Genomic DNA, 144179 nt, shown 5'->3' with positions numbered 1-144179 from the left:
TGGCTTGCTCAGGTCTGATTTTAATCTTTTACAGTACACTGCCTTGTGTCAGTGGAGAGATCCTCTCAGTGTGCTTAGTCTCTCAGTCTCACTGTGAGATCATGGAGAGAATTATGCACCAGCTATCAATGCCACAGTGTCTGAGAGGTTTGGGATGAATTCTCTGCAAGTCCATACCTCCTCTGGCATACTGAGTAAGCCTACAGAACCTACTTTAGACAGTAAAAGTCCCACTTGCAATCTAGTATCATATCCAAGGATGTAAGTAATTTGTTATAATTTTGCATCCTCTTCTTGAGGATTTTTTTCTGGATGTTTGATGCAATGACACAGATGCACTCATGGACATCCCATTCACTCTCTGTTTCAGTGGTTCATTTGGGAGGCAGCTCCTTCAAGAGTATTGGCAACAACAAAAGATAAAGATAAAAAAAAGATGAATCTTCTTCCAGGCTTTTACGTTGTTGCCTCCCAGAGTAAGCAGGGCAGCTTTAGGACTCTGTTTTCTCCTTGTGAAATGATTAAAGTAGGAGTGTTAGTGTGTTTCCAGGGGACTGGAAAATGTTATGAAGATTGTGCTGGCAAGGGAGCATCAGTGTCACACTAAGGTGAGTCTGTGACACAATGAATGCCTCATACACTGCATGAGACAGAGGGTCTTACTTTTACATTAGTTAAAGTTATTAATCCACTGAGAAAACTAGATATGTGTTTGTGAGATGGAGGTTCTGAATTTTTTTCTTGAAAATGCTTCCAAACTATTGCCAATCCCATTTTCAGAAGCAGTCATTTCCAGCCTCTCTCTGTATTTACTATTACAATGTTTATTGAATTTGGCATCAAAGGTTCAGAGCAGTATGCACTCTAGCTATTAGTCCTACACGTAAGATTTTCATCCCTTTCCCTCCTCCACCTCACTACTTGTGAATTCAGGAAATTTTAAATGTGCATTTGGTGTGCTTTCTGACCTTGACTTTTGAGCATTCAGGCCAAGCACTCAATCATTACCACATAAGTTCATACCCTTGACATACCATGAGTAATTGATCTCTACTCTCAATTATTATGTTAAGCTTATATGGATTTAGAAGGATGAGATCCTTCCTAATTAACCTCAAGTTTTTTGATAAGATTACACTCAAGATTGGCACTGACAGTTCATAATTTATCTGAATTTTAAGGAAGCTCTGCATAAATTGCTAAGCCAGGACTTCAGTGTTCTTATAGAAATAGATTTCAGAACTCACTAAAAATGCTGAAAATGGGAAGGAGTTTTGTAAGCAACTATAACAGGGTTGAAGATGTGTTAGACACCCACAGGGGATACAGCGTTTCAAAGAACAGTAAGGAAGAACCGAAATGGAAGGCTGTTTTTCATGGCAACTAACATGAGCTAAACTTTATTGATCAAAACAAATAACAAAAAGGCAACATAAGAGGCAGATCTGCAGGTAGTGAAAGTCATGAAGCCTGATTCTCATGGGCCCTGTGCCTGATGGTTGGGTTCACTTAAATCTAAGAAGGTCTTTAATGAAACCATTGCTCTGGGATGAAACACTTGCAGTGTTTTGGATGTGAACTCTGCTGCAGCCTGACAGGGAAATTCTCCTACAGCCATCCCACTGAGCAGCCACCTCTCCAACCAAAAACCTTCTTCTGTGCCTTCATTTTTTTAAACTTAATGCCTTTTCAGAGTGCTGTCCTTTTTCAAGTGTAGTGTTCTGCAGCTTCCATAGGATCAGCTGCTCAGGGTCAGATCCCCAGTTAGCATTGTTCTAGTAAGGCCAATGAGGGTTGAATTAATGCAAAGTCAATCAATCCTTGCTAATTCACACCAGCTATGAGTTAGCTGTAAAAATGTAACAATTTTTTTAAATGCATTTTTTAAGGGATTGATCTTGTTACTGTTCTGAGTAACTATTTCACTAAAAGTATGAGAAGCTGTGGGCTGCCTAGCTGCTGTACAGCAACAGGATCATATTCCTGCATGACTTTATGCTTACATGGCTTCCAAAACCGGAGAAAATGTTGTTAGCAATGCGACTGAAATAGATGATGCTATGTGACACTGCAAGGAATGCAATATTTTGTATGGAACGGGATGGATGAGTACAGGCACTGAATAAACTAGGAGGAAATTTCAGCAGCTGATTATAGAAGAGCTGCAAGCACTGTCCTAGAAACAGTGATGAAACTTGCTTTGTGAGGCAGGACATCAGTGTTCTGATAGGGAGAAATTAATATGGATTCAGGTAAAATGGGAATTTTCATGTAGTGTCATTTTTATTTGAGATTGATTAGTCTGACCTTCACTATCTGTCTAAAGACAGTGCGGTAAGTTTTGGTGGCTCTTTTTCACTCTGGTCTCACTGAGATTAGAGCATAGATTGGCAGATAGACTGGCCCTGTGTGCTGCAGAAAAGGGAACAGAGAATATTAGCTCACAAGCACCGGGAGAAGATATTTAAACCCTTCCACACAGATGTTGATAAGCAGAGCTGTTGATGGACAGATGTTTGCAACATTATGGTCATATATTTGTAGACCTAAGGGAATCAGATACCAATGTCCTCATAACTGCTAGCCTGGTAATTATATATGACAGTCTTATCATACAGTATTATCAGCATTTTGAAAGTGTGTCTTGAAGACGGAGATACAACAGTCCTCTACGGTTCAGCATCAGACAGTAAAACATGTTTAGCACAAAAGATAAATTTGGAGATTCTAAATATATAGGGTTAAGACCTCGATAATAGAAGGTAAAGTAATTTTTAAAAAATGTTGTATACTGAGAAAGAAAAATGTGTTAGAACTGTTATAATGACCTGCAATAGACCCAGGAGGATAGAAGGGATGCCATCCCCTTTAAGGGCTGGTTGCTGTTCTCCACAGTTTCACTGATTAGTATCTTTATCAGTCAAGACTTCCACTGAAATTAATAGGATTAAATGTGTTGGTTTAGCCTGACCCTTGAAATTTTAAGAATATCTACAACATTGCCAGTTTCTGACTGTGCAGTTCCATTTTGCTGTCGTATTTGAGTGCATCACTGCTTTTTATCTTTTCTTTTATTTTATAGAGCCAGTTCTGGTTTTACCACTACAGAGTCTCTGCAAAAGCAGTTTAGAAAACCAAATATGTCACTTAAGTGAACAAAAAATCAATAGCACACAAAATTCTGGGAAACCCATTCTCCAGGAAACATACATCTATATTTTATCTTCTTGACTATGTAGTTCAATTATCAGCTTTGCCAACTTCTGCTAGAGACACTTTCCTGGCTCTCCAACTCATTCCTCATCAATTCCTGATGCTCTATCTTAAATGACTGTACAGTTCCCCTCTCTCCTACTTTTCTGCTGATACCCACTTAGATTTTGACACTTCTTCTCATCCTCAGTTTTACTTTGCTTATAAAGTGCTGCCACTGATTTTGATGGAAAAAAACCTGTGATTATCTCTATATATGTTGAATAGGTAACAATCCTTCCTATCAGGAGTGAGATAGAAGTTAGTTGAGCAAAGATATTGCTGCTGTGAACAAAACCTGTATGTAAAAGCACCTTTTTGTCCACATGTGAACAAAAGCTGGATTTCTGATTTTAGGGTTTATTGATGTAGCAAGAGTGGTATTTATCACCCAGTTTTGAAGATAACTGTAGGAAAAACAGTGTCATTTACCCCTTCCACTTTATTTAGTGAACTGGCTCATCTAAAATCATAACTGTGACAATTACAAGTGAATCAAAGCCTAAATCCTTTCTGGACTTGAACCTTGAATGGTGTAAAGAAGAACAATACTTCCCTTGTCTACAGTAGACCTGCACACACTCACATCTGCATAGGACCTGTTTTGTTGGTAATGTGGATGGCAAAATTCCTTGTGAGGAAAAAAATCGGGTTACCCATTGAACAGCACAGATGTGCTGCTGGGCAAAAGCTGGAGACTGTGGTTAAGCCAGGAATATTTTAAAATGTCACTTCATTGGTGTTTTATTAAAAGGTCATCTGGCATGTTAAATAATAGGTAATTTCTAGAGGCAGTGTGTGGAGATGAAATGGACACTTGACATGCTATGGAACATGTACACCTAGTCTTATTTCCCTGGATGGACCCATTATAATATTTGTGAAATGAATATTCTCACCAGATCTTTATCATCATTTGCCCAGGTGAACTGCTAATTAAGCTTTTTAAGGTCAATAGGTGGTTTTCTTGGCATGCTCAGGAAAGCAAAGACACCATCCCTATCGAAGTTGTACATCTGCACCTTTTCAAACCAGCATCCTGGGTATCTACAGTAGACAGGCAAAAGGTTTCTGAATTGTTCAGAGCCTGATGGCGATCTTAAAAAGTGACTGCCTGAGCTACTTTCTTGTTTCAATTTCTGTGATGAGTTTCTGATTTTAATTTAGCAGAAACATGAAATTCACTACACTGATGGGGCTTGTCTAAGACTCTTGACACAGACATCTTCTTTATCTCCCTCACTTTTGGAGCTGTTCATTTCCTCCTCAGAATTACAAGCCCTCCTTACAGAAGGGGTCTTGGAAAAGGCAATAAGTGCTATCAAAGATCTACCTGAAAAAGGCAATAAGTGTTATCAAAGATTTACCTGAAGAATAACATACTATACTGGCCTCAATTAGAGAATGGGCATCAGTTTAGTTCCCTTCAGAGGAAGCATTTCTTCCATCTCTGCTTATGAACAAGAACAAAATTGCTGTTTCATCTCCCTCGTGGTATCTGTGATATATAAGACATCTCAAAGGAAATTTACATCAGCCTGTTATGACTTTATACCTCCCCCATCAAATAATGGCCTTGAGCATGGAACAGAGACCTGAGGGAAATATGACAGAGAAGGAAGAGAGCCAAGCAATTAATAATATTTATAATACTGCCTACATTCAATAACCTATGATAAGGTTAGTTCCTTTTTTTTTTTTCTTCATTATTTCTCTGCATAAAAGTTGCTGCATGATGTCAGTACATATATGTGCATAAAAGAAGTATGGAAAAGACTCATTTCAGACTCTATGTGTGTGTGTGTTCTCATTTTTTTAGAAGTTTAAGGATGTTTCTGGAGTATAGGAAGAAATAGAATCAGTTTAATTTACACTATACACTATGAATACCCAGGGAATCCTTGTGCTCAGTGATATCTAGGTCTTGCACAGCTAAAAGTACACAACAGAAAACTTGGGCATTTTACTGGCAGGAGACCCATTTGCTTAAATAAGCTTAAAGAATTGAGAGAGAGATAATTACTACAAAATTTATGTGTGATAGAAAGATATTTTGTGTGTTCACTCAGGTGTAGTTTTCTCAGGTGTAATTACTGAGTTACCACACCATCACGTACATAATACTGGGAGAAAGAGATAGCAGGAAAAACAAGAGGGATCACTTGAGCCTATTACTTTAGTTAATACGAGATAAGGGAGGTGCTGCTCGGCATAGCAGGGCCAGAGGCTGGCTTAGAGGACAGAGCTGCTGATGTAAAAAGTCAACATGTCAAGTTACACTGCTAAGTGGAGCTGATTTTATGGTGGGCTTTTCACACAGGTGATATTACCTAGTTTTTAATTACTGCAGACAGAACGTCTTAACATAGATCCACTGGAGGACATATCAGTTGTCATTTTGTTGGTTCCAGTAAGTGCTCCGAGGTCCCAGTTGTTACTGTCTGTGAAACATGCATTGTAAATCTTATCCTATGTGAATATCCTTGGTTATTGATTCTTCTGTGAACTTGGCAGTCCTGTCAATAAAGGGTGGTGGTGGTGGGGGTGGTGGTGTAAAGAAAGAATTAAAGGAAAATCAGTGTCCTTGCCTTATGCAGTAACCTGAACAGTTCTTGGGAAGGAGTCCAGTACAGGCAGAGTAGCATGGTTAATTAAAGCAGTAACATCATTAGTATACTAATTCAGAAGTGTGTAGATGTTTGGTCCATGTATATCAGGGACACAGTAATTGTTGCCCTTCTGTTCTTGGTTTTTAGTTTTCTGGAACTATGTACAAGCTGAGATGAAAGTAGAAGTGGTAAACCGGTCAACTAATACTTGAATTCGAAGACATGTAATTTTTAGGGAAGAATTTTTAGTTCCAGAAAGAGCACAATATTATCAGGTTATTTGGGCACTAGAAACCTGAGGAAGCTGTTCTGAGATGGCTAATGTAGGGGCTTGGATTTCTGCCAAGGAGCCACTCGGATCCATAACAAGGCAGAGGATTTTGAAAACTCCTTGTTCTCCTGTACCCACACAGACAGATTAATGTGTGTGGGTCAGGTTTCTCTCCAGTCCGACACTGCACCCTGGCTTATTACTTTACATTGTAACTCCAGCAGGGCAGTGCCACTGCTGACTGAACTCTTTAGTCTGTTGCAAATTGGGAATGTTATGGAAAAAAATTTTTTGCTTTTTTTTTCCCTCCTGTTATTCAGATTTCATTAGTTAATTGGATGCATGAGGTACTGCATAGAGCTACAGAATGATGCTGAACCTCTGCTCCAGTCTCTGTCCTAATTTGTATGGAGCAAGATTCTCCCAGTGTTTCTACTTTAGAGGTCATAGAAAAAAAATAATGGTGCTGACATGACATTCCTTTTTCAACACTATTAAAAACTGGAATAATGAAAATTTCAACACCTCACCTACTGCTAATGTAAATAAAGTATCATTCACTGTGTCCCACACTAAGTATGTTTAAGAGAAGGATTCTGCTGAAAGACTCACAACCAAATAGGAGCAAATTTGGGCCCCTGTTAAATCACAGTAGAATTTAATACAGTGCTTGCAAGAATTCAAAGCACTTCTGTCAGAAGACTATTATCTTATTTTGGAAAAGCAAAGCATCCAGACTAGTGGCCTCATGCTTGCAATCCATGATTTAATGAGCGTTGTATCACACAGGACAGTATTGTCAGTGAACATAAAAATAGGTATTGACACTGCAAACACAGTGTGAGCTCACCTCACTGCTTCAGGAATACTACATTGTGGGCTTGTGGAAGGAAACTTTGGGATTTTCTCATGAAAACATTGAAAAAATATGGATTAAAGCAAAATCCTAAGTCCATCATCACTTTACCTTTCAGGACTGAGACTGGATTAGGAGTTCTGATGATTTGCAAACAAAAAAGTGCCCAGAGCCACTTGGAGAGGCTGATAGCACGCTGTCTGAAAGAGTGATGAAGATCACCAAACTCTCCAGAACTTAATCATTCGTGCCAGTGAAAGCTGACAGAGTAATGCTTTTTTTCAAACCTTAAGGTTTCTCAGAGGTGATACCCAGTCCCATACATCTCACAGGCTATCCTCAGAGCTGGCCCTCTGAGTCCTGATATCTTGCATGTGGATACAGGGACATGCAAGGACTACTCCTGCCTTGGTCAGACATTTACCCCATGCTTTCCTCCCATCAGAAGGCAAAAGGTGAGAACACATTTCCTATTCCTCTCTCTTAAAGGATCCCTGCTGCTTAGAAATTCACGTTACTCCTCTTTCAGAGAAGAAGCTGTTACTGGTTATTACTTCTTAGTACTAATGGAAACCTGATTGGGCAGCTCCATAAGGAGAAAATATATTCCCCAGCTGTTCTTTATTTATGTATTTTCCTCTGCGAAGCCTGCAGTGTTTGGGACTGATGCTTCCTGACATCAAAGTGTTTCTGACGAAACCAAATAGTGCCAAGCACAAATTTTACGAGGCTTTTTTTTTTTTTTCCCCCCAAGTTTTATACTTTGGTTCCTTTCAGAGGTCACCCTGTGGATCCCAAGCGCAGGGCTGCGGCAGGACAGCAGAGGGAGATAGTGCTCAAAGGAGGGGGAAAGGCACAGCCTTCCTCCGGGGCACCCATGGCCGGGGACGGCAGCCCAGTAGCATCCCGTCCATCAGAAACGAGCGGTAATTGCGTTTCGATGACTTTGCTCTCCCGTGGAGGAGGAGCACTGGTGCGGGTAAGTGGCAGCAGGTTGCCTCCCTGCCCTTCCCCGTTGGCCAAGAGCAGCAGTGGCCCTCCCAAAACGGGTCCCCGTAACTTCGCCGGGTGTCCTGGCAGCGATCCAGCCGCCTCGTTGGTGATTCCTCTCAGGCAGTGACCTTGCTGGGTTACAGCAGCATGCTGTACTGACTTTATTAAGGCGTGCCCTTTACTGAGAGTGTGTTTAGTGCATGTGTTGGGTCTCTAATTAAAATGCTAAAATATGGTTCCAGGAGAAAGTTTAACAGATTATTATCTTTCCTGCACAGAAGGAAGAGAGTGCTAGGACGTATCTGTTTAAAGTGACTGTGCAAATGACATTTTGATGTTCCATATTTATTGTACTCTCCCTCCAAGTAACTTGCATATAAAGGGCTGGATTATACCAGCCTGCCCCAGGAAGAGGTCGGAGAATGAACCTGAGTCATGAGCACTCTCTCTGGCCACCCTGCCTTCCCCCAGCACAGAATCACACAGAATCATTTAGTTTGGAAGAGACCTCCAGGATCATCCAGCCCAACCTTTCCCCCTGCTTCCTGTGGCTGGGATGCCATTTTGATCAGGATAACATCAAAGTCTTATTCTTCCATGCTGAGCTGTGTGTCTGTGGTAGTGTGACTCTTGGTCCCTGCTTTTCAAGTAAGCCAGAGAAGGATCGATAATGTCTCATCTGGAATCCGAGCTCTAGTTATAATTCACCTGTCCCACTACGAGTTTCACTGAGGCGTGTTGTTAGAGATGTGAGAGGACCACCTCCTGCTCCTTCCACTGCAGTACCTGACAGTGTTTGTCAGCAGAACTAATTTGAGTCTCCCTGCAGAATTTGTTCTGGTTTGCTTTTTTACCTTTTTCAGTTCCTGACAGAGATTTTCAGGAAAAAAAATAAAAATCAAATTGCTCCTGTAAATTTTAATCTGAGTGCAATTATGGAGTACCAGGCAGCTGACTGGCCAGAAGAGGGCTGTGGCAGGGTTATTGATGGTGCAAAACGTCTCATTGTCTCTCTGAAGCTGCCTGTGTTGGTGGCAGTTGTTTTGGCAGAGCTAAAAGTCTTTTAGTCGGTGGGTATCCCCACCATAAGCCTCAGACTGGGAGCCCTGTGCTGTGGTGCTGACTTGTGTGCTGCTGTGCTCCATGCAAGAGGGACATGGGGAACAGGAAGGTTTTCCTGAGGATTATGAAGTCCTGGTGGGGATGGGCACCACTGGGCAAGAGCTGCTCCTGTTCCTCATGTTACCAACACTTTAAAGGTCAGAGTGATAGACACAAAAAATAGTAACCTGCTTGGTCGGTTGCCTAACGATCTCTCAGCGATTTTTTTTCTCTTTTCTCCTTCCTCCAGCCAGATGAGCACTGCAAAGCCAGCCTTGCCCTATCTTATCCTCGCAGCTTCTAGCGTGATGTTTCCGTGTGACGATAAATCACGCCCCGTACTGGGATGTCTGGGCCTTGGCAGTGTCCTGGCAATGCCCCTCGCTGGGGCTTGGGGCCAGCTTGGAGCTGGGGTATCCCTGTCCCACCGGGGCTGTGGAGGCACCTCCAGACAGGGCTCTTCCTGGGAGCCTTGGGGCAGCCCCTGGAGCACAGTGTGGGGGCAGGTCGTGCACAGCTCGAGGGTCACACACTGCAGGGCCAGCTCAGGGGGAAAAAGTGCCCAAACCCTCAGGCTCCTGACCTGCACGATGGAGCTGCTTGCAAATTATGAAGATCTTAAGAAGTTTGGGCTTTCCCAGATTTTCTGTGAGCTTAAATATTTGGGTTTAAGGAATCCAGTGTATGTGGCTGAGGCAAAGTCAGAATCCATGGCAGGCTATGGCCCATACACCTTATGAGCTTAGTAGGAAAGACAGTAACAAAAAAAAAACTGTGGAAAGAAAAAAAATTCTTCTTTATTCTCTGGACATGTGGAGCTTCTGACAACATGGATTTGTTGTCCTGTATCATCCTTCTTTGATGTTACTCAGGCATCAGCTTTAGTAAAGCTGTAGAAGTTGGAAGAATCTCTGGTTTGTAGTACGAGGCCCAGTTGGATTCAGGGTGGCAAATCAGCCAAAAGACATTAATTTGGAAACAGATTCCTTTAGGAAGCAGGTCCAGAGGGAATCTTTTACTGAACTCTATATTTTTTGCCTCCTTTCTCTTCCTCACTTGGAGAAAGTTATGAAGTTCCTCTTCCCTGAGAAAAAGTGTGTTGCACTAATGTTCAGCCTCAATGACTATCCCTCTTCCTCGTTCTTTGGGAAAAAGTGGGTCCCGGCCATCAAGGGTACAAAAGAGATCTTCTTCCTTGGATGAACCTCCAGAATTTTAGACCTTATGTTTCCGTCTTCTCCTCTGCCACTGGCACACCCCTCCCACCAGTGGCACAGGGTTCTTCTGCTGGGTTATTGAATTTCATCTCCTATGAGAACGAGGGAAAAAAAAAATTAATGGCACCCCTATCTACCAGTGAGTTCATCATCATCACTAAGATGTTTGTCAAAGTATCTTTGAAATGTTTTATGACTCTTTCAGGTTTTGCATAGTTTATGCTATTTTTTTACCGGGAAGAATATTTTAAACTTTGAATACTGCCTTTAACGCTCAATTTGATTGTAAATTTTAAATCCTTTTCATTCAGGAGAACAGGTTTTTTTCCCCCCGTTTTTCTCCCAAAATGTATGTGCAATGGCTGGGAAGAAAAATGGGGAAGATGAGTTAGAAACTAGGCAGCAATAAAGCAGCAACTAGGCATCAATAAGATACTACTCTAATAGCTAAATTGCTAAATGTTGTGGTTCCTAAATACTCCCCAACATTAATAAGAGCTCCACCTTCCTATGCTTCTGACATACTTTTATTAAAACTTCAGAAAATTAATTTCTACTGGGATTTTTTGCATGTGTTTCTACAGCAGGAAAAAGCCCAGCTGACCTCTGTTTAAAGATCAAATTGACTTGCAGTTGGGAAAGGTCGGGGTTTTTTTGGGTTTTTTTGTTGGTTGGTTGGTTGGTTTTTTTTATTTTTATTTTGTTTTGGTTTGTTTTTTGTGTGTGTGTGTTTTTGGTTTTGGGTTTTTGTTATGTTGGTTGTGGGGTTTGTTTGTTTGTTTGTTGTGGTGGTTGTTTTTTTTTAATAATACCAGATAATTTCTCTTATCTCAATCTGTTGTGGTCTTTTTTTGTTGTTGTTGTTTTAGTTTGGTTTTTTGTTTGTTTGGTTTGGTTTTTTTTAGTGGAAATATTTATTTGAAGAAGTCAGCAAGGGCATTACTGGGTGGCAGTGGGGAAGGTTGTTTTAGTGGGGCTCCTGCTCTGGCTAACAATATTTAGATGTGGATACTTGTCTTAACACACGGGTGGTGCTGGGAGTTTATTCAGCCCTGGATAATTATTCAGTGGGACACATCTGGTTCTTACATAGTCAGCGCTCCCACTGATTTCACTGGGACTGCTACTGCAGGATTCAGCCCCACATGAGCTAGATAGAGAAGAGAGATGAAGCTGTTTTGCTGAGGCAGAGAACAATCATTGACAAAATAAATCCACTGAAGGAAGGAAAGAAAGAAGTTATTACTGCAGCATTATGTTCACCTTTGGGAAACTAAGGTATTTTGCCACTATAAGTGGGAGGGGGCTTCAGGAGGAGCTAAGATGCAGGGGTAGGAGAGTTCCTTGGGTATTTTAGTTGTTTAGTGGTTTTTTGTTTGGTTGGTTTTTTAAGTATTTCTAACTGAGCACAAATTTTTCTGCTTTATTTTCTTATTTTTGCTGGTGGGATTTGTGTCTAATTTGGTGTCTTTTGGGACAACTTTCTACTAGGCCAGCTTTATGCAAACTAGCAGTTAAAAAACAGTGAGAAAGAGAGAAAGTACTTTAAGACCATTGGGCAGGGAATGAAATTGAAAGCTTCTCTGATGTCAAATGGAGCAAGAAAACATGTTTGGCTCTACATCTGAGATACTACATTTGAAGAAAAAATGTGTATACAATGCATGCTTCAGAATATCACTTTTCATTAGAAACTGTGGTTTAGAATAGAACTGAGACTGCTGAAACAGGAACGGTACAGGTGAATTAAAGGTTTATACAGATTATACCAACACTAATCTATTCATTAAAGAAAACTGTAATTGCAGGAGACAGCAGGGCTATAAGGAGTGTTTCAAGAGGACTGATAATTTTGAAGATTGCTGCAGATGAAAGGAGACAAAGAAGAGTTTGGAGGAAAACCAGTTCTGGATGGGTGAAGCGAGCATCTGATAGTGCAAAGTCTTGAAAGAGGAAATAGGTTATCGAAATATTGAAATATTCAATAACCTATTGAATAGGTTATTGAAAATACTTAGGGGTAAAGTAAAAGAAACTACAGCTCCTGTGTTGAAGAAGCTCATGAGGGAAGAAAATACATGTGAAAACTCATAGTAGCTCATGGTACTTACTGGGGGAGGGGGCAAGACATGGGCAGGAGGAAGAAAGATGAGTCTTGAGTGTGAGGAAAGCTGTCAGTGGCCTAAAGCATACCAGGCAAAGCTAAAAGCTAGTACTGGAGAGGGCTTTCAGTGAGAATTGGGGCTGCTGAGGGCAGGACGAGAAGGCAAGGATGCAAACTGTAGAACAAACCAGGGGTGAGGCCAATGGAAGGACCCAGGGGAAATGAGATAAAACGATAAAGGGATTTGGAGAGGAGAAATATCATGTGAAAAGTCAGGAAATGTGGGAGAGCTTTAAGGAGATAGTGTCCTTAATTTTACTCCTACAACCCTGCAGCAAGTATTGCAAAGGGGACATACCAGAAATCTTTATTCTCTGGTAATCTCTGACTGTCAAAATGGCCCCTTGGAGGTTTTGGCAGACTCCAATTTAAAATAGCTCTGAGATACACTGACATTAAAAAAAAAAAGCAGCGTAGCTTCAACAGATCTTAAAACTGCCCTAACTCAGTGAGGAGTCTTCACCTGCAGCTCAGGGTCTGGAGCTCAGCTTTGTGTTTTGGTTTCTCCAAGCATCTCCTGGTTTTATAACCCATTAATCCAGTGATCCCCTTCCCTGAGCAATATCACCAAAGGTAATCCTGGAGAGATGGGGGTGAAATGGAGGGTGATTTAGTGCTTTCCTGCCAAATGTGTATCCATGTAATGCAAGGGCTCACTGCATGGATAGCTCAGTAACAGTGGATGGCTATCTGACCTAAGTAGGGGTTTGCCTCCCTAGTGTAATGGCTCTTTCTGGCCTGACCATTTATGAACATGAATCTGTATCCTCTGGTATCTGTGGCGTCCTTGTGCCTGCAGGTTCATAGCACAGGATGTTTTCAGAGAGGTGGATGATTCCCGCAAGAGAGTTAAATAAAAGTCCTGTTTCTTACAGCGATGTTTATTAGGAGATTTTATGCATCTCTGTGAGGAGGAAGGGAACCAAATGTTGCAGGTGAAACATATCTTGAGCTCAGCTGAGTGCAGCTGTCAGCATTCTGCAGGTTTGAACCCAGGCTACTGTGTGCTTCTCAGTGGTCCTGTGGCAACCAGTGCTGAATGAGAAGTCAAGTCCTCCAAGGAGTTCTGATGCTATGAGTGACTTACATGTATTTATCAACTATCCAGAGATACAGGAAGACAATGAGGTGAGTCGTGGCTTCCAGAGTGTGCCACAGTTTGGGTATACACAGATACCCACAGAGCTCAAGGTCTCAAATTAAGTACGGAATGCTCGAAGGATCCATTTTCTCCTGTGTTCCAGGTGAATCTAAATGCTTCCACAAGCACTGCTTCCGTCAGTCAGGAGAGCTGGCTATAGAGCAAAAGGAGAGAAAAGGAAGGAAAAACAGCTGGTTATGGCTGTTTAGAATATGCTTGTGCATATGTGTCTCCTTTTCCAAACACTTTGGGAAGAAATAGTCTGCAACTAAAGTCACATCAAAAGTCTGATTCAGAGCGCCTAATCAGGTAACTTTTACTTACCCTGGTGAATGATTCAGTGGGATTGTGCATGTGAGTTAACAAGTTCTTTATGCAAGTACAAGAAGAAAAAGGAGAGAAGTTGAGCTTTGGGTCCTTGCTGGTGTAAATCACTCCGATGAAGTCAGTAAGAGATACCCACTTTCACTGGTTGCAAATCTGACAACTTTTCTGAAGAACATAGGAGACAAAAATATTAAACAAGAGAAAAAACACAAGGTTGTGGTTATGGCATGTCCCTCCCTGGCAGTGTAGGGACAGAAAAGAGAACTGAAAGGGTAACTATTCATGAATTATGTAAATGTGGATGTTTATTTTTCTGTTTGTTACTTCATGAATTGGCTGTGGAAGAGATCACTTTTTCTCACTCTTCCTTGTTTTAAATTATTTGTCCAATTCTTCCTGCAAATAATTCACATTTTAACTCATCTGCAAGGAGCATAGTGGAAGACTTCTGAATGGACCTGTGGGTCTTTTAGGGTCTGTGAATTGCCTTCTTTTCTTCTTTCCCATTGACTTTACAGTGATTAGATCACCAGCATGAATGATGGATGCACATCAAAAAAATTGCCATTTAATACCCATGAGCTACACTTGCTTTTTGATTTTCACAGAAACAGATACAATTCCAGCTGGGAAATGTCAGTCTCTGAACGGCAAAATTTTTTCCAAGAGATGAGGGCTCCGGAAGCCCTTGTCCCAGCTGAGTTCAGTGAAGTGTTAATGATGCAAGGGGGGACAGAGAAATGTTCTCGTCTCCCTGAGGAGGTGGTTCTCCATAGCCAGCTTTTAAGGCCAGAACCTCCTTCACTGCAGTCAGTGAGATCAATAGTCAATTCAGAGGTGCAGGAAAAAAAAAAAGTGTCTTTGCTAGTTTTCAGTCTCACTTTAATATTTGAATTCAAGCCACTTCAAATGGTCTGGGGTTGGTTTACACCCTCTGAAGTTACAGGTAAATCAAGCAGCTGGCATGGATTTGGTACCTGCTCCCAAACTGGGAGACTCTTTAAAAGGATGGAGCTTGTTTACAGCACTGAAGCCTCTGCTCATAGGAGGTCATCAGAGCCTGCCCTTTCAACAGAAACAGCTAAATCAAGAGGGTATAGTAAAGGCACTGGAGGCTTCTTTGAGCCAAAAGAGGGTACTTTAAAACCGTCTAAAATTTGCAGTGTGTGCTTACCAGCCCTTCTGCCACATGGAAATTGCTGTGTCTCATTATAACATTTACAGTTCTGTCTGTCTAACTGGTTGTGTCAGCAGGGAAAACACCAGGCGAGCAGGCGCTGGAACGCCTTCGAATGTTGACCAGGAATAGAAACACAGACACTGGTGCCTCTGGAAAGTGATGACCCAGATACTTTCCCACTGTGTAATTATCAGTCAAACATATAAATGCAAGATTTATATCACCTGGATATGAATTCTTACGGCTTTTACTGTCACGAATTGGTGTGATGTCATAACACAAACGATGCAGTTACCAAGTACATTTTGACAAACCAGCATTTAACAAGGGAAGATTAATGAACTGTTCCAAAACTGAACTTTTATACATACTGTTTATACAGAAGAAGTATTAAAAAGAAAAAAAATGGGCTGCCAGAGTACTGATGACATACGGAATATTGAAATAAATGGCTGATGATGCAAAAAATGCTGAGAGAGGAGTTTATTCAAGCACTGCATCATCACATGCTCGTATCATTGCTTTGGAGCTGTGTCACAACTCAGCTGCCTGTACAGTCCCCACGACTGGTTCTTGCCATCATTACTCTGGGGCTGCTGCTCCTGACCCCACTGTATATATAACATCGGGGGAGTTGTTCTGTCATGGTAACAGGATATTAATTGAAAACAAGAAGCTCTGAATGTTTAGTTGTGAAAAGAACAGTATGTTCACCGACCTGAGTAGTTGATAATTGCTTTCTGTAATGTCTGCCTTCAGCAGGCCTCATTCCAAGGTGCCTGATACCGCCTAGCACCGGGAAGTATCTCTAAAATTAATATTAAAGTAATTACTTAAAAAAAACCCTCAAACAACCAACCCTACATACTATATATAATACAGCAACAAAGCAAACCTAACACAAAACATGAAAGCCTCAACATTTTTATTACATCTTCCTCCACAGAATCTCAAACTCCTTGCTAAGTGTGGTCATTCTAAACAGCCTTGGTATTTTTAGATGCTTGGTTTTCTCTGAATACTAAACTGACAATTTTTTTCAGATTCACTACTGTGCTTGTATTGCAACAGATACTTAAAAATCACTATCTTCTGACATGTATATATTTTTATTCTCTTTCCAGTACTGAAATTCCTGTACTTTGGAGGTTTATGGTTGCTGCTACTGAAAAATATTCAATATGATCTCAAAATGTCTTGGAACAGGACGTGAGCTAGAAATCCGCAGCTGGTGAAGTAAGGATATAGTCAGTGATATAGAGTTACATAAGCAGGAATTCTCCAAGGACATTTCAATGAAGTCCTCTATTGCTGTGAAAAGCTGCGCAAGATTATTAATGATCACAAGTGGTCAGAATGTTTTGCATGGTCAGAAACAGGATAGAAATAACACTCAGCATTTTTATTTTGGCAGCGGGCTGGTATGGAAACATGGTTCGTGTTAAGAGTCAGTCCTTACTGTAGTAGATCAGAAATCTACTGATCTATTGATTCTTCTACGAGCAAGTGAAGTACAATGTCTGGGGAACAGTGCACCCATCACGCTGAGCTTGAGAAGCAAAGGCTTATGACACTCTTGAATATACTTAAAAGCAAGAACAGGAGGTTTCTGAGAGGAAGCGACTGCAGTTCTCTGGAGTGACTGAAGGGTGTGTGATAAGCAGAATCCCTCCAGAATAATAAGGGGAAGCCGGAAATGGGAATCACATTCTTGTTGGTGTGGTATTTTCCTAATCATGTGCTTCTAATGAAAATTATTGTGGCAGGGTCACTGAAAATCAGTTTAACCATATGGCAGGCACGGGGGTTGCTTCGTAATGCGTGGGTTTGCCAAGGATTAGAAATCTATTAGAGAACAGATTTAGAATTCCATTGAAGAAAGTAATGAACTGCATTTCAGTGGAGAGAAAGTAATCTCAGATAAGCAGAGAGCACAGTCAGTTTGACAGTGGTGAGCGTTGAAGAGGTTCAAGAGGTGAACTAAAAGTCACGCAAAACCACTGAGGAGATAAAGTAAGGTGAAGTTCTTTTATTTGTTTATTGTGCTGTGGATTTCTTGAGGAGGAGTTCTGCAGATGAAGTGCCTGCAAGAGCAGGTCTATTAAAAGCAACTCTCAAAATACTGAACAACCAGGGCTAAAGAAGCACTTAGCTAAGGAGCAGATAAAAAGGTGTCAAAAATCCTTCAAATGAAAAATTAGAGGCTAGTGAATTATGCTGTTTCTAAATGTTCAGTGAACTATTAGGAGACCAAAATTATATGTAAATTGACTCCACAGGATACAGAAAATCTATCACATTAGATGGGCAGATATTTTATATCTCCAAAACCTGAAAGGAGACCAATATGGTATCCCAAACTTTCATTTTGCAAACCAGAATCTAAACCTCAAAACCCTAGAAGGAATCTCTGCCTGGTTATAGAGTGAACTGTTAACAAATAGTGATTCTGGTTCAATTTCCTCATGTATTTGGATATAATACCTATGTTTCTCGTGAAACTGCATAAATATTCTTTTTTTTTTTTTTTTTTTCAAAACAAAGAGCAGTACCACAGAAATCAGTATGCAAACAGAACGTTGCTTCAGTATCACTGCCAGGCTGCCCTGGATTCCAGACTTGATGTGTCATGAGAATTTATTCTCTCTGCATAGCATGTATATTGGGCCTAAATTAGCTGTCAGCACAGGTGGATACTTCACGAGAAGTGAATTTTTACCTTTTGTTTCTCTGTGCTATGGGAAACATTAAACTCTGTGGGGGTGGTTTGCTTTCCTCTCTACCCACCTATCAGCAGATAAAAAAGTGAGCCATTTCTGGGTGTGCCTTTGTTTCTACCATTTCAGAGTTCACACTGCATAAAGAAAACCGAGAAAGGCCATAATATTTTGAGATATAATTTGCTGTTTATCTTGAGTGGCATCTTGTAAGATGCCCTTCCATTAGTAGACCTGTAAGGGTCTACAGAGACCCCCTATAAGGGGGGTTATTAGCTCACAAACTGTCTGACCTGGGATTCAGGGGTCTCAGGGCCAATGTTTGGCTCTGATTTCTGTGTCACCTCACACAAATCATTTAATCATTGCACATGCCTGTTCTGTGTCAACTGAATTGATCTGCAGTGTGGAATTTATCCACCCTGGAGGACACACGGTAAGAAAGTATTTAATCTCAGGGTACTGAGATCAGCCACCCACAGGCCTTCTTGCTTGGTCTTTTCCCCCATCATTTCTTACAAGCAATAGCTGATAATTTCTTATCCACTCTCAGGCTTTTTTACTGGTTTGGGATGGATATTTTGGGCTTTTTTCTTCTGGTGCTGTGTGCGTGGATTTGGTTTGTTGGTTGTTCTTTTTACCTTGTATGTTGATGCATTATTTTCTTTCCATTCACTTCTTCCATTGGTTCTTTCCAGATGTTCTCTAATTGCATTGTCTGGCCCCACTAAGCTGCAACTTAGAATCACTTTTAGCGTTCCGTTTACAGCACTTGTGTATTAACAGGGCAGTGTTACAATGAAATCTGCTTCTCCACGCTTGTCTCCTCCTACTGCAAAAGAATCCCACTTGTGTTTCCATTCTACAGTCTTCCTGATTTAACAGTTTTTCTCTTCCAGCTCAACAGCCCCATGCCTGTAGCCTCACTCATATTCTTCCCACCTTGCACCCCCTTTTGAAATCTTCTACACCTTTACTCTTGACTTCTCTGGGCATGTTGATAGCAATTTATTCCAGTGAAAACTGTATGTAGCCTTCCCCTTTGAAATGACTATTTGACCATCCCAGAGAGCTTTACGGTCTTTGTAAAGGTTCTGTGTCATCTCCCCTGGTTCAGGTGCAAGTTCCTGAGTAATGCTCCTTCTCTAATCACCTCCAGTTGCCTCAATACCATCCTGTTTTGTCCTCAGTCTGTATCTATATGTTTTCCCTACGTTACCCACTCCTTTCTTTTAGATGCTCCAGCTTTTTCTTCACAGTACAGTCATGCTTTGGTCTTCCTTAATAAAAATTGCTTGTGCACCCTTGGATTCATGGGCCTTTACATATTCCCTCTTTCTCCTTTTAATTTCTGTGTAATTGAAAGTGTGATTTAGAACTCTGAAGGTTTCCTTTTCCAGTTGTATCTCACTTTTCTCCCCCTTCTGCTCCATCAGACCTGCCCAGTGAAGTTACTAATACCTCAGAAATGGCCAGGACTCTTATTCGAGGCTTATCTGTCTTGACACATCAATTACATTCATATCGAGTGTCAAACATAGCACACCTTTCTCATGATGGCTGTCGTTCTTGGCAATGATCCCAATAAATATCTGAAATTTTGTCATGTTTATTATCTTAGCATGTTTCAAATCTTCTTTAAAATTCTCGCCCGCAAAGCCATTGGTGATCCGAGTCCTCCCTGCCATGCTGACCAGCGCTGATTCACAGTTTTCCATGTGCAGATCCATGTTAACTATTAATGTCTCTCATATTGCTCTTGTGACAGTAACTGTCTTACTCTGGATCTATGTGTAGCCCAGTCAGGTCTTGCTCCATAATTGCTGCTTTAAGTGCTACAGCAATAGCAATAACATTAATAGTAGACAGAATCCTATTGATATTCAGCACTGTAATCAGCACCTTCAAAAAATGCTTATAAATAGTGCAGAGAAATTATTGGCAGGAAGGTCAGATGATTTCTAGGTTGTTTAAATAACAGAAAACAAAATTAAATTCCTCTTAATGAGCGTGGCTTGCGTCTGATTTTCTTGGATTAAAACAGATTAACCCACTAAACATATCTTCAGATCCTGATTCAGTTATTTCTTTTCCTGAAGCTAAGAGATGTTTAAGTCCTTCTTGTATTGATTTACTATTTTCTTGTCACTGTAACAAACAAGGATATAAGAAAAGGATTTGGCAAAGAAGGGGTTAGAGGACAGGTTGCAGCCACTCGATCTGAGTGTTTAATCAGAAGGATAGTCAGGTATGGTGAGATGACCCTCCTTTTTACACTAATAGAAAGGGATGTGGGCTGAACTGTTAAAAAACAAATTTTTCAAAAGACAACTCCCAAGAGACAAGGATGGAAATGTGTTTTTCTCTGGTGTGTGGCCAAAGATTTTAGTGTGAATATTGGATTATGCAAGCTGTTATTTATGTCTGGCAATGGAATAATCAAGACCTCCCTTACTCTTACGTTTTTCTGCTGCCCCATAAAGCCAATAACATTTGCATGTCTCTCAAAAGGTATTTAAGCCTTGCACTTATGTGCCACATCCTCTCCATCCTTGCTTTGAAGAGCTTCACACTTCATCTAGGTACTATTACATCATTAAGAAAAAGTACTCTTTCTCTCAAGCCCAGTAAAATCTTTACAAAACAGCATCCTCTAATTGTATTTCTCATGCAGCTTCTTACCCGAGCCTCACTGACTTCCAAACTGCCTTTGGGTGACCCCTGTTGCTTATGCAGCCATCTCCTGTTCTTCCTAGTTGTTTTCTTGTCAACAGGAGCTGTTTCTTTCCCAGCTCTCAACTATTTTGCATTTCTCAGCAAGGCAATCTCACAGACTATCTCGGCATGACAAAGTTAAAATATGATAATCTCTTTATCAAACTTCTAATTTGCAAACCCCTGACCCAATATGTATTCGTAGAATCATTTATGTCGTTGTGGCTGAAGGGTAGGACCCAGCACTTCACCTTCTTGAACCTCATACCACCACCCTCAGCCCATGGATTCAGATCCCTGTGCAGGGCCTTCCTGATATCCAGCAAATTGACGCTCCCAACCAAACTGGTTTGCCCTGCAAACAGAAGGGTGCACTCCACCTCCTTGTCCAGATCATTGATAAAGATATTATACAGATCTGATCCAAATACTGAGCCCTGGAGAACATCACTAGAGACTCAGTCCCAGCTGGATTTAACTCTATTCAGCACCACTCAGTGGGCCTGGCCATCCAGCTAGTTTTTCATTAATGAATTAATATTCTCCTATGTTGATAGTCTCCCTCTTACCTATTTGCATTTTCAGTGTATATTTTTGCTTTCTAAGGTAGAGCAAACCACAACTTTAGGGATGACTGGAGCATTTGCGTGGTTACTTCCAGCTTTTTTCTTTATGGCTATTACAGCATATTGATTATCAAAACATAATGGTGGATGGATTTTTAGTAAATTAAAATTTTCTCTGTAGTCCCAGATCTCAATGTGACTGTAAGGTTATGGAGATATTCTCCAGGTAACAAGGGAAAAAATCAAAGATAAATTCTGCCTTGAAAAGTTTCCACCAGCAAACCTCCCAAAATATATTTTCCTTGTATTTTGTTAGTCAGGTAGTCAAATTACCCCTTCCTTCATTTTTTTTTGAAGCTCACCAGAGAACCACAGGGAAACTCGAAGGACTTGGTGTTAACTTTACCCAGGGGGCTGAGGTGTCCCTCCTGGCCTCTCATATCCATCTGGTTTTGCTTTCAGGAGGGGTACAGGCTGAAGGCATCTCCTCCTGTAGGAAAGGACTGACACATTTGTACCCTTACAGGTGCATTCTTCTGGTGGCCTGCAGTTCACACATACCCTTTGTTCCCTCAGTACAGGGAAGTTGTAGCTTTCATCATGCTTCACCACCAGCCAGACCCCTCCAAAAAAGACTTGGCTTTATCCATACATCCTTCAAAAATACAGGCTTTGGGCTAAATGGCAGAAGGATAATCACGGTTGTGTAAGTAGTCACTAAAAACACCCTCGAATTTCTACAAAGCCTTTTCTGAAGAGAAGGCTGTGACTCAAGGTTTATAGTATTTCTTGGCAAGACATTTTTGAAGTCTGTAAGGTCATGCAATCACAAAGTGGTGCAAATGTGAAGGCCTGACATAAGGGAAGGTGTCATTTCCATACATAGCATCTTGCTACCAAGGCAGGACTGTCTGGGGATTGTACAGCTCTTCATACACTGAAAATGCACTTCAGTCTCTGATATCCATTGCTGGGTCTCCATCTCTAATGAACAGTCCCTTCAGGCAATATTTAATTGGGTAGTACAGTAATTTTGTGATCAAGATATAAATTCATTACAGACTGGATTGTGACTGACAAACTCATTTCACCTATGACCTAAACTGAATATGAACTCAACTCTTCCCAGGTAGGAAGCTGATGTATGAAATTGTTTTCAACTGACTGCCAGGGGATTTAGAGTGCACATTTTTAGTGGTTTAATCTGGGATTTAAACCTGAAACCAGTTACTAGAAGAGCTGGGCAAAACCAAGATATACAGATAAAGCTTTTTTTTTTTTTTTTTTTTTTCAGAATGGGATCACTTCACAGAACTTTAGTGTTACCAAAATAGTGCTTTTGATGGGACAGATGGAATGATTAATTTTTATCTTAGCATTGAAGTACATGGCTGTACTATTTATCAGAAATATGTTTACAGGTTATGTTCTTGACTATCCATTAAAAGTACAAAAGCTAAAATAAATGTTACAGTGCTCACAATGTGTATATTTTTGTATGTTTTGCTCTTGATTACTGATTCAGCAGTTTTAAAAGATACTTTCCATGAAATGGAATACAGACAGCCCTAAAGGCAGATGTTGGTCAACTTCTTCTTTAAAACAAATCCCTAAAAATTTACCACAGCTGGAAGGAAATGGAATGGCTTTCTCAGAGACTTTAATATGTTGAAATTAAGCAAACCAAAAATTACTTTTATGCTGTGCAGTTAATAACTTTTAATAATCATTAAAATTCTCTCTTTCTTAACAGAAATTAAGGACTCTCTAGCTTCATGGCTGGGTGAACAAAGACCTTTCAAGAACATTTCTCTGCTCTTTGGTAAGTTTATTGTCTTAATAGATATTCCCATTGATCACTGTTTGCTTTACATTTTTTCACTTCATATTTAAAATTGACATATATTTGAATACTTACCATTATATGGTCAGTGGAGCTATTCATTTAATAGGTCAAATAATCATTATATTTCACTAGGATGCTGGGGTTTAATTCATTTAACATTTTAATCTTCCATCAGTTTTTCCTTTAAGAGGATTTCAGTGCATATACAGGATTTGTATAAATCTGTGCAGTAAATTTATTCTTTTAACAGTTTTATTCTTTCATCAGAAATTCATTTAAATGGATTCTACTATATATCACATTCACTGCCAGTGTGGCTTTAGGTCAGGCTGTAATTGATGCAAAAGCAATGAGGTATTAAAAGAGAAAGGAAATATCTGAAATTGGAAAGGGTTCAAAAAGCATGCCATTGTAAGGCCATGACATTCCTCGGATGTGATGGGGGATGGACCACTCATAAACCATTTTGGTCCAAAGCCTGGTATAGTTGCTAATTTCAGGTTTTGCTAAAGTCAGATTTTGTGCTAAGAGGGCGGTTGCCTTTAAAGCTTGAAGGGGCACATCAACACAAGAGTCACCTATCAGGGTATAAATATGGTCCCCTCCATAGTGCTAAGTCTAGAAGTATCAAAACAGAAAAAAAATTGAAGAAAATGCCTTCTTTTTCTTCAGTTTGTTCATGCAAATGCATTTGGTGTATTCAGGGTTTAGGGTTTCCTTTTTTGGGATCATGTGGGCTGTCCTGTTGGTATGGGGTGCACAGAGCAGCAACTTGAATACATTCTTTAAGGTAAATGGGTAATGACAAATACGTGCAGCATATGGGAAGACTTTTAAAAGAATAAAACAAAGTTAGTTTGACTGTGACCTTTTCATGACTTAGCTAAGGTGTTACACTCTGGATCTGCAGGGTGTGAGTTCATACCTCGATGCAGATCCAGCCCCACAGCTCTCTATGGGTAACCTCGCTGACAAAAGCTTCTGGGTCGTGGATCTGGGGAATCCAAAGACAGTCCAAAATATCAGTAAATTTATTGAAAAAAATTAAAATAAAAAAAATTTGTTACATCTCTGTTTTTAAAGGAAAAACATAAACCTGGATCCTTTGTTTTTATTTTAAATGTATGGCCCTTGTGTCTTAGTCAACTTTCAAATTGTTCTTTTGCGAGAACAGCCAATGGTTGGAAGGAATTTTGAAATATAACATTTCAGCACTGATGAGAAATGGTTGATTAGATCAATGAAGAAAAATATAATGAAGGGTCTGTTGAACATGTACTGTGCTTCTGATTTTAATTCAGCAAATAAGTAGCTGTAAAAATCAATGATTTACATGTAAAACTAAAATGCAGTCTTACTCAGAAATTACAATAGTTACACATAATTGCCTTTGTTTTCTTCATGGTGACCTTTTAGATGGTATTGTGTAATTATTTCCTTTGTAATAACTTCTTAATTTCAAACCTGTCTTGGGGACCCAGGCTATGGCTCAGAGCACAACTCATTTTAGGCTTATGGTTAAAAGTACAGTGAAGATAAGGTTTAGTATTAGGAGAGGCACAATGCCTAAATCTCCAGCTGTATTGAGGCTGAAAGAGGGTTGGCAAGAAGAGCAATATTCTGCAGAACAATTTCTCTGCTGACAGTTTTTTTATCTGGGTGATGGCTTCTGAATGTGGGCTCAGACTCAGCCCATCCTGGTGGTTGGGGTTAGGGTTGGGAGAGAGACAGTTTGCGCTTTCTTCAGTCAACCTGATAATCAGTTTTTCACTTTCCTCTCTAAGAGAGCTCTGTATTTATGGGATATCCTTCCATCACATTTGAAGTTACACCCTTAGACTGGTTTTGATGGTTTTGTGTGCTAGGGACCTAGTTCCTTCAGCTTGCTGCAGTGAATTTACTTTTGACAACCAAGAAATTTGATTTTTATAATGAGGCATAAATCACAGGAAAGGGTTGTCTATAATGGACTTCAGCAGAGTTAGGAGAAAGAGTGCAGTAGTTCATGTCGAGAGGATTTTAAAATAGCTGCACAGTAGAGGACATCCTCTTCATGGAGAAGGAGAATTTAGGGAAATTTGGGACTGCCAGCTAATAGTTACACAACTTGGAGGTTTAAAAACTGCTGTTGTCTTGTTATGGTCCATTGTGGTTCTGGGGTGGCACTTGGTTTGATATATAGGAATGCCATTGGGCCAGGAAGCTGGCTGAGAACAGAAAGATGGGGTGAAGTGCAGCATGCCCAAAACAGCTGCAGTACACTGAGCTGAATGTTTGTTAAATTGAATTATACCTTTAAATTAATTCAATTGAATGTGAGACGAATGAATTATAAATCATCCTTGGTGAGGCTATAAATATGGCTTGATAGAACCTACCACCACAAATAGGAAAAGCCTACAGTAATGTATTTGCATGTTTACATATCACTCCCCTGTGGTGGATTAGCAAGCAGAAAGAAGTCTAAAACCACAGGGGGAAGGTTTAAATAGGATGATGCAGACATTAGTGAATGATTAACTGTAATTTCACAAAGGTGGAGGGTAAGCCGTTCATTTTGCAGAATCTCACAAATGTGTTTTGAACGATTAACTAAATTTGCTTGGCAAAAGTTTAATTAAGGCTGCCACTGATTAACCACAATTGTTTAACTCGGTGTATAGATTGGCTGCACGCACTGCGGGGAAAGCACAGAATTACCCGACACGAAGGTGCTCGAGGGCTCTCAGGAGTGTCTGTGCTGGCTACCCCTCTGACACCCCATCTCCAAAGAACAGAGGGAGATACTCAGAGAACATTACACAGCTCTCCTGAAAGCCCTCTGGTAGCCTCTGACCGACTCTCCTTAATGGAGTGCATGCACATACCCAGAGTGCATACGCAGCCAGCGCAGTGGGCCTGTGCGGGAGTGAAGAGGGTCAAATCCCTGTCCCCCCCAGTGCAATGATGGATGCTGCCTTCCACACTCCTGGCGCTTCTAGAGAGCTGCAGAAACAGAACGGGTCTTGTGTCTGCAAGTGAGCTCAAGGCAAGGAATGAACAGAGCTCTCGTCTTCTCCTTTTCTCCTGCTTCCTCCAATGCCCCTGCCCTCCCCTTCCTTCTTGTTGCTCTTGTTCATTATGAGCCTGAAAGTAATCTGTCCCTGGCTGGTTACAGCAATGTTTTCAAGTGCTGCTTACTGTCTTTTATGGGCAATACTATTTTGGCACAATTTGACACACTCATGAGAACAAGTGACAACTGTGTCATTTAATTGCTTTTTTTTTTCCTTGTCAGAAGGAGAGAAAAAAAAGACTAGTGCTCTTAATAATAACTTATGACTAGAGCTGATTAGGAAATAGGTATTTCCTAGAAAGCATTTTGAGAGGAAGCACAAATTTTCCTTTAAAAAAAGAACAAAGATTTCTTTTCATAGGTTTATCACAACCTTCGTACCTGTCTTTTTACTCCACTGTTAAACATTCTTCCATCTTTTCATGTCATAGATTCTGGTTTCACAATGAAGCTCTGGTTGTCTTTATCCCAAGCTCCCATGAAGAGGTGTTGATTGTCACATAATGGCAGGCCAGGTGAATCTCTCTGATGGCTACTGAATGCAGCTCTTCTTTTTAAACAGCTCTGTGAATGTTATTATAAAATTAGTAGGAAAAATGGTACATTTCCATGGTTGACATAGTGACATTTAAGTTAAACACTGTTTATTAATGTTCTTTATGATTAAGAAGACTCCTGCAATCCAGGCAGGATTTCTGGGGCTTCCCAAAACTTAACAAAGATGTCTTACAGAAACAGATCCTCCTGTAACTGCATCCCCTCTGATTTTTCACCTAAATCATGCAGTTTACTAATGTTCAATCCATTGGCTTGGTGTTCCTCCATATGTTTTGAATGCTTCATATTTTGGAGATACTTGGTATTTTATTTGTATCTCTTCTATACTGTGATGTTTGCAGAGTCATAGTGTTATTCAAGCAGTAATTTTGCATGTTTCAGGAATTCCAGCATTACTTCATTAGCAGTTTCTATCGATGCTCAGTTCCAAAAATATCTGTTACCTTGTTTAGAGTGATTTTCAAGCTAACACACAAAGTCACTAAAAGGCAAACTCATTTTATTGTTCTCTTGAGAAAGCCATATGTCTTGCTCTATATTTGCACCCAAGGCCTACATTTAATTTCTAATACGCCAAGTATGGTATTTCTGCTCTTCTATTAGCAAGTTTTAAAAGCCAGCTAATTTTTAGCCTGCTTGCTCTCTGTTTGTATACTTCTAAATCATTACTTTATGCAGCAGTACAAGAAACAATACAGTCATATATTATCATAGACACAAAAAGTTTAAAAAAAAAAAGGACTGGAAAACATGAATTATCTTTAGATCAGGTTATTAAGAGAGTTCATATCAATCTGCTTCCATGCTTTGTTTGTCCTTTGAATATTCATAAATAATTAGCTTATCTTCTTCTGTCAGTGTCTAAAATAAGGGACTAATGATGTCAGGCCAGCTTGCTTTGACATTTATGAAATATGCTATGATCTACCTGTAACTGATTGTAGGGGTTGCTGGAAGAGCATATTTTTAGATTGCTTCATTTTCTGTTATCAGAAAATCTGTCAGCCTTAGCTGGGAGGCTTTAGCAGTTCCCCTGCTTTAAGGAGGCATCTATGTGTCATGCCCTTGAGAAGCATCTGTTGTTTAATTTTGTGAACCGATGTTCGGGTTAAACTGCAGAAGATTAGCCAGGTCCTCCGCCTTTTTTTTGTTCCCCCTCCTGTTCTTCTGAGCCCCCAGGGCCTTGCAGGAAGCTGAGTGATGTCTCTGGGACAGACATCACAGCCTGTCAACTGGGTGCCCAAGGAGGGCCTTGGGACCAGGATAAGGAGCAGAGGGGAAGCAGGTTGGTGCCAGCAGTTCCCCCTATTCTCTGACCTTCTCAGGCTCAAGGTAACCCATTCCCTTGCTTCTTGAGGCATCAGCTTTGAAGTGAGCTTTCCTTCTCTCCCAGAGGCAGGGTTTAAGACCCCTCCCTGCTTCTCCTACATGATGCCTTGGATTACTGTCTTTATTGATAACATCACGCCAGGTCCCCAAAGGGGCAAACTTAAGGCAACACTAATGCCTTACATTCTGGTATTTCTGTTCTTCAGGAGCTTTTTGAAACTTCCTTATTTACAGTTGCCTGGCTGGGCCACTTCACTATTCTTTCAACAGCATGCAACTACAATTTAGCCAGAATGGGTAGTTTCTCGTTTTTCATCATGACCAAGCTGCCTTGAACTCCATGTGTCACTTCTCCCACTGCTGAGCACAAATCCGGGCTTGCCAAATCCAGACTTGCCCACTAAAGTGCTCTTTGCTCACCACCCACCCTACACCACACTGAAGGGCAGAATCATGTGGGTCGGGTGATGAAGATGAGACCTTGTTCCTTTGCAATCCCAGCAGCAAGCATTTGTCAAAGAACTAAAGAAAATAAAATAAACAGGAGGAGCTTCTTACTGGCATGCGCTGTGTGAAGCAGCTCTGTTTCAATGTGAGCAGGCTGCCTGCCCCCACAGAAAAATCCACAGACCCTTTCCTCCACCCTGAATGCAGGAGAGTCATCTCAGATTTGGCAGCTTGGAAATCTTAGAAGCAATTGACAGGTCTCAAGAGAAAGTGCTGGATTGCCATAATCCGGTTGTGAGGTGACAGATGTTTGCTTAGCTGCATTCAGGTCACCAGGTGGGATTGCCTCTATTCTTCAGGTTAGTCCCAGGACAGAGGATAAGTGGTAAGATGTTGTTTTGAAATTCAAAGTAACAAGGGGTTACAGAGGAACTCTTTCTCTGTCAGAGTGTTTTGATGATTTGTGGCTGTCGGCTTTAGATGCTGCACTGTGGCTGCAGATTCTTCAAAGTATCTGCTGCTTCCTGCAAGTATAATCTCAATTTTGTGAAGGTTTAACATGAACCAGCTGTTTCACAACCATATGGTGACCTCAACAAGACACTGGAGTGTCTGGATTTCAGTAGTTTTACTGAATGTAGGTTTTTATGTCGATACAGAAAAATGCAAGACAGAGAAGTTTATTAAATCTCTCTCTCTGCATTCACTTTTACTCTTGAAGCAGCTGCTTATGTTCAGCCTCTGAACTGAGTCAGTCAATTTACTCCAACAGATACTAAATCAGTCCTTTTATCCTTAATAGTTAGCAGCAAAAGGTACATCTGATAAAATGTAGAGAAATCCAACACAAAACTTAAGCTTCCCTCACAGAGAAAGAAATGAGCCCTAACTGTAACTGAGCAGGTTAATGGCAAAACTGCACCAAGTAAAATCATTCTGCAAAATGAAAGCAGGATCAAAGACATTAGGCACAGGCAATAACATATTTAAGGTGCAATAAAAAGAGTGCCTCAAGCCATATTTGTCAGCAACTATTCCTGCATAAAGAATGTCTTATAATTAACAAAAGATTACAGTTGAGCTAAGTCTTAACACTTTGCATTGCAGATTTTCAATAAACAAAGTGATTTGTCTGGCTTAACTTTGTATTCCAAGTAACCTTTAGAAAAGGTTTACTTCACTGAAAACTACCATCCATCTCTCAAATTCAACAGTTTTATCTGACCTGGCTCCCTTAAACATTTTACTTTTTTTTTTTTTTTTTTTTTTTTTTACAAAGATTAGAAAATACACTGTGGAGTAAAATTATCTCAGCTTTGAAAATATGAAATTGCATCTGAAGCAGTGCTTCAGTATGTAGTAATTTACTGTGGTAGCTCTAAAGCACAGATGGGAGAGTATAGAAAGAGGATTAAGCTGCTTTCCATATCCTAAACTTTATCAGGGATAACACAGAAAACTGTGTCATTCATTACTGCCTAGGGAGTTCTTAAGTGTTAACAATTTATCCAGCTGATACATTAAAAAAGCTAGGAAGTATTTTTTTTCATTAGCAATAACAGACTGCAACTAAAATGAAAGTCAAAGTTGCACTGCAAGAGTTTTATTCACATGCCAAACAGAGGAAATTAATTGCTTCACCTAGAAATATTGATCATTGTACATCTAAGCCAAAATCTAAATGCATGGACTCAAGAAATGCACTGCTGAAAAATTTATTATCCTCAGCCTTTATTTTAAAGAAAGTTCTTTTTTGTTATATTAAAAATAAGGAATAATGAAACTGTTTGTGATACTTCATGTCATGCAAGGTTTGTGTTCATACACCAAGCTTCACATCACAAAACCAAAATATTTTGGGATTAAGATCAGAACCTATTAAAATCAGAAGAAATGCCCTCATTAACATTTAGCAGACTTTGGATCAGACCTATCCAAAGATTCAGCTGATAATACCAATACATGCAAGAGATTACAACCAAAGTCTTGTTATCCCTTGTAATTATATCCCCCTCATGTTTGTTTTCACTTGGATGCTTTGGCAATTTTTCTAGACACTTCTGTTTCAGCTGTGCCCTTGGATTTATCAGAGCTTTAGGACTGCATTAGTATTTCAAAGATTTCTGAGTTTCTACAAGTCAAGAACTGCAATCCTCAAGTGGCAAGTATACTGTGGTTTTCTGTAAATATGACATTACAGAGTTCTTCTGTAAAAGCCCATTAATATAACATGGCTTTTCATAAGAAAGAGAAAAGCAGATTTATTCTTGCAGGTTTTCTAGATTTTATTGTGAAATGGTTTATGGAATCCTCTGTGTATATATACACATAGAGTTCTCTGCCTCAAGAGTATACATTTCATCCTGAAAGTGGTAAGTTGATTAAAAAAATTTCCATAAGATTCCTCTGTCAAATTCAGTAGGACTTCTGCATGAAGGCCTGGACCTCTCAGACAGCTGCACTGAAACTCTCTGTTACATGGGATTTTTGTCCCAATTTCCACTGCAAATGTTTGCTGCAGATCTGTTTCTCACCTCCTAGCTTTTGTTCTATTCATCTCTGCTCCCACTGGCTTTTTCTAGGCTTGCTGCTATGATTAATATAAAATCAACAGGTAACATGCAAGTGTAGGACACCTTTTGAAAATGGGAAAATGTTTCTGGAGTACTTAAGACCCCATGAGCAGACATACTACTTAGTGAACTGAGATGTTTGGACAAGAATGGATGAGTATCCCATCTCCAACAGTGACTGAAATTGTTATTAGTCGTATTCAGAAAATATAATTCTAGCCCTCATATCGTGTTTTTTTCTTATTGGCTATCTAATCCCTTAATAATATATTATGCCTCACTTGCTGTATGTGAGATAAATAATATGTCATCTTTAAGTAAGGTGTAAACTGACACCCAGCAAAGGTATGGCTGTGGCTGACACCACTTGTGGTAGCAGTTTCCAGTTCTGGGCTAGGACATGCACACGTTTATCCTCTCCTGTTCAGTTTTCACAGTGTCACTGTTTTCTCTCAACTGAGATTCCCTGTGTCCACTCAATCCAGTCAGCTTTTTGCAGCGAAGCACTTTTGACAAAACCAGCTGACTTCCCTGTGGTTAATGCTACACACAGCAGCTCAGTACACAAACCAGAACTCTGGTGTGTGATTCAAACATGTCTGCTGCAGACTTCTTACCTGAGTGCCCATAGCCAGTCCTCAAAAACATTTTATTTTACTTGCTGCAAGAGTTTTAATTTCTGCTCCAGTGAGCTAAATTGATATTTATTTTGTATTGGAGCTGGGACTGGGGAATCCAATGGTATCCTCTGTCAAGTGGCTGCTCTACCAACCAGGCCAAGGAGTCATAGTGCAAACACATGCACACACATTCACACATCTCCTTAGCTCAACTGATACAAAATTAATTTGTATAAAGCAGAACAGCTGATTCAAGGTTCTGGAGAAGGAGAAAGTCTCTCACCTGGTGGTTGGAGAAATCACACAGAAGAGGAGAACAGAAAAACAAAAAGAAAATTTGAATCCTGGTGAGAAAGAGTGCTGCAATCTCTGGGCTGTGACTGGTGGGCTGCCAGGTAAGAGGCAGCAGGAGGGGTAAGTCCTGTCCACTCCTCTACCTTTATTCTCTACAAAGGCTCCCTGGGTATGTTTGCTCTGAGGAAAGCTAGCAGATTAACCACAGAGGTGTCACTGGAACATGAATGCATAAATTATAGATCCTGATTTAGCTTAAATGTAGGATAGCTGTCTAGCTGCTAAATATTGCCAAGAATTCTACAGTATCTGAATTTCTTCACAGACAGACTTTGCATTTCTAAGTATCATTAAGCATCTTAAGAGCGAGGAAACAACTGAAACTACACATTTGAAAATCAGTGTTTTGGCTTTAGACACCCCATCATCAGTAACTGGTAGAATGACATGTATATGATTCTGCTTTTTAGTGACACAGACAGTAAGCTCGGCTGTGTGATAACATTGGTATAGTCCCACATTCCTTGTCGTGGGGATGCTGAAAGGATAACTGTGCTAAAGATTGTTAAATTTCAGATCTGATAGCAATGGTACCATGTGAGTGCCTATGATGAAGGTGAGAAGGTGTGGCCAGCAGAGCCATTTTGAAGTCCCACCTAGAAACAGTACTGGGTAAAACTGCTTCTAGAAGTTTGTAGCACTAAACCAATGCATGTGTGGTTCACTGAGCTGTTCCTGAGGGATATTTGGAGTTTATTCATGAACATTATTTTCTGCATACAGCAGTGTTTTTCTTTCTGTGTTATTAGGGTAACATGGGTTTGAACTACATGTGGATTCAATAGAGTTAGAGTAAATCTTGGCTGATCCATGGTTATCCAGGATAAAAAACCCAGTCATCTATTCCACTGAATCCTACTTTGAAGAATTTGAGTGAAATAAGAGCAGGGGGAGCCACAGGGGGATGGGTCACTCTTTGATGTACAAGTCTTTGAACTGTAACTGTGTCTGTTGTCTGTACCCTTTTTGCAGATTGGTGGATTCCAGTCTTCGTCAAGAACTGTCCTGATTGTTCCTTGTTCTCATAAATAAAAAGAAGTTAGGCTATCCAGGTAGAAGTTCCTAGTCAAATACAGAAATAATGCTTTGCAGTTTCCTCTGTCTCCCCTCTCAATCCATCTATAATTCATTTGGATGATATTAATTGTGCTGTTGAAAGAGTCTGTGCTACTTGGAGCAGAACAAAGCTGAAATTTCCTCAACAGCAGGATTTTTGGTTTTGTTGTTGTTGTTGTTTTGTTGGTTTGCTTGTTCCCCCCCCTCTCTATTTATTTTTTTTTTCTTATTAATGTGTGTTCCAGTTTTCAGGTTATCCATCATAGGCTTTTGGTCAGTTGCCTGAGGTAATTGTGTTCTGATAAATCAGGGCAGGGGGGCAAGAAAGGTTACCTACTCAACCTTTAATAAAGTCTCTGGAACTGCCAGCTCCAAGCATCTTGTTTAACTAGGATGGATTTAGATGAGTGATAATACCCAGTTACTAGCTCTGAGAAAATTTGGCCGTCTGAGGTACCATGAGGACTCAGCTACAGCAAGCAAGGCTGTTCCCCACAGAAATGAACATGTGCTGGTGTGCTGCCAAGATTATTCTAGGGCTGCAGATGGCATCTACAGTTCCCACTGTATAAGCCTGGGATTAATGTGACTGGTGCAGACAGTGTGTAGTTGATGCAATTTTTTTACTGGGACGTGATAATCAAATTTAAATTTTCTTTCCCCTAAATATTTTTGGAACACGCTGATGCGCCGTGTGTTGTTCCTGTGTGTCCTGACAGCAGTGTACTGACTTTCTCCCCTTAACATCAGCCTCTTGTGCATATTTGATTACCTTAATAAAAGGCAGTAATAGTGGGTACAGACAGGTCCTATTTTGCAGGTACATAAAGGCATGAGTTGCAATAGGGCACAAGAACTGCCATTTCTCTTAAAGAGGCCCTAAAAGGCAAATACAGTTTGTCTCTCACATGGCATAGTATGTTTGTTGAAGTAATAGAAAGTGCTATAACACATGGAGAGGCAGTAAGACAGTGTAGCAGGGTCATGGATAGTCAAAAACGAGGACACTCTGAGCTGGAGGCTCTGCAGTCACACGCACAGGGACATAAAGAGCTCAAATTGCCGCTGTGTCAGTCGCTGTATCCTTGCCTTGTTACTGCTGTTAAAGATTAGCGACACGGGTGTAACTGCTTGGTGACACTGGATGGGCTGGCTCAACCCAGATGAGAAATACGAGGCTTTGCTAGTACCTGTCAGCTAAGGGTCTACCCAGACTGACTTCAAAGACTATAAATGGTCTGTCCAAACAGTGTGGAGCTGTTAAGCTATGAAAAACAGCAAGGTGGGAAGAAGTGCTGCTCTCTGTTGCCACATCTATTTCTTGCTGAAACACGAAATGTATTATGTGGTTCATTCCAGCTCATGGCTCAATGTGCAGCCCCAAAGTGTTTAGACCACTGTCTTTTCAGAAAGTTTTGTATTTCCTGGGTGCATTGGTGCTCACACTTCAGAAGTGGTTTGGAATATCAGAATCTCATTTTATTTTACTAAGTAGAGATTGAAGCTTAAGTTGCAAAGTGTTAGAGAAAAGGTTTATTTGACACAACAGCAGCTTTATAGTCTTTAATGTATAACTGACATGGAATACTGGTCTTCTCAGGTGGTATAAAATAATTTATCAGAAAGATGGTTTTAAAAAGCTCCTGAATCTAATTAGAGATTCAATTCTCTAATAGAGAATTAGCGTGGTCAAAATGTGGTGCTTGTGCAGCAGAATTTATTTGGCATGATTTGTAAAAGAGGAGGCTGCAGGCAGCAGGTACATATCTAAATCAGCTAAGGATCCATGAGATATATGAAAACTGAGTGGGGAATTTCTGAGTTCCTAATTCTGATTTTCTGAAAGGTGAGTCACACACAAACCTGATAAAAAAATTAAAACGTGAGCCAGGAGCTAACAAATGTAATTGTTAGGCTTTATTTTTTTTTATTCTAGATACTACTGCAGTGTCACTGTTTGCCAGTGAGTTACTCCTGATTTGTCTGAGAGTGAGAGCGCACATAGGGCTAAAGAGTTTCAGGGTAGATTTCTGAGGACAGAAGCATATTTTTAATCTGATGTTGTGAATGAAAATATAGGCAGATGCAAGTCAGAACTGGCTGGCTAGGAACCAGAACCAGCCCAGAAAACTGCAGAAAAGATGATGGTATGGACAAAATAGTATATTCTGCTCAGAAGCTATTCCTCAAGGTGCAGGGGTGGGAGAGATGTGCTGTGTGAGCCAGTTGGCTCTTTCTGTTTCACTTGGAGCGTGGTGCTGTCAGCAGCCATCTGTGACTGTCTCCTGGAGGTAAGGAGGTGCTTGGGAATGGGAGTAGGTGCCTATGGCCACAGGCAGTGGGTGCAAGTTAGGATTGTCCCAGAATCATAGAATCACAGAGTGGTTTGGGTTAGAAGGGACCTTAAGGATCATCTTGTTTCAACACCCTTCCATGGGCAGGGACGCCTTCCACTAGACCAGGTTGCTCAGAGCCCCATCCAATGCTGAACACTTCCAGGGATGGGGCATCCACGACTTCTCTGGGCAAACTGTTCCATGGTCTTGTCATACTCACAAGAAAGAATTTCTTTCCAGTATCTAATCTAAACCTATTCTTTTTCTGTTTAACACCATTCCCCCTTGTCCTACCGCTGTATACCCTTGGAAAAAGTCCCTCTCTGGCCTTCTTGTTGACCCCTTTAGGTACAGAGAGGCTGCTATGAGGTCTCCTTGGAGCCCTCTCTTTTCCAGGCTGAACAACCAAGGTATTCCAACCCTCTGATCACTGTGACCTCCTCTGGACTAGCTCCTTTTTATGTTCATCCTTTTATTTTGGGGACCCCAGAGCTGGAGGCATCACTGCAGGTGAGGTCTCACCAGAGCAGAGCAGAGCAGAGGGGCAGAATCCCCTCCCTCCCCTGCTGCCCACACTGCTTTGGATGCAGCCTGGGATATGTTTGGCTTTCTGGGCTCCCAGTGCACATGGCTGAGTCGTGTCCAGCCTCTCACCCACGAGACCCTCCCCCCAGTGCTGCTCTCAATCCATTCTCCACCTAGCCTGCCTTTGTGCTTGGGAGTGCCCTGACCCAGGTGCAAGGACTTTGCACCTGGCCTTGTTCAACTTCATGAGGTTCACACAGACCCACCTCTCAAGCCTATCAAGGCCCCTCTGGATGGCATCCCTTCCCACCACTGCGTCCACTGCTCCACACAGCTTGGTGTTGTCAGCAAATTTGGTGAGAGGGAATTCAATTCCACCGTCCTGTCACTGACAAAGGTGTGTCCTCAGGCTGTATCCAGCATAGTGTATAAATTGCTAGAGGAACTCTGAATTAAATTGCCAGAAATGCTCAGATCGATAGATGGATTCCTTTTGGCTTCATTTACCTTTGGATCACGCTCTCAAGGAAGAAATAGATGACTAAAGGCCTTAACCTGAATTCTCATAGGCAAAAGTGGAGAGGCAATCTTTCTTGCAGAGTGGATTGGAAAACCTCTGCTAGCCTTTGGAAATTCTGTTCTAAATGCTCATGCAAGGCCTGGGTGGCTACAAACTTAGAAGGTAGCACTGATTGTTTGGGGCTGTTTCCAGCAGAGTGTGCTTAATAACACTGTCATCTTGATATGAAAAAAAAAAAAAGACATCAAAGTAAAAGGGAAGTGGGGTGATGGGAAACAGAATGTTTGGAAAACAGGCTGGTTCTTTGAATTTCCCAATCCATTACATAACAAAAATGCATGAACTGTGTGATTAAGAATACTAAGTAGTAAGTACAGAAATCAATTCTGTTTAGTGAGGATTCAAATCCCCTTGAGGCTTTAAAATGTTTTTTAAAGTCTGAGGAGGTGGGGGGGGTGACATCTTTTCTGTAAATGCATAGAATTACTAAGCACAGGGGATTTATTTAACCAGGAAACTTACATTACTGAGATTAGACATCTCGTTTTCAAGGTGCTCCGGGAAGATAATGACTCCTATACCCATAATTCACTGTAGACATCAGTTTTGTCTGATAATACATAAATTGACCTGATGATAGAAGTTAGCAGTTTTCACTCTAAATAGCAGTGTAGTGCTAGATAGCAATAAAGAATATGTGAGCCTGATTCATGGAGTTTCAGTAAATTATAGAGCAGGGGATTTGGCCCTTCTGTTTAGGAAATAAACATTTCCTCTCTAAAACAGAAACGCAGTTTCTCTTTTGCTTAAAATATAAATGTTATGGGGGGAAAACAAAAAAAATCTTTGGGACAAGGGAAACAAAAATGTGAGTATTTATCCTAAAAGGAATCTTAGCTTCAAGGCACAGTTGGATGTTATTATGAATCATATGGAAAGCAACATGGGCTTTTATGATGCTGTGTTTAAATGTGATCAGTTAGCAGGAGAAGGTGTGTGAAATTCTGATTGCAGAGAATTTGGTGGGAATTTTGCCAGTGACTTTAATAGACTCAGAGCTTCTCTTGGATTCTGGAGATTATGAAAGCATCTCACTTGCCTGTTTGAGTTAGAGAATATTGGCTCTTCTTGCCTTTATTTGCTTGATTTTCTGTGCTGAAGTAAATTTTATAGCTATTTACATTGAGTAAGTTTAAAATAATCTCTAACTGAGCTAAACTCTGTTGAAAATCCTTGTTGCAGAGGTGTAAAAACTGCTGTGTTGAATTGATCACTGCTCCTGTAAAATTGTCTTTTCAAAGGGGGAACAGAATATTGCAATTTGGCAGGGGTGAAGAGGGTTGTGAAGCTTTTTCTTTACCCATTTTTAATTAGCTGCTGAATGTAAAAGGAGGAAATGAAGAAGCTGTCTCTAAATTGAAGGAGATTCTAAAAGAAAAAAAAAATCAATATCGTTTAAAGAATCCGATTTTTAGTTGGTACTTCATGGGTCCTTTCCAAACTATTAAGTAGATGTAATTTAGAGCCACTGATTGGAACATCTGATTCAGGAATATCAAATGTTGCTAGCTCTGCCTTAGAGACGCTGCTGTGTTTGTGGTCTGAAATGGAGCTTTCAACCATTTGGAGTGTCTTTGGGGGGACGTTCATGATAAAAAATGTTAAACCCCTCCTATAGCAGCAGTCTCCTGGGTTCAGCTTGGTCATGGGCTGTGGATCAAGCATGCTGCACAGAACTGCTTCGTCACCTGCCTGTCGGAAGTGAACAGAAGGAGGTGAAATGATGCAGAGGTTTTATCCAGTGTGCCACCTACATGACTGCCTTCATGTGGTGTACCAAGTAGGTGTTTGCTGAAAGTTCTTCTTTCCAAAGGAAATGGGAGAGACAAGAGGAAAGAAAGCCTCTAACTGACTTAATTTCTGAATCCCCCACATTCCACCAGGATAGCCTATGGATCATAGTAGCAATGCACTATGTTTACCTTGGAATGATAATAAAGTCGTTATTCAGCTTTTTCTGTGGAGTGAATAGAGAAATGTGACCACTTCGCATAGGATTGGTTTTATGTTTAAAACTTATGCTGTATCAGGCAGTAGCATTGTTGCTCTTAGTTTTAAACCTGTCTGAAAACACTGAGATGACAGATAAATGATGATCACAAGAGAGGTAGTTGTACATTTTAGTTAAGGATAGATACGCTGTAAGAGGATAAATGAAGGAGGAAGAAAAATAGGAGTAAATATTAGTTCCAGATTTGCTGAAATGTGTCGAAGTTAACAACTGCTAATACATTATTCTTCCTTTGTCCAGCAAACCAAAGAAATCTGTGAATTACACAGTCCTGCTGATGAGTTCTCCCAGTGGCAGATGAAGGTGCACCAGTAGAATGGCTGTCACTGGACTGGAAGCCTGGAGGCAGGGCCCAATTGTGAGCACCTTCATCATGGCTCAGCTTTAAAGCTCGTATGCCACGTTAGGTTATGGTTTACCACTTACTATGAATACACAGCTGAAATCCAGTCTCCTGAAAAGGCCAAGGATGCCTAGAGATCTCAGCTATGCATTCTATTCATTGTATACAAATAGAAAACTCAATACATGAAAGATTTCTTTTGTGCACCTTTTTTTTTTTTTTTAAATGGCAAGGATTTAGAGCCCAAGCATGTAGAAATCATGTAGCAGTGAAGAAAAAGCATTAAATGCTAAGAGTGGTTCAAGATTAGAGCTGGGAAATGAAGGTTCAAGTGTTTCCTTTTTGATAAAACTCATTCTTGTACCCTCATTATAGTGTGGGTTTGCTGTTCTGTTATGCTACTGCTGCAGCAAAGTTCTCTATTTATAGGAGATAAAATGTACATAGATGTCACAACTCTGATGTTACCTTCAAACTTGCTCTACTTAGTTACTGTTTTTTAGTTATATTCAGAGCTCAAATTCTTTACACAGATGGCTGTGATATCAAGTGGCGTTATAAATTCTTGCTGAGTATGATATTTATATTATTCATCCTGATAAACCAATCATAAGCTGTTGTTTCTTAATTATTATAGTAAGTGTTTCCTCACAGTTTGTAATTTATATGTTAGTCAAGGACTGGAACCTGCTGAACAATGTCATCTATAGTTTACACCTATCAACAAATCTGACCCTCACAGAAGGCTGTGTTAGTGAACAGTAGATGTCTAAAATGTTACCATCTCATAAGCAGAGTCCTGACACTGACAGTTACTGACTCAAAAACATGTAATAAATTTGCAGTCTTTAGTCTCAGGGTTTTAGTGGCTTGCATCCAGAATATCTGCAGCAGTGCTTTGGGATCCCACTTGAAGTCTTCACTGAAAGCTATTTCTTGTAAAGCCATTGGCCCTGAAGAATGGAAATCAGAGAGGGTTAAATTTCTGTTTGTCAAGCAGGATACTTGAACCAAACAGTTTAAACCTGACTGGAATAACTTTCACCAAGTACTGTGACCATAATGCCTTCAGTACAGACCCGTACGGAGAGCTAATACAGATGGAAACAGAAGGATGAATGTCCCAGGATGTGGAAATGAGAGCAACTGAACGCTGGAGGTCTGCTTTTTGGAGAATGAAGGAAGTCAAACAAGCAACCTGGGCTGTGCACTCAGGAGACGTCCACAGAGTCTGAGCTGGGATGACTCCCAGCTTTAATCTCCAGCTCTTTATTAGTGAAAAGCCTGCCTCTGGTTTTCACATTTTACTCCAGTGCCTACCTTGTGAGACTTCAAGCCTGATGTGATGAATTGCACCTGTCCAAATGGTGAAGCAGGAACAACTGAAATGAGAGCTGGCCCAATGCCTTAGAAAGTTTCCAGATGAGCATTTATCTCTCTTGGACAGCTCTGCACTTTTGCCTTCCTACCGTAGTTGCTTGCCATACATGTGTATCTGTAACTGTGAATAACAGACTTCTTTTTATATTTTGATTTTCTTCTTGAATTATTCTCTTTTCTGCATGTTTACAAATATAAGCAAAATAAAAATTTAATAGCTCAGTGTAAGGTCTGAGCTTTCCTGGTTACTCTTACCTTAAGGATCTGTGGTATAAAATTAACTTCCTCCTAAAGGCTTTAAATATACATAGCCAAGTCACCTCAAAAGCTGCAATTTAAAATCAAGAGATTAAATTGGTCTGGATGAAAGACACATTCTCTTGAGATATTATTGTCATTTTACTAGCTCTTCAGTCTTTCTGGAGTTTTCCAGATAGATATTACTGTAAATAGGCATTAAAGAAAGAAAGGAGTAATTCTCTTTAGCTTGGAAAGGGTGCTTTTGATCATTACTTTCACAGTACTTTGCACATGAGGTTTGTGCTCTTAGTTAAGATTTCCAGCTGGAGAACCTGAGGCACGGGAAGGATAAGAACTTGCTCCCTCACAAGGAAACTAGTAAGCGAGCCATAAAGCAAATGCAAGCCCATCTGTGGCAAGTGAGGCCTCTCAAATGTCTATTTTTGTGTAATCGCATTAGGGAAGTGTCACTAGGTGGTAATTGACAAAATCTGTTACTGTTTCTCAAGTTTATATGAGGAGTAAATGAGAAGTCTCTCATTAATTTGCTTCTAAACCATAACATTTGTCACGAAGCTCTTCATAACCAACCCTACTTTTCTAATATGTGAAATGAACCTGAAATTAAAACTGAAAAGGAAGCCTGGGGAAAGTCTTCAAAAAGACTTTTATATAATTCACAGCAAATTGGAAAAGTGCAAACTAAAGATTTTTTCTTTTAAAATCTTGAATCTTATCTGTCCTCTGGTGTTTGTCAGTTTGTATGAACCTTATCTGTGTTTTGCTCAGAGAGCGAACTAAATTAAGTTAAAATGTATTTATTCTGACAAAGTACAGACATTTCAATTTCACTGGGATGCAGATTCAACTGGAAAATTAATATAATAAACTGAAATATTCAGAAGTATGAGTGATGAATGAGATGCCTGTCATTTACAAATATGAATCTCTGGGCCCAAACAAAGGAAATCAAGATTTTGGTCACGAAATAACACTACCTTTTCATTTGTGGTGTTTTGATACCAACTGCTGCTTGTTCACATAAGCAAATTTCATAGCATTCACATAAAAGCTATGGAAATTAATCGTGGTTTGGTAAGCAATATTATTCCAAACCCAGTCTTATTTCAGGGAGTTTATAATCTGAAAAAAATGGAAACTCACAGTGCTTTCAGCATTAATTCTTTGTCAGACAGTTCCACTCCAGTACAAGTGATGAAATTTTCCTAATTTATACCAGCTAGTGACATAGGCTACTGTTTTTCTTTACAGTTGCTTATTCCTTGTTTGGCTGTCTGTATACATTACAATAATCCTAACCCATGGATCAGCTTTGACCACTCCCAATTTTTTATTTTCCAGATTTGCCATGTTTTCAAACAGCAAAATTGGTTTAGTCCTAATCTTCATCATCAAGCAGTCAACAGGTCAGACACCAGTTTGGTATCTATTCTTTAGTGCACAGGCCCAGAGTATGAGGGGTTTGTATGGTTGTTTGGTTAGTTGTGGGGTTTTTTAATAATTTGGTTGTGGCCCACAGTTTTTGTGGGTTTTTTTTCCCCTGGTCGCTAAGGAAGACACTTCTGTTTAAAATGTAGTCAATAATAATTACTGAATTTTGTAAATTAATTTATATATATAGGAAACCAGCATTTCATCAGTATTTCTGTGTGTCTCTTGATAATCTGAACAAGCTGAGAAGATTTGCCTTGGAGTTAGCTGTACTAACTCCAGTGGCCTTAGACAGAAAGAGCTTTATTTCTCTTGGATGACAAACTTTAATGGAAACAAGAGCCTGCAAAGAGAGCATTTTCTAAGTTCATGAAAATCATTCAGACCATGCTTATGTTTTGTTAGTAAACACTGTTCTTTAATTCAGAAAGCAGTTTGTACTGGCCTGGGGAAGCCTGTCTCATTTGATAATGGGCTCTGAATCCAGTGGATTATTGCAGGGATTTTATCTTGCAGTAATCTCCAGGGGGAAATGTACAAACAGCTGGGAGAGCAAGAAGGAGCTGCATTGTGCGGCGGGAGTTTGTCGAGCGGAGTTTTAGGGTGCTGGAGTGGATCTCAATACCAACATGAATCTTTTCTGTTTTTCTCTGGTAAGTGCACACACACATGTTTTTATTTAGTGGATTACTGAGTTCATAGACTGCACTGGTGGGTGTGTTTCGATGGAGCAATAATGAAGGTTTTATATCACGAACTGTGCAAGGGCTGTATAACAACAGCAAGGCTCTCTAGCCTAGACGAAGGAGCTTTTATATGAGAAATTATACATAGCAAAATATGATTCCATAAAAATACGAAGCAAAGAATGTATAACAAATGTACCATGCACTATTTGTGACTACTGCAAAATCATGGAGATTTAGACATGAGGCATTTGATCCAAACACAATGAAATGCCTCATATATAAGTTAAATATGTGTAAATATAATTGCTAAATATGTGTGTGTTATAATTTGCTTTAGGCTAGGGTTTTGTTTTTTCTTTGAGATGATAGTATCTGTTTCCCTCCTTCAGTAGTCTGGGAGAACTACTAGAACTTTTCAAATAATAGCTTTCTACTACCCAAGCATGAATAGATACTCATCAGGGCTAATTTAGTCATATGGTAATATTTGCTCACAGACAGAGGACTTAAGATCCTCTTTAGTTGGGGTTGTTTGGGGTTTTTTACTTTCTCTTTTTCTTTTTTTCCTTTTTTTTTTTTTCCTCTCTTTCCTTGCCCAAGGCAACTGCTCAGAATGAACAGGTAAATCAGGATAGGAAATCCACAGAAACTGTTTCTGGTTTAAAAGCTTAACCATCTGCCAATACCAATGCCCAGTATTAGTAATGGTAATTAGCTGAGTATATTTGCTGTATTTACCCAGCACAGTAGTTCTGTTTGCCCATTTTTCATCTTTTGTCCAGATGTTTAGTATATCTTCCCCATATGTTTAGAAAGAACAATAAAAATCAATGTTCAAGCTGCACTAACACAAACTCAAATAGGGAAGCTGCTTTGTGTAAACCATTGCTCCTGATTGCTAAAGCTATCTTAGTGCAGAGCACTGGCGTTTTCTAGATCATAAGGATTAAAAGCTGTTTTTTACTTAAAGTGAAATGCAGTGGTATTTCAGGATTCTTTGGCAGGAGTCACTCAGAAAAATAATTCCCTGGGAATTCAATGAAAATTTTGATCATAGTTTAATGTGAATGCCTGTGTTCAAAGTTAACAATGGCTTCCTGGTACAATCTGTAACAGCTTGAAAATACTCACTTTTGAAGTTCTTCAGAAAAGAACTATTCTACCAGTACTTTACTGCTCCACTGAAGCAGCTTCTTGTTTGCTATGTAATTCACTTTTAAAAGAGGTGTTGAGCCTTGTATCGGTTGAGAAATCAACATTTAGGCAAAATGTCAGGTAGGCTGTGCGGGTGAGAGAAAGTCAAGCCCCACTTTCTCTCTTAAGCTCAGTGTGCAGCAACCTGAGTTTCTGTGGGAGAGGTAATGACTGCAGTAATAATGGGTGGTTCAGACAAGTGAAAGCTGGTGCCATGATAGTTTCTGTAATGAAATAATTAGTTCTGTTTAAAGACTGCTGCTAAGAAGATAACCTCCGTTCTTTACAAGCTTTACAGGGCAGCCATTCGGTCTGCTTTGGTAACCTTTTGCGCAGCCAGAAAAACACAAGTTATCAGCATCTAAAGATAATTTATAGGTCATTTATGTGTTTCATAAAGTGAAGAGCCCTGTGCAGTCCTCCCTATGCATGTGACGCAGTGCAGTTGCTTTCTGTAATCAGATTGTCTAGCTTGGAAATGAGCTAGTGATCCAAGGATGTACACTAGCCACTTTTACTCTGTTGACTTGTGGCTTGAAAAGACAGGCTAAAAAAGTGGTTGAAGTAGCAATACAAGGGTATTTTTCTTTTCAAGTGAGTCGAGTAAGAAATAATGCGGAGCAACAACATAATTAGGATTTAAAGAAAACTTTTGAAGATGCTAGAGGAGTCAGATTCTTTAGTAGATACTAACAGCCACTGATGAGTAGAAATCACAGCTGATTTACATCAAGTGAACATCTGGAGCAACTGCTAAACCTGAAACCATGGAAGAGAAATTCAGATTATTGACACAATAAAGAGAGCTGTCCAAAAAATAGTATTCTCATGCAAGTGTTTACCTCATGGAGACTGACTGACAAGATTTCAGACTGCAATATGTGTGCGCTTGCACGTATATATGTGGGCACATCTGCATATATTGTTAAAAAACATTGTTTTATAGCTCAGAAAATAGTTTTCTACCCTACACAGTATAGTGGTTCAAGTAATCTAGAAGATGAGGGAGTTACAAGAATACTCTGTTTAAAGACAGAGTATATCCAAACTTCTGGTTCACCCAAAGTGGAGGAACACCAGTATAGTTAAAAGAACATCAGTTCACGCTGTTGACTTTGACTCTCTGTGGGTTTGCTTTCCTACCTGCCCATAAAACTGAGGCAGTTTTAGCAGGAGAGACACAGTGTTATGGGCCAGTGTAGCAAGTGGTGACATGGAGGTTGAAGACACACGATAGTCACAAGATGGTTGTAGGGACTTTGGAGCCTCTGCCCTTCCCAGGGAGGCAAACAGAAATTACTCCCCTCTGTCACCACCTGGGAGTCCTTTGATCTCCTTGAGTAGGAGTGTTCCAGCACAGTGTGTTTCCCCAGGAGTACTTTGTGTCCTGAGTTGACTTCAAAATGACTTGGTTTCTCCACTGAGATTATTTTTTGCATCAGATTCATTGCCTTGGTCTCAAGGGATTTGCAGGCAAATTAGATTTGCCTTCAAAACCTTGTGTGCCTCTCCCATTTACAAAATAATCAAAAGGATGAATGTCCCTTCTTTTGTAGATATATTATGTTAAAAGGTCAACCTTAGACCCTGAATTTGCAGTGTCTTTTCCATCTCGTGGTGCTTAGTATGTCAGACAATTGAATTAGAACAATACTGTTTGCATTATGGGCAATATACAAGAGAAGGGTCCAAATCAAGCACTGCTTCTGTATGAACTGCAAGGAATTATTCCACCAAACTATCTGTTTTGGTACCCTGCCTAATAAATGGCAGAATCCGACAAATCTGAGAAATAAAAGTTATTACTGAATTATGAAGTCCTTCAGTTAAGGTAGAATATTGCTCTTACGCTATTTTCCTGTATTGACTCTCCAATATCAAGGGCATGCACACTGGGGTTAGCACCAATTCACCTGGAATATTGTCAGTTAAACCTATCCTACTATTTCCTGACAGGGTATACTTTTACTTGTTTGGCATCATTTACAGATATTTCTTCACAGATATTATTTGCAGATATTTCTTTACAGAGGCTCCAATTAATAAAGTACACAGATTTGGGATGTGCCCAGGTACAAGTACCTGTTCCTGTTCTAGCAAACCCTCAAAAACAAGGTGGCTGTATGGAAGTTACCTGTCAAGTGTAGTTTTGATGGTGTTTTAACATCTGTGCCAAGGAATCATTTGGGTGTCTGTTAGTTGACATAAGAAGTGTGGGCCAGGGACTGTTCTGGCAGGGGGCACCAGGGCAGATGATCTTACCACATTACCCTGATTCATTCTTGTCCATCATTTCATTTACTAAGAGAGATGCAGGAAAATGTATTTCTGTTTCAAAAAAAAAAAAAACAAACAACACCAAATCCCATTATTTCAGTCAAGTTTCCATAAGAAAGTGAATGTGAGGGGCATGAAAATCTTCCTTACACAAGGCAATACTGAAAGACTAGGCCCTACCTACTTTGACAGTGAACTGTGGCATTAGTAATGGAACTAATGAAGACAGGGAAGTATTTCAGATACTTAAGAAGTGTCAACCTCTTGTATAGCAGAAATCCATGTAAGAAGGTCAGTAGAAAAAGGCTGTGACACTCCTAATCACAGTGTTGTTCAGATCAGTTATTCCAGTTGAGCACTTGTCTTAGGGTTTAAGCCAAATAAGACCACTTTCATTTGTCTATTTCTCTCCTATATGGTAGCTTTCTAACCACCACTTCTGCTAGTAAAATATAAAGTCCTCAGGGAAAGTCTAATCATCTTAGTGATTTTCAGTAGCACTGAACTAGTTATACGTTTTATTTTGATTGTTGCTTTAAAGATGTGGTGACAGCACAATGTAAAACGTGTTACATCTAATGCTATCAACTGAAAGAGGCCTTGGCACTAAAAGCTGATGTTTCTATGGTGCAAGATACAGAGACAATAAGTATTAATAAAGGCGATGTAGTGATAAATTATGAACTAGTGGAGTCTCTATATGTTAAGGAAACCATAGAATAAATAGAAAGATGCCAATGCTGCTATGGCTATTGGGTCATGATGGTACTTAGAAATAGATTGGACTTAAAAATATGTGTTTTAACAACAAAGAATTACCTGAATGTGGAAAGACCATCCTCTAAAGTGTAGTGTGAGCAGAAGAGATCCGAGTGGTTGAACTTTGTAGTGCTTCCCATGTAATCATATCCATGTACTCCTTATTCATTTCAGCTGGGTGTCACCACACACAGAAGTCCACATTTAAACCTGATCTGGAGAATGGTCTGGCTGCATTACTAAATACTTCTCTCCTTCTTACAATCAGTCTAGTCTCTGTATGCCATGGTGATAATAGTATCATGCAAAGGAAAGAGCTACAGACAATTGTTTTCTTCCAGATCTGTCTCACACCCATACTCTTTCTTGAACCTTGTCTTCAACCTCACTCTCTTTCACTTGCCCTTGCACTCCCACCCCCATCCACACCCTCCCTATTGCTTGCACACAAGCTCCCTCTTTCTTTTCTTTCTCCATTCTACTCCTTCTTCCCTCTACTTCTCCTCTACTCTATCCTTCTCTTTCTTTTTGCTTCTTATTCTTTCCCTTCCTCACATCTCTAACTCCCTCTCTTCCTCTCTCAGATGCACACACGCACTTTCTCATGTGTGCTAGCTCTTTATTACACACGATCATGCTTTTCCTTGCCCACTTGTGCTCTCACTCCCTCTTTTATATCAATGCATTGTACCCTTGTACCCTTTCTCATGGCCATGCCCCCATTTCTCTAACATTACCCTTTTTCTCTTGTTCTTGCACCCTTTCTTGCAACATTATTCCTGCTGTCTTGTGTTCTTATGCTTTCTCACATTACCTCTCTTTCCTAAACATTCTGGCTTATCAATGCACTCTGCTTCCCTCGCAATCTCTCTAATTCATGCTCCCTCTCTGTCCACCTTGCTCATTTTCCCTCTTTCCTTCTCTTATACCCTCTTTCCCTTCCTCTTTCCTCATTCTTTCTCTTTTGCAATTCATCATTTTGTTTCTTTCCCTCTCTCTCCTCACATTATCTTCTCCTCTTTTGTCTCCTCCTCTGTCTCTCCTTTTCTATCACTCTTTAATCTGCTCACCCTTTAGCTCCTTTTCCTGTGTTCTTATTATTTTTATGCCCTTCCCTGTTCTGACAACCTTGCCCTTTCTTTCATGCTTGCTCTCCCTTATTTCTTGGACACTTGTTCTTTTTCTTGTGCCATCACACCCATCCTTTCTCATGTGCATTCTTTGTCATGAAAGCTTTCTGTCTCTCATTCTTGAGAGCTTCCTTTCTTGGGGGACCTCTTCCCCACCTTCCCCTCTCCAAGCACTTACTCTTTCTCTCTTTCTTGTCCTTGTTCTTTTTCTCAACCTGCTTTCTTTCTTGTGTCCTTACTCTGACAAGCCCCCATTCTCATGACCCCACCCTTTTGTGTAACTTCACACCCTTTCTCTCAACCTCATCCTTGTAGCTTCTCATTCTCTCACACCCATTTTTTCATGCATGCTTTCCCTTTTTCTGCCATATTTTCTCTTGGTTTCTGGTGTGGTGGTGCCTCTCCCAATCTCTTTTTGAGCTTTAACTCCCTGCCCCATTCAGTCTCCCTGTATTTCCACCTCTTCCCCTTCATTCTTCTTCAGTCTTGCTATCTTTCAGACACTACCTCTTCCTTTCCAGCTCACACACTCGAACTCTTTCTTGCACACTTGCACTTTCTCACATTAACTCTCTTTCCTCTGCCCTCACATGCACACCTCTTATTGTGCCTGTTCTTTCTCACATAGGGTCACTTTTTCTTGTGTTCTTTCTCACTTGCACTCATGCTTTCCCATGTGCTCCACTTCGTCCATGCATTCTCATTCTCCCATAGGACTTTGTGCATCCCTCTTCCCTTGCCCTCCCTCTTTCACATGGACTTGCTTTTTTTGTGCACACTTGCTTTTTCTTATGTGCCCACCCTTTCTTGCCCCTTGAGCTCCATGTTTCTCACACAAGATTTCTCTTTCTTGCTTGAGCTCTCTCTCACTTTCCCTTTCTCAAGCACTAATTCTCACACGCTCCCCAGTGTGCTCTTTCTCCCTTTCTCTCTCATTGTTTCTCCTATCTTTCCCCATCTGCTCCCTCTCTTATCCTCACTCTTTGCCTCCCTTTCTCTTTTCTCTTTCTGTCTTCTTTTACTTTCCTTTCTTACCTTTTTTCTCTCCCCCCACTCTCTCCTTTCACTCTTCCTTGCCCTGTCTTTTCTCTCCTTTTTAATCTCTCTCATGCTCCCTTTCACATGAGCTCTCCTTTATGCTTCTGTGTCTTAATTAAATACTCTCCTCACAAAAGTCATGTATTAGTTCCTGTGGAGGGAGAAGTATGCGGTCACATTTTACATTGGAGGATCCTGGAAGTTTGTAATAAGGCTTTAAACTTACAATTTTTTCTAGAAATGCCTAATCCACAACTTCAGACAAGTAGGTGAACCATCACTGCTATATGGCAAAATACTTAGTAATAAAAAATAAATGCAGTAATAAAAAACCACAGTTGCTGTCAAAACCCAGGCTCAGCTGGATGTTCACCATATCCATGAGTAGTGTGTTTCATAAACCAGGCAACAATGTCCCTACAATAGGCTCAAGTACATAACTTGAGTATTTTCAAGAACAACATACAATAATTCTCCCAAAACATTTATTTGGGCTTAACAAAACTCTGGTAGACTGAAGCAAACAAAGATGCATAGATAAACATTGTGCTTGCAAAAATTAATCATGTCTTTGAACTGCTGCCTCTCCAAACAAAAATATTGCCTGTAAAATTTTACATATTAACAATATAACTTCGAGTATACATCTGTGTTTATCTTCTGTGATAAAGGAACAAATGCCTTTAAATAATAATAATGAAATTGAAATGTTAATTTCAATGGTGTTGCTCTGCTGTAAGTCATACTGCTATAAATTTGATTTATTCTTTAATTAATGCAGTTAAAATTAGTAATCAAAATTAATTGGGAAAATAGTCAGTGCAGATCAAAATGGCAACATCTAAAATGTAGGATCATCAGTTAGAGTGTCTTTAGTGTTGCCATCTGCCTTCGTTTAACTCTTGAATTATGAAATGGCAGTTTGTATATGTAATCCTGATTCTTGGACTTGTGGGATAAATGATAAAATCTTAGTTTCTATTACCATGTTTATATTCACTGTGGTTGGAGAAAAAGAACCTTACATGCATGTTAAAACATGGAGTTCAAAAATTTGAATGCAAGTGGAATTTATTTTTTATTTTAGTAATTAACATCATTTTGGGAGCCTAAATCATGATTATCAAATTCTGGGAGCTGGCAGAATTGTTTCTCTTTATTTCTAAGGAACGGACTTACCTTTCTGCATCAGATTAACCTTTTCTTCACGTAAAGAAGTGCTAACTATAAAATAATTCATACAGAAAGTTTCATGGTTTCTAGTTTTCATAGTTTTCACAGGAATTTTCATGTAGTGCTCAAGTGGAGATATACACCTGATTTTACTCCTTCTGAGCAGATAATATTCATTTTTGGCGTACCTCCAACTTTACATCTGGCAATCTATGGAATCTAAGTCATGATACTGTGAACTCTAGCATTTGGGTACTTACTATAACTGACTTCTATATGCCTTTTTAGGGAAAGAACTAAAAAAAGGATTTCAAAAGACAAGGGAGGAAAAACACACTCCATTTTGTAAATCACAGAAATGTCTTGCTTTTTTTTTAATTATTAACAATTTTATATGTTTACAAGTGTTCATCTTTGAAAATCTGTTTAAATGTATTTTAGGAGGGCTCAATGGACAGCTTGTATGAGCCTGTCCCAGAACATCAGGAACCCAAGGATACAACTACTACTGACAGCCAGGCTAGCACTCCAGCGAGCCCACGTCTAAACTGCGGACCACCTGACAGGTCTAAGTCTTTGGTAAGTAACATTTAATTGCAAAGTGTGCAATTCATTTTGCAAAAAAACTATTACCCTGTATGCAGACACATGTGTGTTCTGCTGGCTTCTCTGCCAGTTTGGGCTGTTTGGGCTCTTTAGAGCCACCATTCAAATCTCACCTCTGTAGCCAATGACCTGATTTCTGCCTGGTCTTAACAAGCACATTTGAAAAGCAGGTCATGAGTTTCTCTACAGTAAGCAGCAAAGGGAGATTAGTGCAGCTTCACTGTATGAGGGAATTTCGCTTTGCAAGTAATAACATATGAAAATGCTGGGAACAGATATGAGAATAGTTTGTCTCTAAATGGCATCTTATTGGTGTCTTTGGTTGTTCTTTTTACTGATTTTAAAAAAGTGCATTTCTAAACAGTGTGAGTTGTATGAATTTTGTAACTGATGGCTTCTGGAATAAGCCATACATTTTGCAAGACCTCATTAGGTAAATGTCTGCAGACATTGTCTTCTGTTTTTTACTTTTTTTTTCCCTTCCTAAACAACGTTATCCCACTAATCTCTTATTATTGGTGTGCTGTTGGTATAATACATAACTGAAGCTTTGGCGAATACTTTAAAATAGTATATTAAGTTTCTTAATCTTATTCATTTCATAATCTCTGTTACAACTGTATTGAAACATGCCATTCTACATTCCTAATGTCTAAAGATGGACATTCTAATACAGCTCCTACATCCATTCATTTTCTCCTTTGCCATGACTACAAACTAACTTAATATTTAATGACTACTATACTAATATTTTCTTGGCCAACAGACGTTTGTCTGATAGGAGCAGTATTTAGACAAAGTTAAATGAAAAAACAAGATTTGTTTTTTTGATTTGTACCCAGAATGTGACATATGATGTCTTAACAGAGCCGGCAATAGATAACTACTAGAAATTGCCCTTTAGCTTACCAAGGTGTGGTACATCCACAGCACTGTGCTCTGCTATGGTTTTCACAATGTGTAAGATTAAGAATTAAAACTTCAGTGGTTGTTTACATCAGGCTTATTGTTTCTTGCCTTTTTTTTTTTTTTAAATTGCTTTACTCTGTGTTTTTGATTTGACAGCACTACTTCAGACTTTTCATTGTATTAGTGTAGAGTTAGGCTTCCTAAATTATTTGGATAAGTAAAAATAATAAATCTAATACAGGTTTTTATTTCCATTGGACAACCTAGTGAAACAGATTTGTTACTAGTGTAGGTTGAAAAGTCCTGCACAATAATCTGAACAAACTGTAGCAAAACTTCTTTCACGTTGCTTATTGCTGAGTTTTGTGGGATGGCACTGCACTGTCCATGAAGATACATGAGTATCAGTGAATAGAAGAATCCAGAACTTTAGTTTCTGCTACCTGTTATCGTACATTTTTGTTTTCTTAAAGGGGATGTTTTAGTAATGGCCCATTTACTCATCACTAACTGTAAAACTCATCACCAATAAAAACAATACTAAACGGGTAAGCACACTATTGGCTCATGAGGTATTAACAGGAAGCTTCCTAAGACTGGCTGTGGGTTTTATTTTCTGTTTTGAGAGAATATTCAGCTGAGCACTTAACTAAAAATAACGGCTGGATGCTGTGTCACTGTGCTGGCTGGAGAATCAACACGATTATTTACGAAATACTCTCTAGAAATGGAAAACGAGATTAGTGATGACGTGTCAGCAGTAAGACCTATGGAAAAATGTCACTAAGGCCAAAGGCCTGTGTGTAATCTTATCTGCTATTTCTAGCATGTGAGTTATTAGACCTACACCTTGGATGAAGCCGTTAAGCTTATTAACTGAGCCCATTTGTACTTCTCTCCTATTTTTAATTCCGTCACTTGGTTCCAGGCTGCGGGGCAGCCCCCACAGCGTGATAAATTCAGAACATTATTGACTCCATTTAGCCATCTATCATTATTCAGTAATGCACGTACTTAAGTGAACTGCTAAGTAGGTGTGGGCTCGAGTGTGTGTTTAAATGGTTGGCTGAGGAACGGCGGATTCCACAGAGCTCTTAAATCTCCTGAGAGTGGAGCAACCTGCCATGGTGCGCTTCCCCCTCAGGAGGCTTTGGCCCCTTCCTTTTTCTTACACAACTTGAAAACCAGCAGAGCAAGCATCCAAGGTCTTCTCTCCTCAAATTTAAAAAGGGTGACTAGGGCTAGAGAAAATTTTTCCTTGTGTTTCAACAAGGTGGTTATTTTCGTGCAGTTATCTTGTCTGTTGTGATTTGTCCGAATCACAGCTGGGCTGTGGCATTCTTCTGGAGACACAGGAAATATAGGGTGCTGTGGACACTGAAGCTGTGCAGGACATATTTCAGTGAGCATTCTCCTTGGTCACCTTTCTTTGACCCATGGATCTCTTTGCTCCTGGCCAAGTATCTTCCCAAATGGCACATCCTGGGTGAAGGATAATCTCCCTTTCATTTACACTGTTCTTCTCCTTCACACAATTGAGGAGACACATTTAGTTTACAGAATTTGTCTGGGGTGTTCCTACTCTGGGTTTCTGTGGTACTGTCTTGGGCCTGTTACACACACTTGCCTTTTGATTTGAATACTCTTGGAGAATTGCCCTGTTTAACTTGGTGGTTACTTTGCCTGTTGCTCAGCATCAGTAATATTCTCATACAGAACTTCGATTTATGGAGTTGTTTTTGGACTTCGTGCATAGGAAATCTGAATTGGACCTTCCTCAGAAACAGCTGGTAGCCATCAGCACATAATGAATCAGATGGGTGCTCTCTGCCTGTAACTATGCTGTTAACTGGGAAACTGAACTTCCACCCCTTGCAGCTTGCTGTTACAGTCTTCTGCCTCATGAGCTGTCTCAAGCTCCTAAGAAAAGTCTTCAGTATTAAAACCATTTTCATATATTTCCTGTCAGACTGCAATCACCAAACGTCACGAGATCCACATATTTTTAAACTGCTGACCGTGATATGATTGACTACCCTGTACAGCAGAAAAGGGCCAAATAATTTATCAGTCTTTCTAAGTTGCTGCTGGGAAAATCACAATCCTTTGTGATACCTGCTTTAATGTACAGTGTTTTAATTGGCATTTGATTTCAGTGAGAGAAAGAAGAGAAAGTTATCTGAAATGATCATTTCCCTGTTTGCAAGTCTTAACAGACACAGGAGTTTTCTCAGCCAGCTTGGAAACACTGGAGGGACTCATTCAGCTCCTTATTTCAGAGTCATTTGATAAATCAGGGAAGAAAGGACTTTGTCAATAACTTCATCATGCTTGATTTCCATGTGTGCAGTTTGTTTCTAGGAAACAGATTGTTCTCATTTGGTGTAGGGAAGGAAAGATTTGTTGCCATAAACAAAGTAATTATGCTCTTTGGAGGATCTAGGTGAGTCTTTGGAGAGTCTAGGTGAACCTTAATTTACATGTTAAGATAAAATATGTTTCTGAAAACTAGTTTCACGTTAAAGTTACATACAATTTTAAGTGTAATCAATGCTGAAAAGATACTTTTAAAAAGTACAAACAACAGTAATTTATTCTTGTACTCCAATTTAGCCAGCTGATTCAAAAATAGCAGGAAGGGTGTGTTGAGTGAAAGGTGCCATTTTTAAATGGCCATTTAAATCCACTATCATATTTCATTTTGGCACTGCATCCCATGATATCCAGTGAACTCACATCAGTTATCACCTCAGTGTATGATATATTGTCATCAATGTAATTTAGCTGGACTTTAGGAAGACCATACGGAAGAATTGGTTTCAGATCATGCAGAAAGAGATTAAACCCATGTTCCATGATCCTCACCAGGTGTTTTGCATGTGAAGTTATGAATTAGTAGTCTTTCCAGGTATATGGCCACACTGGGGTTTAGAGAGGATTCTGTCTCCAACTTTTTCCCTGGATCATATACAGATTTTAACTTACAATATCCTTTGGTCTCTGACCTCCATGCATAATGCTTCCTTTAATAAGCCTCTTTGAAATCAAATATTTGATATTTTTAATGAGATATTGACACTACCCTTTTAAATAAGAGTTAAAATTGCTTTTTAAACATTTTTCAACTTCTCTGTGTTGCTTATGCACCTCATCTAGTCATTTCTCTTGAACTATTGAAAAGATTTTTACCAGGACTAAAATGCTGATTTTTTTTTCCTTTTCAGCAATAAAATTATCTTACATTCCTTACATTATTTCGAAGTGGATGATAAATTCTGTATACTCTTTTGATTTGCACACAGCATCTGTGAAAAAATCAACACATGCAAAAAAACCCAAATCTGTGTGGAAACTGCATACAGTTATTAGCATTCACAAATATCCAGGCTAGAAGGGCCTCCTACACTCAGCTAAAATAACTTAGTGCAGGAGAACAGCCTTTTCTCAATGCACTCTCCTGAAGAAGCTTAAAAAAAACCATCTCTGATGGGTTTTACTGAGAGAAGGGAAAAAAATATAGAATGCTCGATTATGCACTTACATAGTTTAAGGTAGTACATGGTTTGGCTTTTCATCAAGCAACCTGGATGACACTGTTAAATTTTACTGTGGTCAGAGTCATGCAGATGTAGGTAGTGTTACATGAAGGAAAAAACTTAAACATATTATGAGAAATGGGTCCATACACTGAAGTTTTCATATTTATGAAATTATGAATGTTTATACTTTGTTTTAATGTCTCTTGTTGCACAACAGATTGAAGTGGTATCATCGTGGACATTTTTATCCCAGTTCCTGCTTTTCAGGCTGGAAGAAATGGATATGAAAGCGATGCAGTGCCTTGATATTCTGTCTTAGGGAATATCAAAATATTATAGGGACCAGAGATCTCTTCTGTCCTAGTGTACATCCTCAGGTTTTCCTACAGTTAAAACTAACTTCAAGTCCCTGGTTAACTGTGACAGCAAACATGCATTGAGATGTTTTGCCATTATTTGCCTGGTGAGGCACCCTTTTGTTCACTCTTTCAACAGCTACACATCCTTCCCAAACCCTGTCAGGGTATACATATTGTCTGAGTCCTGGGGTCTGTGTGGTCTTTCATTCAGATCAGTGCTTGATTCTGATCAAGCACAACTTTCAGTTTTATTTACAGTTTCCTGCACTCATCCACATTCCTCTGCATGTAATGGCTTTAAAAGGTGTGTGTCCTGTGTTCATCAGAAAACCACATCCCATTATGATGTGTGGGTATTTTAATCCTCATAAAATTTAAGATAATCATACTATGGAAGAAACATGATATTGATTATTGCGGTATGATTCTCTGTTTTTTCAGGGGCATTATGGTTGTCACCTTCTTGGGAGCCATGGATATTGAAGCTTCCTAAAATCAGGACACATAACTACATATATTCTTTTCTGCACTGAGTCCTCCACAGCTTCAGCTGCTGGAAAAAGAAAGACTTGAAATGCTAGTGGATATTAAAAACACACATCATTGTCTTATCAGTGACAAAAATATTGTATTTGGATTAAAAATTTTGATTTTCATAGTTTTTTTTCTCTATCTTTTTAAAAGGAATTTCCTGACTTTGAGAACACAGTGACCAAAAAAAGAAAGTAAGTTGAGACCAGTTCAAGGTCTACACAGTGTCACTATATTTGTCTGTACCTTTCATCCTTGTTGTTTTATTAATGTTTGCCAATGTTGCTTTGATTCTCATAAAGTACATGTATTAATGTTGCAGTTGAAAAGCACGTAACAAGCTTGTAATGCATTACTAAAGCTCTTTTGCCATGATTTTTTCATATACACAAATCTTTCTTCCAAAATATCAGAACCAGGACAGCTAAAATCAAAGGCAGTTAATCTGGGCTTGGTTTAACCATATGTCTGCTCTTCTGAAAGATTGAAGTGGTAACCTATTTTATAGCATGTTTGCACCATTGACCTGATAATCTCCTGAGAAGGTTTTTTGTGTTGTTGTTTGTTTGTGTTTTTAATCCAAGTAAAAAATTAGTTTGCAAAACGATTCAGATAAAGCAGGTCAGACAGTATTTTATGAATTATATTTGTGACAGCAGCATGCTTTGCATCCATTTTTAAAAACACAATGCTTGTGGTTTGGGCTAATGATTAATATGTATTAGCAGACAGAGGAATTTATTTTGAAAATTCTTTTTTTTTTTGGCTTCAGGTTGAAGGATATTGCATTACTGTAGTGGTCTCCTTCAGACAAAATCTGAAATCCTACCTAATGGAATGATAGAGACAGGTCTTATCTGTCTGCTCTGACAGACATGAAAATCCCTGGAGGTTTTGTGTTTTGTTTTTTTTTTTCATTTTGGGTAGGGCTCCATTAAATTCAGAACATTAATGTTATCTATACCTATTGCTAAGAAATATCAAAACAGATAAAGATTTCTAAGAAAAATCAAGAGCTCCTTTGTCTTAAGTCACAGTTTTAATCTGTTTCTGGTCATCTGATAAAAATGTATTAACTTATCACAGAGATGTATGCACTCAGAGCTGTGAGATCTCACCTGTCTGTCTCCAGCCAGGGCCCCGTGAAAGTGCTCCCAAAATTTTGTTAATTAAAGTATGGGCATAACTCTATTATTTGTGGTTTTCTCATCATTCTTTAACACTTTAAAGGAAGTCAGACTATTTTGTTGGCCTTACCCAAGGTTTACCCTACCAAGATCTACTAAATATGATGCAATCACCTGCATGCCTAATAGTGTCCTGCTTAGATCAGAGCTGTCTGCCCCAGGAATAAAAATAGCAAAAGTATAAATTTTTTCAGTGCAAATAAAACTATTTTATTTGAAACTTAATCCTATTCTAGATTAATTATCAGAATTTAGAAGGGTTGTTGAGATCATTTGACTGATCAATTAAAAAAAAATGAGTAAGATGGAAGAAAGTAGCTGGAGTCAACATGAAAAGATTTTGTAGCAAAGATTATTTCATTGTGAATGTCCAGCCATTACTATGCTGGCATGGCATCCTCAGTAATAAGGCAGAAATTTTCACACTGGCCTTTTCTGTAGATGTGGAGAAAGTGAATAAGGAATTATCATTCTCTGTTCCTTCCTCTGTCGGGGCAACAAAGAAGCACCAACTTATATAGAGTAGCAGAAATAAAATAAACAGAAGTATGCCTTGGTTAGACAATAAGAATTAAATTGTGGAACTCTGGAAGCAAAAAAAAAAAAAAAAAGATAAGAAAAAAAAAGATATTCAGGTGGTTTTAGAAGGAACTGGTGGGTATGAACCAGTTCCTTAAAAAAACACAATAGTTCAGTTGCACCCTCTTCCTCGAGAGGCCCTTCAGCACCTCCATGTCTGAAGCTGGGAGAGGGATCTCAGGTTTTGTGCTCTTTGCCTTCTGCTGATCTTTGTGGCAGATTAGAGAGTCTGTGGTCCCTTCCATTATAATCTTCTGGCTTCATCCTTTAGCTCATAAACTGCTCTCCACTGGGTTTTTAATGGATAAAGTGGAACAAATTAATCTTTATTCAAAGATTTCTTTTTCCTCTGTTAAGTTAGTATATTCTTTAAGTTGTTTTCTGTAAACTACTGACCACAGATGCAAGTGTGAGTTAGGACTACTCCCCCATGTAAATATGCAAAACCACAAGGTTTTCTTGAGCAATGAAATGTCTCTCAAGGTCGTGGGGATATATGTAGCTGTTTGGTTCAACCTGTCATTATGTCACCAAACTTCAGACAATATTTTCTAAAAGCTGTAGGACATTTCAGATCATGTCTGAAGAAAAGAATCTCTTATTTTCTTCCTGATGGGTTCCCTGATTCAGTCATGGATTCCTGATTACAAAATAAAATTGAGTACCTATTTTTGCAGAATGAAACCTCAGATGCTTTCAGAGCTTTGTGTACCATGTGGGAGTAGATGATTGGGTGAATGAGACAAGCAAAGTAACTCCAATTAAAGCCAGTGGGAATTGCACAGCTAAATCCCTTTGCCCTGCTTTGAAGAATTAGTTGAAAATAACCATATTTGATTAAATGAACTTCCTTTTTTTTTTCATTCTGACTTTCAGCTAATGGTAAATTCTTTTAATTCTTTTAGATCCATCCAGAAGTCCATGTCTGAAAATGAAGCATTTGGTTAGTAACTGCTTAAATAATTTACTATATACTTCCTAATCTCAGAGAGCCAACTTTAATTAAGGGTCTGATTTACTTTAGAGCTTCTGGAGCAAATGCAAAGGAAAGGGAAAAATACAGCTAAGCCATCAATATAGTCTTCCACCCTCCATGCCTTCCACAGACCCATAGTAGGTAGATGTTGAAAACAAACTTGTTAAACATAGTAATCATGCTGAGATTTAAAGAACCTGTTCTGGGACAGCATTAGAAATACTCAGCATGTCCAGTGTTCCTTTTAATCATTTCAATAAAGCCCTGAAATATCTCTGATCTAATAAAATTCAAGTCCCTGCTCCTTGCCATTTTAAACTACTTTGTAATAGCTTTCACAAACAAGTTCACCAAAGAAGAAATTCAGGTTTGCTTTTTTTTTTTTTTAAACCCATCCTTACCCTGTTGTGTATTATTATCTACACTTGTGGTTCAATGGGTTCTATTTTGTAAATCCTCTATAGGAAATAATAATCAGCTTCTTAAAAAGTAAAAGTTCTTTTTCTTTTTTTTTTTTTTTTTCTAGTGAGAGCTTCCTGTTAACGTGCTTTCATTTATTGTTTGGAGTTTTGGTTTAGTTGTTGCATCTAGTCCTTACTGAGTAAAAAAGGTTGTTACATCTGCCTGTAAAGGTGCAGCTGTATTTCATATCGACGTGTCTTGGGTAGATGAAAGCTCCCCTATGTTTAAGGCTTCATTCTGTAGCCCTGCACTGGGAAGACTTTCATGTAGATCAGTATCATCTTGTCTGCAGCAAACAGGCTGCGATGAATTCCCAGCACTTGACAGGATCAACAAGAGCTTTCAGTAAAGAAAGTTTTCTGACGCAGAGTGAAACCCACCATTAAATAAAACTTAACAAAACCAACCCCGAAAGCACAAAACCCTGATAGCTGTCAATATGTTGTGAAGCATGACCACTTTGAAGCTAACTGAGGGAACAGGAGAATGGCCATCTCTTCTCAAAGCCAGCCTAGTTTCTGCCATCCAAGCTGAGGCAGTACAAGCCTTGGAGTGCTTGGAGGGGGCACCTTTGATGTTATTTCTTGCAAACACTCCAGCTTGTTAACTGTAAACTTAAATAATATCCATACAATTCCTGGAAGCAAAATAAAGGCACAGATGTTCTGTGGGCTCTTAGGTCTTAAAATCAGGGTTAAGGTAAAAATCCTTCTAATCGAGTTTTTAACGGTGTTAAATGAGGTATTAGCGGCAAAAGATAATAAAACCTGAAGTCTGACTATAATAAATATCATCCATCCATCAAAATCCCTGTATTGCAAAATCATCAATTCATTTCCATGTTGAAGCAGATGCTACACGGTTCTGCAAGCTTGTTTGATTTGCATTTTGATGCTATTTTTATAGAATTTCCTGTTATTTCACGGGTTTGCTATGAATTCAGGTGACTGCTCTCTGTGCTTTTACTTTAGACAGGAAAAATGTGAATGGCACACTTTGGCAGGGTTCCAGGAAGCCGGAGAGTGATTCGTACATCAGAAGGCACTGTCAGCTTGAAGGTAATTGCTAAACATATTTCAGCTGATTTTGCATTTTCCACAAAGTATTTTAAAGGGCACCTAGGAAAATTTCTCATTTTTCACCAATAATCCAGCTAAATAATTTGTCAGGTCCTTTTGAGATTTATTTTGTCCTCAAGGGGGAAAAAAAGTAGTTAAAGTAGAGCTTATCTTAAAATTGGTAAGCTAAGAACACACTCTGTGACCAATTGACTCTGTAGTCCATGGGCCAAAGGAGACTTTGCTACAGTAAATTGCCATAGTTGTGTTGTATAGGGCTTGCCAACTGTAGAAATCCGTGTTTCCTGGATATTTTACACTGCTCCAGGTATCCAACAGGGAAACAGTGAAACTTTTCCCAGAAAAAAACCACCAAGACAGGTGCAAAAGAGAGTTGGCAAAATTTTAGATGCAAGTACTTTGTTCGATTCTCCTTCTAAACCTGCTTTGACCAACTTTGTTAAAACAACCTTGCAGCTAATATATGGGAAGTTGCTAATGGCAGTGTTTAAGAATTGACCAGTATAAATTCATTAAAATAACACTGAGAAGTGACAAGTGAGCAGTCACCTTGTCTAGTTAAACACAAAAATCAAAATGCTTTGATAATCTGCTTAATGTTGCTTCCAGGAATGGCAATTATGTTTATACTTTTTTAAAGGGAAGGTAGATCCCTTATAGTTGCCTAACCAGACAAGGTTCAGCAGAAGCAGAAATCAAGAAATCAGGAGATTAAGGTGGATGCATGTTTTGTTCTCCACTTAAGCCAACAAAACAGGAATATGGCCATTGCCTCAGCTTTTAATATCTTCTATACAAGTGGTCTAGAGATTTCCCACTGCTAAGAGAGAGTCCACTCTTACCTGGGTATGTCAAAGAAAGAGAAGCACAGGGCACCAGCTTTCCCTCTGGATTGTATTCCCTTCACCACTTGAAGTTAATATCTTAAATGTTTGGAAATAGATCTAAAATTGCAATACCTATTGTATTTGCCCATGTATGGGCTAATTAGGATTATTGACCCAGAACAAGAAATAAGAGAGGACAAGAAAATTTAGAGAAACTCTGCTCTTGTGATGAACTAGTGAGAGGGAAAGAGACCTTCAATAAGTGTCATTGCCTTGCAAGGGAAAAGGTTCTGATTACAGGTGAAAGAAATATTAGGTATTTCTCTTCAGACAAGTGTTACTTTTAACCAAAACCCTTTTGGAATGATTCCTCAAACTATTCCAGCAATTGTCAGTTTAGAAGTGGGAAAAGGCTGAATGAGAAAGCAGAACTTTTTGACCTTCCTCCAAAGTCTTTTCTACTCAAGGCACTTTTTACCCTTTTAAATATCCAAAGCATGCAAAAGAAGCAGTGCACATTTTAAAAGCTGACAAGTGTTGTAATTGAAGGGCAGGGGCCCAGAGGGAACAGGAAGCAAAGCTGGCAGCTAAATAAAAATCTCCCTTTTCCCTGCTGCAGTAAAATTATTTCAGGGGAAGTCCCCTTCACACAGTGGTGAAAACCATTGCAAGGAGATTTACAGTGTATCACTATCGATCAAGATAATTTGTCATTATTGATCAAACCTTTCTCTTAGCAGAGATAATCCTTCAAGGTCTGCAAGTCTACTGCATAATATGAATTTCTCTTAGATGTAAAATGCCATGCATGGTGGTCAGCATGGGCTTCTCTGCTTGCTTCAGAGCTGTGTTCACAGATCTGTCTCAAATCTCACCAAAATCAATGAAGAGACATCCATGGATACTGTCAGCTTTTGGATGAAGTTCTTAATGCCACTGCGTGTATTTCCCCAACAAAGACAAGTTTTCCAGGCTGATAAAGCAGTGAAAACAGACATAATAGTGGGAATACTTGTCTTTACTCACAAGGCCAAACACAAATCATCGAGATTTGCCATCCTAAAAGCATCATTGTTGAAAAGTTGACTTGCAAGTTACAATCATTGGGCTTCTGTGAAAGTGTATTGTGGGGACAAAGAGGAAAGAACTGACAACTCTCAGAGTCAGCAGATGTAATTCTCCACTGCCCATAATTCATTCCACAGGGAAGTGACTGGTACCCACTGCCAGACTAGGAAGACAAGAACACTGCAGCTTATATATGTCTTTTCCATGGAGTTTTTTGGTTTGGCTGTTTTTTTACACAAATACCCTATTCCACAGTTCAGTGGTTTGGAGAGCTGATCTAGGCACGATTTAAGACTACTGTGGATGCACATTATTATGGCCAGCAAAAGACATCGTGGTGGGAGGGAACACTAAGGTTTGCTTTAAAAACTTGCTGTTTTCATTTGGTTTTGTACAGAATTATGTTAAAAGTAGTGTCACTGCATTTAGTCTATCAGGTTAAGGACATTATATGTAACCCCTCAGGTTTTTTGTGATTCAGCTGCAAACAGCTACCAAGTAATACTGTTTTGGATTAGACTGTAAGAGGACTTTGGGGCACAGGACTGAACACGGCAAGACAACTTTGAGACTAAGCTTACAGGGCACAGGGCTGCAGTGTGCTGAGATGCCTGCAGGAGATGAGAACAAATTAGCCTGAGGACCAGAAAGAACCCAGTTATGTTAATCGTGTGTTGCATAAGCACTGCTGAACATGAGTTATGCTCCTTCTAGAAGTCCATCCAGCTCTAAAAAGGAATAAACAATCAGATTGTCAGACACCAGGCCCTCGATGACTTCAAGAAGATTTGTAGCTGCTTAAAATCTGGACTAGGATTTTATGTACCTCTTTGAGTATAATTTTTTGTGATCATGACCTTTTTTTCATGGGATAACTGAAGAATTTCAGTCACAGAATTAGTCACTGACTTATTCTTTCTTTTTCTGTTGACTGTAGAGAAAACAATACAATCAGTCTCACCTGCCCGCAGTTAGCTTTTGTGAATCTGTATGTTAGTAAGCTGTCCTTTTGCAAACAGGAGAACTACTGATGGTTTAAGGTATTCCTCAGCAGCAATATGGATACCAAGTTAGAATTCATGAGGAAAAAAGCCCTCAACATATTCCTACTGGTTTCTAGTAACTTTGGAAAATTACAATAGCATTCTGTGCTCTGACTAGCAGATAATTTTTCTTCTGTTTTGGTGTGGGGTTTTTTTCCCCTGCAAAATAACTGAATGCTTCTGACATCTGTGTTGATGCAACCTAATCACTAAGGCCATCCTACATGAGCATAATGGAGGATGCTTTGCCTTAAGATTAGGAGTAAGAGTAGATCTTTCAAAGCAGACTTACATAAAGTAAACTTTTTAAAGACTTGTTTGACCTGTTATTGCTCCCTGTTGTAGTGAAGGTTGGTACTCTTCCCATGCAAAGCATTTATTTCCTGGGAGAAACAGGAGGGTGTTCATCCTTTGAAAGGAATTTCTAACCTAATCTGAGCTGAACAGATCTCAATTGCAAAGATCATTTTTGCCCTTAACTTTTTATATGAATATTCTACACTTTTCTGCTGTAAATTACCAGAGCAAGAGAAAGGTCTTGTTGGGGTTCTGTGTTAGTAAACTGAAGACCAAGTATAGATAAGAAGAAAGCATGAATGAGTTTTTTTATTTGAGTCAGTTTGCCAGTTCGTTCTCCAGTCTTACTTCAAAGCAGTTTAAGATAAAACATATGTTTAAATGATATAAGATTAACTTCAGAGAGTCAGAATGTCAGCCCAAAACATCAGTGCAATTCAAATGATATTCCTCATAATAACATAAACCAGAACATTTTAAAGCATGTTTTCTCTTTTTTGGTCATAATTCACAGAAGATAATATTATTGCTGATGGAATACATTTGCTGCAAGGAAAGAAGATAGAAGAAACAACATGCCAGGTGAAAGAAATACTCTTTCTAAAATCTAAAATTTCATTCAAATGAAATGCATGTTTCTTGTTTCCATCCAGCATTTACCTAATCTAAACTTCATACTCAATACACTTGTGTATTTTAGAAGCTGAGTTTAAAGGAAGACTCTGGTGACTACCAAAGTTGTTCATGATTTTACTTATGCAGACCACATGGATTTTATTGCATAGGAAACCTTCTCTTTCCCTGAGCGAATCCATTTCTGTTGAACTGATGTTCTAGAACTGTGTCTAGCAAGATCTGTACTAAGTGTTTAGATTAGTCCTGCATGATTCATGTTGGCATATGTATCCTAGTGCTTTCTGAATTTCTATAAGCATATACCATATCTCATCTTCCTAATACTACTACTACATTAATTATCCCACTAGCACGAGCAGTAAAGGAAATCTGACCCTCGGGTTTACGTAATCATAACAACAGCACAAAGGTAGGTAACAAGCTCTCAGCTGGTGAACAGCAGAGAGGTGAGGAGAAAGACTTGTATCTCTGGAATTAGCAGGACTGATGCTTGCTTTTTATTCACTTCCAGCCCAGTGTTTGCCCTGATAATGTGTTACTTCAAGGAACAGTTCATACCCGTGGCAAACCATCTTAGCTCTGCTGATTTCACAGTTTGGGAATCTGACTGAAAATGTATAACACACCTGTCCATATGTGTGTCTTCTAAATGAGGAATTCATACAATAAATTATTTAGAAGCTGAACATCTATTAAATTTTCCTTTGCAGAAAAGTATGAAATTCAAGGTGAGCACTAAACTTTAGAAAGGGCTCCAAGCTGAGTTTCCTCTGTTGTTTCTATGCAATGTCAGGAGTTCTTTTGGATGTGTAGGTTAAAAGTAAGAAAAAACTGTACATGCATCACCCTGAAGGCATCAGAGATAAGACAGAGAGCTGTGAAGACCCAGCATTTATGCGGTGCTCAGCTCCAGTGTAGGCCAAAGACACAATCAGGATTAGAAAGAAAAGTCAAATGATCTGCATTATCGGGGGACAGATGACCGTATTGGAAACTTGAAAGTCAGTGTGTTCCAGGTTTCTCCTGCTTTCCCTCAGGGTTTTATCTGTCTCTGCACTGTTAGTTTGTTCCTGTGATTATCTCCTCTTCCAGATGACAAAAAAGCAGCTGAGGAGGGAGGAAAGGAGAAAAGAACTCTTTCTGCATCTCTCATTCTGTTTCTCTGATTTCTTCCTTTCACTTTCTAAGTATTATGGAGAAAGATTGCTCTTTGATTTCCCACAACAGTTCTTCCCTTGGTGTGAGGGATCTCTGACTCTGCCCCTGTCCTGCCATGGCAGCTTTTGGGCTGATTCCTGGTTAAGATCATGGAGGTCGTTCCCCAGACAGGACCAAATATGGAGCGGAACAGGGAAGAAGAAATAGGGAATAAGGCCTATGTTTTCTCTAAGTATAAGTTTCCTTAAAATCCCTTAAAGCTTCTTCCCATGAACCATTTGTCCCATTTTAGAAGCAAAGTTCTATTTTTCACTTCTCAGAGTGTTTGAAGGCACTTCATGGGGAACATGAATAATGAGCTGCAGAGACTTGGATACCCCCAAACTTTGGTACCAATTTAGGAACTACTGCATTTGCTTTTTAAAAAATTCAGAGTTTATGCCATTATTTCGAATTTTAGTGATTGTTACCTCTCGCCTTCGTTATCATCAAGATAACATTGATACAATGCTCTCTTAAGCTTCCAGAATAGTCTGATTATGTCTGTATTCATTTGCTGCACTGCATTATGCCCACAAATAAGGAAATGCTGAGAGAACACCACTGTGGGGAAGGCTCTCACTCTTTTTCTGCAAAATCAGCACAGATGAGTGCCCATATGAAGTGCCTGTATGCTGATGTACAGAGAATGGGGGACAAACAGGAGGAATTAGAGGTCTGCATGGAATTACAAGGCTAAAAGTCTCAGGATCACAGCAATGTGGTGGGATAGCTCTCACAGCTGAGCTATCCCCTGACTGGTACTCCCATCTTCAAGAGGGCTGGAAAGAAAGTTCAGGGAACTACAGAACATTGTTACCCCAGTCCCTAGGAATGTGATGTATCAGTAGGCACAAGCTGAAATGTAGGAAATTTCACTTAACATAAAGAAAGCACTTCTCTAGAGTGAGGGGAGGTCAAACACTAAAGAGGCTTCCTAGAGAGGGTACGAGACGTTCATCTTTGGAGATTCTCCTGTCAGAACATGGACCTATGCAGCTTGCTCTGGTGACCTGTTCTGAGCATGGAGTTAGACTAGACAATTCCCAGAAGTGCATTCCTGCCTAAGCTGGTCTGTGTGAGTTTGTGATTCTGTAAAGCATGGAACAGGCAGATTTACAAACAAGAGTAAATAGCATAGATGAACATTTTAGAGGTTTTTTTCCCCTTATTAAAGAAAAAAAAAAAAAAAAAAAAGAAAAAAAGAAAGCAAATAATTTTCCCTGAGTCCTTCACAAAAGATTTAACCCTTCTCCTTTTCCCAAACTGACACTCATTCATTCTGTAAGTGCTGGAAAACAGGGGCTTGAAACAGAAGTACAGGTTGAGGGACACGGCGTGAGCAACACTGCAATAATTGTACCTTACCAGAAAAAGTAGCTTTACTTTCTGCATTTATTTTTCATACCTTTGTTCTTGTTTACTCATGTCTAGCAGGGCTCCCTTGATGGCTCAGACCCTTCATAGCATATTGGAAAGGACATAAAATATCAAGTAATACAGTCTTTGGGCTAATACATTTTCAAAAATGTTTCATGCCTCATTTCTCACGTAAATTCTTAGGTTGCATTCAGCCTTCAAAGTGCCATTCATATTCATGAAGAAAAAAGGCCAGCGTTCATTACTTTCCTGATAAGCTATGAGCACTGTCAGGCTTGCCCACTGGGGACTGCAACAGTGCCCCAGGGAAAGTGTATTCCCATGGTGTTCCCTTTGTGAGGACATTGTGACCAAGAAATGGCTCCTGGGCCGGTGGTGGCAGTGTATTTAGTCCTGTCTTTGCTTAGTTCTGGGGATGGTCCCATTCTCGCTGTGTTTTTAATCCAGTTCAAACTCACACCCTCAGAGCTCAACATCCCAGGCAAAATGAGGTGAACTGAGCAAGACCCTTCTTAGAAAAGCATCAGTGGCGCTTGCTGCTCACCTGGGGGTTGGTGCTGAGGGAATTCTTCTCTGGGTTTCCTGCTCACCGAGAAAGGAGAGCCAAGATGTAGGATGAGACCCAAAGATCCTATACTATATAGTGCATGGCTCTGCCACTGCACCATGTACGCTGTGGTGTCCCCAAGATGTTACCAAGTCCCAGAGAACTCAGGAAATTAGGACAGCTCAATATCAAAATTCTTTCAGTGGGTGTTAGCTGGTGCATGTCAGCCATTTACTTTTATATACACACAGTACTGCGTTGAAAAACTGCTGATCTCTCATCTATATTCAGCTACATGATGCAAATTATGTTTATTCCTCTTATTTATGTTGGATTTTTTTAAAAAATTATTTTAATTTATTTTATTTTGCTTACCATCTAGGTGATAAACTATGAGCAATGGATTCCACCACGAGTTCACAATGCAGGTGTGCCTGGTAACAGTGAAATGGTGAGCTGCCATGAAAATTGTTCCTTTTATTTTCACTAGCAGCCAGCAGCTGGGAAGAACAGGCTGTTTTAGTAGAATTTCCTTTACTATATGTTCCTTCCCCAAAAGCTGAAAGATCTTTATCCATATCCCTGTTATTAATCATGATATCTCTTTATCTTTTATAGAATATCTTATTATTGCTCTGCTATTAATAATAGTATTTCTTTATAATTTATAAAATATTGTACTATTGCTCTGTGATTCCCAGGAGAAAATCTGTCTATAATCTTAGCCTGCTTAGGTCTGACTCTGCACTCATTTTAGACTAGCTGGAGTACCAGACTAAAATAATGGGAATATGTAAAAGTCAGATATATGTGGGCAGGAGCTTTATCCAAATTCAGTGCATTTTACACAGCTCTTTGTATAAACAGAGCAGAAAGTTCTCTATCATCATATACTATTTTAATAACCACTATGTGCAGCAAGGTTATCACTGAAACTTTCCAAAAATTTCTCTGGTGCAGTAACAAGCGCGCCATGGACACAGTAAACACACAGCAATTTTTGTCTCCTCACTATTGCGGTGTGCACTCTGAATTTAAGCGCACAGGTAACCATGATTAAATCGTTGCACTTCTTTGGGAAAGGCAAAGCAGTTGAAGGAAAATCACAGAGATTAGACTCTGCCGTGACTGAGTTCTTTAGGCTGAGAATTGACATGCTGTGCAAGTAGTTTTATTGGAATTAATGCAGTTACACCCAGGAAAGAGAGTGCTCAACAGGACCGAGATTGCTGGAATCCGACCAACAGTGTTTTACACTTAGCTTCCAAATTGCTGTATTTCTGTCACCAGGTTAATCCTCATAACATCTCACTGAGCAGAGATTTCTAAGGTATTTAAAATACCCTAGGATAAACTCGAAACAGTTTATCAGACTCGATTCAGGTCTTTCTTCTGTAATGCATTTTTAGAAATGCATTTTAAAAATGTATTTTTTTTTGTCCCTAAATACTCATGTGCACTTTATGCAAATTGTTTGCAACTAAAGGGCAGCCTGTGATTTATTTTTTTACACAATTCATTTTTATTTGTGATGTGACATGATTTTTCATCACTAAAATCCGCTAACCAGAGAAAATAATATTCTTGTTACTTGGTCACGCAGGAATTCTTTCCTTATAAATAGCTTTGCTTATAGATTGGGGAAAAGCACAGTTCACCTGATTGTCTGTCTGGTTTCTATATCAAAATGTTTTACCTCTATTTGGATAGGCAGCTAAAATTCCAGCTTTGAACACTTAGGTAAACCAAAATAAAATACTGCAAATTTAAATGCTGCCCCAGCACCAGCTGATACTGCATGATCTTTTTTCTCCATGAAAGGGGGTTGCTGCATTTATTATTTAAGCATTTATGACTTTTCCCTAATGATAGACTCTATGAAATGAGTGCTTTTAAGGCAAAGAGGATTAGAGTTTGCCATTAATGAAATTATCTGAATAGATTATCTTCCATTTATCTTGATGTCTCCATGATGGAAATCCCAGATCATAACTCAAAGTCATCATGTTGCTTTTGTGTCGTTACTTATAAGTGAACAAATTATTATTGCTACAAGAGATCTTATATGAGAGCAATATTAGCATTTTAAACTCCTATGATTTATTTTGCAAAGACAACTCTCAGTGAAAGACTGAAAAATTACACCCCAGTTTCTCTCTTTAGCTGAGGTAAAACTGCAGTCCTACTATCTTGAATTTGGAAGAGGAGAGAGGGGGACTGAAATGCAATTCAGAACATGACCAACCAAAGCATTCTTGGATTTGGCCCACAGTGGATGATGAATGCTCAGACACAGGCTGTAAGAGGGCCCTAAGCTGACTGGAGTTTTAAGGTGGATCTCCTGAGACCTTACTCTACAGTGAAGATCCTCAAGAAGACCTAAATGGTTTTAAACTCAAAAATGCTTTTTTTTATAAGTCTACAAAATAATAAAAACACGGCAGAAATTGAAAGCAGCTGGGTTTTGTCTATATTAGTAACTAGCACGGTAGTATATGACTATCTTAGCATTGAGGAAAACTGTAGCATCCCCACTACATTCCCTTTCTCCTGTAGATTTGATCATAGCAGGATTTCTGCGTGCTCTGGATGCACAGTGTGTGTTTAATCTACACATAGATGAAGGAAAGATGAAGAACAGCAGAATAGTTGGTGCTGATGAGTTGGTGTCCACTCTGTATGTCTTATGGGAGGTCTACTTGTGTTCACATCTTCTCAGCTGGACATCCAAGAGTAGCTGGAGTTCTTCAGCTGAACTTCTGGAAAGTGCCTTTCATCTTGCTTTCATCTATGATGAATTCAGTTGGTGGCACTCTGAGACCAAATCACAGCTTATAGGGATAGATGTGAAATTCTCATCAAAACTAAAATACTAATGTAGCCATAATGTACAAAATACACTGGACACCTGGAAAGGTGCTTATATTCAAGTCCCTGACTTCCTGCTTTGTTCCTGCCGTTGACTCCCTGTTTTCCAGGACACTCTGCAGATTTCAAGGAGTGTAACATGCTGCTGAAAAGAGGGGAGTCTAAACCCAAGTGCCACCCACCGTGGGAACTTTTGCATTACTTATTGTGATTAACAAAAGGAGGACTCCTAAGTCCTATCCCTAAGGAAAGAAATCATCATTATCTAATAATTCCTCATGCCAATTTATAGCTGGAGCAAGATGAAGTGGTCATGCAAATCATTTGGTACAAACCCTTTCAAGGTTTGAAATTAAACATCTGAATATATGGGAAACATCTCACTTATTCTCACTTAGCTTTCACTAAACTTCAACTGAATATAATTTCAACACAGTTGTCTCATGACACAGAACTAACTAAACACACATTAAAGTGACCTTTGCCTGGGCACAGAGGTCTTGGACTTCTAGCTGTGCTTACAGAACCTCATGTCTCCATAGAAAAATATCTGAACTTTTGGCACTTCAAGCATAGCAATCTTTATAAGCAGTTATCTGTCAAGTGAACAGTGGACTTTTTTTAAATCTGAAATCAACAAACACCCTCTCCCTTACCAGTGCTGCAGGGGATGGATGTGACTTGTAATATGTGAATGCTGTAGCTTCTGATGTGCTTCATCAGACTTTGTAAAGAGGCTTTAACCCAAATGAGAGCTGGGGAGTTCAGGGTCCCTTGAGACCCGTTCCTAAGCAGCCTGCCCTCTATACATTAGACTGCTGGCAAACTCTGGGATGACTTTGTCTCAAAGGATTATGCGTGTGAGGAAGAAAGAAGCATCTCTGATTGTGTGACCTATTTGTTGGGGAGACTGCGATAAGGACCTTCTGATAACATCAGCGCTAGCACTTAATCACTTGCAATATTACCAAAGATTTATTGCTACAATACAAAATCATTATCAGTTTAAATAGGTGAATATCCATAGAAGGCAGACAGTATTGTTCCCAAAAAGTAGCTATCCGTTTATTACAGTCTTACTAATTTCTAATTTTGTTTTGGTTGGCTTTGCTTTGCTTCATTGAAAATCAGACATTCTGTGTGAAACACGGCGTATGACTATGAAATAGAAGTTATTTTCTGTCAGAGTGTGAAATTTCTCTCTGGGGCTCACAGAGAAGTTCAGAGTCAGATTGGAAGAGAACTCAAGTGTTTCTGGACTGATTTGGAAGACAGCAGCTGGTTTAACATAAGTGAACATATATGATGAGGTGGCTGCATTTGCATGAGGTTCCTGCTCTAGGAGTCTGTAGTATCTAAACCTTGAGTTTCTCAGTAGGAAGCTGTTGGAGTGTACAATAACAGATTTGAATTGTCTTTTCAATTATTGTCATTTAATCTAGGACACAAAGTAAGGTCTTGAAAAAAGAAAGACATCAGTACTTCAGAACACACTCCCATAAACACTTAAATGCAGTAGTTCACCACATCTGGGATTCCTGTGCACACTTAAAAGGCTTCTAGATAATGTAGTGGATGCATGTATTAGAATGTTTTCTGGAGCAAATCTGAAATTAAGTACTAAGTAATGCTGTGGTATTCAAGAAAGATAATATGTAAACAGCGATACAAATAATCCCCTAAGAATTATTTCTTTTTTTAACCTACTTTTTCCCAAGCAAGGAAGTGCCTCACTTCTAAAGCATTGTGTGAATGATCAGTTCTTTGAATCTGAAACTTTGCCATTCTCCAAATTAAAGCCATGTTACCCTTAGCTTTTATTTGTAGGATTTGAATAATTTTAATGTCTTTGGGGTTTTTTGCCAGGGCACAGAACCAGAAGATAAAGTAGAGTCCATGGGAACATTAAAACGATTGCAGAAATTGGTCCGAACAAAAAAAACAAGTACACAAAGCTTGGAAGATGTCAAGCATGTTTTGCTCCCCCTCAGTAAGTACAGCATCATATCAGCATTCTTTCCAACATTTGGCAAATGGCACTGTATTGAACATAACTGTAAACAATCCTGTCCTGGTCTGTCATTCACCACCCACAGTTTTCAAACCCCAGCTGAGATGTTACTGTGATACCACTTGAGTGCTGACTTCCTCATAGTGTGAAAACCTGTTTCCTGTCACACTAGCTCGAGTTTTGTAACAGTATATCTCGCAAGTGGGGATTTTAGATAAATAGAATTGTATAACAGCAGGGCCTCCGTGATGGGGAAAATTTGTTTTTGCAGCAGTTCCTAGTTTTGTATCACATTTCGGATCAGAAAGGCAGAACTCACGAATGTGAAGATAACTTTCAGTGTTAATCCATGAATAAGTAGCAGCTGGGAGTGCAGGAAGGTCTGTGTTATGATAAGCAAGTTGGCTTCTCATCATACTTGATTGCCTTGGGCCATAAGACACAGGAATTCCAGACTGATTTTGGGATCAGGTGTCTCCTATGGATCACTGCTCTGACTGTGCAGCAGTTCTTCCTCTGAACTTGTTTTGCCAATTTAAAAGTGCATGCATTTGTTGTACAAGGCATTTGTGTATATGATTATTTTAAAACCAATACTAGCAAAATGAGTTTAAACTGTCTGATGAACTACTGCTCCAGCCAACTCATTGCTTGGGCTGAAGTGCATGAGGAAATAATGAATTTCAGCCACTACTTTGTAGCTACATACTCTGAAGAGGTGGGAGAGGAATCATCCAGCAAGCTTCCTGAACTTTTCCAATATCTAGGCTAAACTTATGGTCTCTGCAACTGTGACATCCAGTTAGCAAATTTTCATGTTCAGGGCAGAACCAGTAAAATTTGCCAGGCTTTTGAGGCAACAAGACAAATTTAACAAATGGAGAATAAATCTTACTTTTGGCACAGATGTCTGACCCAACACAAAATAATTTCCATCTCCCTAATTATCAGTATTATTTGGGTTTTTTTGAAGGTGTCCTTGTTTTTTTCAGTGTATAGAATGCAACAGACAGCATTAAAAAAAAAAAAAAAAGTGCCTCTTTCTCTATGAATTGCAACATATCATAACAGAAGTATTTGTATTTTTAAAGATGCGTTAGAGGATGCTTATCTCTCTGAAGAGGATGAAGAAGCACTAACTTCTTGCATGAAGTTGACAAGACCTCAGGAAAAGAAGACCTGGAAAGGCAGCTCAAGGAGAAAAGAAGAGAGTGAGACCAGGCCGGATTTTATTTCTGCGTCTCTGGGCCGAACATACACTTCGAGACTTAATAACTTGGGAACTATTTCAATTCATTCGGAAACCGAATTTCACTTGTGGAGTGACTGGAAGCCTTTTCCTGACAACCAGCTCTGTCCTTGTGACTTCTTGATTTCAAAAATAGAAGAATGGGAAAACTGTACTTGCTCTTCTCATCAGTCACATCTCACATATTCCCTAACTGATATGGATCTACAGTACTCCTGGGTAAGTGGAAGTGGTTTCTTTTTTTGCTGATGTGCATAAAAAGTAGAAACTTTTTGCTCTGATTCAGCATTAAAGGGATGCCGTCATCTTCCATGTGGTTATGAAATGCAATAAACCAAATTTAGATTTCAGGTAAATGGATGTGGATGCATTGTTCAGGCTAACACCAGGGTTCATATAGCCCTAGGTAGTTCATTTTTAACCATGCAGACATCAGCAGCAGAGAGATGGAAGGCTTTAGGCTATTCTGTTTCTCATCAGCACACTCATGTATTTTTGGGTTTTTATCTGTACATTAAATACTCATCCTTCCAGGCTTAGAAAACTTTCTGGAAGTCTGGGGTAAGTCAGTAAGGGGCAATAAAGCAAATGGTCTTGGATCAGGCTCCTAGAGGTCACTGCAATTCTAGTAAAGGGCACTAAAATTATTTAGGCAAATATCAGAGGTTGAAATGGTGTTTATGCTTCTACCTTCTTGGATCAGGTTAGCTGGTAGAGCCTATTTTTGCAGTAGCCTGTGTGGCAGCAAGAAGATTTTAGGGACAGAATCAAAGAGAGTTTAATCTTGTTCTGAAATTATCTTTCTGGATAGTTATGTAGGGGAGGCTTTTGTATTTTAATTGATGTCTTTTTTTAAAAGGTTATTTGAAACGGGAAAAACAAAACCAAGAGTGAGATATACAAAATATAGTCATTGCAATGAGGCTTTTCTCCCTCTCCTCACTGGGCACAGCAGGTCTTCTGGCACTCCACTTAGTGGTAAGCACATTGAGGTGGGGGGCACTGGTGGAGTGAAATGTATCAGGAAAGAAGTAAAGAGCAGCCTCTTTTCCCTTCATGCCTGTTCCCTCCACAGTGCTCTGGGGACAGAGCTGTCTCTCACTGTGAAATAAGGCCAGCTCCCAGGAAAGTGCACCTAAACCACAGGGGGCAAGATACCTGCTGAAACCTGCCAGCCGAGCGTTCAAAGGGAGACCTGAGCAACCGCAGCCTTAGATCAGAGAGTCTCCTGCTGCAAACACCACGTTCTGTGATGGGTGCTCATACATCACTGGGAAAGGTACACAAATAGATGTGTGGGTCTGTATAGCACCCATATTTCTGAATACATGGAGGTGGTAATTCAGTTCCTTTTCAACGACGCAGTAACTGACATAACAGGCAGTACCTGAAACATGGGATTTATCCAGCTGAAGGTTTTCCTGGGATTTGATGTAGAAAACAGAAAGTCTAAAACTTCCATTGATAGAACTGTAATTAGAAAAGAGAGAAAGAAAACCACCCCAAAAAAAAAGCTGAGGAAGATAGAGCACTGCAACCCTGGACAGCCCTAGCGCTGCAAACTCCCAGGGAGAGTGCCTGGGAGCAGAGAGATCTCCAGGGCAGAGCGTTGGCAGAAATAGGCTGGGAGCTGAGAACAAAGACTGTGCTCTGTCAGGTGAGTCCTCCTGCCTGCCAGTAAATAGGACTCTCTGCAGAAACTGAATTGTGTCAGGGATGCTGAGCTCCATCATATGCCTGGCTCCTAATGAAAGCAGCTTTCAGCATCCCAAGCCAAGGATGAAGTCCCAGGTCAAAATAGTAATAGATGTGTCGGTCAGATTTATGGGACCATAAGTGTCAATTCAAGTAATTTTATTTCACTTTGTCACAAACAGGCTGTTAACGTTCTCTGCCCTGGTGAGATTTGTCCTACCCATGTTACTATTAACTGCCAGCAAGGGGTTTAGTGCGTTTTTTTCCTGAATTGTTTATTTTGCCATCTGCCTTCCTGACGGGCTCCCTGACTTTAATGTTTCTCTGTGGGCTTAGTGTCTTTGGATTTAGATTACAGTCAGTGGCAAGTCATCTCATTCTTTGCATTTGCATTCTACCAACTGGCTCAGTTGAAGATTACAGAGACTGGATTTTCAGTTTTGCTGTTTAGGGATCAAAAAGAGGACACTGGTGGTTTTGCTATGAGAGGATCAGACACTGGGGATGGTGCAGATGTTCTTTCTGATGTCGATTTACTTGTTAGAGTAAACCCAATATATTCCATGATACTCTTTCTGATTCTATGAGTAAGAAGGTATAATTTAATTTTCTTGACCTTGCAGCTACTCTGTTGTCTTTGCTGCCACATGTTGTGGAGGAGATGGACTGAGATGTGCTGCTGAAATACTTGTTGGTATGTCCTGAATTGAGGCATACAGGCAAAACTAGTAGATGCAAGACTAAGATCCAAGACTCTGCTGTTCCATCAGCAAACTGTAGCTTATCTGGCTTGGGGGACAGACAAATATCTGGGTTGGACACATGTTATTTACACTCATCTCAGCAGCATGGGCAAAGCTGATTGAGCCTAGCCTTAATTAAAGCCTGAGTTGCAGATAGTGAATTAAGTAGTGCTCTTCTGTAATCACAGGGAAAAAGACCTGGATCTCTTCAGAATATATTGCTGTTTAGAGAGACAAAATATGAGTAATCCTAATTCCCTTCCTCCAATTTCTTCCCTTGACTCCTTTCTTCCTCTTCCGTTCTTCCTCCTCAGCACTTTACACAGCCACCCTTACTGTGTTTCCTATTGCCATTTTTTTTCACCTAAACCAGTAAAAAGGCTGACAGAAGTCATCTGAGCCGGTCATCTAAATGAGAACTGTGAGAACAGACTGCAAAAATCACATCCACCTTCAGCTACAACAGGCTCCTCCAGCTCCAGTTACCCTTCCTTCAACCTCCCCCTCTTAAGCTCACAACACTGGCCTGGATTAGCTGGACTGCCCCTGGCCCTGGGATGTTGCAGACAGCTCACATCTCACCCATCCTGACCACCTTCATGTATTGTGAAAATATCGTAGAAGTCTGTATTTCTGTCCTTTAATGAAATCCAGAACCGTGTGCTGTGTTACCATTTTGTAGCCACAGTGCCACCATTGGCAACTTTATGCAAAGTGAACTTAGACATAGGTGGGGTTTTTTTGTGTGTGTGTGTGTTTTTTTTTTTTTTTTTTAATTGTTTAGCTCTTTACTATATGATTAGTTTTCGGTCAGAATTTTGCCTAGGGCAACACAGAGCATTGCTTTTTTGAGTGTGTCAAGAGTGCCATGTGAAATTATTGTAACTGGTATTCTTTCCAGAGACATGAAATTTACAGTCAGTTCTTCCTTAAAAAGTGAAAGACTATGTTTTTAAAAATACAAAATACTTCAGGCAAAGAAAAAAGAAATATATAATTGTATGCTTGAAAAAAGAAACTACTATGCTGCATATTTTCTCATTATCACAAAGTATATTGGGGGGAGAAATGAGTGATGCAGGTTGATGTTTGTGATGTTATGAATCAGATAAAAATCAGGCAGAGGATGGAAAAAAAGATTGTCCAGACGCTGCTTTAACAACCACTTGACCTAAATGTGAAAGGTTATTGGGTTTTAATGCTTCTTTTTATTCCTCAAGCTTAGCCCTGCAGAAAACAGTTCAGCTGTCTGTCTCAGAATATTTTTAAATTGTGGTTACTAGAAGCTGCCCTTCTGTTATTTGTATGCTAAGATCCTCACTACCCAAACAAAGCAGTATACTTAGAAGTGCCATGTCCATATGACTTTTATACAAGATATTTCAGCCTTCTGTTGCTTTTTCTCAATCTGTGCAATTGCATAAGACTTTTGCAATCTCGGATAAGGCATGAAAAATCTACAGTCAGAGGCTTTCAAAGTACGGGAACTCAATAGGCTTGAATGGACCTGAAACAGCATATTGTGGGGTCACAGATGAGGGATCCTCTTCATATAAGGGCTCAAAGTCTGTCCTCCAGAGCCTGAGACAGAGAGGAAAAAGCTGATGAGTCCCTTTCTCCTCTCCCTCAGTACTTTTAGATGCTATTTCACTGGCTGACCCACCCAATCTCCCAATAACTGAACAATATGGAAGCTGTGTTTGTAGAATCATCCAGGCTCCTTTACAGGAGAGAGAGAGAGAGAGAGAAAAAACATCCTCTCTTGGAGACAAATCAGCAGAGAGTTACTGGAAGTAGGTCTCTCTTCTTCACACATCTGAGCAGCATGGTTAAGTTGAAGGATTTAGTCATTGATAACATAAGAATATTTATCTGTTGCGACCTTTGTTTGGCTTTCAGTGAGAAAGAAATACAAAGGTAGAGAGGACCTGGGATTTTGGTGAGGAGAAATAAAAAAGTCTAAAGGTACTTCAGAGCAAGATACTTTTTCTCTCCCATTTTCAGGTTAAGGGGAGAGTAGAAAGCTTCAAAAGATTGGTTTCTCTCCGATATGAATGCATTACATTGTGGTGTAATAAGTTTGCATTGTGGAATAATAAGTTTGGGAATGCTACAAATGATTTTATGCCAGTACCTGTATTCATTCTCTCCATATTCCTCTCAGGAAAGTGTCATGGTCTTGTCATGCTCTGCTGTTGTGTCTGTAGTTCTCTGCAATGTCAGTAACCTTGTGGCTTCCTGCTTTTCTCCTGGTCTGGCTTGCTTTCTTGTCAGACAAGCCATTTCTCAGCATCTCCCTTTGACCCCTGGTAGGCATATCTAGTTTGACACTCTTTTTTTTTAGTTGAAGAAACACACTAATTCTCAACTCTGGTTTTGGACATTTTCTTGTCCTAACTTTTCCTGACATATTGTACTTAACAGGTTCTGGTTCCCCAGTTGCCCCGTAGCAGCCTTGCTTCCATGCTGTGGTGCTCCTACCCTGCCCTCTGCACTGCCTCTGCTGCTCCTGCTCCTCTTGGTTCTCAGAAACATGCTGTGTATTTCCTTGAGGTTTATGCAGGTTATTGGATCTGTGATACCAGTGACTGAGCATTGTTCCCTAGGTTAGTGAAGTGGGGAGGAAGGGTGTGGACAGTCAGTACTGAACAAAGAGGACAGAGCGCTCTTCTCCGGCGAAATGTGCTCTGAAGCTGAAAGTTGTATTGACCATTTGCACAGCCCACTTGTGGGAAGATTTCTGCTCCATTTCAGCCAGCAGTTTCTCCTGCACACTAGAATGCTGTGGGCTTTAATGGACTTTCTGATTGCTCGATTTTCTTAAGCAATTTGACAGTTTTCTGCAGGTTTTGATTTCTTCAGTAATATCTTTCTGTTGAAAGACACCTGAACATGCCTCGGAAGAGCTTTCTCAATTGCATTTTGAATCCTCATTTGGTACAAATATAGCATGAAAAAGAATGCCTGGAAATCCCCAAATTGCATTTCTGAGACACCAATTTTCAACTGCTCTGGTCACTGTAGCTGCTTCACTGTCAGTAAGAAGTGGTCCTTTTGAAAGCTGTAGCTTTTGTTCCTATGTCAGTGACAAGGCAGGAAGCCAGATCCTCACCAAGTATAAATCTATTTCCTACTGGTGTTAGAAAGTCCTGCTTAGCTGTACCCAAGCTGAGGCCCAAAGTCTTTGCCCAGGGAAGACATAAAGGGCAGCTGGAAGGGTGGCAGTAAACAAAACCCTCAAGACCACGATGATGGGTGTTCAGGTGATGATAAGCTGTGGCTGAGACATGAAAACAGGATTTGTTTTCTATGGTATGAAACTGTCCCCAGCTGCTTCTTTTTTTCATCCTATCATATCTTGATTTACAAGGCTCCTGACAGGTTTCCTGTTGCTTTTTATAACATTCTAGCTAATTTCACCTGTTACTCTGTTCTTCCCACCAGTCCAGCACCTCATCCCTTCACCCTCTGTACTCAGCACCTCTCTTGCAAGGTAAAGACAGAGCTAAAACACCCCCGTGCTTCCCAGACTGCAGACTTTGAAGATACATGAGCTGATAGACAAAAAGGAACAGTGCTACAGTTAAATTTAGCACATGATTAAATTCAAAGGCACTCACTTTTTCCCAGTCCAAACCCTGTTCCAGAACCTTGTGAAAAGTTGTTTTGAATTTTAAGACTTGTGAGGGGGTAGAGATTGAGGTATATTTATGCAAGTCTGTTGTGGACAAATGCCGGTGAAATTTGAATGGCTTTGTTTTTTTAACTGGTGAAAAGTCAAGAGCCAGGACTAAATTTTCAGTGTTTACTTTTCTTGGAAATACCAAGCAAAATATGGAATCAGACAAAAAAACACATATGCTAGTGAACTTAAGAGCACGTATTTTCTTGATGCTTCAGAGTCTGTAGTGGTTTGTCTCCTGTCACAGGGAGCTTTATTTAAGAAACAATTACATCAGTAAGTTGGTAAATGTTATATGTCTTGCTTCAGTTAAATACAAAAAGTGAGAGAAAATCACCTCTGAAAGTGCAAGGCTTCATCTCTCAAGCTTTGTGCTTGGAAGAGAAAAGCCTGTGAGGGTGTCCAGCCTCGCTAGAACTGCACCATTGCACTGTGCTGATAGCCAATATCTGCCACTACCATTCCACATCCTACAGTGATTTTTGCTGTTTCCTGCATAGTAATGTGAAAAAAATATGTGTCCTCATCTGTGGTGACTTTGATATTGTAGTCTTACAGCAGGTTTTAAAAAATATGAAAAATCTGATGCCGCTGCTCTTCACTATGGTAACTCTTGTCCTATTTTGTATTTTTCATACCTTACTAGAATTTTCATAACTATATACGGAATGATGTCATATTTTTCATTAATCTTAGAGGCATGTATACCTAACTTTACCAAAACCCTTGCCAAACGTTTCCCTCTCCACATTTCTGGGCTGTTCTGTAAAGTTGGATTGCTAGCACTTGCTGGTATATATAAGGCAGAATGATAATGAAGTGAATTTATTTGCACTAAAAGAAACTTTAGAATATCACAAAATTTTTAATATGGTTACAGATAACTGCAGAAGAACATTGTAATTCACCTTAGCAGATTTCATGGGTTTGCTTCTGACATAGCTGCTAGGTACTGCAGAGCTACAGCTAGAGAGAAATGAAAGATTTGGATTACTGTCATGAATGTAGTGAGAAGGGGACTGTAATTGTTGAAAGTGTGGGGAAAATTGTGTACTTTGTATACTTACTCTTTGTAAATGGTGTATGAATTCTTAATAGAAAAAGAGGAATGCTACCTACTTCATGAAACATGATTAAGAGTCAAAATATAATTAAACTAAGTGCAGTTGTTGATAACAAACTGTCTGATGAAAGGATGGCTTCCTGTTAGCATCCTTTGGAATTGCCAAAATGATGCGCTTTTGCATACTGAAGGAAATATATTCTCTTGCCTGTCTGCTGCTTTACACACCTACACTGTGATAATATTATCCTTACGTGGATCTGCTGTCAGCCCAGTATTGTATATTAGAAATTTTTCTTGGGTTTTTTATTAAAAAAATAATAATAATTATAAAGGTTATCTTTCTTCCCATACACCATACAAAGCAAAAAAAAGGTACACGTTCCTCTGCTTGATCAGTGCTCCCGCCGAATGAATCAGCTAATACAGGCTGTGTTTTCATGCTGTGTTATCCTAATGCATCAGCTCCTGATGCTGGCAGGAACATTTTGACCAGTGAAGCCATCAGGTGCCCTGAGATAGGCTTATCCAAGTCTGCAACTTTTAAAGCGCAATTTATCTTCTCACACAAAGTAATGCGGTTTTACTTCTGCATAGATTTTTGAAACCTAAACTTTTTTTTTTTTCCTGATCTTGTGCTTGTTGAGTTGGTGACGAGCTTCCCGTTTGTAGTCAAAATGTTTAATCTTCACTGTGCTTGCATTAGCTCAGTGCACCTTTTATGTGTGCTCATCTTCATTCAGGAGAACAAGCCAGCTCAGCTTCAGATTTCTTCCGAGTCCCTGATGAAGCTTAAATTAAAGTGCTACTCACATGACTAATTAGGTAAGGATTTTGAGGCTTTGGTAAGGAAGCCACAACTGAGGATGTCTCAAGGATCCTTACTGACCTTAAGTTACAAGAATACGTAAGTGGTGGGTAGCAGTGCATGCCACAATGCCCGATACTCCTTGTCTTCTTCCCTAGGTAATTCAAATGACTTTTGTCTCAGAGACATCAATTTTCGGGAAGTTCTGAGCTGGCTCAAAACCTGATTATGTTTGCTTGCTTGTTTTGTGAGTGTAGATTAAGCTAGTTATTCTCTTTGGTAAGTCATTTTTGTATGTTTTAAAGTGTTCCTGTAAAGCTTATTTGTGAAATAAGCCTTTCATTAATCAGAAGAAATTAGTTCTGTTTTCATCTCCCTCACGTAGAAATGAAGGGAAAGTCACACGATATTGGTGCTCAGCAGTGGCATAAATGGAAGAGTGAAGATTTTCAGTGCCAGAAAGGCACTAAGGTTTCCAGGGCTGCAGCATTATTATAATTAATGCATTTCAAAGTCCTTTAAAAGAAACACTTTTGTTGTGACATTCTCCAGAAGTAGGGTATGTCTTGCATAATTTCACACTTGTTTTTAGAAACTGAAAATTTAATGTGAATACTGGGTGTTCGTCCAACTTAGAAAAAATATTTGTGGGTGAAATGAACAAGATAGGGCCTGAAAAATAAGACTGGAAGTGAAACAATGGACACACAGTGGACACACCTCTAATTCTGCTATTTAAACACTTCCTGGTATTTAGATCATTAGAAGACAAAGACCAGAGCTTTTCAGAAAGAACTGGAAAAGGTTTTGTATCTGACTATTCTCTTTCATTTTGAAAGGATTTCACCTATGGTAATGAGATTTCTGGACCAATTTTTTGTAGACATTTAATTGATTGAAGAAGTTCACCTTCCCTAATACATAAGGAGAGCAAATTGGAAAGTTGAACACGACATAATTCTTGCTGGAAGTGCTTACACTCCAATCCATTTGAAGAAATCTGGCTGAATATTTTTTTTGCAGAAGGACCAAATTAATTAGGTTAAATGACATGAAACTTCTTGTTCACTTCTACTTACAACTTGTGTTTGATAGCACAGCACAAGAACTGATGACAAACAGTGTGTAGGAAGTCGGAAGATAAAGAGTTCAAATAGTTTAAGATCATGAGGAAAAAACTTCTGTAGGTATCTTGAGGGTTTCTATATTTAGTTCTAGGTTCTGTAGGTGTTTCAATACCTAGCTTCCTTCCCTCGCATTTATGCTTCTGCATAATTCCCCTAAAAGTTACGTCAGGATAGTATTCAGATTTTCTAATTTGAAAGGCTTGAATTCAAACTCCCTGAACTTTTCTTGCAGCTGTATTTGCTCAGATTTTCTGCACATCTAACCACAGGGTCAAAACCTTAGAAATACAAGCAGTCAATGATCAACTGCAAAGTAGACAGCTTTTAACATAATTTCTTAGTGTTTTCCTGAACTAGAATGACAAAATGAATCCATATTGCAGTTCTTCATAACTTCCTTAACCCCATGAATCATGATCCAGTGATTAAGGATGTAGATAATACAGATTCAATTCCCTGCATTTCTAAGACCTCTTGTGTGATATTAGACAAATCACTTGACTTGTCTGCCTTAGGCTTCATTTGCAAAGTGGGGATAGAATGTTATTTTACCCATCAGACGGTTGTTGCATGAGCAAGAATACACATACCAGCGTACCAGAAGTGCAGGAGTTCAAACAGTTTATTTGCAGGCTCTGACATCTCCATTTAGATTCACTCATTGCCCTGAATGAGACAGCCACTGAATAGAGAAAATGTGGTAACTATTAAAGCTGCATTATTAAAACTGCATCATAAAATATCCACGCATAGGGGTGAGGTTCAGGTATCACAGATAGCATTCATTATGCCTTTTCTTGACTTTAAAACTTTGTTTTCTTAATCTAATGAGTTTATGCGTGTGTATGGTATGTAAGAGTGTTAGTTTTTAGGGTATTAGGTAAATAGGCTTTGAAACACAAAAATATTTCAAAGATTTTTTGTGAACTTTCCCTCCCAAACTAGAGGAACATAATGTTAATATTTCACTTCACCAGTTTGTACACATATTAAAAAAAACAAACAAACAAAATTTGCTGTCATCTGGGAAATCTATATCTATCTTTCAGAGTTTTGCTACTCCTGGAGTGAGAATCTTTTCCAGTTTGGTGCAGAACCACTGCTACTTTTGTTCATTAGAATTTTTAGCAGATCATGGAGCTGTGGAGGGAAAAGTTTTGTCGCCTTTTCATCAACCTCTGCTTTCTGTGGCAGCAACAAGACAAAGGAGACATAAAACACACAGAATAATGCATGTGATAGAAGTAAAAAGGAGAGAATAGGTGAGAATAGGTGGTAAAAAAAGGTTCTCTAGAGAAGAGGTATTCAAGGTATGAGTCAAAAGCTCACACACCTTGTGGGAGGTAAGAGAGGAGTTTGATAATACAATGAAAAAAGGTCAAGATTGGTGGAAGGAATATGGAAAAAAAAGTGGGGTGTTTGTGAAGAGGCAAAGTATCAATCTCTCTTTCCACAGAGCACAGTTTCAGAAACAGCCTCCCCTTTCCATTCCCTTCTCTCCCCAAAGACAAGTTACTGACACATAAGTAATTACCTTAAACATACTGAGCACCATGACTGTCCCTGCGAGTGCTTTTAGCCTACAGCCTGAGATAAAGCATGTTATCTTAAACCCTTAATGAAATAAATTTATGTGACTGTGCTTCACTTCATCTTGTTGATGGGCTAAGAGAGGGTTCCCACCCCGTTGGTGAGGCTCAGCTGAGCTGGGGCAGCTTAGTCAGTTGTGACCATTCAGCCACAACCTGTAGTGTCCCATGAAATCCTGAGTGAGGCAAACAGACACTAACCATGACCAGCAAGGGGTGCAGTGATCACCTTGTCAGTCCTCACCAGTGAGGAACTCAGTGCCAAAATCCAGCTGGTCTTTTTTATGCGGGAGCTCAGCATGGCTGCAGCTTTCCCAACCTCCTTCACCAGTGCCCTGGAGCAAGTGGTTGTTGGATCAAGGTAACCATCTACACCTGCCAGACAGATGCACAGAGCAGGAGCCAGACCTCCCTGCAGTGAGGTTCAGGTCTGAAAATGAGAGAAAATCAACCACTCAAGTCTCATTCCCAGTATGTGTGATTTGGTTGTTTGCTGATGGAGCTAGTTTGACCCACATCCTGCTTGATTTTTAAGGTATTGCTATTAATGTCAGCATCTGAATCAAGTTTTGTAACAGTAAGCACACAGGTCTGGTATAGAGTGAGAAAGAAAAGAAAAGAAAAGAAAGAAAAGAAAGAAAAGAAAAGAAAAGAAAAGAAAAGAAAAGAAAAGAAAAGAAAAGAAAAGAAAAGAAAAGAAAAGAAAAGAAAAGAAAAGAAAAGAAGAGAAAAGAGAAGAGAGAAGAGAAGAGAAGAGAAGAGAAGAGAAGAGAAAAGAAAAGAAAGAGAAAAGAAAATGATCACCTTTTCTTGATGATGACTTTTTGTGTTTCTCCTGGCTATAATCAGGTATCACATTAGTTAGATGGGTAGAGAGAGAATTTTAAGCCCAAATACAAATGAAGCCATCTTGTCCCTCTCTGTCTCTTCCAAATAATGATTTTCACTCACTTGATACCATATTCAACATGAAAGGAAGAATAACATTTTCCCTTAGAAGCAGTATGAAATCAAAATCCTGCAAGTGAATATGCAGTGTGCCACACATTATTCTTTTTCATGTTACTATTTGCACAGCAGTCCTAATGCTGTGATGGCACAGCAATGTGACACTCTGACACCAGTGAAAAAATTCTGCAGGAGATATTTACTGGTCAAAGGTGGTTTCAAACTATGAAGAGTTTTCTGATAGCAGGCTGCCATTAGAGCTAATCAGAATTTATTTCTCTTGATATTGATTCTAATCAGAGATAGGCTGGCAGACATCATGTACATACCTTGAAAAAATCCCCTGCTGCACTGTCAGTGCTCCTGTGTTAAGCTGGTCTAAATACCAAATGAAGCATGTCATGTTTTGTGTATGAGATTAAAACAGAGAGCCTACATTTATTTTTATATCAGTTCCCTTTATCGAAAATCTCATATTTGAGCTTTCTGGGTAGATGTACGAGGCAACCATCACTCTTTATCTGTAAATGCATTTCAGGGAGGCTGAGCTTCGGCTGGATGACTATAAAACAACAGTCACATAAACCTGCAAATTACGTGGCGTAAAATGCCCTTGTAGCTGATTAGTAATTGCAGTGTTCACTCACGGAATCCATTGAGACGTTCTGGGTATGAGCACTGTGATGTAGCCCCGATTTTAACATTCACCCAGACAAACAGCGTGCTGTTCTCTTCCACATCTGAGCTCACAGCAGCACCATCCTGCCAGTTACTTTTTGTTTTTCATCACAGACTCTGCTTACAATAAACTGTACAGGAAAACCACCAGTGACGCACACATTTCTGTAGGAAATCATTACTCGGATTCTGGATAAGACTGTGGCTGTGTTTTACAAGACACCAACCTTGCTGACTTCGAGTTTTCTCAACAGGAGTATCTAGAAGATATAGACACAACTTTGGCTCTTACTCTTCAAGGTAATAAGAAAGGGATTTGTTCAATAGGTGAAAGCCAATCTCCTTGAGAATCCTTTTGTCACAGTAGTATAGATTTTTATTAGTGTTAGTGCTAACCTGACATAGTGCAGGTATGACTGATCTGTTCATCTGCTGCTAATGCAAGAGAATGTGTTGGGATCAAAGCTTGAGATAAGTTCTTGGTACTTCATTTTCCCTTTAGGCCAGGTGCTGTTGGGAACACGCCAAGGACACAGTCTGAGGGCCTGGCAAGGAGACACTTTTTCTTACTCACAGGGTAGCAACCTCTCTTTTGCACCAGACACCTCTTTAAATTCAGTAGGAGCTCCCGTAGGAATGCTGTTTTAGCCTGTCCCTGCCATATTTCCTCATGACTTCATTGACCTTAAAGGCAAAGGATTAACATAAGAGAAGGGAGAAAAGGAAGACCAATAGTCTGAGAGAGGCCAAATTCACAGTTCCTGGGACTTGGCATGGTGAGGATATTCCTGCTACATTGTGGCCCTAATGGTTGCTGAAACAAGCTTAGACTCCCACTCTTTCATTGGATGTATGTCATTAAAAATGCCCTCAGTGTAAATTATTTAGCAAAGACTAAGTTTTTGGATCAAAATTCAGGTATTAGTTATTCACTTTGCTGAATAGCCAGTTTCTACAGGTTTCATAAAAATTAGGCTTTCTATGGAATAGGAGTCTTCTTGATACAGTGTCAACAAACTGCCAAATCAAAGCTTAAAATATTCTTTGATTCTGTCTTGTCTCTCTAACACTCTGAGTTTCTGTAGCTTCTCCACTTCCTATTCCTGATGAAAAAAGCACGTAAGAGCCTATTCAGTATAAAATTATACTTTGTTACATGAAATCCCTAATCATTTTGGACCAATTTTCAATACTAAGTTCTGGCTGCTCATAGTGCTGAGTTTGCAGTGAGCATGGGAGTTTCAAAGATGAGACCTTAAGCATCCAATTCTACTGCCCAGCATCCCAAAATCACAGCCTCTATCTTTGGAGTTAAAAAAGTCAGTGTGTTTAAATAATTATAAACATAGCCCAGCCAGAGGTTGCAAACCTCTGTCTTCTTTCATGGATTCTTGTCGGGGGAGGGAGCGCTTGACTTCACTTTTTCACACATATTCCTTTTAGTTTCCACAGTCTTTGCTGTGCTGGTTTATATGGAGAGAGCTCTGTTGAGGATTAGCTGTGACTGTATCTGTGGCTGGCCCTTGCTCAAATCAGACCAGGAGAGGGAAGTATCTAGCTAAATTCTGGCCCATAATTAATACATATGAGGAAATTGTGTTCTGCTCATGAACATTCCTTGAGGAAATAAAGATTAAATTTGTTAAGTAAATTATTCACTGCAAATTATTCACTCAGCTTCACTTGCTATTCTGAGATTTCTGCAATATCTGAGTTAGATCATTCAGGGGGAGGCACAACCATGAAAGCAGAGGCTGAAGGCATGATTCTTTTCTTGTACAAAATATAAATCTTCTTTTAATTAAAATAAACAGACTAAGACACTCTGGGATTGCTTAGCATTAGGGAAAGCAATGTACAGCCCCAAGGTATCCTTGAGTCTCCAGTTAGACTTGGACCAGATTTGTCTGATGGACAATGAAAAACGAGTTGCTAATATGAGGAAAGTCTCATTTCATTTGCTTTTTGACAGGTCGCCAGTATGCTAAACCTTTCAATCTACTTCACACCCTACTTTATAGTTTAACGGAATGATCAACTTTTGAAAGGATAAATTTACACTGGGAGTGATCTCTCCTTTCAGGGCAAGGTAACTGGATGGAGCTCTGAGGGGATATGCAGCTGTTGCAACACTTTGATGCAGTGTGGGAGGGAGGCACATAAAGCACTTGAATATCCAGGACCATTCATCATGGTCCGTTCATTAAAACTGAGTAATGATAATAATAAGCTATAAGGTATGTTGCCTTTTATAAATATAATGGCAGTGGGAATCATTCTCATGGGGTCATCTTAATTATTTTTAAGTGGATAGCCTTTTCCCCCATAAGACTTTCCAGATAAAAGAGTGACATTGCCTGGTTATTTCAGGATAGAGGAGTCAATCCAAGCCCCATAAAATTCACCTGAAAAACTTCTATTGATTTCACTGGGGTTTGGATCAGATTCAAAGTCCAGCAAGGAAATGGAATAAGTTACCTGCAGTCATGTCCAGCAGAAAACTAAGTATAAGAATTTTTCTTTCAATTTTACATAGATACTCAATCCCCTTTGAAAAATTAGATTCAAATACAGAGGATATAAGCACCAAGCTTATTATTCATTTTTAATTCAAAAGAGCTCCGTTTGAAATGCATTGGTTAACCAAATTAAATGAACTTAAATTAATGTTATATATGTTTGATTTTCTTCACTTTGTTACTTTTTAAAACTAGTGTGGGTCACCCTTCCAAGGGCAAGAACATAATCAGGTCAGCTTTCAAGCTGCTATAATTTTTCTGATATGTGGATGAGGATAGGAAATAGATATGGGTGGGTACTATATCTCTTGAAATAGCCTCTTTCCTCCTGTTTAACAATAAATATTCTACAGAAAGGAAGCTCATATATTACTCTTCAGATGAGTTCCCATTTTATTAATCATGAAGATTTTAACAGTGGCCTGAGACAGGAAATCACAGTGTAATGATCAGCAGAGCCTGATTTAATCCTCACGTTTGGATCAGATTAAAAAGAAAACCAATATACTGCACTGTAAGTCTAGGTAGATAAATAATCAAGTTTAATTACTTTTAAACATACATACAGCTTTTATAACAACATATGGCTCTACTGAATTACTAAGGCTGATTAAATATCCATGGTAAAACCTCCTTATGCTTAGAAACTTAAACTGACATTTCAGGTGGTGTTTTCAAATATAGAAAGGAAACATATCTCTCATAGTTCATAATTATTAATATTTAATTATTACTAATAATATCAAATATTATGAACTCTGAGGGATATGTTATTTTTATTAAAGAAAACCCCCTAATTTAACTGCATTTTAAATTAGTGTAGCTCAGATTAAAATGTGAAGTGAAACATCTTGGTTAATGGGTTGAGGTTCAACACACACTCCATTGCAACCCACTAGCCTGGAGAGTTTTTTGTTATATTTGACAGAATTTCAGTATCTTAACTCCATTTCCTCCTCCCCCACTTCTTACCCACCCCATTCTTAGAAGGCCTGGAAAGGAAAACCTCATAATACCATTAGCATATAATAGTTATTCTTTCATCAGTTGGTCTCGGTCCATTCAGTTGCCCACCCATCAAAATCCAAGAAACCCTCCAAAACTGTTCTTAAAACTTTAAATAAAAGTCCAAAGAGCAAACTGAAGTAGGAATTCATCTGAGGAGCCTGTCCTTGGAGTAATCATACAGGAGAGGAGGAGGACGAGAGCAGTTCATCCAAGAGTCTACTTGTCTATCTAGCAGTGTCTTCTCATGCATGTACAAAAGGTTAGAAGTGGTTTTGGGACTGGGAAAGGCAATTCTAAGAAATAAGACCTGTGCATTACTTACCAGCTTTGAACCATCAGTTTTTTGTGGTTTCAGTTTGAGTGGTTTCTTGTTTTAGCTTTTCTTGAAATTCAAGTTCCATCTAATCTAATATTAAAAGAATGACATAGAGAAAGAAAGTCTGTGCACTGAGGATTTGGATTCCTAAGGACTTTGGAATTTTTATTAGGTGCAAGAGACTTCCACAGTGACTTGCTTTTTTATAAGTGCTTTTATTTATGCAAAACTTAGGAGTAAAGGCTACTTAGAATATATTTATTTGGAAAAAAAAATTGGAAAATTTATAAACAAAATTTTGAAAAAAACCCCAACCCTAGAGTTTTTTCTTGACACTTACTTGAACCTATTTCTTGCAATTTACTGAGAAATACATTTCTTTTTCATTTGTAATAATCTTAAATTAAAGTTTAATTGAAACCCTGTGGGTGACCCAAAAAATTTGGGGTTTTGAAATTGAGAATTCACCTCCATCTTTCAGCAAAAAGTTGGGAGTGTTTCATAGTTTCAGGTTTTGTGACCTATGATTCACAACAAATAAGTTTTACTTAGAATACTCAAGACTTTTGTTTGTCTTCTGTTGTAAGACTTGCCTTTTCTCCCTGTGACTTTGTCAGCACATCAAGGACAGTGGAGGACTGAAAAGTGCTGTCCAAAATTCACAATGAATGACAAAAAAATGATTTCACCATGCAAAAGAAAAAGATGGTTTTGGATACTTCCCTTCTCTACCAAACAGTGAACTTTAATCTCATTGCTTTTATTGCATTACTGTAGAGAGAGGAAGGGAGATGTTAGGGACCAGCTGGACCACACACCCAGAGTACAGTGCAGATCTGCTGGGCAGTAATATCCCTTGGTCCTCTGAACATCAGCACACCTTCACAACCGAGTCCCACCACGTGCTGAAATAAAGGTTCCGTTAGTGACACAAGGCTGAGAGGGGGAAAGCGAGAGAGGAAAAGAGGATGATTTTCTTGAGGTTGTCCAAAGTCTTTTTGAGGCCTGATGGTGACACAGAAGCAGATAAGTTTTAAAACATTTCTCACTTTGAACCCTGTCCTCGTTTCCTACTCATGTCCTTGGTGCACCTCTCTCTTTCTTGTGCCCGTCACTTCCTCCCCCCTTCCTCACCCCCTCCCCAACCAAAGTTTTCAGTTTGCTCCCCCATTTCAACAAAGCAGCTGTGTGAAGTCACATCCTGATAGAACAAGGAAGTAACCAACGTACACACGTCTGTAGTACCCCCTGTTGTGCTTAGTTTGGTCGCAAGGCAGTCGCGGCTGCACATCCGCTGGATAGACGTGGGTTAAACATGTTGAAGAGAAAACCATCTAACGCGTCCGATAAGGAGAAAAGTCAAAAGCCAAAGGTAAGAATGTTCAACTTTTGTTGCCAGTGAGTGAACAGTAGCAGGAATTTTTACCAATTTTTAAGAGGAGGGTTTGCTTTTAAATCCTAACTTCAGGAGTTTCCTGACTTGCTAGTGAGTGGCTCAGTGCTGTAACCTCAGGAATCGGTTTGAATATGCTCACTTGATGATAGCAAAGATACAAGTCAAGGATCATCACTGTGAAGCTGATACAGCTGTGCTAAAGAGTCCTGGTACTGGACTTTGTCTATATTTTAAGTTCTTCATCAGTCTTTTAACAGAGGAGCTCATAAAATGCCCTCTTTCTCTTCAATCTATGATAAATTGATGGTGTCTCAGAAAAGAGTGTGAGAATTGGTGAAGAATTAGAAAAGCTATTAAATTTTTTCCTTATTTTAATAAACTTGATTTTGCATCACCATAACCAAAAGAAGAGAGGGTACTTGACAATTAGTGTTTGTCATCTTCTTTTCTCTGGGAATTATTAAAATTTCAGCCTGAAAGAAATACTCTGAATAAATTGATAATGTGCTACACTGGACACTTTCCACAATCTGGAATTGTAAGAAAGGAAGAAAGAGTTTTGCAAGAGGCATAACAATGTGTTTTGTGATAGAAATTTATTTTCAGTCCCTGCACTGAGTGCAAAATGACCTCTGTGTGTTGTATTGTACATGAGTATTGCAAGGCTGAAGTGAAATGGCTACTGCTTGACCTGAGGGCTTCATTATCCATTTCTGCCTCAGTTTATCAGTGCTGAAAATTTAACAAAGAGATTAGAAAAGTCTTTTAGTATATTTCTGTTCCCAGCAATTTGGCATCTCCTAGTTTACAGACCCATCTTCTCATCGTTTGGGAATACACCTCCCTTAGTGACTTCTGTGTCCTAAAAGATTATTGCAGACACTGTTCCAGCAAGAATCTTCTGGTTTTACAAAGTATTCACTTTTGCATATTGTGCTAGCAGTTTTAAACTATGACTCATTAACAGTTAAAATTAACGGGGTTTTTTTTTCATGGATTTGAAGCAATTTCAAATCCATTTTCCCACACACAAATGGTTTTTTTAAGCATTGCAATGGTTGGTTTAGTGTGCATTTTCTTCTGTTCAATCATCATACTGTTTTTTAATGGTAGGGAAGAAGTATAATTAATATCTAATTACACCATAGATTAAACAAGAAATGACCATGAAAGACTCTGTGAATAGGCTTTGTTTTCCTGTCTGCTAAATATTTTCAAAAGCCAGTTTTGGTCACCCTCTTCTTCCAGAATAAGACGTTCCTTAACAATAGTTTGATTTTAATTTTTTAAAATTTTTTTTCCTTCTCAGTTATTCGTTCATGAATTCATTCCATGCTATTAAAATGCTGGCATTATGGCTTCTCAATCATATATATATATATATGTGTGTGTGTGTGTACATAATGCTGGTGCATTTGATTCACTGTATGTGTAAAGCAGGGACAAAGGGACTCTAACCACTTGGCTTAGCGTCACAGCTGCTGACTTTGCTGTGCTGTCTTTATCTTACTGTAAGCGTTTACAAAAATGGAAAGGTCTTGTTGAAGTGTCTCAGGATGTCTTTCCGTCTCAGGAGCGTTCTTTGAAACACTTCACCTACTGCTGGCCCACTTCTGCGCAGAGCTGTGTAAACTTTCCATGACGAGAGCGCTTTTGCTCAACGTGCTGTTCACAAACAGGGCATCAGAGGAAAGAGCCCCACTTTGCATAGAATAGAAATCTGACTTTGCTGTAGGACGTTTTGAAACTTGCCCCATGGAAGCAACGTAAATACTGAACTTGCTTAATGCAGAATTGGGTAAGATGGGGCACAGGTCCTTACCTCCCAGCAGAAGTTACAGGATTTCACGAGTAACTTCCCCAGATCACGTCCTGCCTGCCCCTGCACTGAGCAGGCAACATTTGGTACCTCCTCACACTCACAGGGCAGGATTCCATTGTCACTGTGGAGATCTTGGGCTACCTCACCTTGCCTTTAGGCAGCTTAGACATCCCAGTATCTCCAACACATCCACAGGGGGCCAGCACAAGACATATGGGAGAGCCATAAGGTCTGGAATGTTAAATGAAAATCAGATCTGCTACCCTAGACCTCAAAGAGGACATCAAAATGATCTTTTTTGGTAACTGAATCCTAATCATGGTTACTAGTTGCCTTTATCACAACTGTATGAACTTCTGTGCATTAATCTAAGTATTTTACCAAGATTTTCTTCTTAATCCTTTTGGTTTTGTTACTTTCCAACATGAAGAATGTTGGCAACCAGTTATGCCTTTTGGTAGGGATGAAGGAATACAATGCAAAGCTAATATTAAGGCCCTTCTTGAGGCAATTCACTGTCCCTGTATAAAGCCTCTCATAGTGGTGGACAAATGGCCAGTGCAGCAGTAATACAGGTCTGCAGTATCTAATGGCCAGTTCTCTGTGTGCAATGCATTTACCTTACTTATTTACTACTGTGGTGTTCAAGGGACTTCTGCAGATGTGGTAAGTGCTGCACAGACAAAAAGTCTATCTTAGGACTCTCAGTTTCTGCTATGAAAAGTTTGATCCTGTGCCATGAAATAGTATTGTAGTTTTTTTGATTATGCAGCAGGATTTCGGTAGTGATGCAGTCATGCCAATAACTTCTTTGAATGTCTGGCAGCTTTTGTGTATGCTTGGATATGCATATAACTACTGAATGCATTTTATGTAAACTATATAAATAAACATTCATTGTTAGGCAAAAAAAACCCCATCTACACCTGGTGTCTTGTGAGAGAAAACTGGGAGAGAAATGGGAGGGAAATGCTTTCAAAAGAGATCATGGAAGGATTCTGATCCTTTGCAAATGTTAATCATTGTAGTTGCATTACTATCGTGGAACTGTTAGTTTGTACTTTGTACATCAGCTGAGGATCCCAGATAACAGAATTATAAAGGAAAAGTCCTAAGAGTTAAAATTGCCCTGCTTAATACTGAAGAAATTCAACCAATTGAAGGGCCAAGCTCTCTGTTTCAAGCCTATCTAATCTAACCTATCTGTTTACCCAGGACCTTAAATGATTTTCTCTCACGACAGAGCCTGTGCCTCTTCCATCCCTTCCTTAAGGGCGTCCTTACCTGCCCTCCTTTCATTTCTGCCAGATGAGACACAGCTTGGTGTGGCTGTTCTGAGCTGCGGAATTATTTGTGGGCAAGTGAGGTCAGACAAACCAGGTCTTGCACAAAGCCCTGAGGTTCCTGGTCACGCTGATGGCTGGACTCAGCTCACTGCAAGGGAGAGCACGGGCATTGCTGGAGTGTTTGTTGCAGGGCAGGAAAGCAGTGGGGGTAAGGATGCTTTTACTAGCTGAGTCTCAGCTGTGGGTCTGTGCAGTCTATCCCATCAGCCCTTAGAGGGCTGGGGAGGAGGAGAGCAGTTGACTTGGAGGGTGAAGGAAAAGCTTCTGAAAACACCTGGATTTTAGCCTCTTTGACCCTTATGATGTTACAAATGTCAGTGCATCTGGGGAGTGGAATGAAGCAGATTTAGAGCGACGGAAAGAAAAAACACTCAAAGAAACTATACAGCCTTCTCTTTTGTATATGCTTCAGGCAGCATCATACAAATAAAACAGCCTTAAAGAATTTCACGGATACTCTGCATTCCAGTTTGCACTGTTTTACACGTTTGACCAGGTGCAAATAATCTGTAAAACATCCCTGCATTGTCTTGCCCACTTCACACGACATAATGTGCTGGGCAGAACCTATTCCTTTTTCTCTCTCCCTCACATTCCTCCGGACACAGCAAACTTGAGAACTGCCTGATGATTCTTGGCTTTACTTCAACATGAAGCAAAGACGACTTTGTGCCATTTTTTTCTGGCTTGACTGAAGAAAGTCTTGTGTCATTATTCTACGTGACAGTTGATCCATGTTTATGCTAAAGGTTTGAGACGTTTCTGTTTCCTTATACTGCTTCCAAATGTGCTTGGTGCTTTAAACTCGTCTTACTTCTGGTGTGTAAGACAATTCAGGGTCAATGCCTCTGCATTTTGTTTAGGCAAAAATATGTTCAGGCTTCTAATTAAATCAATATTCACTTACTTAGGTGATAAACCTTTATTTGTTTTCAGGGTTATGAGATAATAGTGGCAAATCCAATGGGAGGAAACATTTTAATATGCAGATTTATTCCATAGTACAGTTTCATGCCAGTAATTTTACTTTTTTATAAGCTTTAAATAAACCCCTGACTTTACAGAAAGAAATGCATGTTTTTGCCATAGACTTGAGGCCAGAATTTCCCCTTTTTATATATTCTTCACAGAAGGCCTGATCCTGATTCTGAAAACACTGAAGTGAATAAATTAGCTGTGATCCCATTGATTTCAGTGGAATTATCTGAGTAAAGTTTATCGCTTGCCTAAGTGTTTGGAGCCTGTAGTGCAGACAGATGCTATAAGCAAGTTTTTTGGTGCTGTATTTTTTCTCAGTGACTTGTGGCTCTCCAATGGGGAATACTTATTAAAGAAAAGAAAATAGAAAATAGGTACAGCAAAACCTAAACACTAAAAATAATTCAAGGCATAATTAGATCCTCTGTAGGACAAGATCTGCAGTCTAGAGATTGCTCAGCGTTAATGAATATTAACTAGGATTTATCCTTGAGTGAGGAAAGCCGAAGGTTTTAATTTTATTTCAAAGGTAAAGACTGGTAGAGTTATGAAGTTTTATATTCTTTTCTTTCCCCCCTGAAATTTCGAGTGCATAATAAATGAGCCACTGCTAATGTCACAGATGCTAATTTTCACAACCACGACTGAAGTGATGTTCGTTTTCATTTGCATTTCATTCTAACAATGATGAGAGGTGATGAGTTGATGATAAGCTGTTTTCACCGTACTGCCCGCTGTGCAAATTTATGCTTATAGGCAAAGATGACACATAGTTCTGTCATTAAAGGTCTTTACTGCACTGCCTCTTGAAGAAAGACTGTTTGTCAAAATCCATTTGAACTCTGTTAAATAAGCAGAAACAGATGACAACATCTGGGAAGTATTTTTAAGAACCTGGTTTATAGTGTAAATACCTGTGGGCCTTTATCAGGGAGGGTTCAGAGAAAGAAAAAATGATACTTGTAATAACCATGTAGGTCTAGATGGGGAAGGGAGGGATTACAGGTGACACTTCAGAAGGTGTTTTCTGTCTCCCTGAGGCTTCATAAAAAACTAGAACAAGGTTAGAGTTAACCTTGGGCTATTTTCCTTCTGTGAATGGAAGGCTCTACAATCATATTACTTCTCCTCTTACTTCTGGTATTGTTTCTTCATTTATATTATCATCTTGCTTCTTGCTCATCAGCAATTTTTTTTTTCAACAGCAGTTTCAGAAAGCTTTTTGTGTCTTAACATATATGTTAGCATATCTCTTCTAGTAAGGTCTTGAAATGTGGGGAATTTTGTTTCTCACCAGAAATTCAGGTCCAGAGTTTTTGTGGGGAAAGAGCAGCCATCTCTCACCTGCCCCTTGGCAGGAGGCTGATTAGGATGGCCAGACTCCACATTTTGATGCTCAAATCAAAACACAGGTTCATTGAGGCCTCACATAACTCTTGACTAGGTTTTGTGTCAAAGCAAAAATTGTATCTGTGGCCTGGTCCAGTACTGACATCTTTTGTGTGTTCCCTTGATTACACCACTTTTAAATTTTCAACCAACCTTCCACAATATTCAGGTAATTTCTTATTTTTTCCTTGTCTTGGTTTTCCTTCACTAGCCAGTCTTAAGTCCTCAATAGCAGAATATTTTAAAACAAGTGAGAGCAAATCTCCTGAAGGGAATATTGACACATTAATATTCATTTTGCTTAGAGTAACAAATCCAGTTCAGTTCTTTGTTTGTTTTCCTAAGCAAGTAAGAGCATTTCAAGAGGTATGTCTGAACAACCTTATCCAGCCATTTTTAGAAACTACATCATTTATAACTGTAGTCTCTGATAAATATGTAGCACAACCACCAAAGTGACATAAATCAGCATTTAGTTGCCTTCTAATTTTTTAATTAGCTTTGTAGAGCAGTTGACTTCAAATATTGTGTTTCTAGGAAACCCAGAATACCCCAAATTAACCATTGGCCAGGATGTCTGTCATTGCTGGGAAAAAAGATCAGTAGCTACTTATGGGCAGGACTGGCAGAGGATGTGGCCTACAGTCTTCTGTAGTTTCAGTGCTCTTCTAGGAACCTGTGTCACAGCAAAATCCAGACCAAAGTCATTGTAAAGCCATCACTTGACAGCTTGTATAAGGAATCTGTGGATGGCTACACACACTTCATCCAGAGGAAACAACCCCTTGGTGTGTGGGCAGAAACCACTGGGAATACCCAATCCTAAGAAAGGAAGAAAAGTCTTCTGTAATCACAATATTCCTTAACCTTGATCTTCTTGAAGGCTGCAACAAAGACAGCAGGGTTACTCCAGCTGTTAGAAACAGTTATACTCTGTTCCACAAATTATCAGTGTCAGTGTTTTTGCTAGACATTTTGCTGCTTGGCACCAGGCTACAGATTATATATGCTCTGAATATTTAGCAAGTCTTATGCCCTTTAAACCAACCTAATGGAAAACTTTGTCTCGTGCCTCAGATAGAGGTATTCTGTATGTATGGTGTTATTCCACAGGGAGATGAATCACCACCTGCCTTTTTTTTCCCCAAGTGAAATCTCTTCTGTATACATGCTTGCTCTTACCTTTCTACAGTGCACACAAAACTATGTTTTTACTACTTTTCTTCTTCTCAAACTTGGGGCTGAAATTCCACCTTAGGGAAGAGTTTGGAAACTGCTTCAGGAAAGCCATTTCTTTGACTGTATGTGATATATACCTTACTGTCCCTAGCCCTCTTTGGTTTATCACATGGATACACAGAAAGCTGGTGTGAGACACTGAATTATTATATTAATTGTTGGGTCTGAACAACTCATATCTCAAGACCTGGGGTCTTACAGCTGGATAACGACTTCACCTGCACACATTCTTCAGGCTGCTTAATTGCCAGTCATAGAATCTTCTGGCACCTTTCTGGTAAGCTGAATGTCAGCAGCAAAGGGTCTTTTATCTCTAATCATTACTGAAGTTGACATGACTGAAGTTTTTCTCTGGGAAGAAGATCTAGTGACCAACCTCCTGTTTTGCACTATTGTGTCTTTTGGGTGGAGTTTTAGTCCCACTCCTACTCTTCTATATCTTTACCTCTTTTGTCATTGTCACAAGAACAACCATATAACCTCACACTCCTGCACTTGATTTCCATGAGATGCTGAATGGTTATTTCCCTGAGAACTGCAGGAAGTTGGAAGTTCCTCTCCTTGGTTGTGTTGACCTCATTCAGAAAGTTTGTTTTTCTTTCAGGTATGTGGAAGAGAAGTGAGACACAAGGTTACTGGAATATTTGAGTGCTTGGCTTTAGATTTTTCTGTAGTGTTTCCCATGGACAAAATAAACACTAGAGAAGTTCTGTTCAATGAGAAAACATGGCAATGCTATGGTGCAGTTTCATGTCTGCCCTCTACCATTATGTTTGAGACAGAGATGGAGCTTTGTCACTGACTGGCCTGCAGCCCTGAGATAAAGAAATCAGCATCACTTAGCAACAGCACAGCCAAAAGCAGGTGTGAGAAGGTGAGATGACAGAGTGGCTGAGACAGCTGAACGAGCTCACTCAGCATGACTCTCTGCTGCCTTCACCTGTGCAAAGTGGATGCTAAGCTTTACCACTCATGAACTGCTTTCACTTGCTGTTTTTCTCTTATATTTCTGTTTGCCTCCTTCTTTAAGATCAGATGTTCAGCATAAAAGCCTCTCCACAGAGCTGCAAAAGAGGCATGGTTCACTGATGGATGAGAAGCTCAGAAAGGGTGCATGAAATGACTGATGATGGTAGAGCAGGCATTCAGCTCTTGTCACAAGCATACAGCAAGCCTCTTCTGATGTTGTCTATTGGCGTGTTTCCATTATTTTCTTCCTGCCTCTGTAATGGAGTTTATATTTGCTTGATTAATGTATCTTGGTAATTGTGGTAAAATGTTTGAAAACTTTGTATTTGGATTTTAGCCAGTATGAGAATGAATGGGAAGAGGCAACATCTTCTCACCTGTTTGTGAAAGCTTAAAACCTTGTAGCTGGGACAAACCCCTTTGCAGTGATAGGGCTGATTTCAGTAGGATTTGGAATATGGCCTTGAATTTGGGGTTCAGAGGACACCTTGAAGGCCTCGCTGCTGTCTCTGCCTCAGTAGCAGCATCTCATTGGTGTCTCTCAACTGCATGGGGCTTTCATGGAGATTTGTGGGAGAAGGAGAAGGGGGGAAGAGCTCGGTCTCAATTTTGTCATGTGTCAGAAGGAAAACACACTTCATGCACCTGATACATTTGTTTTTCATTAAATGAAGCTGTAGTTTTCCACTGAGCTGTGATTGCAATAACCCCATGCCACAGAGACAATTGTATGGGGAGAGGGGAATTGATGTGCCCATGCTGGTACCATTTGTTGTGCCCAGTACCCCAGGGAGCTGTTGATTGTATTCATTCCTTTCTGGTAAATGAGTGACCTGAACAGTATCAGGATGCTATCTTGTCTTCAGATGACTAGATTTTTTCCTGAGATAGCAGTTATAGAGTTTATGCCACAAAGAAAACCCAGAATTTAACACATCCTTACTTCTGAGCTAAGAATTATTCTTACCTAGTCCCAAATCACAAGGAAAGCCTGAGCTGGCAACCTTCTTTCAGTTTCCATAGTGGTTCAAAATCAAAAGGCAACTGAACTAATTTTATGAGTTCAAATTTCCATGCAGCATATTTTAGATTCCCAGGCGTGAGTTGTGCAAGCATGTCCAGTTTTTGAAGCCTGAGAGGCTTCAATGAAGTGCCACGTGTCTTTCTTCAACTGCACAGTAGGGATAACTTATAACAATAAGTTATGACAATAAGCCAACACTGGAACTCAGATAAGGGAGGCTGCATGAAAGGGAAAAAAATAGTGACTCTGGTCTACATTTCAAAGGAGTCAAAAGTTAACCCACTATGATGAATATATTATTTTATTTTCTTGTTGGTTTGTTTGTTTTGTTTTTCAAGATAAAAATAATTTAAACAAATGGACATACAGATCTGATGAAACACGAAAATTCACAGTGACTGATGATAGATACTGCACTGAATTTTGCTTCTCTACTGTAGTGCATCTCCATTAAGGCAATTTCAGCTAATCTCACTATGGATTCATTAATCAAGTGTAGTCAGGATGTCTGAAGGGAGATAATGAGGGGGAAAAAAATGGCCTATTGTTTGGATCTTATTCTTCTGCTAGTTAGTTTGTTTATCATGTTCCATAATATTTGTACCCCGATAAATAAGTTCCAGTTGCAATTAGTTATCATAACAGACAACTAGCACATTTTTATTTACTTACAAGTTCAAAATTATTCTATAAATAGATCAATTAACTTTGTGTTATCTTTACATCGCATGCCTAAACAGATTTCCAGCCTGCAGTATCAGTTAACAGTGACATGGAAGCAAGGTGCACCATTAGCATTTTAAAATTTCCTCCCTTTATCCAAAGACACAAGCATCCATGGAGACAAATTCCCTAATCCTACATCTTTTCTCTAAGCACTAACATCCTAAGTGCATACTGCAGTATCAGCAGTCCTTAGTGCCTTCCAAAATTTCTCCTCTAAAAAGCCTAAGAAAAGATTTGTTCATTTTTTTACTTACTTTTTACTCATTTAGGATTACATACTGTATATCTGCCCCACATAAAGCTGTCACTGTATTACTTTAAAAAAAAAAAAAAAAAAAAAGTTGAGATTCTAAGAGCCTGGTGGGGCTGGAGACTGCTGAAGATGGGAATGTTTATAAGCTCTGTGATATTAACTGCAGCACTCAACCTCAGGTGACATAAAGCATGCAAAAAAGAACTTTCTGTCAGTTTTATTATTTCTAAAAAGGTTCCCCTTGAAAGAGAAGAGTGACCTTGCTCTGCTGAGCTGACATATGCCACTGAATTAATGGCTAAGCTTTGCTGTAGGGAAGCTTGCAGAAACATTACAACTCCAATGGCTGAGTTTGCTGTGAACATTAATCAGGGGAACCAACATGATGTATCAAACACTCATTTAAAAGTAATAAAAACTAACTTTCTTTCTCCCCCCTTTCCCCAAGTTTCTTGGAATTAGCTGATTGTTTGTCATTACCTGTTGTCAAGGGTAAGACTGCAGCATGGCGGTAAAACTTGTGTGTTTTCTAAAGTTTGCTTACTCTTCAGAAAAAAAAAAAAAAAAAAGAATGAGCTTTTGGGATGGTCAGATTTGACCGTGACTTAAAGGTTATTTTTTAATCTTGTTTCCATGTGGAAGGTCATTTGAAGGAACACCTTCCACTGCAAATGTGCTTCTCCCTGGCAAGGAATGCACAAGCTGCCTTTCATGCTCAGTGACTCCCTGGAGGCAGGACAAGCTTCCACAATCTGCAAGAGCAAAGCACAACATAGGCAAGGAGGCTTTCGCTGCTGTTGAAATAATCTCCGTGGAGGATCTTGTGCTGCAATGGTCAAGTTGAAGAGGCTCTGACCAAACCACTGTCTCACCAGGCAGGAGTATTTTCTGCCTATTCTGCTGTCTTCTCCTAAGCTCATCTTTGGGCATATAAGTATTTTTGTCTTCACTTAAAACCTGCAAATGTGCTTGTGAGTAATTTCTCTCACACAGGAAATGCAGCCAAACCCTGCCAGGTCAGGACCTAGATAACACACAGCCTTAATAAAATCATGCTGTATAAATAAGCAGGGGAAAGACTTTAATTGAAGCTAGGTGATTCGGTTTTAAAGGATGAGAATACGTCTGCCAATTCATCTGATTTGAAGAGGAAAAAGTTTCAGGAGAGGAAAAATGTTGGTATTTAAGGGATTAAAGATCAAAACCCGAAATGCTTACATGGTGTTTAACAAATCTTTTCTCAGGCAGCACTCCCCTTACTGCAGTGATGGCTTTGTGGAGGGTGGATTTCAGGGCTCGTCCCTCAATGATGTTTCTGCCCATGTGTAAATCAAGGGTAAAAAAAGGATAGTGGGGAGGTAGAAATGCACATCATGCCAAATCCTTAACTGTCATTTTCATGGCTCCTCTGAGTTTGTCACACATCCTTAACCTTCTTTTAAAGTCATTTTCTTTTCATGGTTTTGTGTGCCACTGAAAGTCACTTTTAATTAAATGTCGTATAAATAATAAAGTCTTAATTACATAATTATTGCAAATACCTGTGTGCACACTCCCAGAATTGGACAGACTGCCAGAAGAGCACTTGGGGTGACTTTTCTCACCGGGAAGTGACAGTGCTCTGCAGCAACTGGGCAGGAATGATGGTGCTCAAAATTCACGGTCAATGTTCATTTAAAGAAAGAGGAGTCAGATCCTTTCCCCCCCTTGCACATTTTGCAACACTCACTTGCACAATACTTTCCTACTGTTTAGACTGACGTTTCTTAAATTACTTCCTTATTTAGTTCCTCACAAACTTGTTTAATCAACACAGCAGATTTTTTTGCCGGATGGAATTGCCTTTTTGCTCAGACATCCTACATGGCCTGCCTCTTCCTGAGGAAGACTCACAGACCTTACAAGCTATCTCAGCCTCATTTAACTTCAGGAATGGTGGTTTCCCCCCTGCTCTCAGCTGTCCCAGGTGCCCCTTGAAAGCACTTGAGACTGGTTTCTGGTGGAAACTCTGACGTGCGGGCTGGGTTATCTGGAACTACGCACTTCATGTCAGCGGAACTTTAGGCTTGAGAGACCGAGGCTGGTACCAGATAGAGGTACAGATAAAACAGCTGCTCAGTGTTTACTTTGGAGAGCACAGTTTGTTCACCTGGAGGAGTATTAGGTACGATTAGCTCGTTATTCAATCCAGCTTTTTTTTTCCAGTCCTTTCCCATCATTAAAATTAGGCAGTTTCGCTCAAAGTCCGCTCTGCTCCCCTCTCTCTCCACCTCCATGCAGTTATTGAATACTAGGCCACGATAACATTATAGAGTCATTTTTAAGCCAATTAAAAATGCCAGTTCAGTATATTGCTCTATTTGAGTTAGCAAGAACAACATGTATCTTTTTTATTGCTTTTCACTGGCAAAGTACAAAGTTTAGGCCATGTTTCGTGTGGGCTATAAAGTTATATTAATAGATTGGTTAGTGGTCAGAATTTCTGTATGTGTAACTAATGTGTAAATAGGAAAAAATCCCTGAGATAGAAAGGTCATAATGTCTTCTCTTTTGTTGCATCTCTTACTCTTTGGGGAGTTGCCTAATCTTGTATGCAAATTCTCATTCTTTATACAGAAGTGAGGGGCTTTTTGCTGGTGGTGTTGTTTGGGTTTTGTTGTTTATTGGGGTTTTTTTTCACAGAACATCCCAAAAACTAAAAATTGCTGTCTCGCCTTCTGGGAAATTAGGAGACAATTCTTTTGATTATCTGTGCAAGAAGATAAGCTAGCAGAGTGGAAGTTCATCCCTACTTGGTAACTCCTAATTTCATTTTCAGAGTAGTTTCCTCCTTCTGAAGGGACTAGGACCATCAGAGGATAGAAGAAATGAATCAAATTCTGATCTCCATTTGTCTCCATCAATCAGAGCAGAAAGAACAGGTTGTTCTCTTGAGGGCTGCCGTGGCGTCTTCCAAGAGAGAGGGAAGAAGACAAGTGTCTGTGGCAGGCAAGGAAATTGAGCAACATGCTGAGTTCCCTTTTTGTTACTCCCAATGACCACATTTGCCCCCATAGAGCTTACACAGTTTGGGTAGTCTGAGGGTGAATGGAAGCTAAAAATGAAAATGCATGGAGGAATTTGAAGAGACAGACCCGTGCGAGAGGGTCAGTGCAAAGCCACTGCATCATGCTGGACTTAAAAGATATTTTGAATAGGACTCGAAGCAAAATATAATGGGCCAGAATTTCTCACAGCAGGGAACCAGATCTCTGAGCAGTGTGAATTGTCCAGTGCAAAACATGAGATGAATATCACCCATAATGAATTTTTAGCAGGATAACTGCTGTCAGATTTGGCTCAAAGGTTGTCTTTAGGCTCAGAGAAACTCTGACTAGTTTCTCATAAGAGCTAACTGACTTCTTTTATGATATGTCCTACAAGGGAAGGATGTTTTATAACCGAAAGACATGTATTTCAGAACCTGTTGTTGTTGTTTTACTATTTGCATACCATACCATACTATTTTCTGGGGAAAATTATAGGGTATTTACAGACAAACCCGACCATCAACTGCAGACTGTCCAAATTAAAATAAACAACAATTACATAGCACTTATCCCTTTAAAAGGATTATTTAAAGTTCCTGGATTTCAGGGAATAAATAATACAGGAGAAGACGGAAGGAGGATTTAAAATACTGAAAAGTATCTGTGGTGTTTTTTCTTATGCTGATTTGATATACCAAAAGGGAAGGGATGAAAGTTAGTGCACTGATTTATAGAAACTACTTGATCAGTCCTTGTGTGGGAAAACACAGTTCTCCCCTGCTCATGACTCCATTAGATATTACTGAGCAAATTCGTATTTGCTTAACATATCTACTGGTAGCTCTTGCGTGAATCAAGCGAGAAAAACCACTTAACTTTATAGGATGGTATCAAAAGTCAATAGCGTATTTTCTCCTGGTAGCTTTGCATTTACTTTAAAAGCTTCTCTTCACCTGGAAATAAGGCCAGTCCCTATCTTCACAAAGTAGGTGTTCCCTGATGCTAATGCAGTGACTGACACTACTGAAAGTAATAGTCCCATTCTCTTTGCAGCCAGGAGCTCCTAAATCTGCTTTTCGTTATCAGTGTAATGGGGTTGGATAAGTTTTTAAAAGGTGGTGCCTATTGATTACTTAATGGAAAAAGTTAGTATAGAGAATTGCTGAAACAGCCCTATTTAGTGCTCTCCAGTGCAGCCAGACCATTATCTAGAACAGTGGAAATCATCCTGTAACCCTTATTAATATTTAATAAGGATGAAGCAACATTGAAGTACACTATGAAATAGCCCAAGGCTTCTGCACATGTAGGATATAAGGTTGTTTTGAGGGTTGAAAATGAATAACTGATTTCCCTGTGCTCAAGCTGTTTATAGGTAACACCAACAATAAACAATGTTTTTTCTCTTGTTCCTTTTAAAGTATTTGCAGCACATCTGCACTTTAATATACTGTTATTCCTACTAGACATATTGAAGTGATTGAATGCAACAGAAAGGTCAGTGTATGTTTAGAGTTCGCTGTGGGAGACTATTTTATACTTTCCCAGTATTGCTGTGAATCCCAGCCTCCCTTTCTATCCCTCCCACTCCATGCTGCAGGGCACATTTGGCTGGGTTGACAAGCTAGTGAAAGGTGTTAATCCTGTCTAATAGAACCATAATCCTCGGGGCTGTGTTTTTATATCATACTATTGAGCTAACCCCTTGTCACAGGATATTGTTCATCTACTTGATAGCAAAGTTCTTTATGGGAATTTTAGACAAAATTAAAGTGTGCAATCCAAATTGTCCTTTTCAATTTCACAAGGTAAAAACAAACAAGCAAACCCACAATGTTTAGCCAACAGAGATTTTCTGAGAGATTACAATCAATTAAGAGGAGAGCTGTGTTGGGTTTTTCTTTTTTTTTTTCCTCCTCAGTGAATAGTAAATGTCATTTTACTTGTCCAAAAATATTCACAAATCTGGGTCAGTTTCTTCAAATAACCTTTGGCTGGAAATATTTTTCAGGTTAGATGTGCCCAGAAATGTCGGGGAATAAAAAAAAGGTTATTTCTCTTTTTCTTGAGCTGTACTGCTTAGAACATGGAGCCAAAATGTGGGTACACTTTTCTCTTCCATTTGTCTGTGCTCAGGCCTCTCCCCCTGCTATGTCGGCATAAATTTTTTGGGGGGAAGGTGGCAGAGCTGGTTAATACATAAGTTTGGGAATACAGGGAAATATAACAGCAAGGAACTTTTATTTTCAGTTGTGTTCCAGGGGATGCTGATTTTCTTCTTCTCAAATGAAGATTTTAAGATTAGGTATTTTCATGTGGCTTCCTCTAGCTTTTTGTTGTCATTTTTTTTTTCCTCTGCAAAATATCTTTAGTTTAAAAGTGACTGCATGCAAGAGATAAGGGAAATAATATGGAGAGTAACCCCATCATTTATGAGCAGGGACTGAAAAGATGGGGTCCTTCCTGGATGGAAACACCCAGGGCTGAGAGATTTCTCCTTAACTTCTTTGGAAGCAGGTCCATGCCGGCATTTAGTGTGACTGCAGTGCAAAGGCAGGCAAAGAGACGGCCTATTAAACCAGTCCTTTTCTCCTCCTCCTTTGTTGCCCAGAGGATGATCTACCTCAGTTGCTTCTGAGGCTACCTCATGGAAATTTTTGGCTGGTGAAGAAGATTGGAACTCTGTAATAGTAGAGCCAGGAGCTCACAGCCCTCTTGTGTTCCTGTTTGGAAAGCAAAAGGAGGTAGCTGGAGATTCCAGGTGAAAAGGGCACAGTGGGTGCTTTAGAAACCTGGGGAAAATGTAAAGATGACTCACATGGCTGAGAGTGGGGTAAGAAAGCAATGGAACAAGGAACTAGTTTGGCTGAAATCAAGTGGGCAAGGCAAAAGGATGAATAAGTACAGGAAAAGCTGTACTTAGCTGTACTAGCCAGGTAGTCTAAAATCACTTATTAAATCAGTCAGGATGTATTTATTTAGTGATTTGTTATTTAGCTCAGGTTTGGTTGGTTTTTTTCCTCCAGAGGGGATTTTGAATACTCAAAAATAGACTGAGATGATATTGCATCATATATAAGATTGCTCAAGAATTCTGATACTGCATTAAAGACTTTCATTTAGTATGGAAGAGTGAAGTACTTAAAAAAAAAAAAGTCATTCTGGATTTAGCTTTAAGTATTGGTGAAGACATAAAAGCAAGCTCTTAAAGACAGTGTAGAGTGGATAGATGTACAAATTCTGGCTGTTATTAGAGCCGCACTTAAAGGGAATTCTGACTTGCCATCAGTGCCAATTTTATGCATTTTGCCACCACGGCAGCTCAGTGTCAGACAGCTCTACCTGGGCATGTCTGACAGGTATTTCTGTATGACCTCTCACCTCAAAATCTGCTGTGCCACTTCCCTCCTTTCCATACCACTTATCCACATGCAGAAAGGGTGAAAATTGGAGGGAACTAAGAGCAATCCATTCACAGTCTCTTAATGTACACCTCAGGTGATGCAGCTTCTCTTCTGCCAAGTAAAGCTGTGACATGGGGAAAAAACTGTACCCATTTATGTTTAAAAATCAGACATTCTAATTGGACAATTGAGAAGAAAAACATGAGGCCTGCCTGATTATTCTGTTACCCCTTCTGCAATGTATGCATTTTAGACAAGATGTATTTTCAGTCCTTGGTGGTCCTTGCTGATTCCTGTTGGAAAAGAACCATAAATAGTCTCCCCAGCTACAAAAGTATTCTGTATAAATTGTCACAATTTACACCACCATACCTGAGTCTACAGCTTGTATCATATTTATGGGAACAGCTTTTTTCCCGTGCTCTTAGACAGCAGTGTTTCTGGCCTACAAGTAGCACGTAGGTATCTGAATATGAAGTAATGTGAAACAGATATTGAAGAACTGCTAATCATATCTATTAGCTAATTAGTATTTGAAGCAGCATAGTTTCTCTTACTCATTTTTCTGCTTCTGGCTGCACAGTCACAATTTTTTTTTCCCTAGTCACCTTCTAGTTGGTTTCTAGCTGGATGTAGCAGTTCACGCTCCACTGATATGGGAGGAATTTTTAACACAAACAGGTGACTTGACAGTTGTATTTAAGTCTTAATAACAGAACAAAAGATCATCAGTGAGTCAAGGTTTGTCTTCTCCTCTTTTACAGCGCACAAGCAGCTTTGGAAGCTTTGACCGTTTCAGGCATCACTCGATATCAAAGACAGATGATTCAGCTGAGGTCTGTATAACACAAAACCTTAACTTCTTCAGTTCACTTTCCCATGACAGTTATGCAAAAACATTGAGAAACTAATGTGTACATTTTACACTGATGAGAACTTTGCTCATGTCCCTGGATCTATATCTGGGTGATTGAGGACTTGCCAAAATGAACAGGAGAATCACTCCTAAACTTGAGCACTTTGGTGTGGAGATTAGAAACAATTTTTAAAAAACCCACAAAAGAGCACTTCACAGTGGTGCATGCCCAAAGTAACCAGCACTTTACAAGAAACCCACAACTGTGTCACTTTTGGTTTTGAGACACTTGCAAAAACTCCCTCAATTCTTATTTGAATAAGGGGCAATAAATAATGGGAAGCAACATTTTCTAGCATAAAATATATTTTATTTCTTTCATTCACACATACACTGGTGTGCTGCAAACCTGTTTATGTACATGATTTCCCAGGAAAATGACCATGACTGACTTTTATCTTGCTAACTGTATTAGTGTCCTTAATATTTCCCTGTAATTCCTATTCCACCACATTGCATTTTACTTTCATGGTGAGTTGTTGCTTACTGTTTTATTTCAAAACAGATCTCTGAGCTGGAGACTATAAGTGACATTGGAGAAACAGTACAAACCAAAGCAGCAAATAATGGAGGAAGTCTGAGTAAGAAGATGAGAGCCATTTCACTCACCATGAAGAAAAAGATGGGTAAAAAGTACATCAAGGCACTCTCTGAGGAAATGGTAAATACAACCTAATAGTCTTGTGTTTGTTGATAATACATGTGAAGCAAAAATTTTATGTTAATTTCTGGTCTTCATGTTTCAACTGTCATTAGCCATGACAATCCATAAAAACAGGGTAACACATACTGAATTAAACCAGCTTTTGGTATGTACCCTTTCTTTCATGTATGTGTTAGTGTACATGCACATACACAGCATCACATGGTAAGGGACCAAGTGGAGTTTTACATCATTTAATTTCGCTTTTTCATCAAGGACCATGTGTACAAGCAGCACAAAAAAATGTGCTGATGTGAACAGAAGGGAGTATCAGCTGAACCCCATCATCAGTCTCATACTTAAATTGTAAAAAAAGCCCCATTAGTAGAATTTATCTTTCAATACAAGAATTATTTCCAAAGTCCGTCTTGTAAAGGTCAGCCAGCATCCTAGAGAATGACATCTCATATGCCTTATCTCCTTTTACCTTATCTAATTTTAGTGAAACTATCCTTATTAAACATAAAAACCATAATGTTTCACTCTCTGCAAACCCTGTTTTCTCAATACATTGTGTCAGGGAGTTCTAAGGAAAAAGAAATTACCACACTTAACAATCCTAAAAAATCTAGCTACTCTGCATCCTATCTCACACATGTGTCAATGTCAAATAAGAAGGGAAAATAAATAAGAAATCTCACAAGTAGAAAACAGTGTTTCACAGGATAACTTTAAACAGGTTTTGGAGGTCAAAGACAAGGATCCCTATTTCATTAGTTTAGTTTTTTCGGTTGTTGTTTTTGTTTTTTGTTTTGGTTTTGTTTTGTTTTGTTTTTTCATACAATCATGGCAATCCGTGTTGTTTATATTATATTTTTATATTTACCGTCTACACATTTACAGTGACAATTCCCATGACAGAAATTCAATGGATTGTCTGGTTGGACACACATGTAGCATGATCTCCGTTCCTGCAGGAGATGACGACAATCGATACCAGTCCCTGATTAATCTGTGGTGTAACAAGCACAGTCCTTGCTGAAAACCAGTATAGTCTCATTTCAGTGCCATGCCTGATATGGACCTGTATGGGTCTCTACTTCATACATGCACCATCATCTTTGCTTCACTGCATCGTTATAACTAATGAATAACTAACATTTCCCCAAATATAACGTAACATCCTAAGTACTGCAGGAAATTTCGGTTGCATCAGGATATCAGGCACACTGACAGTGTGATGAAATCTGCTGAAGAAACTCCTTCCTTTGAAAGCTCATCACTTCCTTTGAAAGCTCATCACTATTTCATTTAGCTGCTGCATCGTCTCTAACTTACCTGTGACCGAAATATGGGTCCTATTGTTTTGAACAGGCTTGTGATTCCTGAGGTGTGAGGTATTGGTATAAACTCAAGGGGCCAATTTCACACACCATTAGATTTTGTGAGAGAAACCTGCATCTGTTAGTTCTGAAAAGCAGAGGATTTTGAGGCCAGTGTGTAGGTTGGGCAGTGTGGTGAGCACGGTGCTGGAACACACCGATATCATGTGTGTGTGAGAGCTGTCTCCCAAACGCCCTGGCCATGCTTTTCACAAGTTCACGGCAAAACACCGCTGTGTCAGCTAAAACTTCACCATGTGCTTTCAGAATTTAACCTTACATTTCCTCCTCTGAGACAAGAAGAAAAAAAACCCACCTAATCTGGCTATCTGCAGATTTCCCATTACAAGCCTTCCTCTGTGCCATGGTATATTGCAGTCTTCCGAGAGGGAGAGTCAGTGTAGCTGTTTGGGCAGGGGTGGAACAGAGTGAGTGGGACAGAGACAAGACAGGGAATTTCTCCAGGGTTCTAGGGGTGAGTGCTGGGCACCCACAGTAGCAGGCATTCAGCTTCTAAAATGCTTTCTCTCACAGAGTTGTTCTTAATAAAGTGGAATGATGAATTAATCTCCAATGATGATTTAAAAAGAAAAAAAAAAAAACGATTCTCTAAAATACATTTCTTGGAGGTTAACATCTGATTTTTATGTTAAAGAATGAAGAAGGAAAAGATGACAGTGATCCTGGTGGTGGAATACACACTGAGAAGGTATCCCTAAAAACCAGTGACTCTTTGGAAAGTCTCTATAGTCTGAACAGTGGCCAGAGCTCATCTAGTAAGTACAAGATATCTATATTTCTTATTCAGTCCCTGGATCAATATAGTTATTGTTTAAGACTGTGGTATCAGAGCTGGTGATGGTAGAGAGCTCTTCAGTCTGGCAGACAAAAGTGTAATTTGATTAAATGGGGAGCAGCTAGGGTAGATATAGCTCTCTCCAGAAATAAGCTGAGTGTTTTCAAGAGTGGAAATATTAACTGAATTAAGAAAATCGTGTGGATTATAGGAGATGTTTCTGTTAAATATGCCACTTTTTTTTTGTGGTGTTATCATTGCTATAGTGCTGTCACCCACAGGGTTGCAATCACTGGGTGCAGCCACAGGAACATCCTCTCTGTGGGTAGTGGCTGTGAGTTCATCCATTGCCCCGCAGATGTGAGGCAGACAGTGAGAGGCTTCTCTGAGATGACAGGGGATGGGGGTCTGACCTGGCAGCTTCAGGTCATGATGCAGAGAGACGCAGCCCACTTGAAACCCGCTGAAACCCCTGCTAAACAAGGTAGTTGTTTAGCTAAACAAGCTCTTGGTCAGAGGGCAGATGAATCTCTGATGAGAAGTTTACCTCCGCCTCTCCCTGTGCTGGTCAGCTGTGGACATCGGCTGGGCAGGCCACAGTTACCCATGATGACATTGCAGTGCTACCCCTGCAGGCACTACTTGAGCCCTGACTGCAGACTGGAGCTGCAGTCCACACTATTTGCACTTAGCAGTTAATCTGGCCCTGAGATGGAGTTGAGCACTTAAGCAATCACCTCAAACAAAACCATTTTTATGATCATTTTCTATGATGTGATTTGTGAAAATCGTATATGGGAGTTTACTTCCAACACACTGCTGCTCTTATCTAAAAACATATTTGGATGGGATATTGCAGAGCTTGCTCAAATTTGCTTGAATTACTCTGCCGATATTTTATTGCTCAACTTGGATGAAATGACAGGCAGAAATGTTGATAAGATTAAAATTTCCCCCTGCAATGCAGGTTCCTTTGATGTTTCAGCTAGCTCTGTAATGAAATAAAATAACTTCTACAGTACTTGTTTTCATTTCTCTGAATAAACAGGAGAAGTTCAGCAGAATTAATTCGCTAAATTGCACTTTTAGGGTACATTTTATTAATCTGCAGAGGTAATATTTCAAAAATCTGTAAGTAAAATGTGTAGTCTATTAGTATCATCACCAGAAAAAGATTACTGTAGGGAAGATATTAATGAAAGATCTCCTACCCATTTTCTTTGGTCTCTTGTAGTATGATTTTTATTGAATGTATTTATCCTGGAAAGTGTCAAACCAACACAGAGTACGCTCTGTCTCTGATTCTGTGCTTTTAAACACTTTCCTCTTGGCTGCTGGGCAGTATTGCGTGTCTGGGCTCTCGGTGCAGGAGATCTCTTCAGCTTGACTGTCTTTCAGGTGGGGTCACCAGCTGCTCAGATGGAACGAGCAACAGGGACAGCCTCCGGTTTGATGACGAGGTCCCCTACAGTGGCCCCTTCTGCGGCCGGGCCAAAGTCCACACCGACTTCACACCAAGTCCTTATGACACTGACTCTCTGAAAATCAAGGTAAGACAACCACCAGGACTCCTTCTTTCCCCGAAACGCCAGGGAGGGCATTTCTTACGTGTGAAGAATATGTTTAGCAATGCACTTTTAACTGTTAGACACACATAACACTCTAAAAGCAAGACCCACCTGGTTCTGCAATGCTTCTATAAGGAGTCAGTTCAGACAATGCTGCAAAGCCAACTGTTAAAGGCCTTTTAAGGCATAGATTCCACATAGGTACCCCATCATGGCATCTACCTAGATACCACAGCTTTCCTCAGAGTAAAATACATGTTGCTTCTCACATACTAGGTCTGGAGTAAGACTAAAGTCTTGTGGGATGTGAAGTTGTCTCCCCAGCTTTTTCAGTCACAACTAGAATATATCAGAAGCTCAGTGGCACCCATTGCCTTTAATAGAAACTGTTTGCCTTTCCATGAAGCTTTTCTTTAAGCCTGCCTTTGAACTATGAACTTTCTTTGGCCCAGACATGGCAGGGTGTCTCGGCTGTGTGAGTAAGGAAAAAGAGCAACAGTTGTGGGCCTGTTGAACATTAATAAAAAAAAAATTGAACATTACTAAAAAAAATCTGGCCCTTTTCTTCTCCGTCTATTCACAAACACATTCAACATCATCATCCTTCTGACTACTCATGTGTGTAAATCTGGATCTCTTTAGCACCTTCATATCCAGATTATATTCACACTTCAGCATCTTTTCTTCTTCTTCACAGCCTCTTATTTTTGTCAAAATCCCCATCTCATGAAGGCTTCCGTCTTCGTCCTCTCTGGCCTAACCTACAGCCATTGCTCTGCTGATACTTGCAGTCTTCACCACTTGCACTCCACTTCCACTGACATCTAGGGCATTTCTTTAAAGCAGTTTAACTGTAAACCAACAAATATCTGCTGGTTCACATAGGTTCCTTTTTTAGTCACTAGGGTGGTGTATTTTAGAATTATAAACTAATATAGTTGAAAACCCCCATATTTATTTCACAAAATTTCAGTACCCTGAGTCTGAATTCAAAGTGCATCTGCAGATGGCTTAGAGCCACTGCCTAATCCTGATCTGCATCCACATCTGAAGTTCCTGAGCCTGCATGATCGTATAGAACAACATGTGTGCTTATAGAGCTTTTAACAAATGTTTGTTTAGTTTCTGTTTCAAACGTGCTCGCAGCTCTGAGCTCCATATTCCAATAAAACCAGGTCACCAGAACACAGTCGATTTTGTACTTGGGTTTCTACCAAAACTAGTGTGACCACTAGTGTGACTTGCAGTTTCCTGATCAGACCAGAAAAGATTTAAAAGTTTTGGAGTTGTTAACACATATTTTTAACAAACTATGTTTGATTTCTAACTTTGTAACAGAATGCCAAATGAAGCTGGCATTTGTTGGATAACTCTTCAAAGACTTTCAACATTTTCATAAGTTCTGTGATATGTGCCAAGGAGACAATTTTGAGGTCCTGGGAGCAAGTTCTGTGGGGTGTATGACTTAAAAGGTAGACTTTTTGCTATGAGAGTTACTCAGTGACTATTTTGCTGAGCTGAGGTTTTGGTTCCCACAGTGTGGCTGCAAACACCTTTCCCAAAAAGCCCTCTTGAAGTAGCTGTGTTGTCACTCTTTTTAGCGCTCGTATTTCTTAGTGAGTGGACAAGTGTGAAGAACTGAGTGAAGAACTCTGAGTCTGCCTGCTAAGGCCCCATCCACTATTTTCTTTGTCAGTTGTGATAATAATAATGGAAAAATTTGTCAGTCCTTTGGGAAGGACAGATAGGAAGATGTTAAGGGAGTTAAATGTTCTTTATTGCCTTTGAGAGATGCAGCCAGTGTCTTTTACTGTAAAAGGGTAAATTCACCTTTCACATAGCTCAGCTATTGGTTTTTGAAGCCCCTTTAGGGGCTGAATAATAAGATGATTGTGTGAATGCTTTGGCACATATTCAGAAAATAACCTCACAGTGATCCCTTGCCTTTTGCAAAATCCTTGCCCATTGTCCATGGCAAAAGTTGATTGCTGATGCAACTGTATCCAAGTGGAGAACAAAAATGGTGAAACAGGGCTGCTTATGCTCACCTTTCCTTCACAAAGTTTTGGAGATAAGGAGTAGCTCCATTTTCTGTAATTATTTTCATGGGAGTTTATAAAAGCAAAGGTTCTAAATCTAGGTAATTTGAAAAATTATGACTTTTGATCCATAAAGGAAAAGCTACATATAACAAACCAGAGGTGTAAGCAGTGGTGTGCCTTTTTTATTGTTCTAGAAAGGAGACATCATAGATATCATCTGTAAAACCCCCATGGGCATATGGACAGGCATGCTGAACAACAAAGTTGGAAACTTCAAGTTCATTTACGTGGATATTATCTTGGAAGAAGAAGCCGCACCCAGAAAGATAAACCAGCACCGAGGAAGCAAAAGGACCAAGCCTAAAACATTGCAAGAGCTCCTGGAATGTGTCCACCTGCAGGTCAGCCAGCATGCTTCCCAGCTCTGTGTGAAACGTTTCATTTCTGTGCGCTCAGGTTTGGATGCCATTTACAGGCAGGAGCAGAAAGGCAGCTTTCAGCAGTTTTGATGTCAGCAAAGCAAGGCAGCTTCGTATCTGTCTTTTGTCTGACACGAATGGCTTGTAGAACCGCATTTTACCACCACATCTGGTCAGCCTAAGAGACTCCACACAAAGAGGCACAGCCGTAACTTGTCAGGTCACTGTAACCTGACTGCAGCTGTGTGCTAAGTGTAGGTGTGTGACTGTGGACACCTCGGGGACAGGACTGCAGTCTGACTCCAGTGCCAAAATCTAGAATCTGTGTTTCTAATTTCTCATGATCTTTAGGGAGCAACAGTCTTTCTGCACTGTGCTCATGTTGCACCTCTGTCCCTCTCTGCAACCCTGTTTTTCAACCGAGCATCAAAGCGTAATGGGGTCATGATTTACAAGTAACATTTTTAATAACGGTAATTGCTTTGCTGCTGATGCAAACACTCCTTTCCCAGGAGTACGTACAGAGTTTCATACTGAGTTGACACACAGCTCAAGGGGGACCACGTGTGACACAGCATGGCTGAGGGCTCCCCCAGCTTCTCACCCTCGCTTGTATCAAAGGGCTCCTTCTGTGCAAACACAGAGCACACCTTTCCTCGGAGGCCGTCCTCGATTCAATATGAAAGGCACTCATGGAATGACCCACAAAAGTACAGATAATTGGCAGATTAAATAATTTTGGCAGAGCTCTGTCTTGGTCCAGTTTGCTGCCAGACTCTGTTAGAGAGTTCAGGCATAGATGCTGGGAAGGCCAGGATGACCCCCAGGCATCTTTGCCTTTGTCCTCTCCTGCTCTCCAGCTTTGGTTTTATGCCAAAGGTCAGTCAATCACACTGGAGAATGGAGCCCTTTCCGACCTGACAAAAAAAGTAAATGTGGAATTGTGCCTATTTCTCTACATAGTGCTTGTTTCCATGAGAGGATTTTCTTGCTTCTTTTTGTAGGAATATGCCTCAACCCTCTTGCTAAATGGCTATGAAACTCTAGAGGACTTAAAGGATCTACAGGAAAGCCACCTGATTGAATTAAATATTTCAAACCCAGAAGACAGGGCAAGATTGTTATCAGCAATTGAAAATCTACAGGATTGTGACAGTAAGTGTTTAAGCTTTGTTAAGAGTCACGTGCAAGCTGAAACATATTTAAAGAAATAGTGGTTCTCACACTGCTCCCTTAAATGATTTCTCTTTTAAATATGAAACATGGAGTCAGATGGTTTTCTTATTTGTTCAGATAGCAAGCCATACATCACTTCTAGATATGTGTATGATTACTATACTAGTAACACATGAATGATTTAAAATTTCTTATTTATAGGTCCTACACTAGAGATTGGTAGCAACTATTGCTTAGGAACAATCCTATCTAACTCTGGTTGGGGACTGAACCCTGCAAGAGTTTAAGTGACTTCCCAAAAGTCATAAGGTCTGTGCAAGAGCAGAAAATAAAACCTCCCCAACTCTGCCCCAGTATGTTAACCAAAATAGAGCTTATTTTAAATAGCTGCAGTAACGAATTTTCTTTAATTTTTTAAACAACATTTTGCAGAAGAATATGGATTTTCTTTCCCTCACTTCATCCCACACTTAAATCCTTATCCTAATTATTTTCTTTTGTAGAAAGGTTTTGTAAAAAAACCAAATATACACTAATACCTGCTTTGCATTCTTTTCTCAAAATTAATCTAACTTACGTTTTTCCATAAGCTTTCAAAATCTGAACATACAGTGTGTGCATATGCACATATATTGATCACAATTTTGTTTTCTTCACTTTTTCCTTTCATGCAAGTGGAAAAGCTAGGATGCAGAACAAAAAAACCTATTTTCATAATATTTTAATGATGTTCCCAGTCTGACTTCCAATTTTAAATAATTTATGTCAAATTCGTAGAAACTACAACTAAGCATCTACTTAATTAGACACTCATCCAATACAGGAGATGTTTTCCTCTCCAATAATATTTGTGCATACTCACCCATACTCAACCCAGCTGAGCAGTCATTTCATCAAATGGGCACTTGCAATTGAGTAGCACCTGAAAGAAAGAGGAGAAACAATGACTTCCTTGGATATTTAAATATCAGCTATCGTCAGGCATCCACTTGTTATCTCCTCAGTCGACAGGCAGCTTTCCAGTCTTTTTTCTGAATTTTTGGGCTTTTTTGGAACCCCTTCTGTACATTCAGTCTTTCCTGTTCTTATTCAACTTCCAGGGAAAAATAAGGTTCTTGCAAACATGTTGGAGAGGTGTTAGGAAAGGGTTTTTTGCCCTCCAGGTTCAAAAGTTCTTTCTGGTCTATGGCCCTGTGACAGGCTAGAAAAGGACTCTTGAAGGGCTGTCTGTGTAGAAACAGTGACTGAAATAGTGAATCCAGGAAAAAAAGGGTTATATTTTGCAAGAACTGCCTTGCAGGGACCTACCTGGGAACTCATCTGAAAATATGTGTACTGAATATACATGTATTAGTGTATGCTTTGTGGCAACAAGCCTTGCTGTGCTTTCTGCACCTTTTATTGCATATATTTTTTTCAATATTTAACACCAAAAAATAATAAAGAAAAATGCTAGATTGTAATTTTGCAGTTTTGCATCAGCATGAACGCCAAACCGAAACATAATGGTTTTTAACAGACCACACGAGTGTTAGACTATTCTGCAGTGGTGAGGATATGGTTTACTATTTATGTTCTTTGAGTAACAAAAGCACAGCAAGCAGCATCAGATATTGAACCTTCTTTAGAATATAACACCATGTTTTTTTTCTGAAGGTGTCTCAACACCTAATGTTCTACATACACCCGTGCAAGGACCAAACCTAACAAGTCTTTACATGCCCCATACTGAAAATTAACAAATTTACCTTTATTACCCAAATAGGGTTCTTCCTATATTAGCATCATGGGATTAAGTCAGTTCTCCAGGCAAAACAGTGTCCCTGATGTTATCTGGATGGTATTCTAATAGTTCAAATTCTTGTAATGATTCTTGAAATAATAGCATTAAATCTTATAAAGTGGCCCATGCTTTAAAATCACTGATGACACTGTAGTCTTACTTCAAGAGATAAAATGAGTATTTGCTTCACATGCACTTTAGATAGGAATAGCAAATCTTTCCAGTATTCAAATTCAATAAAATAATTTCCCCAGAATTGATGATTAGTCACAGGGACAAGACCCACAACAACTTTATATGTCATGCCAGCTGTAAATATTCATTTAAGTCTAGTGGAGTTTCGTAAGACTCATGTATATCTTCAGGTAAGCCATGCATAAATACTTTACTAGTTTGAATCTGGAATCGGGACTGGATCAAATCCTTGCTTTGACTGGTTATGAAAGGCTCATAGCACTTGTCATGTGACTGGTAGGGATGGAAAAGAATTTAACAACCTGCTCTAAAAAGAGAGATACTAAAGACTAAAATGGATAGAAGTTATCTGTTAAGTTGCTATAACGAAAGACAGGGTGTCAAGATGATCTTGGGGATAAGCTCAGCGTGAGTCTGACGTGGTACCAATCATTTGACCTCTTTGTCCTTCTGTCAATCAGATTGGAAAATTGGGTTGAAAGAGCTGGGTGCTACTGCGAAAGTGAATTCTGCATCTGAACTCAACTTTCCTGGGTCAATATTTTTTTTTTTCCTAAATGGGCATGGCTCAGTCCAGCATAAATGATTTTTTAATTAAAATTGATTTTCTGCATTGCTTAGAAGTGAGCTGCATAATTACCCACAAATACAAGGTAATCTGTTTACTGGCCAAGAGTATTCTAATTAGAATTTCAGCACTTTTCCAGGTAAAAGTTCACTTTTGTTATCAGCTTTGTGAAAAAAAATATACTAAGGCCATAGACCATATTTACTCTTCTAAGGCCATCTTTCTCACAGCCCTTGGAAGACTTCCATGACTCTGAATTGCATTCATACTTCCATGAAGTACATGTTTGATTAATGGATGGAGTGTCAGGTATAGTCCAGAGTTGAAATACAAGGGTTTCTGAGTTTTTGTGAGTCTGCTATTATTCAGAGCAGACAAGCATGCTGGAACATAGCCTTATTTTACTAGATTCTACTATAATTGTAGTAAAACAGGATTTTATATTTTTTTAATGTGGTATCTGATCTTTTGAGATGTTCAGATGTCTTTACAGGGCTTTCTTTTTCGCTCCTTGGCTTTTTCTTGATATTTATTGTGTGTTATACTAAGTGATTTCTTCATGCCACATGCTTGTGGCTATATCATTCATTTTGTAGAATAAACATTTTCCAACCAGAAGACCTGCAAAAATAGTTTCCACGTTATATGCATCTTAAAGCCATCCAAAACGTAGGATTTCTGTCAGTGAGAATTTTTTAATCTTACATTTGATTCAAACCTGGATGTATTTGAAATGAAAAAATTTGCCCATCTAATACCAGGAATTAAAAAGTAAGGTTGTGTTTTTTTTTTTGCAAATGCTACCACACAGTGTTTTTAAAGCAGATTTTGCTTCCTAGCACTGCACTATCTTCTTTCTACCTTTCCTGAGAGTCCAGACCCAAATTCATCATCTTCAAGTACTTAACGGAGCAAGGCTATCCTAGAACTGCAAGGTCTTGTAAGCTCTTCATGACCTTTCCTCCCTTCCCAGATCTCTTTTTAGATTTTCTATAAGTTGATCAGACCTATATATTTGGGACAAAATGATTGGTTTTCATGAATTCATGGCTTGTGAGGGGGGAAAAAAAGGTCTTTTTCGTAAAGTATTTCTTAATAGCTTTCCATTCTTCTCCCAGATGGCTCCTAGACAGGAGATGGATGTCTGTGCTTTTGTAGGATGCTATTTTTAAAGTGAGGCAGTTGCTGGATGGTTAATGAATAAAGTAATAAAAGAAGTTTTGAACTTTTTTTTTTTTTCTTGACCGCTTCCCAGGACACACGTTTTTCTGTGTGCATAATAGGCTTGATTCTCTTCTCACTCAGATGATTTAAGTCAAGAGGTTCATCCCTAAAGTCCAGTGGGTTACATTAGTCTGAAGCTATTCTGAGCTAAAGAAGAATTAGACTTCATTGGATATGTGCATACAGTTCATTTTATGGGGAAAAAGAAAGGTGAATATGTGCAGTTTGGGGGATAATATTTTACGCTTATCTCCCCAAATCCTTTCCTTAGCTTACTTTTCATATTTAAGTGCAGATCATACTCTAAATTCCAATGCCAGTACCAGATAAGATTTGTTCTTATTTATTGTACTTGGACAGCAAAATAGTAGTTAGCTAAGGACATGACTTTCAGTTCTCAGCTGCATTCCTGACGTGAGAATCAAGCATCAAGAGTACTATTTTACACTGGGCAATCCCTTTAAATACGTGAGATCACACAGTATCCTGTCAAGGTCAAATAGTTCTCAAAGACAATCTCTCCTTCTGTACTCTGGTACAACTCATTGGCCTGGACATAATATTTCCAGATTTCCCAAGGAAGCTCATCCTTGCATGAGTATTAGTACATTTCACCTCTTTTAAAGGCACATCTGTTTGCTTCCAGGTTTTAGAGAAAAAAAGAGGCTTCTCATTTCTGTTTTCACCATACACTCACATCAGTTCAGTAACTTTTCCCTCCCAGAAAAGCTATGCCATTGACTGCAGGGAGAGCAATCTTTTCAGTTGCATTTCTGTACATCCACAAAAGGTTTACTCTTTTCAGTGCCCAAAGTATTGCACAAATCGCTTCAGGTTTCTCTGCTTCTTTTTCAAGAATTATTGCCCTTTATTTCTTCAAAATGATCCTTTCTGAGTTTGATGCTTTGTGAGTTTTCATTTCATTTTAACACTCAGCTGGTCTAACTTAGCTGTGGTACAGGCACCACAGGTTGATACATGGCCTTCAGACATACCTAGGAGGTCTAAATTCATCCTCCAAGACCTACTTTGTCCAGTGGTGCTCAGTAACAGGACAAGGATAACGGTCAGAAACTAAACCACAAGAAATTCCACCTCAACATGAGGAAGAACTTCTTTCCATTGAGGGTGGCAGAGCATTAGAACTGCCTAGGGATGGCATGGAGTCTTTTCTTCCTGGAGACATTCCAAACCCACACAGATATGTTCCTATATAACCTGCTCTAGGTGACCCTGCCTAGGCAGGGTGGTTGGGCGAGATGATATCCAGAGGAACCTTCCAACTCTAACAATCCTGTGATTCTGTGATTCTATTTGGTTACTACATGATGCTGCTCAGCACATCACCGCTGCACCTTCCAGGAAGGCAGGCCAGTGGCTCAGCCTAAAGCACTGTGCTTTAGAACTAGCCCAGCTCTCCTTCTGGACAAAACTCATGAAGGCAAACTCTCAGAGGGCACACTCATGAAGTATGGCTCGCTGCTGGGTGACCTTATTCTTGCCCAGGAAAAAAATCCAAGCCTTCGTTGCACTCATCTGGTTTAAACTGACATAACCACACAGGAGTCAGTGTGACCTCTGTACATTCTTGAGCCGAGTTGCCTTAAACCTAAGCTCAAAGCGCTCACCTAATCAGGACTTTAACCTCATTAAGAAAGGGAAAAGAGCTATCGAAGGAAAAAAAAGGACTCTATCCCTGCATGTGTCATGCACATCTATGTCACTGAGAACCAAACCCTCATTTTAAAGATCTAAGCAGCGGGGGAGATAGATATGCGTCACACGTCTCTTACCAAGGCTAAAGGCCTCACATTTTTTTTTCAGAAGTCTGAATATAATCCTACCGTCCAAAGTGCTGCTGGAATATGTGTGTCAAAATGATGCATATCTTGGGCTCTTCTGGCCGTATCATAGACAACAGTGACTGAAAGCTATTTATCTTATGTGAAACTGCTTTGCTGTAGAAAAATGATAGGACTCCCATGCGTTGATAAGATAGTTATTTCCGATGATTCCGCAACATCTAACAGCAGTTTAATTTTGTCAATTCCTGTGTTCTGTGCATCGTAGCTTTCTTCTGATGTCCAGAAGATCAAGGGAGCAAACTTACCTTTACTTGAAGGTATACGTGCTAGAGAAAGGAGTTAAGTAGAACTGAATATAAGAGCAAAAAGCTTAAAGAAAGAAAAAGAGCAAAAGTTGCTTTGCTCTTCTCATGAAGCAACATCTAAAACTGCGTGCTGCATATATTTATAATACTCAGTATCCTGTTCAAGTGGTTTAGTACTTACTGCATGATATTTAAGGCTGCTTTAAAGAGAAAAAAAGTGCCAAAGTTTGCTTTCAGTCTTGTCTTCTTAAATATGGAGGGGGAGGGCTTATCTTCAACTTTTTCTGCTCAGAGTGAAAGATAGAAAATACAATATTTTTGCTGTCTCAAAAACCTGAATATTTTGTAAGCTTTTCAAGTAAGAAAAATTCTATTAGGGAATTATTATAGGAAGTTTTACATATTTGTATGCTTTGCAAATAGAAATTTCTTTTTCTCCTAACTGATCTAAATTCGATTAAAAAAAAAAAAAAAAAGAAAAATCTTAGTTCTAGGCTTCTATCTTAGCCTTTTTCCCTGAAGCACACAAGGGAGACATTGATACAAAACAAATTTAGGATCCGTTGTTCACACAGGAACTAGTCAGATTATCTAGACAACTAGTTACAAGGCACTAATGCACTGACTGAAACTGCATTTTCCTTTTAACCCACTGGTTACTTGGTCTTCCCACTGTAAAACAAAGTGGATGGAGGCTCCTCTCTGACCTTGAAAATGTAAACAGGATTAACACTTTTTTAGGTCAGAGCTTGCCGGGGCAGCAGATGATGCTGGGGAAGCAGATAAAAGCACCGGGGAGCAGCATTAGGCTGATGAGGGGATTAGGGTGGAGGCGGGCAGGGAGCGCTGCCCACGGCCGCACAGGAGGCTCCGGGTGCTGCCCGGGACCCGCGGGGTCTGTGCCCGTGGGATGGGGCTGCGAGGAGCTAATGACACAGTTTAGACAGGGCTTTACTGGGGCATCTGCTGGTCTTTGTGCTAAACTACTTCGGTGGCTACTAATAGCAGCAGTAATGCCTTCGCTGGTGTAATGCCTTTTGTAATTCCTTCCTGACTTAAATCAGAAATCAATTGGACCCTACCTGATCAAATATTTTCCCTGCAAAGAGAGATAACATTTGACATGACAAACTGTGTTCTGTAGAGTGAGAAGGAGATCAAAGAGTTACAGATATCAATTAAATCTGCTGAAACGTGTCCTCTTTCACGCAAGTGCAATTAACCACTAATTTATTTGGGAACAAGGTGGAACTTTTATTCCTTGGAATATATTTAAAGTATTTTAAAAATTATTTTAAATACATCAGGTTATGTCTATAACCTCAGGCTTAATGCAAAAATGACAAAGTTGAGACTTTGGATTCTTTTCTTCAAAGATCAGATTAGTTTTACAACTTATTTAGGCAACTGAAAGTTAGAAAATATTCAACAGACTTAATCAGGCCAAACAAATCTACTTCCATCAAGACTTCAAAATGTTTCTCAGTATATCACATTGATTTGTTAAATAAGTCCATTGGAATCTCACACAATGAAAAAGGTCTCTGAAGAAACTCTCCTGCTGTTCTGTTTCACTTTAAAAGTGAAACGTTTCAGTTTTTCATTTCTACTTTATACAATATAAGATTTAAAAAAAAAAAAAAAAAGTCGAATGTAAAGTCTTTTCCTACTTCACCAACTCTTATAATTGCCAAAAATTGAAACAAGAGTCCGTACGAATTTTCTTTGTGGAAATCTTAAAATTTTGGGACCTAAACTGGATTTAGCTTTTGACACAACATTAAATATTATATATTAGGACTTCCATTCTGCCTGAACTTGAATTGAGACAGTTTAAATGTGACTCAAGATTCAAAGCTAACTATTTAACCACGGAGTAACAAATCAAGTGAAATAAGGGAACTGTCTTCACAAAAGAAAAAGGTTCCATTTTTCTGAAAGGCTAAAAATCTGGGGTAAAACCATCTGTTTCCTCTGAGACTTGTTCCCTATACTTTGGAAAGCCAGACACAGTTTGAAATAAAAATACAGTTAGAGGGGGTGATAACAGCACAGACACACACACACAAAGAAAAAGTAGAAAAGGGAAAGATTTTATATTTTATAGTTTATTTTCTTAAGAAATGTTCTGGGAGTAAACATCACGTATCTCAAAGCCAGAAAAGAGGAATACACAATTTAAAAACAAGATAAACTGGAGTAATGAATGATATACAGGTATGTCCTGTCTTGTTGAGCTTTTTTTTGAGGGGTCTGTTGTTACTCTCAATGAGTTGCAATTTCAAGTTTCAACAGATTAGTCATACAGCAGCTAAATAAGGACAAATTATTTGCAAGACAATTTGCTTCTACTCAGTTTTGGAACAGAGTTCAGAAACCATACAGCAGAAGTCAGGCATCTCAGCTTTCACCGAGGTCTCTGTGTTTTGGAAAATAACCTTCTGGATACCAAGCTAAGTTTAGGAAGTTTCCATCAGCCACCCACTCCCACTGAAAAGTTCAATGCTTTAGAAAACCTGGTTACCACCTCTTTATGCCCAGCACTTCTGAAGACCAGAGCATTTTATCTCCCTGCAAAGCACACAGTGCATGTCAAACACTGGGGGTTACGTTCAAAAGGCACAACATCTATAATGCAATGTTATAAAACACGAAATTGCCTGAGCAGGCTCTGGAACACACGGACGTAGGCGCGTATCTGCCATCTGTGGGCATGGTGACCTCACATGGCGACTCTGGACAGCCTAAAGGACCTCAGGCTGAAGGACAAGGCCAAATTCTCCAGCATTCATCTCTGAGAAACATACAGAAGGATATAAACCAGCCTCAGCATCAACTCAGATGTTGTTATACTCATGTAACCATATTTTTAGATCTTTGACTCTGAGGTTTCTGTTTCTGATGGACAAAAGATACTGATCATGTGTGTGTTACCAGCTCTGTTTCTATAGTTCTTCAAGATCAGTCATGCTGCTACCTCAAACTCTTTCCCAAGATGCTTATTTTGACAATTTTTTTTTTCCTTTCTTTTTCTGTTTTTTTTCTAGTTGAACAACAGGAAAAAAGTGAGGACGGTCAGGAGACGCAGAACTTAAACCCTTGCCCAGACTCTGACAAATCACAGTTAAATGACTGTCCAAGAGATTCTGGCTGTTACATCTCATCAGAAAATTCAGATAATGGCAAAGAAGAAGCAGACCCAGAAGCCCTGTCTGACATGGTGCAGTCAATAACAATCACTGAGACAAACTGACTCAGTCCTTCTGCTTTTCTGCGGATTTTCAGAAAAGACAATCAGATTTGGCAGTATGATGGCACAGAAGCAGGAGACAAAATATTCTCAACACCGAAAATCTACTTTTGTCTGATGTGTGATGCTCTAGACTGTTTAATATGTGGACACTTGATAGCTAAATGTTAGTTGATGATAAGAATATCTCACATTTTTCTTTTCAATGAATTCATGGACTTTTCACTGAAAAAGTTTATACATAAGTATTTATAAATATTTGTACAGCAAATGCATTTTCTATAATATTAGAGGTATTTTTAGGTAGTGGTTCATAATCTGGAAATGTTAATTTCTGGAACTGTCCAAAATGTAAATATTGTACATATTTATTTTAAAAATATGTGGATTAATCACACTGTCTCTATTTTCAGCTGTGTTTTGCTGATATATGTACAGAATGTACATATATTGATATATCATTATAATAAAAAGTGGATGCATTCATACTCTACTTTGAAAAGTACCAAACTAATTCTCATTAATATTAAAGCTGTTTTATACCACTCTTCTCCAAAACGAGCTCTAAAATAGACTGTCATCTCCTGTACTTTATCTTGAAGGTAGGAAAGAACTGTATGGTGAATCTGAATCTAGTTCTCTGTGTTCCTTATCTTTTAGAAGAACACAGCCACCTGACCGGCTTATGCAGTGTCAATTCTGTTATGTTTTTTTTCACCTGTTCTCATTTGTCCCAGGCATTACACAGAGAATGCAAGCTTGGAGAAAAAAAAAAATCAGTATCAATGCTATGTTTTTATGATATTTTTCTCTGTGCAGCTGTTGCCTTTTGTGTGTGGTGTGAAGTTTGTTAATAGAGTATTTGTTTGTATACAGAACTCAGAAGCTAACACGGTTATTGTGCATGATTGTCTTTCATATGAGATTTTATTGTCTTTTCCCAGTATATTTCACACTGGAATACACATTTTGACTGCGTGTCTTCTTTTGGAGTACTTCCTTCAATAATAAACAGAATCATGTGTTTAAGCCCTTTAAAAACTACTTGATTTTTAATGTGGTCATTACATTTCAAAGGCTGCTCTCTTCTAAGACTAACACAGTAAATGGCAACTCCACTGAGCATTTTTAGCATGCATAATAATCTGTGTATCAAATCAATAGAGAGACTTTTTGCGCACTCATTAGTCACACAATTTTCATAATTTAAGGCATTTTGCAATTATGTTTAAAAATTTCACACATATTGCTGACAGTTTGAAAGAAAATCACCTTCAGAAGAGATAAAACATAAAAAGTTCCACCTCAAAAGGAGTATTTCTGAAGAAGCTATAAACAAATGGAAACCTTTTCTCTTTTTTTTTTTTTTTTCCCACTGTAAATACTTTCCATTCTTTTCATGACACCTCAGCTGACTACTGCTGTCAGGCTCCTAATACACAGATCTGCTTTGAAGGCTGTAGTATAAAAATTGCAATTTTAGAAAATGGCATTAACTAGGTTTCAAAGATGTGGAGTAAATAAACTCTGTTTAGGGAAATAAGCCAGGAAGGGAGCTACTAAGATTTGTTTCTGGTTTTAACTTTACTTTTTACACTGGCAACAAACATCATCATTTAGCAGCAATGATCCCCTACTGCCAGGCATGGTGGGGATGCAGAATCCCCTGGCAGGATGGAGGGTTGGTAGAACTTGTGTCAAGCAGCTACCTTTGTTAATGCTTTTCTAGCCAGGAGTGTGTCATGACACGCAGTACTGACACTGCTTAATATGACTTAACTTCAGAAATAATGTATTTGAGTTGGCTTCTATCATCTCATTCTAGAGGAGGACTAAAGTCAGCTTGAATTCCTCTAAGAGGGGCTTATCTTTTGGCTTTTGGGGCAAAGGTGCTTAGTCTTCAGGTTGCTTCTATCTAGACATCTGAAAAATTGCTGAGCCTCTAAAAACATGTTGTTGTGAGTTTAAATATGGTTAGGACTGTCAAGAAACAGCTAAGTTAGCTGGGTCAAGGGCTAACAACCCCAGGGACCAGAGATGTATCCTGATACCAATACTCTGAGAAAAGTTAATTTGCATAGATTTGGAAACAAAAATAGGTCTCCCTAACTAGTTACAGTGAGACAGGCAAAGCTTTCAACAGAGCAAAACACCTAAGAGCTGATTTATTTTACAGGAATTAAACTTTGCCTAGTTTGGGCTGATGGCAAGAGTATAAAGGTGTGAGGTTAACTAGTCCAGAATGAAGGGCATGAGCTGAGACTTACTCACTTCTGTTTCTAATCAGTAAGGCTTTGTCCAAAGGGCTGCTTATTTAGAAAAACGTATCAACTGAAGGCTTGCTCGAGACATTTGTAGCTTCCTGCGAAGGCAGAGCAGATTAGATCTCAAACTGAGAAACTTCCGCTCTGTCACGTTATTCTGAGAAAAAGAAAGAGGAAATTTCATACCACAAAGCAAGAAAATGTGTTTTCTACAAGAAGCATGCCCAACTTTCTTTCACCTCTCAGTAGTCTCATTAATCACACTGATCATGGATTAAACTCTTTGTAATGGCACCAACATTTCTCCATCTGGCTTTAGTGCTAGGTAATCTGAATAAAAGATAATTCTAGGAACTGTTGGGAAAAGTCTGGTGCAGATCTTAGCTACTTTTGAGTAATCTTAAAAATGTCCCAGACACAGGGAAGAAAAGAAAGCAGTAGAGGTTTTGTTCCTCTCTGTCACTTGCTTAATAATGTCAAGTCCTTTTCCATTTTTATTAACCTTTCTCTGCCATTAAGGAGGACTAAAACATTTGTAAGTCTCTTATGTGGAGGTAACCAAGAGTCAGTCCACTGTTCCCTGCAGTTACACAGGGATGCAGAACCACTCAGTGACAGCAGAGGTGAAGCTGATGAGGGTAGCCCCGCTTGCCTTCTGCCAGCGGGGCTTTCCCCAGCAGAAGAGAGGCTGTGCTGCAGGTGCACCAAACCTCCCCCAGGGCTAGGGTGCTGGGCTGGCTGCTGACACGTGTGCTGCTGCCTGCCCACAGCAGAAAGCCGCTAACTCAAAAAGACTTTGATCACCCACAGAAAAACCCTCCCCAGAGGAGAACCACCTCTGGTCAAAGCTACCACCACGTTTAGCAGCACTGCCTCGTGCTCAGCACCCTGTTCACCACGTTAGAGGAGGGCTGCTCCACCAGCAAAGAGGGGAGCTGAGTGCCAGATCACAGCCCTGTGATCCACGTGGAACAGCCTGCAAATCCCAGGAGTCAGCATCCCGTTCTCCAGGCTTTGTAACAAAACTTCTGGAAGTCAGAGTGCATAAATGCAGCAGCACAGAGGCTACAAACAAGGAGGGTTTTGCTTTCATTTCGCTGAGGTGGGAATGAGCACAGGAAGCGAGCATATGGTGGAAAGTGGGCAGACCTGTGGAAATTCTGGAGGAGACTCATTTCTGAGGGACTCAACTAACTACTGGCTGCCAGCTGGACTTTGCCCAGCAGTCCAGCCAATTTTCTACCCAGCTTTCCATCCCATACTTCACCAAGCCTACCACTGAGTGGCCAGTCTGTCCAGTGACGTGAGGAAGCCCACAGCTTGTCAGCTGTGATAGAAAAGGTGCCTTTATACCGCAGTGCTTTCTCCCAAGTAGTGGCAATTCAAATAATTTCTAGCATTGTCATGGAGCTGCATCACACCGGCAGAATCTTTAGAGACTGATGCAGAGATAACAGGCCAGTACTGAAAGAAGAAAGGATACCTTGGGTGCTGTGAAACAAGCCAGTTTTCAGATGTCACTGTGTTCACAGGATGAGTACAACCTGCCCCTTCCATGGAAATGTGCTGTTCCATCAGCTCAAGATCAGTATAGTCCTTTCTGCCCACTGCTAAACACATACATACACACACAAATCTGTAGTCAACAGTTAAAGGAAGATAGACACGCCACAGAGTGACTCTGTGCCTTGGGTCACACTGGCAGCTTGGTATCTGTCCTAAGACAGCCTCGGTGGCAGTCCTGCAACTGAGTCACAATTCATCACAGATGCCTGGCTCTTTTTTCATGTCAGAGGGAAGTAATTTCAACATGTCTAGTAACAACTTGGCAAAGCCCCTGCCTCTTTTTCACAGCTCAGGGATGAGGTTTTGAGCTATGTTAACCACTGAGGAGCTTATTTGTGTCATGCTCAAAGGTCTGCGGGCTGTGTATGTTGTACTACTGCTTTGTGCTCTTTGGTCAGTTCCAGGAACACAAGACATGGGATGGTATAAGCATATTCTTTTGGTCTAAGAGTTCCTGCATGAGGTGTTCACTTGCATCCCTGATCCTTGGTCCCTGGCAGGCAATGAGCAGATTTTTGCCTACAGCTCAGGAGGATGTAGAAGAGCCTATAATAAATCTGTGTAGAGCATTCAGTTTGTATGTCCCCAGTGCTTGTCTTACCTGATGAACCCATAAACCTATAGCTCCTTACCTGCCCCTAAAGTCTTGAGGGCTGGTCAGACGTCTGGCACTGGCTGGAATCCTTGCTGCAGGCTGACAATCAGCCAGGGACTTTGTCAAACCTTATACTGCATCCAGCTCTGGGGTCCCCAGCACAGGAAGGACATGGACCTGTTGGAGAGAGTCCAGAGGAGGCATCAAGTTGATTAGAAGGATGGAGTACCTCTCCTACATGGAGAAGCTGAGAAAACTGGGATTGTTCAGCCTGAAAAAGAGAAGGCTTCAGAGTGACCTAATGGTGGCCTTCCAGTACCTGAAAGGAGCTGAGAGGAAAGATGGAGAGGGACTATTTTAAAGAGCCTGTAGTGACAGGACGAGGGAAGGTTTTCAAACTATAACAGAGTAGGTTTAGATGAGCTTTTATGAAAGAATCTTTTGCTGTGGGGCTGATGAGGCTCTGGAACAGATTGCCCAGAGAAGTTGTGGATAGCCCATCCCTGGGAGTGTTTAAGGCCAAGTTGGATGGAGCTCTAAGCAACCTGGTCTTGTGAAAGCTGTCCATGTCCACAGCAGAGGGGTTGGAATAAATGATTTCTAAGGTCCCTTCCAATTCAAATGATTCTATAATTCTATGATTCTACAATTAACCTGAGCCTAGGACAAGGGTGGTCTGTTCCTTACAAAACCAATAGAAGTGGTGGCAAACCTATTTTCTCCTGTCTAGGAAATGCCAGCAAATGCCACCACAAGCACATGGCAAAAGGGACTGGGAAATAGTAATAAATTCAGACTAACACAACTGTTAAATCTACAGAGTTGCATCACGTATGCATAATTAACAGCAGTCATTGCAATGAACCTGAATTTCTTGGGAAATACATATTCTCTAGAAGGAGGAAACAGGTGGGAGGAGGTCCATGATAGGCTTGGAGGGTTTGAGAAGGTCATTTCATTTTCTGTGTCTTGGCAGAATTTGTTCTGACATGCTTAGAAATCTCTGCTAGGCATGAGAACTGTCTGCTGACAGCAAGAACACAGAAAATCTGCCTGTGCCAAGAATTCATACACAAATGAGGGACAAGAGGGCTGGAGGGCAAGTGGTGTTCCTTAGCGGTTCATATACCTTGGCTGCTTAGTTTAAACCTGGCCAGTGTCCCACAATGTGCATGTTCCTTGGGCAGAGCCCACATGTCCTCACCTCCTAAGGCCTGTTCCCTATGCCAACCAAATACATGAATACCCCCCTACTCACTGATACTCTGACATGGGGCTGTGGCAAAGCCTGGGCTTTCTCAAATGATCCATGTTCAGGGATCTCAGGTTTCAAAATCTGTTTCTCCATGGGTCCTCTGTGAGGTCACTCTTACAGTGAGTGAGGATTAGAGCAGCCCTTACTTCTGTCCCATTACTTTCCCAAGCATGGAAGGGTTCTCCTGTTGCATGCCATACACAGGTTTTTAGGGTGGAACACCAGAGGCACAGACATGTTGTGCAACTCAGCATTAGCACTCGGAGACAAGTCAAGACTGTGCAGGATCATAGGGTGGTTTTGACAGGCTGTGGACAAGGTGGTTGACACTGTCTGGCTATCAGTCAAATCCATATGGCCAAGGGAGGACATGGGAGGATTTCAACCCTTATCATTCCCAAGCCTTAGCTTTCCTGTAGAAGGAACCAAACTGTGTGAATCACAGCTCCCCGAATGCAAACGAACACACACAAGCATTAAGAGTTGCTCAGTGACTTGGGATCGAGTTTGAACACAGCAATGTGTGCTCTGCCATCACAACAGACAACCTGTGCTGCTTCTACTCCCCATTTCTGAAGCACCCTCACTCTGGACACTACTGACCTGCTTCACTCAAATACCAGGACTCAGTGACTGCTCCTGCAGCTGGTTAGTTCAAACAGAGCTGAAAATCAGGCCCCAGCCTTTTGTTACTTTTCTGTGAAAAGAAACAAGGTCCTCGTGCCTGTGATGGGCATTATACCACAAATCTTTCTAAAATGTTCACCATCATATTTGAGAGCAGTCCCTTGCTGGCTATCAAAAAAAAAATATCCTCCAGGGAAGGCACTTCTTAAAATACTATTGGCAATAACCTTAGACTTTAGAGAGTGCAAATGTATAAGAAATGGAAAGAGAAAGCCACTCGTGTGGTGAAAAAACGCTTTAGAGAAAAATGAATACAGCAAAGCCAAGGAACTTGCATACTTTTAAAGAAATCTCTCTGTATATTACCTAAGTGCTTTGTTTCTTAAGTTTGCTCTCATCTCTAACATAAGAGGTGAATAACTGGCATCGTTCTTTACACCAGCACATTAAAATACAATGTAACTTACTAAAGAAATCCTCTTTAAGCCTCTCTGTGGTAAAAATATACAGAAAATACTTATTTTACTTACTTGTCAATGTTTCGAGCTATGTGGCTGTTTAAAGACAATGATGAAGTATCAGAAGGACATAAAAGACTATATTAGTTATTAGCTCTGCACCACTCAATTAATGCTATGTACATGCCTGCAGGACATCTACCTATCTTTGTTTTGCTTTTTTTTTTTTACAAAATGTGTTAGCAACGTTTGCTCATTTTAAATTTGTTAAGAAAAACATGCTTTGTAACCTAGAAAGAGCTTCCATCTGGGGCTTTGGAGGGGTTGCTTTTTTTATTTTGCTTTCAGAGTGGAGGGAAAACCATCATCAGTGGAAGTGATTGTGTCACAAGAGTGACTTTGCCAGCTATGGCTTCATTTCATTAGAGAAAAACAATGGGAAAATTGACTGGTTTGAATTTAATTTGCGGACATATTTAAAACTTAGTTAAGGGATTAGAAGAGTTGTATGTTGTGAAAAGCATGAAGACTGTGGCCATATGAGATGGGTTCTACAGGTGTTTACTGAGGTCTGTGAAAGATGAGGGCTGGGTGTCCAGCAGAACAGGACCTGTGCATGAGAGAGGCTGTACATCCTCTGACACAGTTTTAACATGGCAGGGAATGTGTGTTTGCTATAACACTGGATTGTCCTGTGAGACAGACCAACCACCTATAATTCTTGCATAAACTTAGTCTCTGCAACGCTGTAATTTCATGTTTTACTCCAGCAAAAGACCTGAATCTTGCCCAACTGGCAGAGAAATTAGATATTATTTGACAAAAAAATAAACAAATTTGTGTGAGACATGATTCAGCAATATAAGATCCCAGATAACAGGTTTAGCTACATACTGTACAGTACTTCATAATTCCAAAATTGAGAACAGGGGATCATTTAATTAAAACTATTCAACTGAAAATCCTATTTATCTGAAACAAATGTTTGTCCTATCTATAATATCAACAAACTATTCACATGAGCAACTAGCAATAAACAACAGAAAGATGCACAATGAATGTCAATTAACACAATTTGCTATCAAATAAACTTGCAGTTTATGTATACAGCTTTAGTACTGTCCTGTGTATCCATTATAAAGGTCAATTAACCTCAATTGCAGCTAGTCAGCTTGTTCTAAAACAAAATCAGCATAAGATACCTTTCTCTTTTTTTAAATCAGCATCTCAGCAATTCAGTTGCCTGGCACTGAAGAACTTCTAAATTGCTAAAAGTCTTTGCTAAAAGTTTTATGTTAGGAAATGTCAAAAAAAAAAAAAAAAAAGACAGCAAGATTGGCTGAAATTGTCAAGGTGTCACAGTGTGCCTGCATAAAGCTTTTAAAAATATTCATTATTCAGCACATAATCATGGATTCAGAACAACAAAGAGCTTTGGTATGTGTGTGCCTCAAAGGATGAAAATCTTCCTAAGTAAAGCTTTCGATGCATACACTAATCCAAGACTACACTAACAAATCTCTTGAAATGGAAATCCTTGCTGAAAATGGCCTGTGTGCTTTAAACATTATCAAAAGGGTTTTTTCACCCTCTCCCCTTTGGCTGCAGAATGTCAGCATTTATGGTAAAAGTCAATCAGGTGCTCACTTGTTCTGCTTAATCAGGAAGAAGTGGTACCACGTGAGCACTGGGAGCTCTCATCTGGAATTGCACAAGCATCACTAACTCAAAGGACCATCAATGTTGTAGAAAGCAAAGGCAAGTGGATAGAAGTCTGACATATTGGTCTGTGAGAAAGGCATATCCATAACACTTTAAATGAGAAAATTTGCAATCAACCTCAAAAATATGTGTGGATCACTGGACTTAGGGAAACACTGTTTTCTCCGATGCTAATCATTACATCATTAATAAAAAACCACATACAGACACACACAAACACCCACAAAATCAAACCAAACCAAAATCCAAACCAAACAAAAAACCAAAGAACCAATATAGATTATTGATCACTTTGCAGGACGTCCTCCAGTGGTCATTCTAGCCACTGACCACTCTGACCATTGATTTGGGCTTATATCCAATCTGTCACTGTTTAAGAGGCTGTTTAAGTCAATTCTTAAAAAATAATGGGAAAAGGGGTGGCTGACATCATGAATCACAATTCTGGCCCTACCAGATTCTTCTACAGTCTTTTTGAAGCTGATGAGAGTTACAAAATGACTACAGTGGTGTATTGTCTCCTTAGAAAAGAAAACATATGAGACTGTACAAAGACCTAGAGGGGAAAAAAAGATTGAGTTTTCGGCGTATACTAACACACCTTCCTTCTCAGAAGGTTAACAGGGGTTCTGTGCTTTCTGTGTCCTTTATGAACTTTGTCTTTGCTGCAGGCAGACAGTGTTCAGTGCCACAGTGCAATTTTTTCCAGCATTATTGCTGCTGAGGCTCATGGAATATGAAAAAATAAAAAAGCTAAACCTTGAGAACATAACTATATCAGACATAAACCTGTAGGAAAATGCTTTGTTTTCGGGGTAAAATTCACCTGTGCCCCTAAGGCCTATGAAATACTTGCTTACAATTGTAGTCTGAAAACTGCAGTCTCTTTTCTACATTAGACTATCCTGACTCACTGCTTTATCCTACTTCAGTGCTTAATTCTTCCTAAAGGTGATCTTTGCTTACCACTTCATATGCTCCAGCAAACATCAAAATGCATTACGCTGTTTAACTTACCAGGATTGCAGTAGTAAAAAGAACAACTAGCACCCATAAAAAGGTAAAAGAGTCATATCCCTGGCTGATGGGTATATGCTTCCAAAATTCAGCTACAAACATGAACACAGTTCATGCCTACAGAGGCAGAAAAAAAAAAAATTGCTTTTCATTTTTTCACGTTGCTAAAAGAAGCCCTCCTAAAAACAAGTCAGTGTCTGAATCTTAGCATTATGGTTCCAGAATGAGATAGAGTGAAAACAATATGCTTGGCTTGTCCAGCTAAAGACGAGTGGCTGATCTGTACGGACCAGACTAGAATCTTCTGCTAATCTTTAAGTTACACATAAAACCAGAAAATGTGCAGGTATTGATCCAGAGTATGCAGAGATGCTGCAGTTCCTTCAACTGAAAAAAAAAAAAATTTGCTATGGTTTCTTACTAGTTGAAAAACTTTGCAATCAAACAGATCTGTACTCCGGTAAGAACTACTTGCACCTCATAAATCATGGTTTGGTCTGGTAACAGAATAAGAAATAGACCATCTGAGTCAGCCAGCTTGGTGTAAGGTGATACCTCCTAAAAGGCATCCTGAACATCATCAGGGTCTTGTGAAACAACATTTTGATTAGCTAAGTGAAAATGAATCACAAGTGTTGGCATACAGCTATGCTATCATTTTATTCAAAGAATGATCAATCAGTAGTAGAGTGATGAAACATTAAACAGAAAGATCAATTCAAGACATTATATTCTTACAAGTCTCCTAGATCCTCTACTCAAGATCTGATAGTTTCCACAAGACTTATCAGACATGGATGATAATTACAAAGATATGGTAATTGAGGGCATTAAATCAAGCGTGTGAGCTAGATCTGCTGTCACAGCAAGAACTTCTTCATTGAGAACTGGCAGAGAAGGATTTTCTTCCCCCTCGACTGGCACAGCAGGATCCTCATCCAGCCACTGGCACAGTAACAGGTTCCACTTTAAATCTACCCTATCCACACCCTGTTGAAGTAATTCAGTTAATTGCATGCATCAGTCTTTGGAGAAATCTTTCATACTGCTAGTTATGTCCTTGGATGAGTAGGGTAGCAATCAAACACTGAGGGGGCACACTGCTGCCTGCGAGACCTGGAATCACTGCTACAGAGCCAAGAGTCCACTTAAGCACCAAGCAACCAGGCAGCCCACAAGATCAACTAAGCTTTTACATGCCATAAATTAGTCAAGAAGGGATGTGCTGTAAGCATAAATGTGTGAACCACGGTGCACAGCACTATAGAGGGGGGAAAGCCAGCCAGAGCATGACTCGACAGTTTAAAGGATTTGATACTAATATTAGTTTATTAAATTTCTTTTTTTTGGCTTGGGGGGAAGGGGGGAAAGAAAAAGGAAAGAAAGAAAGGCTGAGTAAAACCAAAAGAATTGCAATGAAGCCCAGACAACACATTCACCCAGACAGATGAGACAGAGTTCTTCTACAGGCTGTGCCAATATTGACTTCCACATAAAGGCCTATTTTTTTATAGAAAAGGTTAACCTTCCACAATTTACTTACTCATGAAATATAAGGTGAACAGAGACACTAATGCAAATGATCCAGTATATTAAAAAATGCATTGAGCCAGGAAACACTCAAAGTTCTGTTATAAATTATCTTTTAAGGTCTGGAATAGCAGACATAGTGGCTGTGCCAAACCCTATTAACTGGAATAGATGGATTTAGAAGGAATCTTCTTTTAGGTTTGGTCTCTAAAAGATATAGGGGTTTTCTGTCCCACTCATCCTTTAAAGATTATTTTTAAAAAAGGGTTATAGATAGCCAATCACTTTGTTAGGAGCTGAGTAGCAAAGTAGATATAGGCAACTGGAAGTATATATTTCAAAGGAGCAAGGTATAATAACAGCTGTTTGATCCCCTCATATCCTATCCCATAAAAGTTACAAGTGTGGGGGAGAAAGAGGATAAGTTGGCTTGGTCAGTTTTTGATATAAACTGAAAATATTAGGCTGTGGTGTTCTCCTTCTCTTACTGCCCCCAGAGCAGTGAGAGCAGTAACCAAAGACAAGCAGCAGATCTGAATAATAAAGTTTTTGTGCTTCTCTCTCCAGCCTCGACACCAGAGGAGACACCAGAGAGATAAATTCACACCCTCCTCCTTTATTTTTACTACTATTCCACTGAGTCAGAGAATTTGTGGTAATGCTGGGAGTTTGAAAGAACAGGAGCCTATGAAGAAATTCCCCCAAATTTCCCACTGACAGGGGACCCGAAAGGCCCATAGGTGTTAGGTCCTAACTTAAGGCTTGATTGCATGAAATAGCCCAGTAATACTGTACCAGGTCTCTGTGCAGACAATTTTATTCTGCTGTAATATAGCAATTCTTTCCTCTTTATGACAAATCTAGGGCTGTGGGAGAAGGCTTTGTACAGATCAGTTTCAATTAAGGCCCAATTACAAAACTCTTGCACATATTTCTTGGCAGAGGCAAATTTTCACTAGGTAGAAAATTGCTAAACTCAAGAATCAGGGAGCTTAGAGATAGCAATGAATCCCTTTTCCTATGGGACTGTCCCTTAGTATTTAGGTTTACAGCTTGACAATATTTTCTGAGATGAATGGAAAGGTTTTCATACAGAGTAGGACAGTCTTTACAATGAATTGTATTTTTCCTTTAAACATGAGTAATGTGCTAGCTGGTGAGAATTCAAAGGGACAAAAATAGAAAGATGAAAAAAAAAATGTCTTTCCTTGGGTACAAGACCTGATATAGAGATATTTGCTATGTAGGCTGTGCTGAAAACCCTGTAATGCTTTGGAGGGACCATAGTGGTCCAGCTTACCTGCTGTGATTGAGGCACAACAGGGTTAGTGTTGAGACAGCAAGAGAAATTCCCTGGGAAAAGGATTTTCTCTGGCAGGTGTATTGACCCTGGCTAACAAGAAATGCCAAAGAGATGCTGGATTTGAGAAGAGGTTTGAAGAGATCTTGCTGCAGTGCACCCTCCTTCAGTCAGTTTATGTGAATCCAGTGTTGCATACCTTTGCAAAGCCAAAAGAGACAGCAGACTATGCTGTCAGCTGGGTTTGGGTTTCACAGTTCTTCGCTCAATATGTGAAGCTTTTGTGAGGGCCATTCAAGTTCAGCAGTCAAGCATGGAGCGACCCAGACACCATGTCCTCACATGTTCAGGCACTCTTCACAAGCTGCAGTATTGTAATACTGTGTAAAGTACTACTCCGAGCCAAAGCTGGTCTCTCCTACACCTGCCAGAAGGTAAATTGGCAGCAGTGATTTTTACAGCTACACTTTCTCATTCATTTTAAAGTCAGTTGGTAACTTACATGCTTCCTTTATCAGCAAGAAAAGTGCTTGTGTGGGATCTGCCTGACGTGCTCTCACTATCTGGCATTTAATCATTCTTTTTAATTTAAGCAAGAGAGATAACTCCTCTTGTGTCTAGTCTCTTCAGGAGGTGACTTACTTCCTGTGTAATTTCACTTCAAGCGGCATGAAAAACAACTATGCTGTTCATCTCCTCCTGCCTCCTCATTTTTAGCTCTAAGGTACAGAGCTTGGTACCGTCACACATTATGCCAGAGGTCTATTAAGCAGCATACTGGTGCACCGATCTGGAAAAATGTAGCAGGCAATGATGCTGGCTGCATTCAGCACGAGCCTCGTAAATCCCGGGCACATTCCCTGCATCGCTTCAGAGGTGCCGAGGTGAAAGAGAGGAGCTGTGCTATACCTGCACGCACGACTGATTGCCAGCACTGAAATGTCCCCTCAGAGTGTGCCGCTGCTCCTTGGCCACCTTTGCTCCAAGGGGGCATGTCAGCAAGGGAGGCAAGAGACAAGAAAGGGAAAGAAGGGCGCCCAGGTTATACCATCTCTATTCCTTGGGACACACTGTTAGATGCCACATGTCAGAGTAGCTCTCCGGCTTCCCTGATCTGGCTGTGGGCTGGCAGCCAGACACGGAGTTAAGAACTCATAAGCAGTTTCCTCACTCTGCTTCAACAAACGTGGACTCAGCAAAGCTGAATCTCTGGCCCAGCGCCTTTGCTGAACACAGAGCCTGAGATGCTGGTGTATTTTTACCACTCACATTCTCTCTGAAAGTCTGAGACCAGAACTTTTATGCAGAATTCATTCACTGACTTTTTAATTCTTCGCAGGCAAAACAACGTGTCAGCAGATATTGTCTTGCTCCCTGAAAAAGTAATCATCTGCAGCAGCACTTCCAGTCAGAGGGTCTCCAGGGCTGACACCAAGCTCTGCAAAGTCAAAGGTGGTGTTTGAAAGAGCAGGCTCTGGATTCAGCTCCAAAGCCTGTCAAACATTATATGTATGTCACATGGCACTCCTTGGAAAGTATCACTGTCCCTGTATTACGGGCATAAATTGTAATGTAAAGAGACAAGTTTTGCTAAAGGCTCCTAAGCAAAACCATGGTGGTCGATGTTACAAGTGATATCCTGTGTTTGCCTGTGTTCTCCTTGGATCATGCACCTCTCAGGGTATCAGCACCTCAGCTCTCACTGGTGTGAGCTGGCACAGAATTTGGAAATAACCTCTCAGCTTCTATCTGCAAGGGAGCTTCAAAACAATGCCTGCCTGTCACCAGCAATGAGCCACCAGCCGTGAAGCCAGGCTGCCCTTGCATTGCCCATGCTGCTGGACAGCCTCACCCCTCAAACCTTTCACACCAAGGACCCAAAAAACATCAGGAATGATGCTCCAGCAAACCATTCATGGTATGGGCATGAAAACAAAATAAAACCCCTTGCCTTGATAACTGTTTCTGAATTAAGATAAATACATCCTCCACTTGCTGAGTGTGACTCAAAAAATTAACATGCTCTTCCTCCTCTGACCCTGATATTTCTGTCACCAGCGTGCTGGCAGCTACCTACCACCCTCCAGACCCCTCCATCCTTCCCAGCCATGGGAGGCTCCCTGTGCAGGTTTCCAGAGCAGCAGTGCATTGGGAAAACCAAGCTGAGAAGCTTGACTCCCAGCAGGCCAGAAGGACAATGGTGAATCCTCACTAAAAATGCCGGAGTGCATCTCACCCAAAGGCGGGTTGTCAGTCGGTGCTGGGATGTGGGTCTGCAGGAGCCAACCCGGGATAGGCACTTGGTTGTACCTGAGAGCAACATCGAACTGTGTGGACATGTGGGGAGACAGCAGTGGCATTTCCAGCCTCGTGCCTGCCTGAACGGGACAGTCAAGCTGGAACCACCTCAGCCAAGGAGGGTCTCCTGGGGGCTGGGGGCAGCTCCAGGTTCTCCCGGTCTCTCCGTGGTCTCCCTTCATTACTGGCACATGGGGACAGAATCCCAGCTGTGGGGGCCACTGTGGGCAGCAGGTGGGACATGTGCGAGGAGAAGGTGTGGGAGGTCACAGGCTCTGGGCAGGCATGGGGAAGGGGAGGGCAAGGCTGGAGCACAGTGACTTGTGTCAAGGAGCACCTGTGGGTGGGCTGAGGGACCTCAGGGCCTCCTGGAGCTCCCCCAGACCTCACAACTCAGCTGCCCGGTGCTCCACCATGCTGGAAGTGCCTCCCATTTGGCAAAGGGAGTAATTAAGACATCAGGAGTTAATTTATTTGGTTTTGCCCTAAAAACGTTGCATTAGAAAGCTCCTGTTTTCTGCGGGGTTACAAAGGATAACAAATGGATGAAGAGGCCAGGGGACCGAGCTCTGGCAGACGAGGCGAGAGCCATGCTGAGGAATACCTCATGTTAAACAAGCAAGATAATTATTCTGCTCTACTTAGCACTGGCTAGGCCTCATTCGGAGAATGGCATTCATTTTGGGGCACTGCGTTTTAAAACAGACAGAGAAATTGGAGAGAGTTCAGAGGAGAGCAACAAAAATGATTTAAGAGTTAGTAAATAAGACCTCTGAGAAAAGGTTACGAGAGCAGGGGCTGCTCAGTCTGGAGGAAAGAGGACTGAGGGGAAGCATTACTGTCTACAAATATGCAAAGGGCTGTTATGGAGAGGACGTAGACCAATTACTCTCATTAGAGAACAAGGACAGAACAAGAAGTAATGGGTTTAAGATGCAGCAAGGGGGAATTTAGATTAAATATTAGGTAAATGTTATAACTATTGGAAAACTTAGGCAATGGAACAAGTTTATGGTGAAGTTTGCAAAATCACCTTTACCAGAGAAATATGAGGCTGAGACGAAAGTGCTGTGTATCAGGGCTAGGCTAAGACTAAGGAAATACAGAGTCTTTCTTCATTGCACAGAGGTGTTCCTGAGCCCCTCAAAGGCAGACAGCAAGGGCTCCTAATAAACAGAAAGCTACCAATTCAGCAGAAAGTGAGGGGTTTGTGTATACACACATGAATGTGCATGTATATGAATACTGTTGAAATTAACACTATGCAACACAAGAAATGCTATCAGTAGTCACTGATAAGTAGTTGTCTTTTTTATCCCATGTTTTGTTCCAAAACATCATGCCTTCACATCGGTGTTTCTCCAACACTAAGGCAGTCATGACTGAGACATCAGCAAAACCTTATACAAATTTCAGGGTTCTGGTTCTACATTAGTTTTCCCAGAGGATGGTGAGCTTGTCAGGAAGCTCACAGAGCCTGATTTACAACCAAAAGAATAATGTGGATGTGCCACAGATGGCCAACCGTGTTACTGACATGGATGCCACTGTGACAGCTCCATCATTTCACCCCTCTGCCTAGTTCAGAGACAACTGCACAACTAAAACCAGGTCCTTCCTACTCAATGGTTACCTTAACTGCAAGCCAGAAAACAACAAAGGCACAAGCAGGGAACTGCAAGTAATTGAAGCACTGAGTCACTCCCACTGCTACCTGCAGTTTTAGAACACTACAGAGCCTGAGAAATGCAACTTTCTTGCTATGAAAATAGAGTACAAACAGAAATACCTGTATCTGAAACTCCACATAGTAACTTGAATTTAGATTATCCATACCATTTCTGGGAAGCCCTAAATGCTCTGAAAATCAATACGAGCAACTGTCAGAAGTTTAACAACTATCAATACAGTTGGTGAAATTTTTCAAAAACATCAATTTCGCATTTGGTCATTAAAAGAATATCCAACCCAAACCAAAAAGGCTCCCACGCTTGGTCTACTCTGAGTCTTCAAAAGCTCTTCTGGTAATTTTGAAAAATTTGGACTAAATAAGACAATTGATGGTAATGTACCACTTAGCCTAGAGCGAGAGTTTATGCTGCAGTTATAAATTTATTTGGAATGGAAAAAAAATGGGGCAGAGCTATCATGAGCAAAGTGTTAGTCCAACTGTGAAACACTGAAAAGGGTGACAGTGTAGTCAAGTGCAAGCACAAACTAGTTATTTGCTACTATACTGTAGTCATTGGGAAACACTCCTCTCCTTGCTGTAGGTCAGTGCTCTGTAGAGGTTATCATCCCTGACCAAGCTCTTTGTAACATTTTTGAGGCTATCATAAAGGCAAGAAAGAAGCATGTGCTGATAAAGAACTGATTTGAAATGTCAGCCTTATGGAAGAAGGTGCCAGCACAGCTAGCTGGATTTTTTTTTCCCCTAAATACAAGAGGATTAAAACCTTCCTGGTCAGGAAGAAAACCCTGAGGAAAAGAAGCCAAAAGTCTGGCAGGGCTATGAACCTCATAGCCATAGCAATAATTTTGCAAATGACTAATAATAAGGAGTCAATAATCCAAAGGATGATCTCTGAAGTGAGGAGCACCAAATTACTTTGGGGAGAAAATCAATTACCTCCATTTGTGGCTGCACAGCCCACAATATGCAAATAAGCAGAAGTTACCATAGTCTCAGAAACCTGAATGTCAACTTAAAAGGGAAAAATCCAAGGAATTCGACAAGAATCGCTTAAAAAAATTCCATCTTCATGAATGCTTTATTGACACAGCTGCAATGTTATTGTAATATTCTTCATCACAAAGGCTGACAGCCGTCTAGAGGTGTCAGCATCTATGAAAGAGATGCTGCACTGTGGTGAAAGCAGAACGGGGTGACTGGGTCTGGAAGGTAGTACAGAAATCAAATTATCATCAAATATTGTGGGCAGATTTTAAACATTTTTCTCTTGCTGAGTGGTGTCTTACTCCATAACTGGGTCACTGAAATTAATGGAACTACTTGCAAGTAAAACAATACTCAATTTGCCCTAGAGCATCAGAGTCTGACCCATAGCACATATTCAAATGTCACCTTGTATTTTAATGCATCTCAGACTTGAGGGGGCTTAAAAATTATTATTAATTTAGAAATAGATTCCTTATTGGGATCAGACTCTTTTTTTCACTAGAAGCACAAATGTCTTTAGAGGAGATGTCTGAACATTTGGCCACTTGTTACTAAAAATCCCATTTCCATGCCTGCGTAATCCACATTCCCTGAAGGTTTTGAGAGCAAGGAGCTTATTGTTGATGAAAAGGGAGAAGAGAAGCCTAAGGGCTGCTTGGGAACTCCAGATGGACGGAGGCCTCCAAGGGGAGGGTGAATTCCTCAAGCATCTGCTGGTGAGCCAGGAAGAAGACTGTATGGGGCAGACCTCATTTACATAGCAGTTAAGCATCATCGGGTTTAGGCACTTTGGTTAAAACGCATTTAACCTTTGGATTTAAGGATAAAATACTATTATCCCTACTGGGGGATAACTGACAAAAGGACTGTGTCAATTGTACTTGGAACGATGAGTCTCCCTAATTACAAGCACCGCCTTCACGACCACACTAGGGAAACCTCTGAAAAGACTGGGAAAAAAATGAGACAAGAAAAGTTTCATCTGGAACAGCCTATTTAGGAGCAAGGATTCTTCTCAGCCTCAGCACATCCCTGGTATTTTCTAAAAATGGGAACAGAATGGTGTAACTTCTGAGATGTCAAAAAGAGCTGAAAGTACTTGGACTCAAGCCATGGAGAGAGAGCAACCCAGCTGAGGGACATGGATAAGGACCTCCTAACCTTATTACATGATATGAGAGAAGGGACAGACGCTCCTCTCAGTGTTAAAAAAAAAAGAAGAGCAAAGCAGTGAGAGATCTTTGTGCCACATAGGTGAATTTCTCTAGTTCTGGCCAAAAATTCTTAGACTTAACAAAGAAGACGGGAAAAGTGTTTGCAAATTGCTTCACAACTTACATCTGTGAGAGACTGGGGTTAAGACTTCACTTGGAGGAGAAAGTCTCACCTAGTACAATTTCACTGTTCCTCAAGCTTATTCTATGACCCCTTTTATACCTGCTCTTCAGAAACATGGGGGCTGATAAACACCTTCATAGATAACTTCATTTAGTGTCCCAGACTGCTGGGATGAGGCACTGAGCTGAACTTATTTAAATATTCTTTATTTTAAAAGGCAACTCCTAAACCCTGAACATAGACCTCATTAATACCTGTAGTACTTCGCTGAAAACACGGTGA

At 39.8% G+C, this 144179-nt stretch overlaps 1 protein-coding gene across 5 annotated transcripts; it reads left to right on the top strand.

Annotated features, from left to right (window-relative positions):
- The first annotated feature begins 42348 nt into the window (after positions 1-42348).
- On the top strand, positions 42349-126273 carry SAMSN1 (SAM domain, SH3 domain and nuclear localization signals 1). 5 transcript variants are annotated; one of them, XM_050333797.1, is made up of 16 exons: positions 42349-42467; positions 50516-50653; positions 56172-56212; positions 58690-58727; positions 60194-60280; positions 64051-64118; positions 67679-67747; positions 72031-72154; positions 73267-73643; positions 107940-108011; positions 108597-108752; positions 110772-110892; positions 112311-112462; positions 114717-114923; positions 115946-116096; positions 125045-126273. In XM_050333797.1, exons 1-16 carry the CDS (start codon positions 42444-42446, stop codon positions 125248-125250), a joined length of 2031 nt encoding a protein of 676 aa, XP_050189754.1. In that variant the 5' UTR covers positions 42349-42443; the 3' UTR covers positions 125251-126273. The 5 variants fall into 5 exon arrangements, with proteins under 5 accessions (XP_050189754.1, XP_050189758.1, XP_050189755.1 ...); XM_050333801.1 differs by lacking the exons at positions 42349-42467; positions 50516-50653; positions 56172-56212; ... (4 more) ...; positions 72031-72154; positions 73267-73643 and adding an exon at positions 81366-81432; XM_050333798.1 differs by lacking the exons at positions 42349-42467; positions 50516-50653; positions 56172-56212; ... (4 more) ...; positions 72031-72154; positions 73267-73643 and adding an exon at positions 90841-90972.
- Positions 126274-144179: the final 17906 nt, after the last annotated feature.

The sequence above is a fragment of the Myiozetetes cayanensis genome, unplaced genomic scaffold (assembly GCF_022539395.1).
Source record: "Myiozetetes cayanensis isolate MyiCay16 unplaced genomic scaffold, myiCay2020 scf5-8, whole genome shotgun sequence".
Lineage (NCBI taxonomy): Eukaryota > Metazoa > Chordata > Aves > Passeriformes > Tyrannidae > Myiozetetes > Myiozetetes cayanensis.
Note: the sequence above shows the minus strand (reverse complement) of the source record. Positions and strands in the feature narration are given on the sequence as shown.

Coding starts and splice junctions, on each gene's coding strand:
- SAMSN1 (XM_050333797.1), top strand. CDS start 42,444: ATGAATCTTTTCTGTTTTTCTCTG. Junction 73,644..107,939: donor TGGATCTACAGTACTCCTGG/GTAAGTGGAAGT, acceptor CCTCTTTTACAG/CGCACAAGCAGCTTTGGAAG. Junction 108,753..110,771: donor AGGCACTCTCTGAGGAAATG/GTAAATACAACC, acceptor TTTATGTTAAAG/AATGAAGAAGGAAAAGATGA.